Source organism: Kogia breviceps, chromosome 5 (assembly GCF_026419965.1).
Source record: "Kogia breviceps isolate mKogBre1 chromosome 5, mKogBre1 haplotype 1, whole genome shotgun sequence".
Lineage (NCBI taxonomy): Eukaryota > Metazoa > Chordata > Mammalia > Artiodactyla > Physeteridae > Kogia > Kogia breviceps.
In genome coordinates, this window is record NC_081314.1 from 6,070,667 (window position 1) to 6,214,845 (window position 144,179).

At 39.7% G+C, this 144,179-nt stretch overlaps 2 protein-coding genes across 8 annotated transcripts; one reads left to right on the forward strand and one right to left on the reverse strand.

The window, feature by feature from the left end:
• The first annotated feature begins 289 nt into the window (after nucleotides 1-289).
• HLTF (helicase like transcription factor) lies at nucleotides 290-90,290 on the forward strand. Of its 6 annotated transcripts, XR_010840609.1 has the most exons (29): nucleotides 290-555; nucleotides 1,737-1,944; nucleotides 15,750-15,916; nucleotides 17,123-17,256; nucleotides 17,811-17,908; nucleotides 19,543-19,617; nucleotides 19,776-19,967; nucleotides 23,511-23,606; nucleotides 26,859-26,934; nucleotides 28,249-28,339; nucleotides 29,927-30,006; nucleotides 30,090-30,134; nucleotides 31,191-31,280; nucleotides 45,231-45,328; nucleotides 49,694-49,837; nucleotides 51,477-51,615; nucleotides 52,280-52,415; nucleotides 54,766-54,945; nucleotides 59,499-59,623; nucleotides 60,112-60,290; nucleotides 61,593-61,718; nucleotides 62,035-62,147; nucleotides 62,489-62,669; nucleotides 66,297-66,377; nucleotides 68,951-69,121; nucleotides 74,938-75,611; nucleotides 86,770-86,886; nucleotides 87,597-87,747; nucleotides 89,802-90,290. XR_010840609.1 is itself a non-coding variant. In XM_067033600.1 (26 exons), exons 1-25 carry the CDS (start codon nucleotides 533-535, stop codon nucleotides 69,101-69,103), a joined length of 3,030 nt encoding a protein of 1,009 aa, XP_066889701.1. In that variant the 5' UTR covers nucleotides 290-532; the 3' UTR covers nucleotides 69,104-69,121; nucleotides 74,938-77,502. The 6 variants fall into 6 exon arrangements, 5 of the variants coding, with proteins under 5 accessions (XP_066889701.1, XP_066889702.1, XP_066889703.1 ...); XM_067033600.1 differs by lacking the exons at nucleotides 86,770-86,886; nucleotides 87,597-87,747; nucleotides 89,802-90,290 and having other exon boundaries at nucleotides 74,938-77,502; XM_067033601.1 differs by lacking the exons at nucleotides 86,770-86,886; nucleotides 87,597-87,747; nucleotides 89,802-90,290 and having other exon boundaries at nucleotides 68,951-69,116; nucleotides 74,938-77,502.
• On the reverse strand, nucleotides 78,432-115,057 carry GYG1 (glycogenin 1). 2 transcript variants are annotated; one of them, XM_067033604.1, is made up of 8 exons: nucleotides 114,803-115,057; nucleotides 112,160-112,295; nucleotides 110,286-110,460; nucleotides 109,825-109,987; nucleotides 94,861-94,987; nucleotides 81,786-82,005; nucleotides 79,559-79,609; nucleotides 78,432-79,295 (listed from the first exon to the last, which is right to left on the reverse strand). In XM_067033604.1, exons 1-8 carry the CDS (start codon nucleotides 114,987-114,989, stop codon nucleotides 79,122-79,124), a joined length of 1,233 nt encoding a protein of 410 aa, XP_066889705.1. In that variant the 5' UTR covers nucleotides 114,990-115,057; the 3' UTR covers nucleotides 78,432-79,121. The 2 variants fall into 2 exon arrangements, with proteins under 2 accessions (XP_066889705.1, XP_058920258.1); XM_059064275.2 differs by lacking the exon at nucleotides 79,559-79,609 and having other exon boundaries at nucleotides 114,803-114,989.
• Nucleotides 115,058-144,179: the final 29,122 nt, after the last annotated feature.

The following is a 144,179-nucleotide window of genomic DNA, read 5'->3' on the forward strand; positions in this document are numbered from 1 at the left end:
ACCTGAAGAATGGGGCCGAGGCTTAGGGCCTGAGCGAAACAGCGGAAAGGAGAGGCGTCGCCCTTTCATTGAGCCGCGGAATCGAACAGAAACGTGCACACCTGGGCACTGCAGCGGGCCTCCTCGAACCGCGTGCCTTTCCCTCGCCCCTGCCTTAGGGGCGAGGAAGAACCCGGATGGAACCTCCCCTGCAGCCGGGACGCCCTCCTCCCGTCTTTGAATCGCTGCGCGGGGCGGAGTTGCTCACCCTTCTGTGCTCTACTTGGTTGGTCTCCGTAGGCCCCTCTTCGGGATTGGATGTTCCGGGTGCCAGTCACAAAGCGTCGCTGGCCTCTCACATTACTGCTGGAAGGAGACTACGTCGACGTCTGGCTCGGCTCGCGCGGCGTCTTACCTTGCAGAAGCTCGTTCTTGCTTCGGCCCTCGGAACCTGTTCCAGGCTTTTCGGCTCCGAGGCCTGGAAGGAGGCTTATCCAGGCGGCTCGAGAACGACCCCGGGCTCCTAAGTTCCTCTCGTCACCCGCTCAGCGCCATGTCCTGGATCCAGTTCAAGAGGTGAAGGGGGTGAAGGGGGCGGAGGGTGTGGGGCGCCGGGGGTAGCGGCGTGGCCGCGTCCCGAGATGAACCTGACCTTCCCCGCGTTTCCTTCGAGTTCCCCTTGCGAGCTGCGCAGCTGGTGTTCGTCTCGCTGGCGGCTCCTGTAGCCGCGGGAGAAATAAATTTAGAGTCTCGGCGGGCGAGGGGTGGCGACTCTCGTGCCAGGGCCTTGGGGAAATCTCTGTCAAGGGCTGTAGGGGGCCTGGGGCTCTAAGCTCCACTCCTTAGCCGGGGTCTCTTGTCGCCCTGTGCTTTATTCCGCGAAACACCCATGAGATACCCACTGTGCGCCGGGCATTGTGCTCGGCCGAAAGGGCCGGGTAAGACAGCCCCTGTCCCCAAGCACCTCACAATTGATGTGCATGCACAGACGTGCAAATATCTGCAGAGGAGCCAAAAGCAGGACGCGTGACGTGCAAGGAGAACGCAGAGAAAATAGCTTCTCTCCGTTCTTAGCAAAGTAGAAGCTTCCTGGAAGCCTCCCAGCCGACTTCCTCTTACTTTTCATTGTCCAGATTGGTTTACATACCCGTTCCGGAAACAATTCTCCATCGGGGGGTTGAGGTTACCCTTAAACCAACGGGAGTGGGGGGCTTGAGGTCAGCTTCCCATGATGGCACCGTTAGGATACCTGAATAAAATAAGGGTTCTAGGCGAAGGGAATTAAAGTAGTGGTTGCTGGATGTATTATTTGTAAAGGTGTAAATGGCTTCGTGTAAAAAAGTTCAGTATTTTCAAGTCTTTTCTAGCTCAAGATGTATTGAAATTTTGGTGTATAATTAGTTACAGACATCACATATATTTCATTTTAAGTAGGTGATGCAGACTAGGAGATTTGTGAACCCTTATTGGGGTTTTCACTTTGAATACCTGAGGGTAGAAGACACATTATTGAACAGGTAGGGCTTCTAGAAACCTCTGCCACTCCAGTCTTGCCTTAACCAGAGGAACGCAATTAATCTTTATACAGCACTTCCCACATAAGATTTAATTGGTTGAATGAAGTAAAGTGTGAGAAAACATTTGGCCTTTAAATATGGTATGGTCTTTGAGAAATATTTGATTAAATATTGTATTGTTTTTCTGTGTGTGTGGTTTTGTTGTTGTTGTTGTTTTGTTTGTTTTTGTTTTTTTAATAGAGATCCTGTTTGGAAGTACTTGCAGACTGTCCAGTACGGAGTCCATGGAAATTTTCCACGCCTCTCATATCCAACTTTCTTTCCTCGTTTTGAATTCCAAGATATTATTCCTCCAGATGATTTCCTAACGAGCGATGAAGAGCTTGATTCAGTTTTATTTGGAACTTTGAGAGGTCATGTAGTTGGACTACGCTATTACACAGGAGTAGTGAGTATAACATTGGATATTAAGTTAATGTGATATGATATGTTATTAACCTAGAAAATAAGAATTAGAAGGTGATATGTGCAGTAAATATTTACTTTAAGTTATTGAAATATATCTGGGCAAGAGTTAACAAATACCTAATTATTAATATTCTTTTAGTTTTATATCATTGTTATAATATACAAAGCATTGTTTCCTGTATGGTCTCATTTTATCATTACAGTGTCTCTGAGGTAGATAGAATATCTGTTATCCCCTTGTAGAACTGAAGCTCAGGAAGGTCAAATGATTTGCTCAAAAAGCACCGATACTATGTGGTACATTTGCAAAATGACTTCCAAGTCAGTCCATTGCCTTCTCCTCTCCTGTCCCTTAGCACATTTCTACACTTTAATATTTTTAATTTAGGAAGATCAGTTCATACTAGATAAGGGATTTGTCTATTTTTAGGTACTTTTTTTTCTTCCTGTGTTTATCTTTTTGTATCTCTACTCTCTGCATTGTGTGTGTGTGTGTGAGAGAGAGAGAGAGAACAGAGACAAAGATAGAGAAAGCAGTTGTCTTTGTCATGGTTGTCTAGTATGCCTCTGTGTTATCTGGATGATATATCTCTAGTTTTAATTTTTTAATTATGAAAAATTTCAAACATGCATAAAAGTAGAATAATACAGTAAACTTCCATATACCCATGATTCAGATTCAGTAGTTAACAAGTTTTTTGCACATTTGCTTCATTACTTTTTCTCTTTTTCTTGGGTAGTAAATATTCCAACTGTATCACTTTACACCATTTAAGTGTGTATCTTTAAAAAAATTCAGGCATTTTCTTACATCGTTGTACTTAACAGAATTAATAATAATTCTCTATTACATCCAGTAACTAATACATAATCACTTTTCTTAATTGTTTTAAAATGGCTTTTTATTGTTAATTTTTTTTAATCAGGATCAAAACAAGTTAATAATAGTACCTTTGGTTGTTATGTAAGTCACGTCCCTGCCCTTTGTTTCATGTCATTGATTTATTGCAGAAACTGCATATATTCTATGGAAAGTTGGATTTACCAGTTCTTCCATTCCCCCATATTTTTCTTATGGCAAAGCTTCTCAAATAATTTTTTGGTTGTCTGAAGTATATTTTGTGGGAGACTCCTTGGGAAAGAATTGTGTAGTGTTTTATTCTCTTGTATTTTCTTTGTAATATTAGAGCTTCTCAGATCATTTTACGGTTGTCTGAAATGTGTTGAAGGGTGTTGTCTAGGAGATTCCTTGGGAAGGAACAATATTTCCTGAGTTTTGTATGTTTGTACTTGGGGTACTTATATGCTTCAAGGACAATTTGGTTGAATATAAAATCCTTGTCCCATATTTTCTCTCCACAATATCTTGGTGTTGTATAAAATGTTGCTGGTTAAAATTCTGATGCCAATATGATTTCTCTCCCATGTAGATCAACTGGAATTATTTTGCTTGGATAACTAAAGGATATTTTTCCTTATCTTGAAAGTCCAGAAGTTTCATTAGGCAATGTCTTAGTGTTGACGTTCTGTAACTTCGTTTTCTTCTATTTCAGAAAACTTTAATTATGGTTTTAAATGTTTGTTTTGTTTCAGAGCTTGTTTTTCTTCAAAGGACTCCATTGTACTCTCTCTGTTACATCTCCTCTGCATATGTGTATGCCATATGTAAATGCCTATTACTTCCTCTGAAATCCTTTTTATCATATTTTTTCACTTTTCTGTTTTTCATCATTTATTTCCCTTAGCATGTTTTTTACAAGATCTGTTCACTTTTGTGTTCTTTTTACTTTGTTCTTTAATTCTGAAATAGTTTTTCTTTTCTAAATTTTCCTGAAATCTGTCAGTTCTCAGTTCATATATCCATCTGTTCTCTAGCTCTCATATTCATTTTGGAACTTTCCTATTTTGGATTTGTGAAATTTTTTCAAAACATAACATTGTTTTTAAATTATTTTAAACCATTGTGAAATATTAGATCATGCTTGTTATTGATCTTAGAACTCTCACTGTTTGTTGATCTTAGAATAATTTCTGTGACACTGGTAAGCTAATACAAATGTGATGAGCTGATTAAAACTAATCATTAATTTTTTTATTTTACAAAATGTATATTATTTATTTTATAAGTAGTACACATTTATTATTTGAAAATTGCTAAAAGAAAAAGTATCAACTCTACCTGAATCCAGAATCACAACTTATGTTATGTCTTCCACGCTTTACTCTGAGAAAATATACATGTGACTTTAAATCATATTATATATTAATAAAAATGAAGATCATATTATGCCTATTATAGTAAATACCTGTTTTAAAGTAAAATTTTAGGAGTATCTTTTCATGTCAATACAGATCTTTATTGTACTGTTTTCTTGTTGATGGATGTTTTAGAGTTCATAACTGACAGAAATCTTATAATAAAAATTGAGGTATTTATCTTTGCATACTTTTTGTTATTTTCAACTTTTTTCTGCTTTATTAAGATGTGATTTATATATATATTTATAAATGCAAGCATTTTAAGTATATGATTCTAAGAGTTTTAACAAAGATATATACCTGATAATCACCACTCCATCAACATATAGATCATTTCCATCACCTCTGAAAGTTCTCTTGTATTCTGTTGCAGTCCTTCATTCATGCCTCTGCTTGAAGAACCACCAGTCTGATTTCTATCACTGTAGATTAGTTTAGCTTATTCTAGAGCTTCGTATACTTTTTTTTTGGCTGTGCCGCACGACATGCAGAAATGTGGGATCTTAGTTCCCTGACTAGGGATCGAACCCGTACCCGCTGTGGTGGAAGCACGGAGTGCTAAGCACTGGACTGCCAGGGAATTCCCTAGAGCTTCATATACATTGAATCATATAGTATATACTTTTTAAGTCTGGCTTCATTCAAACTCAGCATAATTCAGATACTTCTTGAGTCAATTTTGGCAATTCATATTTTTAAAGAAAAGCATCCATTTATATTTTCAAATTTATTGCCATGGAGTTTACATACTAGTCATATAAATGTAAAAATATTTTCACTATGTTTATATTCCTGTTTTCATAGTTTGTGTTATGTATTTGTGTCTATTCTTATTTTTTATTGATTAGTCTTGATAGAGATTTATCTGCTTCATCTTTTCAAGTACTCTTTCTTGGATTTTTTTATGATTATCTTTTAAAAAAATTTTTTTAATTAAATTTTATTTATTTATTTATACAGCAGGTTTTATTAGTCATCCATTTTATACACATCAGTGTATACTTGTCAATCCCAATCGCCCAATTCAGCACACCACCATCCCCACCACTCCATGGCTTTCCCCCCTCGATGTCCATATGTTTGTTCTCTAAATCTGTGTCTCAACTTCTGCCCTGTAAACTGGTTCATCTGTACCATTTTTCTAGGTTCCACATACATGTGTTAATATACGATATTTGTTTTTCTCATTCTGACTTACTTTGTTCTGTATGATTGTCTCTAGATACATCCACATCTCAAAAAATGACTCAGTTTTGTTCCTTTTTATGGCTGAGTAATATTCCATTATATATATGTACCACATCTTCTTTATCCATTTGTCTGCTGATGAGCATTTAGGTTGCTTCCATTACCTGGCTGTTGTAAATAGTGCTGCAATGAACATTGGGGTGCATGTGTCTTTTTGAATTATGGTTTTCTCTGGGTATATGCCCAGTAGTGGGATTGCTGGATCATATGGTAATTCTATTTGTAGTTTTTTAAGGAACCTCCATACTGTTCTCGATAGTAGCTGTATCAATTTACATTTCCACCAACAGTGCAAGAGGGTTCCCTTTGCTCCATACCCTCTCCAGCATTTGTTTGTAGATTTTCTGATGAAGCCCATTCTAACTGGTGTGAGGTGATACCTCATTGAAGTTTTAATTTGCATTTCTTTAATAATTAGTGATGTTGAGCAGGTTTTCCTGTGCTTCTTGGTCATGTGTATGTCGTCTTTGGAGAAATGTCTATTAAGGTCTTCTGCACACTTTTGGATTGGGTTGTTTGTTTCTTTAATATTGAGCTGCATGAGTTGTTTATATATTTTGGAGATTAATCCTTTGTCCGTTGATTCCTTTGCAAATATTTTCTCCCATTCTGAGGGTTGTCTTTTCGTCTTATTTATGGTTTCCTTTGCTTTGCAAAAGCTTTTAAGTTTCATTAGGTTCCATTTGTTTATTTTTGTTTTTATTTCTATTACTCTAGGAGGTGGATCAAAAAAGATCTTGTTGTGATTTATGTCAAAGAGTGTTCTTCCTATGTTTTCCTCTAAGAGTTTTATAGTGTCCGGTCTTACATTTAGGTCTAGAACCCATTTTGAGTTTATTTTTGTATATGGTGTTAGGGAGTGTTCTAATTTCATTCTTTTCCACGTAGCTAGCTGTCCAGTTTTCCCAGCACCACTTATTGAAGAGACTGTCTTTTCTCCATTGTATATCCTTGCCTCTTTTGTCATAGATTAGTTGACCATAGGTGCGTGGGTTTATCTCTGGGCTTTCTATTTTGTTCCATTGATCTGTGTTTCTGTTTTTGTGCTAGTACCATATTGTCTTGATTACTGTAGCTTTGTAGTATAGTATGAAGTCAGGGAGTCTGATTCCTCCAGCTCAGTTTTTCCCCCTCAAGACTGCTTTGGCTATTTGGGTTCTTTTGTGTCTTCATACAAATTTTAAGATTTTTTTGTTGTAGTTCCTTAAAAAATGCCATTGGTAATTTGATAGGGATTGAATTGAATCTGTAGATTGCTTTGGGTAGTATAGTCATTTTCACAATATTGATTCTTCCAATCCAAGAACATGGTATATCTCTCCATCTGTTGGCATCATCTTTAATTTCTTTCAGCAGTGTCTTATACTTGTCTGCATACAGGTCTTTTGTCTCCCTAGGTAGGTTTATACCTAGGTATTTTATTCTTTTTGTTGCATTGGTAAATGGGAGTGTTTCCTTAATTTCTCTTTCAGATTTTTCATCATTAGTGTATAGGAATGCAAGAGATTTCTGTGCATTAATGTTGTATCCTGCAACTTTACCAAATTCATTGATTACCTCTAATAGTTTTCTGGTGGCATTTTTAGGATTCTCTGTATAGTAACATGTCATCTGCAAACAGAGACAGTTTTACTTCTTCTTTTCCAATTTGTATTCCTTTTATTTCTATTTCTTCTCTGATTGCTGTGGCTAGGATTTCCAAAACTATGTTGAATAATAGTGGTGAGAGTGGACATCCTTGTCTTGTTCCTGATCTTAGAGGAAATGCTTTCAGTTTTTCACCATTGAGAATGATGTTTGCTGTGGGTTTGTCGTACATGGCCTTTGTTATGTTGAGGTAGGTTCCCTCTATGCCCACTTTCTGGAGAGTTTTTCTCATAAATGGGTGTTGAATTTTGTCAAAAGATTTTTCTGCATCTGTTGAGATGATCATATGGTTTTTATTCTTCAATTTGTTAATATGGTGTGTCACATTGATTGATTTGCATATGTTGAAGAATCCTTGCATCCCTGGGATAAATCCCACTTGTTCATGGTGTATGATCCTTTTAATGTGTTGTTGGATTCTGTTTGCTAGTAGTTTGTTGAGGATTTTTGCATCTATATTCATGAGTGATATTGGTCTGTAATTTTCTTTTTTTGTAGTATCTTTGTCTGGTTTTGGTATCAGGGTGATGGTGGCCTCATAGAATGAGTTTGGGAGTGTTCCTCCCTCTGCTATATTTTGGAAGAGTTTGAGAAGGATAGGTGTTAGCTCTTCTCTAAATGTTTGATAGAATTCACCTGTGAAGCCATCTGGTCCTGGGCTTTTGTTTGTTGGAAGATTTTTAATCACAGTTTCAATTTCATTACTTGTGATTGGTCTGTTCATATTTTCTATTTCTCCCTGGTTCAGTCTTGGAAGGTTATACCTTTCTAAGAATTTGTCCATTTCTTCCAGGTTGTCCAATTTATTGGCACAGAGTTGTTTGTAGTAGTCTCTTAGGATGCTTTGTATTTCTGCAGTGTCTGTTGTAACTTCTCCTTTTTCATTTCTAATTTTATTGATTTGAGTCCTCTCCCTCTTTTTCTTGATGAGTCTGGCTAATGGTTTATCAATTTTGTTTATCTTCTCAGAGAACCAGCTTTTAGTTTTATTGATCTTTGCTATTGTTTTCTTTGTTTTTGTATCATTTATTTCTGCTCTGATCTTTATGATTTCTTTCCTTTTGCTAACTTTGGGTTTTGTTTGTTCTTCTTTCTTTAGTTCCATTAGGTGTAAGGTTAGCTTTCATATTTGAGATTTTTCTTGTTATTTGAGGTAGGCTTATAGCCATAAACTTCCCTCTTAGAACTTCTTTCGCTGCATCCCATAGCTTTTGGATCGTGTTTTCATTGTCATTTGTCTCTAGGTATTTTTTGATTTCCTCTTTGATTTCTTCAGTAATCTCTTGGTTATTTAGTAACGTATTGTTTAGCCTCCATGTGTTTGTGTTTTTTACGTTTTTTTTCCCTGTAATTGATTTCTAATCTCATAGCGTTGTGTTCAGGAAAGATTCTTGATATGATTTCAGTTTTCTTAAATTTACTGAGGCTTGATTTGTGACCCAAGATGTGATCTATCCTGGAGAATGTTCCGTGCGCACTTGAGAAGAAAGTGTAATCTGCTGTTTTGGGATGGAATGTCCTATAAATAACAATTAAATCTATCTGGTCTGTTGTGTTATTTAAAGCTTGTGTTTCCTTATTAATTTTCTGGTTGGATGATCTGTCCATTGGTGTAAGTGAGGTGTTAAACTCCCCCACTATTATTGTGTTACTGTTGATTTTCTCTTTTATAGCTGTTAGCAGTTGCCTTATGTATTGTGGTGCTCCTATGTTGGGTGCATATATATTTATAATTGTTATATCTTCTTCTTGGATTGATCTCTTGATCATTATGTAGTGTCCTTCCTTGTCTCGTGTAACATTCTTTATTTTAAAGTCTATTTGATATGAGTATTGCTACTCCAGCTTTCTTTTGATTTCCATTTGCATGGAATATCTTTCTCCATCCCCACACTTTCAGTCTGCAGGTGTCCCTAGGTCTGAAGTGGGTCTCTTGTAGACAGCATATATATGGGTGTTGTTTTTGTATCCATTCAGCGAGCCTGAATGTCTTTTGGTTGGAGCATTTAATCCATTCACATTTAAGGTAATTATCGATATGTATGTTCCAGTGACCATTTTCTTAATTGTTTTGGGTTTGTCTTTGTAGGTCCTTTTCTTCTCTTGTGTTTCCCACTTAGAGAAGTTCCTTTAGCGTTTGTTGTAGAGCTTTGGTGGTCCTGAATTCTCTTAGCTTTCGCTTGTCTTGTAAATCTTTTGATTTCTGTATTAAATCTGAATGAGATCCTTGCCTGGTAGAGTAATCTTGTTTGTAGGTTCTTCCCTTTCATAACTTTAAGTATATCATGCCAGTCCCTACTGGCTTGTAGAGTTTCTGCTGAGAAATCAGCTGTTAACCTTTTGGGAGTTCCCTTGTATGTTATTTGTCATTTTTTCCTCACTGCTTTCAATAATTTTTCTTTGCCTTTACTTTTTGCCAATTTGATTACTATGTCTCTCGGCATGTTTCTCCTTGGGTTTATCCTGTGTGGGACTCACTGCACTTCCTGGACTTGGGTGGCTATTTCCTTTCCCATGTTAGGGAAGTTTTCAAATATAATCTCTTCAAATATTTTCTCTCGTCCTTTTTCTCTCTCTTCTTCTTCTGGGACCCCTATAATGAGAATGTTTTTACGTTTAATGTTGTCCCAGAGGTCTCTTAGTCTGTCTTCATTTGTTTTCATTCTTTTTTCTTTATTCTGTTCTGCAGCAGTGAATTCCACCTTCTGTCTTCCAGGTCACTTACCCGTTCTTCTGCCTCAGTTATTCTGCTTTTGATTCCTTCTCGTGTAGTTTTCATTTCAGTTATTGTGTTGTTCATCTCTCTTTGTTTGTTCTTTAATTACTCTAGGTCTTTGTGAAACATTTCTTGCATCTTCTCGATCTTTGCCTCCTTTCTCTTTCCGAGATCCTGGATCATCTTCACTATCATTATTCTGAATTGTTTTTCTGGAAGGTTGCCTATCTCCACTTCATTTAGTTGTTTTTCTGGGGTTTTATCTTGTTCCTTCATCTGGTATATAGCCCTCTACCTTTTCATCTTGTCTATCTTTCTGTGAATGTGGTTTTTGTTCCATAGGCTGCAGGATTGTAGTTCTTCTTGCTTCTGCTGTCTGCCCTCTGGTGGATGAGGCTATCTAAGAGGCTTGATGGGAGGGACTGGTGGTGGGTAGAGCTCTCTGTTGCTTTGGTGGGCACAGCTCAGTAAAACTTTAATCCACTTGACTGTTTATGGGTGGGGCTGGGTTCCCTCCCTGTTTGTTGTTTGGCCTGAGGCAACCCAAAACTAGACCCTACCTGGGCTCTTTGGTGGGGCTAATGACAGACTCTGGGAGGGCTCATGCCAAGGAGTACTTCCCAGAACTTCTGCTGCCAGTGTCTTTGTCCCCCCAGTGAGCCACAGCTACCCCCCGCCTCTGCAGGAGACCCTCCAACACTAGCAGGTAGGTCTTGTTCAGTCTCCCCTGGGGTCACTGCTGCTTCCCCTGGGTCCCGATGGGCACACTACTTTGTGTGTTCCCTCCAAGAGTGGAGTCTCTGTTTCACGTAGTCCTGTCAAAATCCTGCAGTCAAATCCCACTAGGCTTCAAAGTCTGATTCTCTAAGAATTCCTCCTCCCATTGCTGGACCCTCAGGTTGGGAAGCCTGACATGGGGCTCAGAACCTTCACTGCAGTGGGTGGACCTCTGTGGTTTAAGTGTTCTCCAGTCTGTGAGTCACCCAGCTAGCATTTATGGTATTTGATTTTACTGTGTTTGCGCCCCTCCTACCATTTCATTGTGGCTTCTCCTTTGTCTTTGGATGTGGGGTATCTTTTTTGGTGAGTTCCAGTGTCTTCCTGTTGATGATTGTCCAGCAGCTAGTTGTGATTCTGGTGTTCTCACAAGAGGGAGTGAGAGCACGTCCTTCTACTCCGCCATCTTGGTTCCTCCCGGAACAACAATCTCATCTTTCTTTGGTCATTGATTTCTCTTTTACAGTGTGTTATCCTATTTTCCTTAGGTCCATTTTATTTTATTTTATTTTTGGATTCTTGATTCAAACACTTAATTTTAATGTTAATAATAAAAGATTTTAATCTTTTAAACATTCTTCAAAGTACAACATTGGCTGTATCTCCTAAGATTTGTTATATGGTATTGGCATTATTCATTTTTAACTTTTTAAAAATGTTTTCAATTTGCTTACGTTTACATTTTTAATTTCTTGACCCATGAAAATCTTTATTTTATAATAAAGTAGATTATTTCTTTTACATTCTATTCTAAAAGTATTGTTATAATTAGTCTTATTTCTATCTTTGTTGTCATCTTAATCTTGTTTTACTAATATATGCTTTTTTGTCATGTGCTTGGATCATGTTTTCTTTGTTTTTATAGTCTCCACATTTTGCCCTACTTTTTTTTGTTATGTTTTCTGGAATTTGCTTATCTGGTTTAAAGAAGATCAGCTATGAGCAGTGGCATGGGGGAGGTGGTCTGGTAGAGAACAGAGCCATGCTTCACAGACTGTCTTCAAAGAGGAATTATTAGAGAGGAATATTTGTCTGATAATCTGGTTGGTCAGGCTGTAGTCTCTTGAGTCAGTAAACAGATGCTGGGAGAGGTTTAAAGCAGCTTTCCTGTGTATTTTTCAGGCAGTTAAAAAATTTAGGTAATTCACGTACCATAAAATTTATCATTTTTAAGTGTACAGTTCAGTGGTTTTTTTAGATATTCACAAGGTTATAAAACCATCTGCACTGTCTGATTCCAAAACATTTTCATCATTCCCAAAACCCTGTACCCGTTAGTAATCACTCCATATTACTCTATTCCCTTAGCCCATGGCATCCATCAATTTATGTTCTGTTTCTATGGATTTAGTTACTCTAGACATCTAGACATTTCATGTAAATGTAATCATACAATATGTGGCCCTTCGGTCAGGCCTTCATTTCTGCCTTCTTTTGTGTTAAATCTTTTCTGTTAAATATTTCCTAGTGTACCATAGTAGTTCCCTGGTTGTTTCTTTATTATATATTTTGAGTTGTTTTCTTAGTGGTTGCCCTTGGGAATTACTAACATCTTAATTCATAAGAATCTAGTTTGGATTTATGGCAACTTAATTTCAATTGTTTATAAAAACCTTGCTTTGAGATAGTTCCGTTGTTTTCCTTCCTACTCCTTTATGCTGTTTTCATACAGATTAATTGTTTATATACATCATATGTTCATCAGTACAGGTTTATAATGATTATGTCCTTTTAAATCAGATAGGAGGGAAAAGTTACAACCAAAAAATTTTATACTGTCTTTTATATTTACCTGTGTAATTACCTTTACCTGTGCTTTTTATTTCTTCATGTAGATTGAAGTTACTGTCTAGTGCCTTTGCTTTCAGCCTGAAGGTCTTCTTTTAATATTTCTTGTAGGGTAGCTCAGCTAGTGATGGAGTCTGTCAGGTTTTGTATATCTGGGAATTTCTTAATTTCTTCTTTATTTTTGAAGGATAGTTTTGCCAGATATAGAATTCTTGGTCGAGTTTTTTTCTTTTAGCACTTTGAGAAGTTATCCCATTGTATTCTGGTCTCCATGGTTTCTGGTGAAAAATCAAATGTTAATCTTATTGAGGATCCCCTGTATGTAATGAGTTGTTTCTCTCAGTTGCTTTCAGTGTTCTTTCCACAGTTGGATTTTGATGTGTCTGAGTTTGAATGTCTTTGAGTTTTTTTTACTTGGAGTTTGTTGAGCTTCTTAAATATGTAGATTAATATTTTTTCATCAAATTTGGGAAGTTTTTGGCTATTATTTCTTCAAATATTCTCTCTGCCTCTTTTTCTCCTCTCCTTCTGAGACTCTCATCATGTGTGTGTTGGTATGCTTGCTGTTATCCCGCAGGATCTGTTCATCTTTCTTCATTCTTTTTTCTTTCTGTTCCTCAAACTATAACTGTTCCTCAGACATTATAGTCTCAGTTGACCTGTCATCAACTTCATTGATTCTTTCTTCTGCCTGCTCATATGTGCTGTTTGTGCCTCTCTAGTGAATCTTAGACTTTAGTTAATTATATACATTTTGATTCCAGAATTTCTATTTGGCAAGACATAGTTCTCATGCTTTCCTTTAGTTCTGCAGACATGGTTTGCTTTAGATCTTTGAACATATTTAAAAGTAAAACAAGTTTTTTTCTAGTAGGTCAAGCATCTGTGCTTCCTTATGGGTAGATGATTGATAGCTTTTTTCCTTCGTGTGAGCTGTACTTTCTCGTTTCTTTGCATGTCTCTCTTGTTGTTGTTGAAAAGTAGACGTTTTAAATAATATAGCAACTCTAAATCATATCCTGCAATCCCCCTCCTGGGCATATATCCAGAGAAAACTGTAATTCGAAAAGATCTGTGCACACCAATATTCATTGCAGCACTATTTACAATAGCCAAGACATGGAAGCAACCTACGTGTCCATCAACAGATGGATGGATAAAGAAGATGTGGTATATCTATACAATGGAATATTACTCAGCCATAGAAGAGAATGAGCTAATGCCGTTTGCAGCAACATGGATGGACCTAAAGATTATCATACTAAGTGAAGTAAGCCAGACAGAGAAATGCAAATATCATATGATATCACTTATGTGGAACCTAAAAAAAATGATACAAATGAACTTATGTACAAAACATAAATAGATCCACAGATGTAAGAAACAAACTTATGGTTACCAAAGGGGAAATGAGGGGGGTGGATAAATTAGGAGTTTGGGATAAAATACACACACTGCTATATAACCAAGAAGGACCTACTGTATAGAACAGGGAACTATATGCAATATTTTGTAATAGCCTATAAGTGAAAAGAATCTGCAAAAGAATAGATTTTATATATATCTATAAATTATATGTGTATATGTGTATGTATTTATATACATGTATAACTGAATCACTGTGCTGTACACCTGAAACTAACACAATAGTATAAATCAGCTATACTTCAGCTAAAAAAAACTATATGTGATGATGAATGTGAACTAAAAAAATAATAATTTGGCAGCTCTAGAAATCAGATTCTTCCTTCTCCCCTGGATTGGTTGTTGCTGATTTTGGTTATTATTGTTTGTTTAGTAACTTTTGCTGAATTAACCCTGTGAAAGTCTTTGTTGTGTCTGGCCACTGATATCTGTATTTGGTTAGCTTAGTGGTCAGGTAATAATTGAACTAGAACCAGTAAATTTCCCAGTCTTTACTGAGAGGATCTGTGTGCATTTGGGGCACTCCTTCAACACTCAGCCTGGCAGTTGACAGCTCTGCCTTAGCGTTTATTTCCTGCCTGTTAAGAGCTTCAAGTTTAGCCGGAAGTGAGCGCTTAAGACCTTCTCAGGTCTTTCCTGAACATATTCACAGCCCTGGGCATGCATACAGCCCTGTGCTTGCATTTGGCCTTCTAGATTTCCAGGAATACGTTGGAGCTTTGAACATCTTATTCTCTGCTTTTTCCTTTTAAGCCCTTTGGTTATTGTTTTGTTTGCCCTAGCTGTTACCCACTTCCTGTAAAATTGTTTTTGACAAACACCCACCCAAGGGAGAACGTTTTATGTACTGAGTAAGCTCAGAGGTCAAATAGAAACAGCTTTGCAAGTGGGGGTCTTCTAGGGAACCACCTACAGGTCAAATAATGACAATTCTATAGGAATAAATCTTTGAAAGATTCTGCTCCAGTGTGCTCACTCTGGTAACTGCTGGGCTGTACTAAGAAGTGCAGCAGGTTGTTATTTTTAAAGGCTATCGTGTAACTGAGAGCTGGAGATGAGACTAGGGCACTGATATTCAGCTGTTTTCTTGAATTAAGACTCCCCAGGTTTCTACAACCCTTTGGTTAGTTTCCAGAGTTCTGAAAAAGTTGATTCAAACAGTTTTTGCCAGTTTTTTCATTGCCTTTATGGAAGAGAGAATTTTTGGAAGTCCTTACTCTTCCATAATAATTTGGCAATTTTTAATTAAGTGGAATGTCACCCTCAGGCAATTTTTAATTAAGTGGAATCAGATAATGGCATGAGTTGAAGGCTGGGTGTGTTTTCTTATTCCAGTTCCATTCTGACTTATAATTAATGGCTTTTAACCCTTTGAGATTCTGGAGAATTTAGGCTTAGGAGCCGGCCTGCCTGGATTCAGATCCTAGCTCTGCTACTTATTAACTTTATGACCTTGGGCAAGTTGCTTAACTTTTCTGTGCTTTAGTGTCTTCATCTGTAAAATGGGGATAATGGTAACACCTACCAAAAGGGTTCTGACAGTTTTAAAAGTCAGTCTATGTAATGTACCTAGAACAATGTGTGGCACATAGTAAGCACTCAAGAGATTACCTGTTTTCGAAGTTATTATGTTGAATAATTTTAGATAATGTGCATCTGTTAGTTTTGATTGTATCTTTTATATATCAAGGATTTGTTAACTTCCAATGAATGTAAATTAGGAAAATATTGTAAAAGAATTATTATAAAATATGTTCTTTAATATTTCTATAGAAATATGAGTCCAAGAAAATGAGCATTTCTAATATGTGGTGTTATTCAGTAAGCATTAAAAAATGAATAGAAACCCCAGATAAAGTATGATGAAGAAAGGTATCATTATATGTTTATTATTTATAATAATATATTTTTATTATTTTTATTAGGTTAATAATAATGAAATGGTTGCATTACAACGAGAGCCGGATAACCCTTATGATAAGAATGCAATTAAAGTAAACAATGTGAATGGAAATCAGGTCGGCCATATAAAGAAAGATCTTGCAGCTGCCTTGGCCTATATCATGGACAACAAATTGGCTCAAGTTGAAGGGTAATGCACTTTTGAAGTTCAGTTTTAATAATTGTGAGTTGTAGCGATCTTTGAATGTAAGGGTGTGTAAAGTTTCCTTGACAACTTTTGTCGCTATACCTTTAGTATGCATTCAGTAAATGTTTTAATTCTTCTTTCATCTGCCTGCACTACCCTAGCATCAAATAGCTATTCCCTCACTTTCCTGGTAAATTATTACCATGGAGAAAAATAGACTTTGGTTCAAATATCAGAAAGTCCACACCATCTTTTAAGAAAAAAGCCTTTTTAAAAAGCCTTTTAGTGCATTGATTTGAGAAATTTGGAAGTGTTTGTTTAAATCAGGTTGTAAGCTGATAGCCTGTGATCAGATGTAGATGAGTTTGGTTTTGCCTACACAGGGTTTAATTTTTTTTTCAGATATTTCTGATACTCGAATATCTGGACATTCTACATTTTATGCATATTAATTTTTCCCTAATTATAAAAAATTATAAATGTTTCTTTTGATAAATGGAAGATCTGGTCATGCAGGATACTCATTTCCATATGACATCATTTGATTGGAGATAAGTAGCAGCTGTTGCATTATCTAGGCATATACCTTCTTAGTTCTACCACCTATTCCTTTTTTAAAACTCGCAGTCTCTATGGTTACATTTTCTCTTTTAGGCGTTTGTGTCTGTGACCTCAATTTTAGTATGGGTTGTTTAGGATATTAAAAGGTGAGTTTGGAAGATAAATATTTAGCAGTGTCTTCTCACTTGTTTACTTGTTTTCTCCTTTCTCAGTTCATCAAGTTTTTCAGATATTGAGAGTAAACTTTCAGTGAATCCTGGATCAGAAATAGTTCTTGGAAATCCTTCCCCATTCTCCCAGAATGGGTTGCTACACTCAGTGGATCTGTTAGTGGAAGCTCTGCCTTCTGAATTAAACTTGCTATTTTACCTATCTTTTGATCTTGGTAATAGGCTAACTACATATTTAAACAAGTTTATCTCACCTGAGTTTCTTCTGGCATTCTGGTCCTAAAAACTGCCTTTTCTTCTCATTATTGTTGGTCTTAGTCTGTGTCCTTTTTCTTTCTAGTCTGCCCAATTAGTTCCTTTCTATTTTGCTTGCATGCAGAATTTGAATGTGGCAGTTATTTAACAAGATTTTTCATGAGACTTAAATGTAAAAAAATAACACTTCTAATTTCTTTTTTTTCCTTCTTAATTATAATAGGGTAGTTCCTTTTGGTGCAAACAATGCTTTTACCATGCCTTTGCATATGACTTTTTGGGGAAAAGAAGAAAATAGAAAAGCAGTTTTAGATCAGTTGAAGAAACATGGATTTAAATTGGGTCCTGCACCAAAAAGTAAGTTCAGGGTTTAACCTACTATTATTCTGATATTGTTAAGATGCTGGAATTGTAAAACATTTATTCTCTTATAATACCTTGAGTTTGGGTGGCTAAATTAATTAGTGCTGAAGGCTCCAAGTTCTTTTTTTAGGAATCTTTTTAAGGAAATCCTTGAATTTTTTTTCTCTTTATTTTGAAATAACTATAGATTCATAGGAGGTTACACATACACACAGAAAAATGTACAAGGAGGTCCCTCCCCTGACTTCCCCCAGTGATAATATCTGGAAATACCTGATTTTAAACATTCTCTTTAATAAGTTACAGACAAAAAGAATCTCCCAATAGAGAATGAAAAAGTATTATTTGTTTTTCAAAAGTTTGTTTAAATAATGTGGAATTCTTTTAATGTATTTTTTGAATAACCTAGCAGATTCAGTTTTAAACTTTTTAAAACACATATTAAGGGAATTTTTAATTCAGCTTATTAGACAAGCTTTAAAAGCTATTTACTAAAAGATAATTTATTTCATTTGGTGATTTTATTCTTTTCATTTTGTAAATTATAGCTTTAGGATTCAGTTTGGAAAGTGGTTGGGGCTCTGGAAGAGCGGGACCAAGCTATAGTATGCCAGTTCATGCTGCAGTACAGATGACAACTGAACAGGTGCACTTCTCTTTTATTTTGTAACTAAAAGTGAATAGTGAATTTTAAATGCTGAAGGTTGATGTTTAAAAATATAAGCTAAATATGCATCTGCTAGTATTAATGATCTTTATATTGTTATGGAACATGTAGAATAAATAAAATATATTGCAAATATTTATGTAGAAAGAAAGCAGTGATAAGGAATATATCCACATACATGCATTCATATATATATATATATAGAAACACACACATTGCTGTATACACCTGTGATGTTTTACTCTGTTTTGATGTTTTTGTATTATTTGAAATTTTAAAAATAGCCATAACTTTTAAAAAGTTGAAGCTTGAAACTTACGCCTTTCAGGAAGACTGCAAATACAGTGCTAAAAAAACTAGTTCCGAATCTCTGGCCTTAGTCTATTTCTTACTTTGTCTGCTTTGTGATCCAGGATACTGTTATGCTGGGTTAGTTTGGGGAAAAAAGGTTGTAAAGTAAATTAATGCAGATCAATCTACCAATTACATCAAAATTTTTTTTGTCTCTACTCATCAGTGTTAGCCTTTAATATTCTAATTGTAGTTACTGTATTTTCCCTGCTCATTGTTAGAAGGGCTTGAGCCTGTGTCTGTCATTCTTTTAAATTATTTTATTTTTGGCTGCGTTGGGTCTTCGTTGTTGCACGCAGGCTTGCTCTAGTGGAGGCAAGCGGGGGCTACTCTTCGATGCAGTGTACAGGCTTCTCATTGCAGTGGCTTCCCTTTGTTGTGGAGCGCAGGCTCCAGGCACACTGCTCAGTAGTCGTGGTTTGCAGGCTCTAGAGCAGTCTCAGTATCTCTGGCGCAAAGGCCCAGCTGCTCCGTGGCGTGTGGTATCCTCCCGGACCAGGGCTTGAACCCATGTCCCATGCATTGGCAGGCAGATTCTTAACAACTGCGCCACCAGGGAAGCTCTTGAGCTTGTGTCTGGTGGGTAAACTCCAGATTACTTCTCCTCACTTTTTAGATTTGGCCTGATTTCTTCTGGGCTGTTGCTGTGTATTTATTTTCTAATTTACAAAAGTAATTATAACATACATATGTTACCGTATGATTAGACTAGATCAATTTAAAGAACCAACTAAAGATTAGCATAAGATTGAAATTACCCTAATATTTTGTAGCACATAGCAAATTTCTGATTGCACTAATAATCAATGAAATGTCATTTACTCGAAACAGTCAAATATACTTGGTAGGATCTGCCAAAATGGTTTGAATACAGCTAATAGAATCACAGAATTTCAATGGCAGAAGGAACCTTAGAGACACTCTAAATCTAGTTCATCCCATTTGTTTTGCGGTAATAAGATACAGGGCCATATAGATTAAGTGTCTTGCCCAAAGTTATATAAAGGTTTTTTTGTGATAGAGCTGTGACTGAAACCCAGGACTTAAAACTCTATCCCGTATTCTTTGGACTGTAACAGTTACCTAAAGGATCTATTTATTGTGCCATTATTAAGCAGTGTAGTATCTCAAAGAATGAATTTATTTTATGTACCTTTTGGTATTCGACTCTTTTAGTAATTAAATGACTTGAAATCTCTGAATTAAGTGCAATTATTATTTTAATTGGTTTGTTTCATGTTTCTTGTTGCTGTTTGTTGTAGCTTAAGACAGAGTTTGACAAATTGTTTGAAGATTTAAAGGAAGATGATAAAACTCAGGAAATGGAACCAGCTGAGGTACTGAGCTAGTATTTTCTATTTAAAACTATTTGGAATTTTAAAATATGGTTTTAATTTATACTTTTTTCATCACAAGATCAACTTTTCCAGGTTCTGCATGGGGTAAAAGAAAGGGCTTATTGTATTTCTATTTATGACATTTCTTTTATTTATAGGCTATTGAAACACCGTTGCTTCCACATCAAAAACAAGCTCTAGCTTGGATGGTTTCACGGGAAAACAGTAAAGAACTTCCACCATTCTGGGAACAGCGAAGTGACTTATACTATAACACAATAACAAATTTTTCTGAAAAGGACCGACCAGAAAATGTTCATGGAGGAATTTTAGCTGATGACATGGGTTTGGTAATTATATTTTCCCTTGAGTTAATAACATTTTATTTTGTATCTAAGATTTTATATGAAGTAATTTTGAAGTAGATAGAGTTGGGAATATGTTTGTGCCAGTTTGGGACTAGATATCACTGTGAGTGTAGAACATAATTTTTCCTGTGGTTTTCACTTAAAATAATGCTGAGGTGTTTTTTTTTTTTTCTTTTGGCTTGTTTGCCTAAGGTACAATTAAAATAATTGGCAGTAATGATACAAACGTGTTTTTCAATTTTCTTTTGAAATTCAGGGTAGTTTATCTTTCATGGGTTTTCTTAAAGAAAAGATATGATTCCTTACACCAGCAGTTTTTATACTTTTTGGTCTCATCAACCCTTTATGTTCTTAAAAATTATGGAGGATCCTAAAGAGTGTTTGTCTTTGTGGGTTATCTCTATTACTATATCTATTAATATTTATGGTACTAGATATTAAAATTTTCTATTATTTTTAATATAACAGTTAAAAAACTCATTATGTGTTAACAGAAATAGCATATTTTTCAATGAAAAGTACTCCAAGACAAAAGCAATTTTGATGAGAAGACTGGCACTGTTTTACATTTTTGCAAGTCTCTTTAATGTTTGGCCTAATAATTGACAGCTGAATTCTCATATCTGTTCTTTCATTCATTCTGTGTGATAACGTTTTTGTTGAAGAACACAAAGAAAATTAGTCCTCATGCAGATATGTATTTGAAAGGGAGTATTTTAAAAGCCTTTTTAAGGTAACTAGATTTTCTTTGCTACAAGAAAATTAAGCAAATATTAGTTTATTAAAGGGTAATAATTATAATGTGGAACTTTTTTTTTTTTTTTTGGCTGCACCATGCGGGATCTTAGCTCCCTGACTGGGGATCGTGCTCCTTGCATTGGGAACACAGAGCCGTAACCCCTGGAGTGCCAGGAAAGTTCCTATAATGTGGGACTTAAGAAATCATATCAATGAACTTTTTATACTTTGTTCCATTAGAACCCATTGGTGTAGCTTGCACGTTGAATGGATATTTTACCCATGCATGATTTTGTAACATTAGGTATTGCTCATTTAGAATATATTGGTTCACTGAGTTACACAGATCTGCCAAATGTGGATGCATTTCATCATACAATGTAAAAAAATTTACATTCATTGATACTACTGCTGATCTTATTAGAAAGGCATTTACATTTGGGAAGCTTTTCTACTCATAGTGTTGGATACAAATTTTCTAACATAATTTTTGCTTGAAAGCTCAAATTTTATCATTAACAACAAACACTGTCAGTTGTTTCCTTTGGAGTTGATAGGCTCAATTTATTCATTTTTTTCAAGAAAATGTCTGCCACTCAGTCATGAATAACTAGTTATCGGTCATTCTTTCAAGTTAAAATGGTGGTACTTGAAAGTGACGATGCATGGTAGCTAGTTCAGCTTGTAATTCAGTCTCACAAGTGATTTTTCTCTAGATAACCTTCATATTTTGGTATGCAAAAGAAGTATTTTGTGTACTTCCCATCTTGTTACCCAGAATATTTAAAATGTGTGTACTTAAGAGGTGAGATTTGGTAAAATGAATGTGTACTGCTTTATCAAGAACGTTCTTTTTGTGGGCTTCTTAGTTGCGAAGCGCTGGCTCCTTAGTTGCAGCAGGTGGACTCCTTAGTTGTGGCAGGCAGGCTGCTTGATTGTGGCATGCGAACTCTTAGTTGTGGCATGCATGTGCTATCTAGTTCCCTGACCAGGAATTGAAACCAGCCCCTGCATTGGGAGTGTGGAGTCTTATCCACTGTGCCACCAGGGAAGTCCCTCAAGAACATTCTTCTTTTTTTTTTTTTTTTTTTTTGTGGTATGCGGGCCTCACTGTTGTGGCCTCTCCCATTGTGGAGCACAGGCTCCGGACGCTCAGGCTCAGCGGCCACGGCTCACGGGCCCAGCCGCTCCGCGGCATGTGGGATCTTCCCAGACCGGGGCACGAACCCGTGTCCCCTGCATCGGCAGGCGGATTCTCAACCACTGCGCCACCAGGGAAGCCCAAGAACATTCTTAAAGAGTATTCTTAAAGTGAAACTGTTTCTTTGGTTTGTCTTTTTTTTTTTTTTTTTTAACTGTATGTGGCAGTTAAAAATACAGTGACCACTAGTATAATGTAGTGCCAACTGCTTTGTGTCATGGTAAGGCAGCAGCAGTTTTATCCACCATTGCTTTCTGTGGAATTACTACAGATATCAACACAAGTAAGGTCTTAGTAGAATTATTAAAACAGTTTTGACTGCACATACTCCTCAAAGGGTCCTGGGGAGCTCCTAGGACCTGTGGACCACACTTTGAAAACTGCTGCTTTACGATGCTTTCAACTTGAAAGAGGTTTATTTCTATGTTGCTAATTATAAATTCAGCTATGGAAAATAATGAAAATTTTCATGATTCTGTTTTTTAAAAATGCACAAGAAATATCTTGTCCTGTATGCTTTATTGGTAAGGTATATAGTCTTTAAGTCTTGGAAATACCTTTAAATGAAATTTAGTAAAGTAATTATCTTATGTCCATACTGGGATTACTAATCATTTTAAGCTAGCTCTGAATTACATGGCAAGCAAGTAGTTGTAGTTTTGTGATAAAGTTATTAGTTCAGGGTTAAATGTGACATTTAAATGGCAGTCATTCAATAAAGTGACATTTCCCTAAAAACATAACGTTTATGGAAAACTTATACACTTGTACTGCTAGCTGCTCCAGCTTAATTCATAGTAGTCAAAGACTGGGAACAATCTAAATGTCCACCAGCAGGTGAATGCACAAATAAGTGTGCCATGTATGCATATACGATGGAATATTACTGAGCAATAAAAAAACAATGAATTGCTAATAAGCATTTCTTTATATTATTCCATTCTTCTTAAGGAACAACTTAAACACCAGCTCAGATCACCACATGCTCTGAATCAGGACTGGGCCTAAAATTGTATTGAGCAGAAGAAACTAAACAAAGAAGAGTACATTGAGTAATTCCATTTATATCAAGTTCAAAGGCAGGCAAAATTAATATATAGTGATAGAGACAAATCAGCCATTGTCTGGTACAGAGGTGGGGAGATGGACTGCAGAGGAATACAGGGCAACTTCTTGGTGGTAAAATTTTTCTGTATCTTAATTGTGTGGTGGTTACACCAGTGTATACAGTTGTCAAACCTATCAAACCATACACTTTAAGTCTGTGAATTTTGTTGTATGAAAATTATACCTCAATTTAAAAAGGATTAAAAAAATAAAATGACATTTCTCAAAGATGCTTACAGTATTTTACACAGTAAATTATTTAATAACTCCTAGTAATATGGCATCTAAAGCATTTACTAACTTAATGAATAAAATAACTTCATTAATATGTATATTATTTAGTATAATAATTGGCGTAGCTTTGTGGCTCTGAATGCTGTTTGATATTTTCTTACTTGATTTAAAAATTAGTTTCGGAATGTTGTCTGGTCAACTGGGTTTCAGAATCTGACCATGTTTCTTTGTAAAACATTTTAAAGGGCAAAACTCTGACAGCCATTGCAGTGATTCTTACCAACTTCCATGATGGCAAATCTCTTCCTATTGAAAGAATTAAGAAAAATCAGCTGAAGAAGGTAAAGAAAGTATTAGTGTGTTTTTTCAAAAGTTTCTGGTTTATTGTAAAACCTTTAAATTTTGTCATTAAAAAATTATTGCCAAAAAATTGATAATATCCAGTTTTTAGAGATATGATGAATGGCCTTTCTCGTGTGTTGCTGATAAGAGTGAAAGTTTATGCTACATTCTTGAAGGCAATTTGGTAATGTGTATCAAAAGCCTTAAAAGTGTTTATAATCTTTGATTCAACAATGCCACTTCAAAGAAACTATCTAAAGAAGTTATCAGAAATGCATTTTTTCCAAAGAGAAAAATACAAGTTTATTTCCCCAGCATTATTTTAAAGGCAGAAAAGAAATACCTGTCAATAAGTTAACAGTTAAATTATGATACAACCATAAAATTTAATATTTCGCAACTACAAAGTCCTATTTTTGAAGAATACTTTCATGATCTTTTTTAGTTAAAAGGCCAGATATGCCACTGTGTATAGAGTTTGAGTCTTCATTTTGTAAATACATATTTATATACGTCTAAGTGTAGTCACACGTACTGTATGTGCCAAAATGTTACAGGGATAATTATGTCCTAATGATGAGAGAATGGGTGACTATTCTTGATGGTTAATTTGTGTATATTTTTATGTATAGCATATATACACATAATACATGTATATTCAGTTTCTAAGAATTAATAATGAATTCGTTTTGTAGGGAAAATAAATGTTATAAGAATGAAACGGTTCTTCATTTTCAGCTGCAAATCCAAAGAACTTAAAGTAGGAAATAACTAGGTGCAAGGTGTATGCAAAATATCTCTTTTTTGGACTTTTCTCTACTGTTCTTATTTTTTACTTTTCAAAGATGCTGCATATCACTTTCCTACAACTGTTTATTAAGATTCTATTTTATTAATTTCTGTACTTAGTTGCATTTCCTTCTTTGTACTTTTAGTGGGAGTTTAACTCTGTTGTTAAATGTTTTAAGATTCAGTTCCCTACCCTGAATAGTCCAGTGCTTTCCACGTCCATCCTTTTCTTTCTACATTTAGTTATTAAAACTGAAGAATAGCACCTAAGACTACTTACAGCTTCATTGTCAATTACCAATTAAAAAATTATCTATTATCAATAAGGCTTTTCCTTTTTCTCCAGGATCGATCAGCCATGCATTTAACATGTTATGTAGTAGGAAGGTTTTAGGATATTTAGTTTGCTATATTAGTTGAAATTGAGGCTGAAAATGTGATTTCCAGCTAAGCATTTATTGCAACAGAAATTTCATTATTTCAGATAGATTTGGATATTCCAAACTAACAGAGTGAAATGTTATTAAATTTCATGAGATTGGAGCATAGTGTGATTTGATAGGTTGGACTTTGTATCTTTGAACTCTATGAAGAAAAGGCTTACTAAGAGTCATTTAATATGAAATGAATAACGTAAAGGGCATCCTTTATTTGTAGATAAACTTTTGAATTATTTTTTGCATACTATTTAATGTAATATAAATGATTGTATTGATTTATTGAAGACTGGGTAGAATGATGAAAGACATTTTTTTAAAAATGACAAACCTTTTTTATAAAAATAAATTTATTTATTTATTTGTTTTGGGCTGCATTGGGTCTTCGTTGCTGCGTGCGGGCTTCCTTTAGTTGCACCGAGCAGAGGCTACTCTTCGTTGCAGTGTACAGACTTCTCATTGCAGTGGCTTCTCTTGTTGTGGAGCATGGGTTCTAGGCACACGGGTTTCAGTAGTTGTGGCTCGCGGGCTCTAGAGCGCAGGCTCAGTAGTTGTGGTGCATGGGATTAGTTGCTCCACAGCATGTAGGATCTTCCCGGACCACGGCTCAAACCCATGTCCCCTGCATTGGCAGGCATATTCTTAACCACTGAGCCACCAGGGAAGCCATGAAAGGCATTTTTAACATCAGTTTCTTGAAGCTAATAAATAACTTCTAGTTACATATCTCTAAAACTGGTACATCTTGGATTTTTAATTTATTTAGACTCATATCATTGGAAGGGGATGGATTTCCTTTTCAACCACATTTTAAGTAAAACATGAACTCTAATGAGATTTTGTAAGATGTTTAAATTTCTATTTTTTAGAAAACTAAAATAAAATATCCTTTATTGGCCCTAATTCTAGGCAAAAATTACATTGTACTCCAGCTAACCAATCCCGAACACCACTCTGAGGTTTTGATTCAAAATATGACCTACCTTTCTTTTTATTTTTTAATTTAATTTTATTATTATTATTTTTTATAAATTTATTTATTTATTAATTTTTGACTGCTTTGGGTTTTCGGTGCTGCGCACGGGGTTTCTCTAGTTGCGGCGAGTGGGGGCTACTCTGCCTTGCGGTGTGTGGGCTTCTCATCATGGTGGTTTCTCTTCTTGTGGAGCACGGGCTCTAGGCGCGCAGGCTTTAGTAGTTGTGCCCCGGCATGTAGGATCTTCCTGGACCAGGGCTCGAACCCATGTCCCCTGCATTGGCAGGCAGATTCTTAACTACTGGGCCGTGAGGGAAGCCCCTACCTTTCTTTTTACACTGTAAGAAATAATTTAATTAAACCCAATTTTATTTGTCATTCCTACCTACAGAATCAAGTCTAGAATTAAAAGTAAGATTGGAGGAACCCTGCCCTACTAGACTCAGTTGAAAATATTTCACAGAGAAGTATAAAATTTTACTTTTATAGAAGTTCTTGTGCTTATGTATACATAGTTGCACTTTGAAACAAAGGAGAACACATGAAGGGAAAAGGACAAAGTCAGAGTTGGCAGGGAAAATCCCTGATAAGAGTAAGGGAGGAGGCATTCTGAAACCTGACTATTTCATCTACCCATTCTGGGAATTCTAGAAAAAAAGGATGTCAGTGGCAGCCTCATTAAAGATCTATCAGGGACTCTTGGTTTGAAAGTTTGTAGTCTTAGAATTCCTTGTAATTCTAAAGTAAATCCCATTTTGTTAATGTTTCTCACAGTAACTAATATGCCATTTATAATTGAGGCTTGCTTTTTGTATTCCTTTTGAAAAGGTTAAGACAGACTAATTTTCTTTTTTGAGATACCTGTGAAAAAATTTTTCATCAATTTGTACATTTTTCCTCTTAATGCACCTCCTTCCACTGCTCCAGAATAGGGTAGCAATTTAAGTAGTCTTTATTATGTAAAGTAAAACAATATAAAATAGGATGCATTTTTAAGTTTACTTAAAACTGTCAGCAGTACTATGTAAGAAATTTGCCTTTTCATCCAGGAATGTAATGTTTACGATGAATCTATGAAACTTGGAGGGAACAATACCAGTGAAAAGGCAGATGGACTAATCAAAGGTAAACTTTAATTTTGAACATGATCCCATGTTTGATTTAGATTTTTCCAATTTAATGATGTAATCCCAGCTTTGGCTTAGTACTATACAAAAATTTCAGATCTCTTTTTCTAAAGAATCTCATGAGGGCTGGTAGGAAAAATTTCATCAAGGAAGCGATGTGATGATGGAATTGGCTTGGTAACACGTTAGAGGAGGAAAAGTATTTTTGGTTGAGGAAAAAAAACCCATGAAAGGGTGGTTAAAAGCAAGACAAAACACAGAGTATATTGCTCTGGGACCTCAGAGTAGTTTATGGTATTAATAATGTAAATGAATAACAGCAGAATATGCATGAATAAACAGCAGATAAAAATAGAAAGATAGGTAAGAGCCAAATTAGGCAGAGGAGAAATGAGAAGGGATCTATGGATTTAACAGTTATGTGGCTGGATTTAGCAGTCAGTGACTTTCATAAAATTAATTTCTTAAGATTGCTTAGAACAGAGCAAGACTGAAAATGTTTTAAAATAAGACTAGTAGATGAAGAATTGTTAATAACAACTGTGTGCTGTTATGAATTTTGCTGTGTTTCAGATAGGAGAAAAATAGTTGGAGAGAGAGGCAGAATTGAGGGCTTTTGGGGGGCGTGGTTTAAGAAGGAAATCCATGGATAGGAAAAGATTTTATATACAATGGAGAGAATAATTTGGTGGCCTGTGGGAGGAAATGAGATCAAGAAAATAGGTACATGAGTTAGCATTAGAAGGAAAGGAAGTAAGGTTAAGGAAAAATATAGATAATTGAGGGAATAAAAAGGTAAGAAAATTGATAATTTATAGAAGATAACATCTGATTTTCTTTGTAAAGTGAAGTAGGTCATCTGGGAGTAAAAGGAGTTTAGAATCTAGGCAGAGGATCCAGTGCAGTATAGATCATCCAGGTGAGTGGGTAGGGAGGATGTGCGATAGGTAAAAGAGTTGCTAAGTGATACAAGGTGACTGTAACCCTAATACCACCTGTTTATTGTTCTTTTTTTTTTTTTCCCAGCAGCTCTTAGCTGCCTTGGTATAGCAGGAAATTCAGCCAGTGTAGGGATTGGCTAGATGACTACAGGGGAAAGACTGGGCACAAAAAAATTGAAGGTACTTTTCAGTGAGAAAATACTAGATTAGGAAACTGTAGAGAGTACAGCTGGCTGATTGAAAGAATAGGAATGAAGATATTAAGAAAGTTGAGCTATTGAGTTGGAAAACCAAGGTTTTAAGAAGGATACTGCTAGTCTAAGACAATTTACTAATACTCTGTATATTTGTCCTTTTTTTTGAAATGGAAGGATCTAGCTGTAGTGGAGAACCCAGTATTTCAGATGTCAAGGGAAAGAATAAATATCCCAAGTCAGAATTCTCTAGCTCCCGCCCCAAAAGGTAAACTCTGTTATGGTTTAATTTTATGTAATATGTTTAAACTTTTTCTCTGTTTTCTTACATATGGGAGAGAGCTATGACCATTATCTCAGTTGCAAATTTCTTTCAAATACATTCTTTAATTTGAAACTGCTAAAGTCACTGTGACTTAGGCAGGTAGACCGTTCTCATTTTAGAGGTGAAAAAAAAAAATTAATATATAAAAGAGGTGAATTGGTAATTTTTAATAATCACTTGTCTTTCTACTATTTTCCTGTTTCTTTCACATAGGAACTGAGATCTAGCTCTTGGGTTTTTTGTTTTTGTTAAGACTTTAGAAGAATTTTCTTTATGAATTTGAGGAGTTGAGAGCTGATGTATATTTATTGGATGGTTTGACAAAAGCATTCTTTGCTCATCTGAGTTCTTTCTCACTTTACCTTTAGTGGAAATAAGACATGATAAAGTTATTCATGGAGAGTATTATATTAATGTAGACTGGAAGGAGAATTTGAGTAAAACACATAATGCCCCTCTGCTCTCCATTTGAATCTGTTAACTTTATAAATTTTATTTACTCTCTGAGGTAGATCTAAATACTTGGCTTTTGTGTTTTATTGTCCACTATCAATATCTGCAGGCATGACCTCAAATCTGAGTCCCTCTTAGCTATTCCACCAATAGAGATTTCACAACCGGGGCTTTGTTAATTGTTGTCTATCTTTAGTACCTGTCTGAACTGAGCACAAAACCAGGACTCATCAGTTTCCCTCTCATCTAGATATCAAATCTTATAGCTCTGAACTGACCATGAGTGTTGGTAACAGGGCACTGTTAGGTAGCCCAGATCAGATTAAAGGGTGTGGAAATAATGATGACATGGGAAAAAACAACCACCAACACACATACTATAACTAATACATATATACTTACTGTGCAACAGGCACTAATTTAGAGGCTTTGCATGTGGTAACACATTTTATCCTACAAAGTGGATTGTATCTTTATCCCTGTTTTCCAAGTGAGGAAACTGAAGCTTAGAAGAATATTAGGTGACTTGCCTAAAGTCACATAGCAAATAAATGGTGGAATGGACATTTGAATCTAAGCAGTCTCTCTCCAGAGTCCATTGTTCTTAGGCACTTAACCACCATATTGTACTGTTTCTACACAGAATTTATAAAAATTTTCATTGTGAGAGAATTATATTTTTGCCTCTTAGCTGCCTATTTCATTATATTGGAGGGTTATCTTTGATAATCAGAGTCACTTCTTTTTTGTTCTAGTTTTAATATGTGTTTGAATTGAATTACCAAATACTGAACAAAGCGTTGAAGGGATTACTATCTTAGAATGGTTTACTTTCTCAAATTTATTTTAATAATAGTGATACTGCATTTTGTATAGTGAGTGCTTCTGGCTACAAAAGCAAAATGCTTTCAGCAAATTTGACTTTCATTTGTCAAATAAAAAAGTTTTTCCCTTGATATTTTTTCAAAAAATAAACCGGGGCAAGACAAAAAGCATTTGTATTACATTTATTAAACATAAGTTTTTATATCCCATTTTGTTTTGGATTGATAAAAATGTGTGTATACTTAATTTTAGGAGAAAAACTGCGGTACAGTACACTGAAAGCAGCGATTCAGAGGAAACTGAAACAAATGAATTGCCACAGAAATTGAAAGGTAATAGGAAATGAGTTTGATTTGATAATGTGTCCTATGTTTTAATTTCCTAGTGTGACCGTTATATTTGGTTTTGCTTTTAGGCAAACTGAAAAATACACAGTCAGAGACTAAAATCAAAGAAAAAGGTATGTATATCTCAATATCCCCTTTTAAAAAAAAATATTTATGTATTTATTTGGTTGTGCTGGGTCTTAGTTGTGGCAGGAGGGCTCCTTAGTTGCGGCATGCGTGTGGAATGTAGTTCCTTAAGCAGGGATGGAACCCGGGCCCCCAGCATTGGGAGCATGGAGTCTTAACCACTGTGCCACCAGGGAAGTCCCTTTCTCAGTATCCCTAATCTACATTTAAAGATTATTAAAGTAAAACCTCACTGATTTGTATCTGTCTGGCTTGGAATTCTTTAGTAATAGGTTGTAAACTTGACTGCTTTTTACATTTGAACTGTTTATGCTTATCAAGGGTGTCAAATGAATGAAGCAAATTGAAAGAACAGTTTCAAATTAAAATTTAAGAGAAGATCTTTAAACCAGCTTTAGACAAAACAAAGTACTTTCTACTAATAAAGTGACTGCAATAAAACTTTTTTTGCATATGTATAAATTGTAGTCACAAAAGCAGGCTGAGACTGCCTTGTCAATACAGTACTACTATTACTGTTACTTAGCATTATATAGATGTACAAATATTCAGTGAGTATCTTTACTTTTTCCTTTATCTTTAAAACATACAGTTTACTTTGTTTTTCTCTTAATCTGATTGTGTTGTATTCCTAATAAGTTAAGAAATTGTATTGCATTTGGAAAATAACTCATCATCATTGACTGATCTGAAAATTTGGCAGCATCTTCATTAAAAGTTAAACACCTGTTTCATTGAAAAGATTTTTCCTTCCACCTGGGAGCTGAATCACTTAGCATATGGCTGCTTCTACTTTCACATCTTTCCTCAAGAGAAGCAACAATGACTCATGAATGACTACATTTCTTCTTTGAGCTGGAAAGATAGTGTCAAAAGAGGCAATTTTGGTTACTAGAAATTATTTTATTTTTATTTAATAATATAAGCTCTTAAGAAAGTGTGGAAGTGGTATTGTATGTCCTATCCTTAGAAAGTACCTGTACTTAAGTATAGGAGAGAATGAGTTTTCAAATATCTTAATGATTCTGTGGTTTTCACTTCAGCAGGATCATCTAAGGTTAAAGAAGATGCAGAGTTTGCATGTGCACTTACTTCATCTACCCCTGCAACCAAAAAGAAAATGTTGAAAAAGAGTAAGTAAATCTGCTGGGTTTTTACCTTTTGTTTGGTTTGTTTTTTCTGTTTTTCAAAGAAAAAAAATTTTAATGACAAAAGTTATAAAACCATATTACAAGAAGTTAAGTAGAGAAAAGAAAAAAGACAATCTCATTTTTAACAGTACACTTTATTTTCCTATTCTGTTTGTTTTAGTTAGGTCAAAAAATATGATGGGAATAGGTCCCTTACTCATCTGAGTAGCATAGATATTTTTTTCTAATAAAGGCACAGCAATTTATGGCTGCTTTAAAACTTAATTTAATTTGGATTAATTAGAATTATTATAAAGATTTAATTTTTGGTATGAGAAGAATATGCTTTTCAATTAAAAATGTAAGTGATCTTTATTACTTTATATTTTGTAATTCATAGGGAAATGACACTGCTTAAGAGTCTGAATATTTGAAATGGAAAGAGGTTGAACTGTGGTTAAGGTGATCTGGGACAAGTTATTATATTGCTGCACCTTAGTATCCTCTGTTTTACATGTTGGAGATACAGCAGACAAAAGTCTGTTTTCACAGAGCTTAAGTCTAATGATGGGGGGATATAAAATAAACAAGTAAACACATAATTAAAATTTAAAAAAACTTTTTGGGGCTTCCCTGGTGGCGCAGCGGTTGAGAATCCGCCTGCCGATGCAGGAGACACGGGTTCGTGCCCTGGTCCGGGAAGATCCCACATGCCGCGGAGCAACTAAGCCCGTGAGCCATGGCCACTAGGCCTGCGCGTCCGGAGCCTGTGCTCCGCAACGGGAGAGGCCACAACAGTGAGAGGCCCGCATACCGCAAAAAAAAAAAACAAAAAAACAAAAAAACAAAAAACTTTTTGATTGAAATATAGTTGTTGTATAATATTACCTGTTACAGGTGTACAATATAGTGATTCACAATTTTTAAAGGTAATGCTCCATTTACAGTTATTATAAAATGTTGGCTGTATTCCTCATGTTGTACAGTATATCCTTGTAGCTTATCTTATACCTAATAGTTTGTTCCTCTTATTCCCCTACTCCTACACTGCCCCTTCCCTATTTCTTCTCCCCACTGGTAACCACTAATTCTCTACATCTGTGAGTTTGCTTCTTGTTTTTTATATTCACTAGTTTGTTGTATTTTTTAGATTCCACATATAAGTGATATCATATACAGTATTTGTCTTCTCTGTCTGACTTATTTCACTTAGCCTAATGCCTTCCAAGTCCATTCATGATGCTGCAAATGGCAAAATTTTGTTCTTTTTTTTGAAAACAGTTGTTTTATTTATTAAAAAAAAAATTTTTTTTGGCCACACCATGTGGCTTGTGGGATCATAGTTCCCCAATCAGGGATTGAACCCGGGCCACAGCAGTGAAAGCGCTAAGCCCTAACCACTGGACCGCCAGGGAATTCCCAAAATTTCATTCTTTTTAACAGATAATATTCCATTGTATGTATATGCTACATTTTCTTTATCCATTTCATCTGCTGATGGACACTTAGGTTGCTTCCATATCTTGGCAATTGTAAATAATGCTGCTGTGAACATTGGGGCTGCATGTAGTTTTTAGAATTAGTATTTTTATCTTTTCTGGATGTATACCCAAGAGTGGAATTGCTGGGTCATACGGTAGTTCTATTTTTAGTTCTTTGAGAAACTTCCATACTGTTTTCCACAGTGGCTGTACCAATTTACATTCTCACCAACAGTATATGAGGGTTCCCTTTTCTCTACATCCTCACCAACATTTGTTGTTTGTGTTCTTTTTGATGATAGCCAGTCTGACAAGTGTGAGGTGCTATCTCGCGGTTTTGATTTGCATTTCCCTGATGATTAGCGATGTTGAGCATGTTTTCATGTGCCTGTGGCCATCTACATTTCCTTTTCGGAAAAATGTCTGTTGAGGTCTTCTGCCCAATTTTTAATCAAGTTGTTTGTGTTTTTGATATTGAGTTGTATGAGCTTTTTATGTATGTTGGTTATTAGTCCATTATCAGTCATATCATTTGCAAATATATCCTCCCATTTAGTAGGCTGTCTTTTTGTTTTGTTGATGATTTCCTTTGCTGTGCAAAAGCTTTTAAGTTTAATTTGGTTCCATTTGTTTATTTTTGCTTTTTATTTCCTTTACTTTAGGAGATGGATCTAAAAAACACTGCTGTGATTTATGTCAAAGAGTGTTATGCCTGTTTTCCTCTAGGAGTTTCATAGTATCTAGTCTTCCATTTAAGTCTTCAGTCTATTTTGAGTTTATTTTTGTATTTGGTGTTAGAGAATGTTTCACTTTTTCATTCTTGAACGTGTAGCTGTCCAGTTTTCCCAGCACCACTTATTGAAGAGACTGTCTTTTCTCCATTGTATATTCTTGCCTTTTTAAAATTGTAGATTAATTGATCATAAGTGTGGGTTTATTTCTGGGCTTTCTGTCCTGTTCCATTGATCTGTGTGTATGTTTTTGTGCCAGTACTATACTTTTTGATTACTGTAGCTTTGTGGTATAGTCTGAAGTCAGCATGATTCCTCCAGCTCTGTGAAAATCACTGCTGCTGAACAGAAAACAAGAAAAAATAAAAAGAAATGAGGACTCTTTAAGAGACCTCTGGGAAAACACCAAGCACACTAATATTCACATTCTAGGGGTCCCAAAAGGAGATGAGAGAGAGAAAAGGCCTGGGATGTAATAGCTGAAAACTTCCCTAACCTGGGAAAGGAAACAGTCACGCAAATCGAGGAAGCACAGAGAGTCTCATACAGGATGAATCCAAAGAAGGACATGCCAAGACACATTGTAACTAAAATGTCCAAAACTAAAGGTAAAGAGAGAATATTAAATGTAGCAATGGAAAAGCAACAAATAACATACAAGGAGGGACTTGCCTGGTGGCACAGTGGTCAGGACTGCCTGCCAATGTAGGAGACACGGGTTCGATCCCTGGTCTGGGAAGATCCCACATGCTGCAGATCACCTAAGCCCCTGCACCACAACTACTAAGCCTGCGCTCTAGAGCCCACACACCGTAACTACTGAAGCCAGTGCACTCTAGAGCCCACGCACCGCAGCTACTGAGCCCATGCACCGCAACTACTGAAGCCCACGTGCTATAGGGCCCGAGTGCCAAAACTACTTTAAAGCCCACGTGCCTAGAGCCCATGCTCTGCAATAAGAGAAGCCACCGCAGTGAGAAGCCCACACACTGCAATGAAGAGTAGCCCCTGCTCACCGCAACTAGAGAAAGCTGTGAGCAGCAATGAAGACCCAACGCAGCCAAAAACAAAACAAAAAAAACAAACCAAAAAAAACATACAAGGGAACTCCCTTAAGGCTATCAGCTGATTTTTAAGAAATAAATAAATAAATTTATTTATTTATTTTTGGCTGTGTTGGGTCTTCGTTTCTCTGCACAGGCTTTCTGTAGTTGCGGTGAGCAGGGGCTCTTCTTCGTTGCGGTGCATGGTCTTCTCATTTCAGTGGCTTCTCGTTGAGGAGCATGGGCTCTAGGTGCACGTGCTTCAGTAGTTGTGGCATTCGGGCTCAGTAGTTGTGGCTCTTGGGCTCTAGAGCGCAGGCCCAGTAGTTGCGGTGCATGGGCTTAGTTGCTCTGCAGCATGTGGGATCTTCCCAGACCAGGGCTGGAACCCATGTCCCCTGCATTGGCAGGCAGATTCTTAACCACTGTGCCACCAGGGAAATCCCTATCAGCTTATTTTTCAGCAGAAACTTTGCAGGCCAGAAGGGAATGGCATGATATATTTAAAGAGATGAAAGGGAACAGGCTATAACCAAGAATACTCTACCCAGCAAGTCTTCTTTAGATTTGATGGGAGAAATCAGAAGCTTTACAGACAAGCAAAAGTTAAAAGAGTTCATCACCACCAAATTAGCTTTACAACAATTGTTAAAGGAACTTTTCTAAGCAAAAAAGGAAATGCCACAACTAGAAACAAGAAAATTACGAAACGAAAAAGCTCACCAGTAAAGCAAACATACAGTAAAGGCAGGAATCATCCTCATGCAGAGCTATTAGAGAGGTTAAAAGACAAAAGTAGTAAAATCATCTGTCTCCACGATAAGCTGTTAAGGGATACACAAAACAGGTGTAAAATACGATCTCAAAAACAGTCATCGTGAGGGGATTTTTAAAATGCATTTGAAATTAAGAGGTCAGCAGCTTAAAACAATCAACGTATATATATAGACTGCTATACAAAACCTCATGGTAACCGCAAACCAAAAATCTGTAAAAGATACACACACAAAAAAGAAAAAGAAGTGCAAACATAACACTAAAGATAGTCATCACATAACAAGAAAACAAAAGGAGAAAAGGGAAAAAATACCTACAAAAAGAAATCCAAAACAATTAACAAAATGGCAATAAGAAGATATCAGTAATTACCTTAAATGTAGATGGACTAAATGTTGCAATCAAAACTCATAGAGTGGCTGAATGGGTACGAAAACAAGACCCATGTATATGCTGTCTACAAGAGACTCACTTCAGATATAGGGACACATTCTGAAAATTAGGGGATGGGAAAAGGTATTCCATGCTAATAGAAATCAAAAGCTCAAGTAGCAATATTTATATCAGACAAAATAGACTTTAAAATAAAGATTGTTACAAGAGACAAAGAACATTACCTAATGATTAAGGAATCAATCCAAGAAGAAGGTAAAATAACTGTAAATGTATATGCACCCAACATAGGAGCACCTAAATATTTAAAGTATAATTTTAATTAGGAAGTGCTGTGAAGAAAATAAATAAAGGAGGATAGTGAAATAAAGATTGACTGAAGGTACCTGTTTAAGAAGGTGATATTTGAGCTAACAAAAAATGATGAGAAAGAGTTAACTTTGGTATAAAAATCAGACAATTAGGAATAGAAAAAAATAGGTTTTAGATTACTATTGACCCTAACTTTAGAAATTTAAATGTGGGACTTCTCTGGTGGTCCAGTGGTTAAGACTCTGCACTTCCAATGTAGAGGGCATGGGTTCGATCCCTGGTCAGGGAGGTTCTGCATGCTGTGTAGTGTGGCCAAAAAAAAAAAATTTTTTTTAAATGTGTATATACATATATATATATATATATATATACACACACACACACACACACACACACACGTATGTATATACATATATATGTAAAAGAAAAAGGAAATGTGGAATTTTCAACTGAGATAGAATGAAGTCAGAAGAGTCCCCTTCTTTTGCAGACACATAGTTGTAATACAAGAGAGTAACTTGAAAAATCATAGCTATGATGGTACCAAAAACCATATTTCTGGAAGAGAAGCAGAATAGAAACAAAAATCAGTGAATGGGGATATCTTGTGGTAGATAGTGATTTCTTAAACTTAAGACATAAAAAGTCATAAGGAAAACATTGATTAAATTATGCTGCATTTTAAATTTCTGTGCATCAAAAGGCACCATAAACAAAGTGAAGAATGATAAGACTTAAGAAAAATTTATAAGTGTAACTTACCAAGGATTAGTATCTAAAATATGTAAAGAACCCTTTACAAATCAATTAGAAAATGACAACCCAGGAGACCTTCAAGATGGCGGGGGAGTGACATGTGGAGATTGCCTTCCTCCCCACAAATACATCAAAAATATATCTACATCTGGAACAACAACTACAGAAGAACACCTACTGAACACTAGCAGAAGACCTCAGACTTTCCAAAAGTCAAGAGACTCCCCAGGTACCTGGGTACAGCAAAAGAAAAAAGAAAAAACAGAGACAAAAGAATAGGGAAGGGACCTGTACCTCGGGGAGGGAGCTGTGAAGGAGGAAAAGTTTCCACACACTAGGAAGCCCCTTTGCAGGTGGAGACGGGGTGGGCAGAGGGGAAGCTTCAGAGCCACAGAGGAGAGCGCAGCCACAGGGTGCGGAGGGCAAAGCGGAGAGATTCCCGCACAGAGGATTGGTGCCGACCAGAACTCACCAGCCCGAGAGGCTTGTCTGCTCCCCCGCCAGGGAAGGCGGGGGCTGGGAGCTGAGGCTCAGGCTTCGGTCGGATCCCAGGGAGAGGACTGGGGTTGGCGGCGTGAACACAGCCTGAAGGGGGCTTGTGCACCACAGCTAGCCAGGAGGGAGTCCAGGAAAAAGTCTGGACCTGCCTAAGAGGCAAGAGACCATTGTTACGGGGTGTGCGAGGAGAGGGGATTCAGAGCACTAGTTAAATGAGCTACAGAGATGGTTGCTAGCCGCAGCTATCTGCATGGACACCAGAGACGGGCATGAAATGCTAAGGCTGCTGCTGCAGCCACCAAGAAGCCTGTGTGCAAGCACAGGTCACTCTCCACACCTCCCCTCCTGGGAGCCTGTGCAGCCTGCTACTGCCAGGGTCCCATGATCCAGGGACAACTTCCCTGGGAGAACACACGGTGCACCTCAGGCTGGTGCAGCATCATGCTGGCCTCTGCCGCCGCAGGCTCGCCCCACATTCTATACCCTTCCCTCCCCCCGGCCTGAGTGAGCCAGAACCCCCTAATCAGCTGCTCCTTTAACCCCATCCTGTCTGAGTGTAGAACAGATGCCCTCAGGAGACCTACATGCAGAGGCAGGTCCAAACCCAAAGCTGAACCCTGGGAGCTGTGCAAACAAAGAAGAGAAAGGGAAATCTCTCCCAGCAGCCTCAGGAGCAGCGGAGTAAATCTCCACAGTCAACTTGATGTACCTGAGTCTGTGGAATGCCTGAATAGACAAAGAATCATCCCAAAATTGAGGTGGTGGACTTTGGGAGCAACAATATATATATGTTTTTCCTTTTTCTCTTTTTGTGACTGTGTATGTGTATGCCTCTGTGATTTTGTCTGTATCGCTTTGCTTTTACCATTTGTCCTAGGGTTCTGTCTGTCCGTTTTTTGTTTGTTTCTTTTGTTTTTATTTATTTATTTAATAATTATTTTAATAACTTTATTTTATATTCTCTTTTTCTTTTTTTCATTCTTTTTTTCCCCCTTTGCTTCTGAGCCATGTGGCTGACAGGGTCTTGGTGCTCTGGCCAGGTGTCAGGCCTGTGCCTCTGAAGAGAGAGAGCCGAGTTCAGGACATTGGTCCACTAGAGACCTCCTGGCTCCACGTAATATTAAATGGTGAAAGCTCTCCCAGAGATCTCCATCTCAAAGCTAAGACCCAGCTCCACTCAACAACCAGCAAGCTACAGTGCTGGACACCCCATGCCAAACAACTAGCAAGACAGGAACACAACCCCGCCCATTAGCAGAGAGGCTGCCTAAAATCATAATAAGGCCACAGACACCCCAAAACACACCACCAGACGTGGACCTGCCCACCAGAAAGGCAAGATCCAGCCTCATCCACCAGAACACAGGCACCAGTCCCCTCCACCAGGAACCCTACACAACCCAGTGAACCAACCTTACCCACTGGGGGCAGACACCAAAAACAATGGGAACTACGAACCTGCAGCCTGTGAAAAGCAGACTCCAAACACAGTAATTAAGGAAAAAGAGAAGACAGAGAACACACAGCAGATGAAGGAGCAGGGCAGAAACCCACCAGACCTAACAAATAAAGAGGAAGTATGCAGTCTACCTGAAAAAGAATTCAGAGTAATGATAGTAAAGATGATCCAAAATCTTGGAACTAGTATGGAGAAAATACAAGAAACGTTTAACAAGGACCTAGAAGAATTAAAGAGCGAACAAACAATGATGAACAACACAATAAATGAAATTTAAAATTCTGTGGAAGGAATCAGTAGCAGAATAACTGAGGCAGAAGAACGGATAAGTGACCTGGAGCAGAATGAAGAAAAAAGAACTGAGGACAGTCTCATAGACCTCGGGGACAAGATTAAATGAACCAACATTCGAATTATAGGGGTCCAGAAGAAGAAGAGAAAAAGAAAGGAACTGAGAAAATACTTGAAGAGATTATAGTTGAAAACTTCCCTAATATGAGAGAGGAAATAGTCATTCAAGTCAAGAAAGCACAGAGGGTCCCATACAGGATAAATTCAAGGAGAAACATGCCAAGACACATATTAATCAAACTGTCAAAAATTAAATACAAAGAAAAAATATTAAAAGCAGCAAGGGAAAAACAACAAATAACACACAAGGGAATCCCCATAAGGTTAACAGCTGATCTTTTAGCAGAAACTGTGCAAGCCAGAAGGGAGTGGCAGGACATACTTAAAGTGATGAAAGGGAAAAACCTACAACCAAGATTACTCTACCTAGCAAGGATCTGATTCAGATTCGACAGAGATGTTAAAAACTTTACAGACAAGCAAAAGCTAAGAAAATTCACCACCACCAAACCAGCTTTACAACAAATGCTAAAGGAACTTCTCTAGGCAGGAAACACAAGAGAAGGTAAAGACCTACGATAACGAACACAAAACAATTAAGAAAATGGTAATAGGAACATGTATATCAATAATTACCTTAAAAGTAAATGGATTAATGCTCCAACCAAAAGACACAGACTGGCTGAATGGATACAAAAACAAGACCCATATATACGCTGTCTACAAGAGACCCACTTCAGACCTAGGGAAACATACAGACTGAAAGTGAGGGGATGGAAAAAGATAATCCATGCAAATGGAAATCAAAAGAAAGCTGGAGTAGCAATTCTCATATCAGGCAAAATAAACTTTAAACTAAAGACTATTACAAGAGACAAAGAAGGACACTACATAATGTTCAAGGGATCAATCCAAGAAGATATAACAATTGTAAATATTTATGCTCCCAGTATAGGAGCACCTCAATACATAAGGCAAATGCTAACAGCCATAAAAGGGGAAATCGACAGTAACACAATCATAGTAGGGGACTTTAACACCCCATTTTCACCAATGGACAGATCATCCAAAATGAAAATAAATAAGGAAACGCAAGCATTAAAGGACACATTAAAGAAGATGGACTTAATTGATATTTATAGGATGTACGATCCAAAAACAACAGAGTACACTTTCTTCTTAAGTGCTCATGAAACATTCTCTAGGATAGATCATATCTTGGGTCACAAATTAAGCCTTGGTAAATTTAAGAAAATTGAAATCGTATCAAGTGTCTTTACCAGCCACAATGCTATGAGACTAGATATCAATTACAGGAAAGAATCTGTAAAAAATACAAACACATGGAGGCTAAACAGTACACTACTAACTAATGAAGAGATCACTGAAGAAATCAAAGAGGAAATAAAAAAAATACCTAGAGACAAATGACAATGAAAACATGAGGACCCAAAACGTACGGGATGCAGCAAATGCAGTTCTAAGAGGGAAGTTTATAGCAATACAATCCTACCTAAAGAAACAAGAAACATCTCAAAAAACAACCTAAGCTTACACCTAAAGCAATTAGAGAAAGAAGAACAAAACACCCGAGAGTTAGGAGAAGGAAAGAAATCATAAAGATCAGGTCAGAAATAAGTGAAAAAGAAACAAAACAATAGCAAAGATCAATAAAACTAAAAGCTGGTTCTTTGAGAAGATAAACACAATTGATAAACTATTAGCCAGATTCATCAAGACAGAAAGGGAGAAGACTCAAATCAATAGAATTAGAAATGAAAAAGCAGAAGTAACAGCTGACACTGCAGAAATACAAAGGATTTTGTATTTCTTGAGAGATTACTACAAGCAGCTATATGCCAATAAAATGGACAAACTGGAAGAAATGGACAAATTCTTAGAAATGCACAACCTTCCAAGGCTGAACCAGGAAGAAATAGAAAATATAAACAGACCAATCACAAGCACTGAAATTGAGACTGTGATTAAAAATCTTCCAGCAAACAAAAGCCCAGGACCAGATGGCTTCACAGACGAATTCTGTCAAACATTTAGAGAAGAGCTAACACCGTCCTTCTCAAACTCTTCCAAAATATAGCAGAAGGAGGAACACTCCCTAAGTCATTCACCGAGACCACCATCATCCTGATACCAAAACCAGACAAAGATGTCACAAAGAAAGAAAACTACAGGCCAATATCACTGATGAACATACAGGCAAAATCCTCAACAAAATTCTAGTAAACCAAATCCAACAGCACATTAAAAGGATCATACACCATGATCAGGTGGGGTTTATTCCAGCAATGCAAGGATTCTTCAATATACGCAAATCAATCAATGTGACACCTATATTAACAGAGTGAAGGAGAAGAACCTTATGATCATCTCAATAGATGCACAAAAAGCTTTTGACAAAATTCAACACCCATTTATGATAAAAATCCTCCAGAATGTAGGCATAGAGGGGACTTATCTCAACATAATAAAGCCCATATATGACAAACTGACAGTCAACATCATTCTCAATGGTGAATAACTGACACCATTTCCGCTAAGATCAGGAAGAAGACAAGGTAGCCCACTCTCACCACTATTATTCAACATAGATTTGGAAGTTTTAGCCACAGCAATCAGAGAAGAAAAAGAAATAAAAGCAATGCAAATCAGAAAAGAAGTAAAGCTGTCACTGTTTGCAGATGACATGATACTATACATAGAGAATCCTAAAGACACTAACAGAAGACTACTAGAGCTAATCAATGAATTTGGTAAATAGGAGGATACAAAATAAATGCACAGAAATCTCTTGCATTCCTATACACCCATGATGAAAAATGTGAAAGAGAAATTAAAGAAACACTCCCATTTACCATTGCAACAAAAAGAATAAAATACCTAAGAGTAACCTACCTAAAGAGACAAAACACCTATATGGAGTAAACTATAAGACACTGATGAAGGAAATTAAAGATGATACAAACAGATGGAGAGATATACCATGTTCTTGGATTGGAAGAATCAACACTGTGAAAATGACTCTACTACCCAAACCAATCTACAGATTCAGTGGAATCCCTGTCAGACTACCAATGGCATTTTTCACAGAACTAGGCAAAAAATTTCACAATTTGTATGGAAACACAAAAGACCCTGCATAGGGCTTCCCTGGTGGCGCAGTGGTTGAGAGTCCGCCTGCCAATGCAGGGGATGCGGGTTCGTGCCCCGGTCCGGGAGGATCCCACGTGCCGCGGAGCGGCTGGGCCCGTGAGCCATGGCCGCTGAGCCTGTGCGTCTGGAGCCTGTGCTCTGCAACGGGAGAGGCCACAACAGTGAGAGGCCCGCATACTGCAAAAAAAAAAAAAAGACCCCGAATAGCCAAAGCAATCTTGAGGAAGAAAAATAGAGCTGGAGGAATGAGGCTCTCTGACTTCAGAGTATACTACAAAAATACAGTAATCAAGACAGTATGTTACTGGCACAAAAACAGAAATATAGATCAATGGAACAGGATAGAAAGCCTAGAGTTAAACCCACGCATATATGGTCACCTTATTTTTGATGAAGTAGGCAAGAATATACAATGGAAAAAAGACAGCCTCTTTAATAAGTGTTGCTGGAAAACTGGACAGCTACATGGAAAACAGTGAAATCAGAACCTTCCCTAACACCATACACAAAATAAACTCAAAATGGATTAAAGACCTAAACATAAGGGCAGACACTATAAAACTCTTAGAGGAAAACATAGGCAGAAGAACACTGTATGACATACATCACAGCAAGATTCTTTTTGTCCCATCACCTAGGGAAATGGAAATTTAATAAAAAAGAAACAAGTGGGACCTAATGAAACTTAAAATCTTTTGCACAGCAAAGGAAGCCATAAACAAGATGAAAAGACAATCCTCAGAATGGGAGAAAATAATTAGTCCTTTGTCAGTTGCACATGAAGCAACTGACAAAGGACTAAGCTCCAAAATATACAAGCAGCTCATGCAGCTCAATATCAAAAAGCAAACAATCCAATCCAAAAATGGGCAGAAGACCTAAATAGACATTTCTCCAAAGAAGATATACAGGCAGCTTACAAGCTCATGAAAGAATGCTCAACATCACTAATCATTAAAGAAATGCAAATCAAAACTACAGTGAGGTATCACCTCACACCAGTCAGAATGGCCATCATCAAAAAATCTGTAAACAAAAAATGCTGGAGGGTGTGGGGAAAAGGGAACCCTCTTGCACTGTTGGTGGGAATGTAAATTGATACAGCCATTGTGGAGAACAGTATGGAGGTTCCTTAAAAACGTAAAAATAGAACTACCATATGACCCAGCATTCCCAGTACTGGGCATGTACCCTGAGAAGACCGTAATTCAAAAGGAGTCATGTACCACAATGTTCATTGCAGCTCTGTTTACAGTAGCCAGGACATGGAAGCAACCTAAGTGTCTGTCGACAACTGAATGGGTAACGAAGATGTGGCACATATATACAATGGAATATTACTCAGCCAGAGAAAGAAACGAAATTGAGTTATTTGTAGTGAGTTGGATGGACCTAGAGTCTGTCATACAGAGTGAAGTAAGTCAGAAAGAGGAAAACAAATACCGTATGCTAACACATATATATGGAATATTAAAAAAATGGTTCTGAAGAACCTAGGGGCAGGAGGGGAGTAATGAAGCAGATGTAGAGAATGGACTTGAGGACACCGGCAGGGGGAAGGGTAAGCTGGGAGAAAGTGAGAGAGTGGCGTGGACTAATATATACTACCAAATGTAAAATAGATAGCTAGTGGGAAGCAGCCGCATGGCACAGGGAGATCAGCTCAGTGCTTTGTGACCACCTAGAGGGGTGGGATAGGGAGGGTGGGAGGGAGACACAAGAGCGAGGAGATATCGGGATATATGTATACGTATAGCTGATTCACTTTGTTATAAAGCAGAAATCAACACACCATTGTAAAGCAATTATACTCCAATAAAGATTTTTCACAAAATAAATTAAAAAAAAGAAAAAAGCCCAATAGGGGAATAGACACTAAGAATATAAATGTACACTCCATGGAAAGAAACGCCAAATAACCAATAAACATAGGAAAAGATCGGCAGACTGAATTATAGGGTAAATGCACCTTAAAGGATCAGTGAGATAGTGTCTCTTCCATCATATTTACAAATATTTAAAAATCTCAGGGAATCCCGTGGTGGTCCAGTGGTTAGGAGTTTGTGCTCTCACTGTCAAGGGCCCAGGTTCAATCCCTGGTCTGGGAACTAAGATACCACAGGCTGCGTGGTGCAGCCAAAAAAAAAAAAAATATCTCACAGTGTCAAGTATAGGCAACAGGAATGCACGGTGGATGGAAGTGTAAGTTACCGTGGAGAGCAAGTAGGCCAAATACAATGAAGCCACAGATACATGAGCTAGAACTGTCTTGATATCTACTAGGAGATACGAAAATATAGTGTTCATTACCACATTATTTCAGTGAAATATTGGAAATAATGTACGTACTGTCTAATAGAGGAGTGGAAAATAAAATTGTAGTGTGTCCTTCCATAGAGTGTCTCAGGGTCCTCACACCATGGCAGGTGGCTGCCCCCAGAGGGGGTGATCAGAGAGGGAAGCCAACTGGAGAGAGGTAGAGAGCAGCTGAGACAGAAGCTGTATCTTTTATAACTTTTATAATCTCAGAAGTGATAACTATGATTTCTCTTGAGTGTGGGAGGGACTGGACTACAGAAGGTTGTGACTCAGGAAGGAGATATCATTGGGGCCCATCTGGGAGTCTGGCTACCATATTAACTATAATACCAATTCAGAAAACTGCCTAAAACAAATGTTAACTTTAGTAACTATGAGTAACGTAACGAGCATTAGGAGGTATTCCAGACCTCCTCTTTATGCCCCTCTCCAGTCACGGTCCTCTGCCTTCCCCCACGAATGATCACTATCTGGATTTTTAGTTGTATGAAGCGGCAGGGTAATACCTAGTTCCTGCTATTTCATTAGGACTAGAAACAGAAGTCCTTCATGTTAATTCTTCTTAATTTCTCTTCATAGAGGCACATTTTTGTCATGTCTTTATTGACTTTGTGTATGTTTGAGGAAGAAAAAAAACAGCTGAAGTATGTATCTTCTTTCAGGAGCATCTGCAGTGGAGAGTTCAAAGAAAGCTGATACTGAAGAGAGACCAAGAACAACGCTGATCATCTGTCCACTTTCTGTGTTAAGCAACTGGATTGTAAGTCTTCACAGCCCTTTAAAAACATGTAATTTATATTTGTCTGACCCTATAAAGAGAGTCTTTCATTGCAAGAAATATGCTTGGTCAGCACTTTATATTTAAATTGAAGTAATTGTTAAGTGAATTGGGATTATATTTGCTGAATTGAAGTAATTTTTCTTTGAAAATTTATAGTAGAGAAAGAAACATTGTCAGTTGCTGTCATAAGATTTGGCTTGTACTTCTGCCTCTTCCATTTCTGTCCCCCAAAGTGTATAATTTAAGACCACACCTTATTTATGAACTGTTGGAACCTCTTCTTTAAGAACACCAGTAATGATAACTTCTGTTTTTATAACAGCTTATATAACATTTAGTGAGCTCCCATGTGCTCAGTTTTTTCCTAAGCTCTTTTCATAGATTTTCTCATTTAATCTTCACATTATTCTCATGTTCCAGGTGACTGAATTGAAACACAGAGAAATTAAGTAACTTGCCTAAGTCATCCAGCCAGTAATTGATGGAGCTGGGATATAGTCTCCAGCATTCTGACTCTAGAGCCTATGCTTTTAAGGCTACCACCAGAAAATATTGTCTTTTTTTTTTTTCTTTTTCTTTTTCCAGATTGCTTTTCTGTTCTAAAACATTGCCTTGGAATGGAACCTCTTTATATGTTATGTGTAGGAGCAGCTTGGTTCTATTTCCTTTCCAGTTTGAGCTTCAAGCTGCATGTTATAATGAAATAATGACTCTAATGGAAACATTGTGAACATAGAGACCACTGGATGTGAACTTCCAGTCTTGCCATCTCCAAGGCCTTTCCTCCTCTAATCTCAGAGGTGGAAGAGGTCCTACTCTTTGTAAGAGCAATACATTAGTCTATACATTAGATTCCATCTCTTTCTGCCTTTTCATTTTGTTTGTTATTTTTCCCCTTTCCTGGTTATTCAGTCTCTCTCCACTGGCTCTTTCATGAAACATACTCAGATCTTTTACATTTTTAAATACTTTCTCTTGATTATGTCTCACCTTTAAGTTGCTGCTCTTCTTGCATTCACTGTCATAACTCTTGGGGTTTAATTTCCACTTTATGCTTTTATTTACTAACTCCTTAGCTCATTGTAACTTGGCTTCTGCCACCAGTTCTCTAAATTTCCTTGGAAAAAATTAGTAGTTATTGTCTAATTGTCAAATTCTGTGACCTCTTTCGTATCTTCTTGACTTATGTAGCTTTGCCTTCTTTGGCTCTTATTTTTTTATTATAAGTTTTTGGTGTATTTATTATTTTTTTAAATTACACTGTCTTCTCATTAGTGTCATTTTTCCTCTTAGGACCAGGATGAGTTTTAGTTCTCTCTTGCTCTTTTTTTTTTTTAAATTCCAACAGAGCTATGCTATTTCTTTTGATGTGTGGTCCATTGCTGGAAAGACAGTACATGGGTACTTGAATAGCAGTTTCAGGGTGAGGTTTACAAGTATTAATGGAGGTATAAACAAAAGAACAGTGATTTTTCTTTAACTGCTTGGGGCCATGGATATGTATTTTTAAAATCGGTAATTAGTATTTCATTATAATTTTATATTTGGAAAAAAACCAAAAGTTTAGTATATAAACTTAAAGGAAACCTTGGCAAAATCATGCCTACTGAGGTTATGGAAAAACTGACTTTTAAAGGAATGAGTGATGGTTGAACATATAGGGATAAGAATTAGAGTTTTGCAATCTCTTGACAAGCTGCTCTCTTCCAAGCCTACCATAATAAACAAGCTAGAAGTACCTTATCTTCTCTTCTTTGTCTTCAAACATGGGAAAGAATCCAGTTAAAGGAGGAAGATACCAATCCCACTTACACTACATAATTTTTCTGGATATTTAGACAGATTATTTATCCTCCCAATGGAAAATTAAATAATAACACCTATTTCATTCTCACAGACACACACACATGCAACCCAGCACAGTGACTAGAAACTCAATACTATAGTTCTCTTTCTCCAAAAGAGTTAATTTTCTTTTATGTCAAGTCTGATCTTTCCACAAATATTCCTGTTTCATTTCAAGGTAACACGTTGATTCAGTTTTCTCTTACTGTTCTCTTTCTCCTTTCGTTTTCCACCAGATTTCTTGATAAAATTCTCTGCATTTTCACCTTTACTCTTCCATGTTTTACCATCTTTTCTGTATTTTTGCCTTTACTGTTTCAGATTTCATTCTCTCTTTAGCCCACAGTAAGTCTGGTTTTTGCTCCCACCCTCCATAGAAACTCTTTTTGAAGGCCTTCAGAGACTTCATTGTTGCCATGTCCAGTGAGTTCCCTTTTTCTTTTCCTCTGCCCTGACGTTGTTTCCCTTTTATTAGTTTTTGTTATGTGTTATTTTGTGAATCTTTAATCCTTTTGGTAAAGAGAGGGAATGAACATAAATTACAAATTAAAAAATTGATCTTGGGGCTTCCCTGGTGGCGCAGTGGTTGAGAATCCGCCTGCCGATGCAGGGGACGCGGGTTCGTGCCCCGGTCCAGGAAGATCCCACGTGCCGCGGAGCGGCTGGGGCCGTGAGCCATGGCCGCTGAGCCTGTGCGTCCGGAGCCTGTGCTCCGCAACGGGAGAGGCCACGACAGTGAGGGGCCCGTGTACTGCCAAAAAAAAAAAAAAAAAAAAAATTTTGATCTTGTATTCATTCTTGAAACTTTGATATTCTTTGGTCCCCTACCCAAGATTTTGTTTGCTATCCCAATTTTCTGACCACTGTTTTTCTCTACCTCTTCCTTCCGTGCTTCCTATGTAGTCTGCCTTTTTTTCACTTAAAGCTTTTTTTTTTTGTATTATGAAATTTGTAATGAGATCGCCATTAGTCATCTAGATTCAAGAATCAAAAGTTTACCACATTTGCTTTATTTTTTCCTTTGCTGGAATATTTAAAATCATATCTTAGACATCATGTCTTATCTCCCAATAGAAGCATAAGCTGTGCTCTTTAAATATTGCTCTCTGCAGGCTCTTCCTCTAACCTGGTTTCCTCATTGTATTTGTTCTCCTTAGAAAATCTTATTCATTCCTGTAGCTTCATGTACTGTCTACTGATAACTTTAAAGTCTGTATCTACACCTGCATTACAGGCCAGTATTTAAATTTTTGTAGTATATTTCTCCAGTCAGATATTCTATGGTGACCAAAAATTTTTTTTTTTTTTTTTTTTTTTTTTTTTTTTTTTTGCGGTACGCGGGCCTCTCACTGTTGTGGCCTCTCCCGTTGCGGAGCACAGGCTCTGGACGCGCAGGCCCAACGGCCATGGCTCACGGGCTTAGTCGCTCCGCGGCATGTGGGATCTTCCCGGACCAGGGCACGAACCCGTGTCTCCTGCATCGGCAGGCGGATTCTCAACCACTGCGCCACCAGGGAAGCCCGGTGACCAAAAATTTTAAATGTCTAAAATAATAATACTCATGATCTCTTTCTCATCTTTATGCCTGCTTTCCCTTCTTTTTTTAAACTTCTCTGTATCTTTATCACACAGTTCTTCTAGTAGTTATTTTAAGTATTAGAGTCTTCTTTTGTCTTCTCCCTTTCCTTCATATCCCGTATTTAATTAGTTCTCAAGTCCCATCAGTCACTGTCTTTCACACCAGTCCTTTGCATTCTGTTCTTACTGTTGCCAGGCTGGTATAGGTCTTCATCATCTTTATCATTTTTCATCTAATAGTTTCCCAGCTGTGTCTCCTTAGTACCTTCTGTCTCTTTCTAATTTTTTTTTTTTCCTGCTCAGAATCTCCTAGATCTACTGTTCTTGAGTTAAAAAAAACCAAAGCAGACAAAAAATTCTCAAGTTTTTAAAACTGATCGTGTTGTCAAGGAGGACAGGGACCAGGTCTTATTTTTCTCTTTAGCTGCACCACCTTTCTAGTTGATACCTGGCAAGCAGTAGGCCTATAATAAATGAATGAAAGTAGATACTGTGCTTAAATATCTACCTACATTCATGAAAATATTGCCTACTGTTCTTTCAGTGTTTAATTTTGATAATATTAAGTCACTAAATGGAAGCATTAAAGACCCTTTTTGTAAAATACTAAATTAAAAAAAACTTACTATTTTAAAAAAGCTTGGTTGCTTTTTCCTTGTAAAAATGAAGCAGCTGCCCACTGGTAGGGACAGGCAAAATTTATATAATGTATTATTATTGTATATATGTCAGTTTCCCTGGCAATAAAATAACTAGTATTGTTATTATCGTTGTTGTTTTAGTTTAGATTGCATGAAACTTGTTTTTTTGCAATTTTAGTAGTTTAATTTGTGACACTACTGCCAAGACAGTACATTTTATACACATATTAAACCTGACAATAACCTACTTATTATTAAAATATTTCTAATTTTCTTTTAGGACCAGTTTGGACAACATATAAAATCAGATGTGCACTTGAATTTTTATGTTTATTATGGTCCTGATCGTGTTAGAGACCCAGCCTTGCTTTCGAAACAGGATATTGTTTTGACTACATATAATATTTTAACTCATGACTATGGAGTAAGTATGTTGATACTCAGAGATTTTTGGAAGTTGAATTTAAGTAATTGCTTCAGGTTTCTAAAGTGTTCTAAAATTCAGGCTTTATACTCTTCCCTTAATATATAGGAAGTAAATAGGAAATTTTTTTAACTAAAATATTTTATTAAAATTAATTTTACCTATATCTTGTTACTTTATAAAGTGTGGCTACTGGAAAATTTAATATGACATACGTGGCTTGAATGACATTCCTATTCGACAGTGCTGCTCTAGACCCTTTTTCCAGAAGCATTCATGTGCATACATACCACATAATTTTGTATATAATTTCAGGAACTGGTAGGAGTGCCCTAAATCCCATCCATGGGTTCTAGCCCCAAATTAAGGATCTCTAAATCAGGAGTTTCACAGGTTTCTTCAGGTGTGGCATTTACCACACTGTCTGCACAGATTTACCATACTGTACAGATGGGGAAACTTGAGCATCAGGCTGTCCTCCCAGCCCAACAGCTGAGCCCAGGGACCCTATCTGCTGGGGTGTGGGGCTGCCTGGCCCTCCTGTACTGATGTGGAGGGCTGGCACTGGGGGTCACCTCTTGGAGGGTGATGTTGCAGCTCTGCCTCTCTAGTCCCCCCAAGGGAAATTGTTTTTTAATATTTTGCAAAAAAAAAAAAAAAAAAAAAAGAACAAGGTTCGACTTCCTTTAGATAATAACTTAGGAATATTTTATATTTAGAACACTTAAATTTTGAAATCTGAATTGTAATTAAGTGTATATAGCAATTTGCAAGTGAATTCTTTTTCTGATATTCTGGAATATTGTTTTCTATTATAGTGATTTGATAATTGTTTATCTCAGTTTAAAAATAAGCTTTTTTGTATCTGAAATTTGTTTCCCAGTTCATTTAGATTTCTAATTGTTGTTTGCCTGTAATTCCGGTTGTTAAGTTAAAATGTTTTCCAAAATACTTTACTGTAAAAATTTTAGTCTTTAGGTAAGAACATTAACTTTTACATAAAAGTAATTATGGGGAGTCCCTGGTGGCGCAGTGGTTGAGAGTCCACCTGCCGATGCAGGGGATGCGGGTTCGTGCCCCGGTCCAGGAAGATCCCACATGCCGCGGAGCGGCTAGGCCCGTGAGCCATGGCCGCTGAGCCTGCGCGTCCGGAGCCTGTGCTCCGCAACGGGAGAGGCCACAACAGTGAGAGGCCCGCATACTGCAAAAAAAAAAAAAAAAAAAAAAAAAAGAAGTAATTATGTTATATTCAAATAATTCTTTTTACTGATAATTTTTATATCATCATATATTTGAATCTGAGGCAGAATAAGAATAGCTCAGTGTTTTGAACCAAGGTCTCATCAGAGAGCTAGATTACCTGGGTTTGAATGCTAGCTCTGCACTTCATAGCTGTGGTACTTTGAGCAACATAACGTCACACCTTGGTGCTTCAATTTTCTCATCTGTAAAGTAGGAGTAATAATACTTCATAAGTTTGTGAACATTTAATAATTTAATATATGTAGTGCTTAAAGCAGTACCTACCACATAGTAAGTGATGATATTAAAGAATAACAACTCATATTACTTAATCAAATTACATAATGTATTATTTTACTTTCCTGTGTTTTTAATTCATATGAAACATTTATTTCAGACTAAAGCTGATAGTCCACTACATAGCATAAGGTGGCTAAGAGTGATCCTGGATGAAGGACATGCCATACGAAATCCAAATGCTCAGCAGACAAAAGCTGTACTTGATTTAGAAGCAGAAAGAAGATGGGTATTGACAGGTAATGATAGCATATACCTTAAAACAAATGAATTCCCAAATATGTATGGTTAAGTAAGTTATGAGGTAACTTTGTAAACTTCAAGTGGATATAAAGTCTCTCCCAAAAATCAATTATAGAAATCATTTAATAAAAACATCTTGACTTTTTTTATAGCTGCCCATGACATAGCAACATTTGAATTATAGTTCATTTATGGAACAGTCACTATACTTATTTTTGAACTTTGGAGCTCTAGACACTTGAATCCTCCAATTCGAATCTTGATTTCTCTACTTCCCATCATGGAGCTTCTTTGCTACTCATGAACCTATACTGGAAGATGGGGACAAGAATATAAACTCAAATTAGTTTTTTTCTTCTTGCTAGTGCTGCTGATTTAAAAATCAAATAAGCAAATGTTCTTGATAAGGAGAAAGTTGAGTTTACAGGGTCTGTGAACTGTTCTTGTTAGTTTGGCAAGTGAGAGCTAAAAATCAGAGCCAGACTGTATTTTGAGATTGTGTATATGTTTAACAAAGGATTATAGTCACAGCTTAATAGTTAGTGGGTGCGCTTAGAACAAAGTGCCCATTTTCAAGTGCTGTCTCCGTTGATTGGGCCAGTGGATATTTTGATTGTGTACTCTGGCTATAGAGTTATAACAGTTTTCTGTTCTTTTTAGGCACTCCAATTCAGAATTCTTTAAAGGACTTGTGGTCTCTTCTTTCCTTCTTAAAACTTAAACCATTTCTTGATAGAGAATGGTGGCATAGAACAATACAGCGTCCTGTCACAATGGGAGATGAAGGAGGACTTAGGTAAGTAATTTCAGGACAACTGCTTAATATTAGCTACAAATAATTGTTAGCAGCTTGAAGCAGCTGCCACTTTTATTACTATTTTAACCTGACTGTTGGCTTTCCTCTCCAAAAAGTGTTCACAGCTTAATGTCTTTGACTCTCAAAAATCTGATGATTCTTGTTTGGGGGGATAAAAATTTCTACCTACCACTAAAAGGTTAACCCTCCTTTCCCCTGATTTTAGTCAAAACTGTGAAGGAAGGCAGAGCTATATGGTCTTTGTGTGTTGCTCTTACCCTCAAAAACACCATTAATAAATTAAGCAGTGACAGGAAAAACATTATATGCTCAGAGAATCCAATATGCACTAAATTTTCATAACTTATCTTGTATAGCAGTGGTCCCCAGCCATTTTGGCACCAGGGACCAGTTTCGTGGAAGACAGTTTTTCCACGGACGGGGGCGGGGTGGGGGATGGTTTCGGGATGATTCAAGCACATTACGTTTATTGTGCACTTTATTTCTATTATTATTACATTGTAATATATAATAAAATAATTATATAATAAATTATATAATTATAATAAATATATATTATATAATATATATTATATATTATATATTATATTTATAATATATTATATATAATATATAGTATATTATTATATTATATATTATATAATTATATATAATATATTATAATATATAATATATTTTATATATTATATAACATAATAAAATAAATTATATTATATAATATATAATAAAATAATTATACAACTCACCATAACGCAGAATCATTGGGAGCCCTGAGCTTGTTTTCACTTGCTACTCACTGATAGGGTTTTGATATGAGTCTGTGGCTGTATTTGCAGCCACTCCCCAGCGCTAGCATCACTGCGTCAGCAGCACCACCTCAGATCATCAGATATTAGGTTTTCATAAGGAGCACACAGCCTAGACCCCTCGCAGGTGCAGTTCACAGTAGGGTTCACGCTCCGATGAGAATCTATATGCCGCTGCTGATCTGACAGGAGGCGGAGCTCAGGCGGTAATACGAGCGACGGGAAGCGGCTGTAAATACAGATGAAGCTTTGCTAGCTCATCTGCTGCCCACCTCCTGCTGTGCAGCCTGGTTCCTAACAGGCCAGGGACAGGTACCGGTCCATGGCCTGGGGGTTGGGGACCCCTGCTGTATAGCTTTATATAGTGGTAGCTGAATGATGTGGTAATACAGTGGCATTAACAAGAGTTTTACAAGACAGAAAGTTGTTTCTGGTGGAGATAGATAAAAACTCAACTTCTCATAAATATCAACGTGCTGATAGCCATTTTGCAAGGTACTAGGCTAATGTTCAAATTTTTTGCCTGGAGCAGTGGTTTTCAGACAGAGGGTTTAGGATTCATTAGCCTTTTGTGAAATCATAAAGATGGGAGCTAGCATTACAGCTGTTTATTAAAGAAAACAAAATAGAGTAGAAGATTTAGGAAAATAGCAGAGTGTATCACACACAGTATCGTTTTGTGAAATGTTTGTTTCTGTTATATGTATATGTGTTTCTGTATGTTTGATGGATGGAGTAAAGTATTGTTTCTTAATGTGGGTTACAGTGAAAAAGATTCAAAAGCCACTAACCTAGTTTGCAGTACTGTCTACTTCATTCCTCAGAACCAACTATTTAAATTCTGATTTAAGAAATTGTGTTTATATTTCAGTGTTAGGAAAAAATCTTTTTTTTTAAAGAGTTGCTTCCTTTTTTTTTTTTTTTCCTGATATTGAGAAAAGAGATTGTAAAGGTTGTAGAATCTAGAAGGCATTTATCCCTCTTCTAAATTGTCGCATCATGTTTTAATTTTAATTTTTGGCACTCATTACTTTATAAAAATTACTTATTTATGTACCTTGATTTTCATATTACTGGAGAAATTTTTTGAAGATAAGATCTTACTCATATTTATGTATTTATGATGTTTAGTATAATGCCTTGCGCTTAATAGGTACTTTTTAAGAATTTGAGTGTCAAACTTTGGGTGGCGTAGTTGATAGAATTGAGAAGGAAAAAGAGGGTTAGTGATTAGAAAAACAGGGAGAAGAGCTTAAGAAAAATAAGGACAGGTTAAAAGATTAAACTGTGACAGCTACTGAATTGAGGACAAATTTAAATGTATTTTGTTACTATAATTTTCTCTTTGTAGAATATGTCTGTCATTATAAGATTGGATAAAACCCCAAATAAGTGTTTTTTAAAAAAAAAATCTTTACTAAGGTTATAGAATGGTAATAGATTAAGATATTCTTTTTCATTCTCATTGAATTAACTTATGAAGAAATAAAAAGTTATGTGATTATTTCCTTTATTTTGATTAGGCGTTTACAGTCCCTAATTAAAAATATTACACTTAGAAGAACAAAGACAAGCAAAATTAGAGGAAAACCTGTTTTGGAGTTACCAGAACGTAAAGTATTTATTCAGCACATTACACTTTCAGATGAAGAGAGGAAGATTTACCAGTCTGTGAAAAATGAAGGCAGAGCTACTATTGGAAGGTATGGAGAAAGAAAGTCATTTTAGAAATTAGTTTTTATTTTCTTTGCTAACTTTAATTGAATAGCATTTTTTAGGTATGTTAGCAATAAAGTCTTATTAAGTGCACTGAAGTATAATTTGGTTTTTTTAACTATTTACTTTTTAACAAATTAATAGTTGAAGTGAGTGAAGTAATATTATAATTCACTAGGTAAGTAATTCCTTAAGTTAGGAAAAATGTTTACGTGAAATGGCAAGTCTTGGATTGCTAGTCAGAAGACCTTGCTTGCTTCTATTCCTGGTTTATGTCATGGGAGAAGATTAAAAACATTGAGAGAAGTATATCTAGAGAAAATAAACCTTATATTAAGGACTAAAACTTGGGGAACATTCCACATTAAAGACATAGGAAAATAAAAAGGAGCCACTGGAAGAGATTCTATCAGGGGGAGATGTATGAAGAAAGTAGAGAAACTGTTACAGAATTCCAGTAAAGACTGTAATCAAAAAGAATATATGGTCAGTAGTGTCACATAGTGCAGAGACTTAGTAAAGGCTAGTTACAATAATTTGGTGATTCACAAATTACTGGCATAAACTCCCAGAATGGTTTCACTAGAATGTTGAGATATGTAGCCAAATTGTAGGAGTAAAGAGATTGCAAAGAAGTAGCCAGCTGTAGGGGTAGACCATTTGTCACAAAGTTTGTCTTTAAAAGGAAGAAGACTGGTAGATAGGATTGACAGTTGGCTGCTGGATCAATTTTTTGATGGTTTTATTTGTGTAATTGCTTTGAGAAGAAGAGAGCATGCAAGAGACTACAGATAGAAAAGAGAATAAAACAAATTGATGGAGAAAAACAAAGCCTACTATGGAGGTAAATAATATCAAGAGTACAGAGTAAGGCAGTGGGAAGTTGAGGAAGGTAGACTGGCTTTGCAGCCATTGCAAACAGTAAGGTTTTCACAGTGGTAGACAGGTCCACATGGTATTGGATCTATGTAAAAGTTAAATCAGTACGACTTTCCAACCACACATGGAAATCTGGAAGTAGGAGCTGATGAAGTATAGATTAAAGGTATTGGGCATTGGTAGGTGAGAAATCCTAGTCTAAGCAAGAGCATGTTTGACATGCACGTGTGAAGGAACCAGCATGAGTAGGAGACAAGTGAAGGCAGGACAGGGTTGAGAATATAGGGGGATCTTCAAAACATAAGAACTTCAGTGAGGTACAAAGCGGGTTTAATAGGAATTAGAAATATTGAGAAAGATTGTTCTAAGCAAGTGATTTCAGAGTTCAAAATCTTGCAGTGGTGATTCAAATTTCCCTCATATTCTTTCAACCAGAATTTATTAAGTGCCTGTGTGCCAGGCACTGTTGTACACATTGGGATACAGCAGAGTAAAGCAGACAAAAATCTTCTACCCTCAAGGAGTTTATATTTCAGTGGGAGGTAACAGATGATTAAAAAATTAAGTTTTATGGAAAAAAAAGTAAAGCAGAGAAGGGAGGTAAGGGAGCACTGAAGCTGTTTTTATAGGGTATTCAGGGAAGATGATCTCACTGAGAAGGTGATATGTGGGAAAAGATTTAAAGGACATAGGGGTTGGGGGCCATTCCTGGCAGAGGGCAACAGCAAGTGTAAAGGCCCTGAGTGGGGAGCCTACCTGGGGAGCTGGAGCAACAGAGAGGCAAGCGTGGCTGGATAATATGAGCAAAGGCAGAAGATAGCGATGATGTCAGAGAGCTGCTGGGGTTGGGGTGGAGGACAGTTATGTAAGGCATTGTGGCATATTTGAAGAACTTGGGCTTTTACTGTTTATGAGATTTGGGAACCTTTGAAGGAAGGGTTTTGAACCACGAGTGACTTAATTTTACTTATATTTTTAAAGGATCACTGGCTGCTGTGTTAAGGCCTATTACATTGTAGAGTCAAGGCATAAGTAGGGAGAACAGTGGCAAAAATCAAAGTAAGAGATGATGGTGCTCTTTTTGACCACAGTGGTAGTGATGAAGGGGGTGAGAAATGCCCGGACTCTGTTACAGTTTGAAGGTAGAGCCAACAGAACTTGCTGGTTGATACAGTATGGGGTGTGAGAGAGAGGAGGGAAAGGTCACTGCAGGGTTTTCCACATGAGTGGCTACAAGGATGGAATTGCCGTGTGCAGAGTAGGTCTATAGGGAGGAGCAGAGTTTCTTCAGGGAAGATGAGAAACTCAGCTCTGGACACATTGTGATGCCTGTGTGATTTCCACGTGGAGATGTCACACAGTCAGTGGGATATGAGATTAGAGTTCATGGGAATGCTCTTGGTTTGATGTAAATGTGGAAGTCACCTGTGTGTAAATGGTCATTTTAGCCCTTGGACTGGATAAGATCACCAAGAGAGTGAGTGAAGTTAGAGAAGAGTTCTCTAACAAGTCAGGGGTAGCTGGTGAGGTAGGAGGAAAGTTCTACTTCGGTATCTGGCGCTCAAAAAAGAAATTTCTTAAAGTGAAATATTCATTTTCAGTGTAAGAAGTGATGCCAGGGAATAATTAGACTATTGGTAAATGTTATTCTGTTTGAAAAGATTGAAAAAGAGTAACTTTATTGAAACTGTGTTCTCAGAGAAAGAATGTTATTTAAAAAATATCTTAATAGGTAGTACATTTACTAACATTTATTGAGCACTTACTGCGTGTTATACATTCATCTAAGAGCTTTATGCGTATTAATTCACAACAATCCTATTAAGTCAGTACAGGGATTACCTACATTTTACAGATGAAGGATCCGAGGCACAGAGCAGTTAGGTGACTTACACTGTGTCACACAGCTAATGAATGACAGAGGTGGTGTTTAAATTCAGGTAGTTTGGTTCTAGAATTTGTAAGTTCCATCTTTATATTGCCTGTTCCTTGCATTCTTGAATACTGAGAAGCATATGTTGCCGTAATACTATTCTTACTAATAATATCAGCAGATATATATCATTTACCATAGTCCAGCACTATTCTAAATGCTTTGCCATGTACTAACTTTTTAAATACAAGTCCTATGAGGTATGTCTTATACCACTGTTACAGCTGAGGAAGCTCAAGACACAGGTTGAGAAACCTGCCCAAGTTTTCACAGTTAAATTGACAGAGCCAGATTTTGAATTCAGACAGTCTAGCTCTAGAGTCTGTCCTCTTAACCATTAGGCTATATTTCTCCTATTGCCTTAATACTTAAATACCAGATTGCCTTGGTATATAATTTTTGGATCACCCATTCTTTCTTCAGAACCTGTATTGTCTTTGTTCTACTGTATTTTATATTGAATAGTTCCATGGAAAACCTTGATTTTTATTTTATTCTTTTCTTTAAAGTCCAGCAATTTCACCAGGATCTCTCTTGATATTTTTATGGAACATGTGGTACCATTTAAATCTGTAGATTCCAGTCTTCCCCTGCACCCCCTTTTGGGAAAGTTTTCTTAAATACTGTTTTCTGTTCCGTTATTTTATTTCTCTCTGTGTATGCTGGATATTCTTTTTTTCCCATAGGTATCATTTTATTCTAATCATTTACATCTTTCTGTTTAATTTTGCTTTTCTCAATCCTGTTTCCCACATTCTTATGTTTTTATCAGTGGCTAGTCTCTTTTGTGCTGGCTTCCCTGTGGCTTCCTCTGATAGTTTACTTTTCTCTTTCATACTTTTTAGCTGTACCAGCTCACCTTCGATCTCTATTTTGTTTGGCCATACCTTTTCAAGTTTTGCCTCTGGTTTAAGCTATTGGTGTTTTTTTTTAGGAGGAACTGTTTTATTGAGTGGTGTTAAATCATGGCAGTATTCTTGGTCATAATTTTTATTTTCTCTTTGGCAACATTTTTCTGGTGAGTTTTCTTTCACTGCCGTTTGTTCTCTCCCTTGCTCTTTGCTGATTGTTACTCATATACGAATGCCTTGAGTTCTTTCTGGACTAGCTATTTGCAGGAGATTCATATGAAGGGACAGGAGTCATAGCTGTATCCTCGACTAGCAGGAAATATGTCCTTACTTACTTATGACTCAGGGTTACATGTGAGTTCTTTCAGATTTTACTTGTGCTCATAAAACAGAGATCAGAAGCTTTAGGGTTCCTTATAATATGGAATGCTGTGCTTACAGTCTTTTCTGAAAACACAGTAGGGCCATGTGTTTCCTTATTCAGCTGGCCTTCCCTCCATCTTGGTATATAAACTTGTCCAGGGACGTTCAAGCCATGAGCCATGCACATAAGAGATGGTGGTTTTCTCCTTAGGGCATGCTGTCTATTTTCAAGAATTGTGCTCTGGCAGGTGTGCTTGAGATCTGCAGTCATATCTCTCAGCATCTTCCTTTTTGACTTCTACTGCAGTTGGCAGCCATTTCTCATATACTCTGCTTTATTGTTACAAGTCTCTCCTGGTTTCATTAAAGACAGAGTTTACTTTTCTGTTTTCCATTCATGTTTTGAAGTGATTTCCAGGGAAGAGGAAAACGGTGCCATTTTTGTTGCACTGTTTTAGAATAGGAAATATTATTGTTTAGAGGCCTTCGTAATATTTAACGTTTTTACCTCTAGGTATTTTAATGAAGGGACTGTCCTTGCACACTATGCAGATGTCCTGGGTCTTTTGCTTAGATTGCGGCAGATTTGTTGCCATACTCATCTTCTTACAAACGCAGTGTCTTCCAGTGGTCCCTCAGGTAGGTAAATGTGATTGGTTTACACATCATATTTATTAGAGATGTTTAAATCAGAATGAGAAATTTTTCATATGGCCTAAATTTAGTTTATTTGTCAAATGGACATGGATTTTAGAATAGGACTCAACTAGAAATATACTCAAGAACCTCTCAGCAGTGAAATGGAGTATTAACGAGGTTTTCAAGGATTTCCAGGGATAGTCTTAGAAGAAAGGTTCAGATTGGATCGGCCTTTTATTCTATGGTGGTACCCGCAGGTGGTGTTACAGTGATGTTTCTGTGTAAGGTATGTTATGTGGAGCTTCTGAATTTTTCTTAAAATTTCAAATTTAAATCATGCTTTTTGCCTGTGATAAAAATAAATAAATAAATAAATAAAAAGACTTAAGACTACCCAAGTACAACTTTTCCCTATATAAGGAAGATTAAGATTGCCTAGTCATATTATATGTCTTGCTCTGAAATTAATTTTTCAGCCTTTTCTCTAGGAAATGATACACCTGAAGAACTACGAGAGAAGTTAATAAGGAAGATGAAGTTAATTCTGAGCTCAGGTTCTGATGAAGAATGTGCAATTTGCTTGGATTCTTTAACGGTTCCTGTCATAACACGTTGTGCACACGTCTTTTGTAAACCCTGCATTTGCCAAGTCATTCACAATGAGCAGGTTGGTTTTGTGCTGAGTACACATTCAGTGTTTGATGGAGTGGTGTTGCAGTGTTGAGTGTAATGAAAACCCAAGTCCAACAGAGACTATAAAGAGTTTTGCACTTGGATTTACGAGTGCACCTTTTATATACAGTTAATTTTATCAGTGTTTTAATAGATGTTTCATATAATTAAGCCCTTTTAATATAAAAAGACATTTTTTGGAGGTACATCTCACAGTCAGTATTTTAGTTCTCCTAACTCTTTAGGTCTTTGTCTAAGAAATAGATTGATAATGTGAGACACAAAGGTAATTTAAAATTTTCGAGTAAAACAGATGAAGTTAATTCTTATAATGCATTTTTATTTATCCAGTATATCTAAAATATAAAAAATTAATGAGATACCTTACATGATTTTTTTAAAACTTAAGTGTTCAAAATTCAGTGGTATTGTGCACTTAGAGCACATCTCAGTTTGTCTTTACCACATTTCAACAGCTTAATTTCCATGCATGGCTGTTGGCTACTATAGCTAGGTAGGTCTAGCTTCATGTGAAGTGGAATAGTCCTTTAAGCAATCCTGCTGAGGTATAATTTTTAAAAACATTTTTATTGAGATATACATGTAATGGAAAATGCACATGTCATGATTGTATAGCTCAGTGAATTATGAAGTAAACAAATCCATACAACTACTACCCAGATCTTCCTGTGTTCCCTCCCAATCATTACTCTCTCCCTCCTCTCTAAAGGTAACTCTACTATACTGATTTCTAACACTGTTTTAGGTTCAGAATCTTTTTTATTGTAATGGTATTTGGTATGTAGTTATTTTAGGTATAATCTTATTAGTATGCCTTGGTACAAAAAGGACACAACAGATAACTGCTTTGAATGAACCTGATAGGACTTAATCAGATCTGGACTGGCTTTATAGGCTATTAAGAAGGAAATTATTCTTTTTTCTTCTAAAGAATAGATCTATGCTATATTGTAATTAGGTTCAAGAAACTTACTCATGGTTTCTTTACTTGTCTGAAAATAGTATAATATTTATTGTTTCAAGCTCTTGCTGCTAGTCAAGATCACCTACTTTTGCTCTCTTTTTTACCAATCCCATTTTACTACGTTAGAACATTATATCTGCCTGGAGTTCAGCATGTACACATTTATCTCAAATGGATGAATCTAATAAAACGTTTAATAAAATGCTGGCTATTAGGGAAATAGAATTTACCATGCCTTTTAAAATTTTTAGGCAAATTTATATTTCTGTTCCTTTGTTAAGTGTCACTCGTACTTTGTTCTTTCTTATATAGCCACATGCTAAATGCCCTTTATGCAGAAATGATATACATGGAGACAGTTTATTAGAATGTCCTCCAGAAGAATTGGCATGTGACACTGAGAAAAAGCCTAACATGGAATGGACATCCAGTTCGAAGGTAAGTATACATGTGCAAATGTTTGAGTATTTGTTTTATGTTGATATAAAGAAATACCATATTTAGAAATAGTAATTCTGCTTTTAATCTTGTCATTTGAGTATTATACTCTGTTGGTGGTCACTGGCTTTTTGTTTCTTTCTGGTGGTGAATTTGAGAGGCGAGAGAAAGCGTTCAGATTATGATAGTATTTTTTTAGTCTCAATTTTTTAAAAAATTGGTGGTCTTTTACATTTGTATTTTAGGGAGATAATATGGCAGGACCTTGCTCTTCCAATTCAAAATGGAATCTAATGGGTATCCTAATTTTTTTCAGATTAACGCTCTAATGCATGCATTGATTGATTTAAGAAAGAAGAACCCCAACATAAAAAGTTTAGTTGTTTCTCAGTTTACAACATTTCTGTCTTTAATAGAAACACCACTCAGGTAAGTTCAACAGTGTTTCTCACTTGGAGCAAAAGGATTTTACATAAATGTTTTAATTTGGATAGCAAAAAGTCATTATGTATGTTTTACCAGTTTTATTCATTTCATCTATCTAAAATAACAGTTAACAATAAAGAATACTCCTGAGGACTTAGAATTTTAAAGATTAAGTCCTGAGTTCATAGGAAAAAGGTTGACTGCAGGGCCTGACATACTAGTAGATGATTAGTAAATATTTGTCAGCAGAAATGAGTGAAAGAATTGGTTGAATGAAAAGATTACAATTACTTAACATGTTTTTATAGTGTAGTGTCTCTTGTCTCTTTTGTCCCCTCCATTAGAGCCTCTGGATTTGTGTTTACTCGTTTGGATGGTTCTATGGCCCAAAAGAAAAGGGTTGAATCAATTCAGTGTTTTCAAAACACTGAAGCAGGATCTCCAACTATAATGCTTCTATCCTTAAAAGCAGGTGGAGTTGGTTTGAATCTTTCTGCAGCTTCTCGAGTATTTTTAATGGATCCAGTAAGTAGTTTTGTAGACTTTTTGGTACGTTACTACTTCTTTAAAAAAATAAAAATAAAAACAAACTATTTGGTAAATACCTTTATAGTTGTAGCTGATTGTGAAAATTCTTAGGCAAACTTTAGAAGTAGACAATAACTTAGTAAAAGTGTTTTAAGGGCTTTCTCTTAAGTGCTTTACATATATCAACTGAAATTCTCACAACATCTCTATGAGATGGATCTTGTGACTATCCCCATTTTACATGTGAGGAAACTGAAACAGAAATGAAATAGCTTGCCCTATCACACAGCTAGTAATATACAAATCAGGATCAGAGTCCATGTTTATAAGTATTATGCTGTGCTTTTCTGCTGCTCTTCTGTATACAGAATAAGTTTCTATTAAATCTAATGCTTTAGGGAAGTGTTTTCATTGATTCAGCCCATGAATAATGAGATTGTATTTTGTGTCAGGGAATCTTACTGGCACAGGGAATCTGGATATAAACAAGATAGACAAAGTAGCCACCATCATGGTGCTAATAGTCTCAAGCTTTAACGTGCATAAGAATTAGGAAATGCAATTTGACCTCTGTCTTCAGATTTAGGAGTTTTGGGATGAGACGCAGGAAACTGCATTTTCATATAGACCATAGGTGATTTTAGGTGCACGTGGTCCAGCATCACCGTTTTAGAAACAAATACCATTAATGGAATGCTTTGGGTAAACTTCAGTGTCTAATACAGTGTAATTACTGTGTGCAGTACAGGTCTAGGGGTAGAGTGGGTGTTAAAATTCACTCTGAACTTGACACATCAAACTGTGTGACTTAGTTGCATCCACACAGGAGCACTTTTCTTCTGATCGCACAAAGGGGCTTTTTGGACTGGAAGCACTCTGAACTAATTCAGTTTCTAATTTGCATTGGGTACTGTTTGGGCTAGAGGGAACCCTGTGCCGTTTCTGTGTATTCACAGATCTAAGGTTTGTGGTTTTAGCTTGCTGCCTGAAACTCAGAAAATTCGTAACATAAAGAAATTTTACTAAGATACAAATTTTGAGTTATTCTGGTTAGGCTATCTAGTTGAAGCATGTACCTGTTAACCAAGGCTTTTTTCCTCACCTGAGGGTAAGCTTTCCAGTAATATTACAACCAGAGCCATACTTAGGCATTCATGGGTTTCATGTTAATGCCATCGGGATGGCAGTGGTCTGTCGTATTTTCTTGCATTAGTTCTGTGGATGAAGTTTTAAATCTTTGCTAGAGTTTTAGTATTATGGTTATTATAAAAAATATGCATTGCAACTGCAGGCTAAGTTACATGTTAGCTAACCAGATGATAATTCTAGAAGCTGATTTTTGGAACAGATGCCCAAATTATTATTTTTTGGTTATAATCTTAGTACTTCATAAGGAAGAGGTGGTTAATACAAAATACAGTAATTTAATTAGTATTGTAAAGTTGACCAGAGGCTAAGCTCTTTAACACTTACACTTTTAGAAAACTTACAGAATGTTTTAGCAGTTTTCATAGTAAGTTGGTTGTTTTTCATTGAACATTTCAAGTTTTCAGATATTGTTTCTAACTTTAAAACAAAAGCCATGGGCTTCCCTGGTGGCGCAGTGGTTGAGAGTCCGCCTGCCGATGCAGGGGACGCGGGTTCGTGCCCCGGTCCGGGAAGATCCCACATGCCGTGGAGCGGCTGGGCCCGTGAGCCATGGCCGCTGAGCCTGCGCGTCCGGAGCCTGTGCTCCGCGACGGGAGAGGCCACGGCGGTGAGAGGCTTGCGCACCACAAAAAAAAAAACCAAAAACAACAACAAAAAAAAGCCAGGTCCTAGAAAAATAAGATTCAGTTAAAAAAAAAAAAACCCCAAAAAACATTGCTCATGAAGATTTTTACCTCTTTGTCGAGTATTATATAAATGTTAAGATATATTTGACGTATTTTGATGTTTCATTATGAGCTTTTTTTCTTTTTTCATTAATGAGCTTTTGATAAAGTTAATTGCTTCCTTCATCACTACATATGAGAATGGGAGCTATCAGTTTTATATTATCATAAAGTAAATTCTATTATACATTTAGTCATACTTGATATATATTGCTATCTCACCATGAGGTTCCTAGACAAAACACAGCAGAGAGGAACATTTTATCTGAGCTCTTAGTATAATGGTTTCAAAATGGGTCCAACTGTAAAATACAAAATATTCACAGAATATGACTGTCAGTTTTAGAAACTCATAAGCTAAATAAGTCCTTTAAATCTAAATTTTATACCGAAAAACAATCCCCAAATCAAATTATAGCAAGTTAAGAGTAAAATCTCCTTTTCTCTTGATCTCAAGGGAACTTTATTTTTATTAAAAAAAATTTTTTGTTGGCTGCGTTGGGTCTTCGTTGCCGTGCGCGGGCTTTTCTCTAGTTGCTGCGAGCGGGGGCCGCTCTTCATCGCGGTGCGCGGGCCCCTCACTGCAGTGGCCTCTCCTGCTGCAGGGCACAGTCTCCAGGCATGTGGGCCTCAGTAGTTGTGGCTTGCAGGCTCCAGTGCACGGGCTTAGTTGCTCCGCGGCATGTGGGATCTTCCCGGACCAGGGATCAAACCTGTGTCCCCTGCACTGGCGGGCAGATTCTTAACCACTGCACCACCAGGGAAGTCCCTCCAGGGAACTTTAAAAAGAAGAAAATAACTGCCTAAGTTGTACTATAAACTTGTCATCTACACATTAATTTATGATTTTGTTTCTATTTTCTGTTGGTACTTTGCTGTATAAATGTTCCTTTTCTCTAAAACACCCTGTTTTCAGCTTCGAGTCATCCCATAGTTTAGTTTAAAACTTAATGATCCCTACCCTGACAATTCATATTATTTCAAAACCACTTGACTCCTATCTTTCTAGACTGAAGAGCTCTATACCTTTTTTGCTTATCTTCCCTTTTCAGTGCTTCACTGTTTTATTCTTCACCTTAAGACAGTCCCCATGATAATGCCATTGTTAGTTAGCCGATGTTACTTTTTTAGTTCAATTTTGAAGTCAAACTGATTTCAAGTATAGATACTGAAAATTGTATGGCAGAGTCTTAAATAACTTCTAGGACTTCTCATGACTCCTGAAATCTTTTTTTTGTGCTTTTACATAATGAAAGGAAAATGAAAGAAAAAGAACCAAAACACCAGCAGAAAGGGAGAAAACTTTTTCATAAATGGACTCAATTACCTATCTTTTCTGATGTAAATTAAGTAATTTAAGAGAGCGTATAAACTTCCTCTGTTAAGCAGACATAGTTTGATTGTAAAATGGGTAGGGGGAGGGGATGAGAAAGATATTGTTTGATTAATCAGCAATCATTTACACTGTGTGCTTTCTAGGTATCAGGCCCTGCATTAGATACTAGAAGGGGTGTAGTGAAATGACAGGGGAGAGAATACGTGCCTATTATCGTAGGGATTGGGGGAGGCAGTCAGGGGCTGTGTGGATTTTTTTGTCCCCAGAGCATTTATAATGTCATTATCTGAATTCATTCAGAAAGATTTCAGTCAGTAAAAGGTGAATGAATAATACTGCGACAAAAGGACTTGTGCACAAAAGAGCACTCACAGAGCAGGGTGGTAACTGTTCAACTCGTGTTTTTATTATAAGGCCTGGAATCCAGCTGCTGAAGACCAGTGCTTTGACAGGTGCCACAGACTTGGCCAGAAGCAAGAAGTTATCATCACGAAAGTGAGTTTTTAAGACATCTATTTTAAAATTAGGTTGATAAGGTTTTCAAAATTATACAAATAATGCGTGAATACACTGTAAAAGATTGAAATAGAATTTTGCAGAGCAAACTGTGAAGATCATCTTTATTCTGCTGTTTAGAAGGAAGCTATCATCAGTAGTTTAACATGCTAGTCAAAGCTTTTCTCTGTTTACATACATTCATACTTAGGTATATGCGGAAATTTCAAACATTTATTTTATGGGGTCATACTTGATTATTTTGCAGTCTGTGTTTTCTCCCCCTGAACAGTATATGTTGGAGATTACCCTGTAAGAGAACACAGATCAAACTTGTTATTATTCTGTCATGGTAGACAGGCAACATACATAATTACATCTTTTTTTTTTTTTTTTTTTTTTTTTTGCGGTACGCGGGCCTCTCACTGCCGTGGCCTCTCCCGTTGCGGAGCGCAGGCTCCGGACGCGCAGGCGCAGCGGTCATGGCTCACGGGCCCAGCCGCTCCGCGGCACGTGGGATCCTCCCAGACCGGGGCACGAACCCGCGTCCCCTGCATTGGCAGGCGGACTCTCAACCACTGCGCCACCAGGGAAGCCCCATCTAATTTATTTAACCAGTTCAATTTTTGCTAACAAAAGCACTCCTATAATGAGCATTCTATTATGTGCATCTTTGTGCATATGTACAAGCACAGCACTTCTTCAGGATGGGTTAAGAAAATGAGAATTCTGGATTTAGACTCTTATTAGATAACTGTCAAGTTGTTTTCAGAATAGGCTTTATGATATATGAGAATGATGTACATTTATGCTTATGAGATGGTCAAAAAGTGACCGTCTAATTTACCTAAGACCTTTAGCATGTTTGACATAGCTCATGTTAATATTTTTTCTGTGAATTGCTTGCTTGTATCTTTTGCCCAGTTTTCATAATGTACAAATACAGTTTTATAGTATAAAGTACTTCTTCATAAATTCTGATATTAAATGTTTTATGTATGTTGGAAATTTTTTATTCCAGGCTCTTGCTTATCTTTGAACTTTATGTGCTTTTCGTCATGAAAAAGTTTAGAAATTTTTATCAGTTAAAACTTATCAGCCTTTTTCTTTGTATCTTATGGATTTTGAGGTCTTTCTTAGAACGGAAGGCTTTATCTTCAAACTTTAAGGATGAATCTCCTGCAAATGATGTAAACTGGGAGTAGTGTTTTACAAAAATATCAATAAAAATTGCCGTACTGAAAATTTGGAGGGAAAAAAAAAGAATCTCCTATACTTCTGATTCTTTTGAACTATTTTACCTTTTATGATTCATGATATGGATCTAACTTTATTTTTGTCAAATCCTTTGCTCCATTACCATTTTTTTTGAAAAGTCCATTGTTTTTTTTCTACTGATTTAAAATGTCACTTTATCATAAACTAATTCATGGATCTCTTTCTGGACTCTGTTCTGTTCCACTGATCTCTTTTCCTATTCCCAGGACAATATTTCTTTAACAATTACTGTGGTTTTATTAAGTATGCTTTGGTATCTAGTAGAGCAAAGTGCTCTCATTACCCTTCTTTTTGAAAATTGTGTTGGTTATTAATACTATTATTTACTCTTGAATTGAACTTTGGATTTGGGTTACCAAATCCAATTTAAGAAATCTTGTTTGGGATTTATTGAATTTATGATCAGTTGGAGAACTGTCTTCTTTATAAATATGGAGTGTTCCCATATAAGAACTTAGATAGTATCACTCTCCCTTATTTTAGGACTTTTATGTATTTTGGTAACATTTTATAACACAGCTTGTATTACAGTAACTGGAACCTCTTGTACGGTGTTGAATAGTAGTAATCATGGTAATCATTCTTGACTTGTTCCTATCTTTGTTGGGAATGCTTTGTTTTACATTTAATATGTCATTCTTTGTAAGTTTCTAGTAGATATCCTTAAATAAGGTTGAGGACATTTATTTCTGGGTTAATGAGGATTTTTTTGTTTTTTCAAGTCAAGGTTTTTATCAGGAATAAATGTTGAATTTTATCAAATGCTTCTTTATCATCTATTGAGATGATCACTTTTCTTTTCTCTTAAATTTTTAATGTTATAAATTATACCAGATGAAGGCTTGTTCTTTCATTTCTGGGAAAATCTTATTTGGCTCTTTAAATATGCTACATTTATTTTGCTAATATTTCAGCTTCAGAGTTGCCTATAAAGTTTACTTTTTTGGTGTGTTGCTCTTATCTTGATGATGGAGTTATAATATGTAACTTATGTCCTTACAGCTGTATTCTTTATACAGGAAAACTATATTGAGTGCTAAGGGAAAATGGTGCTCCTCTCTAGCTATCGTATCATGTTCTAAATATTCTCACTGTATATTGAGAAAAAAGGGGGGGTGAAACAGTTTCTCACAGATTATTATTGGCCATTTTTGAAAGCTATGTAATACTGTAAGAAAGCAGGTTCTTTTAAAGTATCGTTTTCATCATGTCTCAATTTTTTTTTTCATTAAAGAATTCAAGTATTGTGACCTAAAAAGTACTTAACCAATTTAACTTTGTTTTTCTTTTCAAAGTTCATTGTGAAGGATTCTGTTGAAGAAAATATGCTGAAAATACAAAACACAAAGAGAGAACTTGCAGCTGGAGCCTTTGGAACTAAAAAAGCAGATGCTAGTGAAATGAAACAAGCTAAAATTAATGAAATCAGAACTTTAATTGATTTATAATTTGTGGGATTTGGTAAGGTCAGTTTAATTAGATATATACAGAAGTTTTGGAAATGCGAAAAATAGTTTTAGAAATGAGGTCTAGAGTATATCTTCTAAAAGGAGCATATCATTTTATATTAGTGAAGAGGTATTACTAATACATAATCTCCTTCTATATATGAACCTATTTTTAATGATATTTCAAATAGCAATAAGTTCTGTTATCTATGTGGCCTAAAATAATTTTTTGAGACAAAAAGTTACTTTTATTCAACTTTTCATATTATCTATGCTGAGTATTTTCATATATCTTCCAAGTACTCAGCTTTTTCATATTTCAAATAAGGTCAATAAACCTTTTATACTTCTGACCAAATAGTTATTTTCTATGTTGGACACATTTGGTTATTCACCAAAGTCTCCCATTTGTGATGCTGTGGATAACAGTCCATGTAAACGATTAATATGTGCACAGGCTCTACAAGAGATTGATTTTATTGCACCTTCAAAAACCATATTTTGCATTCCAGAACCTTAAATGAGAGACCAAAGTCCAGGTTAGCAAGTTACTTGGTTTTTTTGTTTGTTTGGCTTTGTTCATGTATGTGTATGTATGTGTTTTGCTTTTGTTTGTTTTACAGTGTCATTGAGATAAAATTCACATAAGTGACTTGCAATTTTATGTTCATGAAAAAAATTGGGGATTGCATTAGAGCACTATTTTCTCTGTCTTAGTCAGGTGGTACCATTCTTTTTGTTTAAATGTAACTTGATGTATTCGTGTGTAAATACAGTCTGTGGGGGTGAGAAGGAACCAGTTCTGCCCAATTTGATTTGAATATTTAAATTATGGAATTGCTGAATAGATATTTCTATATATAGATAATTCTTATTTATGTAGTTTTAAAAAAAAACTATAAATTTTTATAATTCAGAAGACTACTTATATGTGAGAGGCATGATAATCTGGATGGAAGTTGGGCTGGATGGCCTCCAAAATTGTTTGAACTTTTAAAGACATCTTAATCCCTGAATGGAAAATATTCTTTGTTATTTGTGTTTAGAATCAGAATTTGATTTTGGAACTTCAGTAATTCACCCTTACATCTATCTGTAGAATTAGTCATCTTTTTCCTACTTTTGTTAATAATCAAACTCACGGTAGTTGCCACAGAATCCTGGATGACTCTTTTAGTCACATTTAAAACTATAAATTTATCAGTCAGGTTAGGTAGTCAGTCTTATTTTTTTCCTTAAGGGAATTTTTTTTTTTAATCCAAAGAAAGAAGAAATGAATTACTATAATAGGAGAAGCTGCATGTTTGATGATACAAATTTAAGAACCTTATATTTTACTTACAGTGTTGGAAGTGACTTGACTGAAAGATGAGAGGAGATTGGAGGCAGCGTTGCATTCTAGGGCACACAGCTTAGATTTAGCACACACCTTATCAGCAGCAAACTCCTTCCTTCTCTGTGCCCTGTCCTTTGCTCCAAAGGCACAGTGGATCAGACAGCAGCAATCTCCCAGTCCCTTTTCTCTTCGGCAGCGGGCGAGGTAGAGGGCTGATGCAGAGGACAGACAGACCTTTCTGCAGGGATGAGAGTGGAATAACAACTTGAGGTTGGTCCACTAGCATAAGGAGCAATAGGGAAGTTCTTGACCTTGTAGGACTGGCATTACACAACAATCAGGTTGATCAGGATCTCATACAATATGATATGTGGGTTCTCTATATACCAATACTCCAGTGAGATTAAGTATAAAAAGAGTTTGCAGCAAAAAACACAACCTACTCTTCTTGCTTACAAAGGCCTTGCAAACTCACTGTAAAGGTGAAGACTTTGCTTGCTGCTTTTTTTTTTTTTTTTTTTTTTTTGCAGTATGCGGGCCTCTCACTGCTGTGGCCTCTCCCTTTGCGGAGCACAGGCTCCGGATGCACAGGCTCAGCGGCCATGGCTCACGGGCCCAGCCGCTCCGCGTCATGTGGGATCCTCCCGGACCGGGGCACGAACCCGTGTCCCCTGCATCGGCAGGCGGACTCTCAACCACTGCGCCACCAGGGAAGCCCAATTTGCTTGCTTCTTTACCCCAGACATTTACAGACTTGTGTTTTTAAACACATTCATAATGATAAACTTGGCAAGTCACTTAAAAAATACCTTTCTGGTTTTGTATAGTTCCATTAAGTGGTGTTAAATAAAAAACAACAAATTCATCCTAAGAAAATACATAAACTACTGGAATGAAAAAGTTCACATTATGTTTATGCTGTTAACTCTGTTTCATTACTACGTAGGGTAATAGCTTTAGAAATATCTTGAAAATATTGTATTCCCACTTGTGGTTCAAACTGGATTTTGTTTTAAATTTAAAATTAATAAAAGTGAAAAAGTTACTAGCTTCCTCAGTGCCATAATTTTAATGAGTACTTTCTCTTTAAAGAACATTTAATCTTTCTTTATAAATCTCACACGTCTGTTAAGATGTCTATATTATATAATTTTTTTTCCTGAGAGTACATAAAAGTACTATGAGTAGCTGAGAATAATTGACTCATATTCCTACCCCTTTTTAATTATATAAATTTCAATTTAACTGGTTGACTTCTTGTTTAGAAATCAGTGTATATATATTTTTAAATTTTATGTTAAATGTCTTAATCTTCTTAAACATTGGTTTCGATTATTTTTATTTCCCCATCTGCCAGAAAAAAAGTTGTGATCATAGCTATGTATAGTGGTATACTAGATAACACTCTCGATTATAGACTTTGCCCTAATTACAGCTCCAGGATTGGAAATAATCAAGAAAATAATCATCTTATGTTTAAAACCAGTGAGTACCAATAAAATTATACTTAGGCAGTGCATGTTTTCTGTTGGCATTCATTGGCGTGTTTTTTATTCATTTTATGTATATGCTTGCCAAAGTTCTGTTCATTAGTATTTGGAAGGAAGGTTCATTAAAAACATGAGGACAACTGATACGTTTGGCTTATTAATAAGAATTCAAGTGCTTAACCTTAAATTTTCAACCGTATTAACTTTAAAATATTTGCAAAAGGTGAACTACAACAGCTTTCCTTCATTTAATTCACCCGTAAGTATGTAGTAACTTCCTTACAAGTTCTACATTCTGGAATTTGGTACCTCATTTTTATGGTACTTCTGAATAAAAAGACCCCAAAATTCTGATAGCTGTGAATAATGGGTGGGAGGCTTCCCTGCAGTAATGTCTACATCAAAGGGGAAACGGGTGATCAGAAATCTTGTAAAGCAGACGTAATGTTTTCAGAAATCTTGTAAAGCAGACGTAATGTTTTCTTCCATGCGAATATATTCATAGTTATTGTGTGATAATACGGGAGAACAGTCTTCTAGATGAAGCCATAATAATTTACTGCTTTTGAAAGGGTAGATGATATCTTATTCCCAGTCAGATCTTTAAATGGTTAAAATGGGATTCAAAAAAATCTCTTTTCCAGCTCCCTACTCAACCTTCTTGATCAAGAGTTTTCTGACAAATTTAGACCTTTAAATTCTACCTTTAAATATGAAAATTGATTTCTACATGAAAATAATAAGTTTTAATAATGTATGTCATTCAAATGTACATGGAACAGGACACCTCCATTAACCTGAACCAAGTTATAATAACTAGGCTACGCTGGGACTTCATTTAGAAGGACAGGAAATCCCAAAATGACTTCTTGGATTGGTGGATAAAACGAATTCTAGGGCATGTCTTTGCACTTTCGAAAAATGCAAAAATAGTGCATCTAGACTATTCCAAGAGGGTATTTAATGTGATATTAAAAGTCATCACAGAGATTATATATTAAAGCATGTGCTCTATTTGCTAAAGCAGAGATAGGACTAGTGCTTTAGGAAAGTTTCCAGTAAGTCTGCCATCTTTCAGCATTCTAGTTTATTAGAAAGGCAGATAAAATTAACTAGGGTACAGTTTCCTGAATGTTTAAACTAATTTACCCTTTTTGTTAGGGTAGGGAAGGGCTATTCCCTAATAGTACATTGTAGGACTTAAAACATTTTTTCTTGGCACTGGTATCAATATATTGATAAAGGTAAGTTAAATATTTCATGAGAAATGGTCTAGTGAAGGCCACTTCATACGTTTCTTGCAGGTACAGGTGAAAGCAAGAATTAAGATAAACACTGATTTTATGCATGAATCATAGACCTTGATCAAGCTTGGAGCTAATCTCCAAAGGCATGGATCTGCCCTTTGTGTAGGCAAATTTGACTTATAGTCAAGGGCTATTATATCCACCATTATTCATGGGATTAAAAAAAAAAGATATACTGATCACCTTCACAAACGTTATGTTCTTGCAATCTGAGTTAATGTTGCCTATTTACACATCCTACAAAGTGACCCTTGGTATTTTAGGCTCCCTGGAACAGATTTTGCAGTATAATTGTGCAACTTTGCATGGAAAAGTTAATACTTCACTTTAATTAAGGAGTATCCTTGGAAGATCAGGGCAGGAAAAAGAATCTGTTAGTCTAATTCAGTGACTGCTCAGCCTCTTTTATGCATATTATATGCTTTTTCCTATAGTAAATTTGTCACTCCTTCCTTCCAAAAGTTAACAGCCTTTACTAAATACTATTTAAAATAAATTACATAAGCCTTTTCAGTTTAGAGCTTTTATCTCTTATGTTGTATAAAAAATAGGGACACAAAAAGTTAACACCAGATGATATGTTCAATTCTCCTCCCCACCCCCCAGTCTGATGCTTTGATATCGTTCCTCAATTTAAGAAAAAAGGCTTTGAGTCTTGTGATCTCTTGTGATACAGATTGGAGAGTTCCAAAATACACTTACTTGTTCAGATTGCATATTACCTGGCCACAACAGTAAGGCAATATTAGGTATCTGAAGACTAGGTTTCTGTTATCTCAACCAGGGGCCCAGAAGCCAAAAAAGCCTTCTGACCACCTAAAATAACAGATTTCACTAAATCCATATACTTGACTCAGTAGAAAAGGACTAGTGTACAAAGGCCCTGTTACTGAACGTTTGCCTCTTTTCCTATTTTTGTTTTAGGCAGACAGTAGTGAGCAGTGGTAGCTGACAGACTGGACATGAAGAAACTTCAAAAGCTTAAAAGAACACAGAATAAGTATATCACAAAGAGTTGAGTGGCTTAGTATAGGTGTCTGGAGCCCTTACCTCTAAAGGGATGTTGACCTTGAATACATCGCAGTATCGCAGCAGAGTCATGTAACAGAAGTTTTCCCTCTTCTGGGCCAATAAAACAACTGTGAAAACAGGATAATTCTGTATAGTTTGTGGTTTTTTTTTCCCTGTATAGGCTTTTAAGATACAAAGTCTATACGTGAAGCTGAGCTCTGTCCAAGCCAAAATTCATGACAATTCTATCCTTGAATTTTCTTACCCATTTTTATATTACAATTTCAGGCAGCCTATTTAGGAAAGCATTTGTAAAAGGTATTTCCCATGTTCTATTTCAAGGCCATTGTCCTTATCCTCATAGCAAGCAAACGGAAAGCTTTTCCATTATTTGTGTTACTTCCTAGATTTCTGGCATTTATATTTCTGGTTATATACAGAGGTTACTCTGATCCCTGCCCATTTCTCTGATCTCATTGTCTGTTTTGATCATTTGTTTAATGCAGAGCATAGTTTTAGACTTAGAGCATATACAAATCTGAATCAAAGTCCTTTGCAGATTATTTACCTTTCTTATTCTCTGATTATCTGCAAAATGAGAATACTGTATATACATTATAGGACTGACATGAAAATTAAGCTATAAATAACCTAATAAATATTGTCTTTCCTCTTTTTGCTTTCTTACAGATTTTCACTTAAAGGAGATTGAATTTCAGCATCAGAAACTCTGAGAAATAAGTTATCAAATAACATACCCAAGTATAAAAATAGTAATCTATTTGTAATATTAAGCAGAGGGAAAAAAAGCAACCTGTGGCAGACTATTTTATTGAAGGAGAAGCCAAGTCTTACTTAGCTTAATGCCCCAAGTTTCAGTGACATTAAACGGTAGACATTATACAATTATAGATGTTATTTATGATAATGTTTCCTACATCACTCAAGGAGCCGAGTTTGTCTTCTGGAAAGCCTTGACTGATCAGCAGTTGAGCCCCCTGCTGTGTAACAACCACCTCACCTTTCCAGGCGTCTTCTGCTAAAAACCCTGACTCCTTGTTGTATTCAGTGTAAACACTTTCTTAATGTATCAAGTGGTTCTCAAATGTCATTTGGGTCACAGTCATTGCTTGATAGTTACTTGGAGTAGAGTTACTGTGACCTCAACCAAGGCCCCATTGATTCATAATCTATAGTGATGAGGCCCAAGAAACTGTACTTACAAGGTGTCCAGTGTTTTTCAGGAGCAGCCAGGTTGGAGACGCAGTTGCTCAAGCCTCTAGTTTCAGTTACTCCTTTTTCCTCTCTCTTCATATCCAATCGATCCATCAGCAGCTGTACTACTGCCTTCACCCTGGTGGAAGGTATGTTGGATTACCACTGTCTCTCTCCAAGACCACTACAGTAAACTAACTTGCCTTCCCATCAGCTCTTGTTCATTTAAGCTATTTTCCACCAGCTGCAGAACCAATGTTTTTAAAATGTAAATCACAAAGGTAAGACAAGTAGACTCTCTTTAAGAAGGACTGCCAATGAATTGAACAAACTATATTAAAATTCATTAATTCATAATGATACTAGAATAAACCCCCTCAAAACCACCTTTGGAGGATACTGTTAAACCAGTTCCTTATTTTATATACTAACTAGTGAGTGAAGGGAAAGAATCAAGCATTTATCCTGCCCTTTTAATAGAAACAACCTCAGGGTAACCAAATTACTGATGAATGGAAGTATGTAGAAATATTTCAGCCAATAAATGAGAGTATCACCGTTCTGCAACCCCAGTGAGATACTGTATCTAGGCAGTGATCGTCAATGGTAGTTAAGGTCACAAGATAACGAGGTTTGGAAGTACCTAACGACACATAAAGTACTGCCCCCCCCCAAAAAAAAATCACACCTTAATCTGACGGGCCCTCTAAATCAGTTCATAAGAAATACAGAATACAAGGAAACATGTCAAATTGCAGTCAGTAAAGTGAAGAATGTGGGAGACAGGACAAATAATCTGGTTTCTTCAGTAAATGAATTGCAAAGCAACAACAAACAAGAAGGGAGGGTTAGGGAACACGACGCAATCAGAGATCTATATCAACCAATTGCACTGTATGGGCCTTACTTGGATCTTAAGATCAAAGTGGAAATAAAACACAAAATAATGGAGGACGTTTGGAATTAATAGTTTCTTGGTGAGATAATTTTCTGAAGTCCTTATGTTTTAAAGATACATATGGGAATATTTCATATGAAATTTTTTATCTGGGGTTTGCTTGCAAATAGTCTAGTAGGGCAAGAGTTGGTGGGGATACAGATGAAACAGTTGTTGAAATTGGGTGATGGGGGTTCTTTATACTATTCTGCTTACCTTTGTATGTCTCTCTATAAAGTCCCCATTAATAAAAAGTTAAATATAAATTACATTAATAAAACTTCAATCGATTGCTGTTGAATTTAAAGTAAAATCCAAAGCCCATACCTCCACCTGTGAAGCCACTGCAAACCTCTCCATCCTGTCGTAAAAGCCTTTATTTCCACCAGGTTCTCTCCTGCTCGCACCGTTTCCTCTGAGGGGGACATTCCTCCTTCTCCTTACTCCCTTTTGGCTATACCTCAGAGCCTCTCTTTCTAGCTTAATCATCATCATCTTGTAGGAGGTCTTTCCTGACTGCCCTAAAGCTGGACTTTCCCTGTCGTCAGTGTACTTTACGTAGCATAATTTGCAATTATGTATGTTCATTTCTCTTTCAGTCTGTTTCCTACTAGAACATAAGGAACTATGTCTGTCTTGTACACTCCTATATTTCTAATGTCCATCACGTGTGATATGGTCGGTACTTCAGTGCTTGTTCAATGAACTATTGTGCTGTCTGTCTTAAATATGTATGTCAACTCAAATTGTGTTTGACGTGAAACTGAGATGACTTGAACTAATGCTTTGATGGATGTTAATTTCTGGAATAAGCTCAAGTATTTCCTTGAAATCAGATACATCTTTATGACCGACCACTGAGACTGTGAAGGCAACAGAGGGCTGAAATGAACTTTAAAATTAGGCACAAATAGACTGTCCAGAAATAAAGACTCTATTTGTATGACTTGCAAATTACACTATAGTGAACTTAATTTCAGTTTAGCCAGCTTTTTCTGTGCGTTGGATTCTCATTGGAAGAGTTTAGCTCATACCTCTCAATGCAGAGATTCCTGGACTAGGAGTATCTTGAGGGGTCTTCGTACCGTGGCACCTGACACGCAGAGGCACTTAAATCGCTGGTAGTGCTTCATGTACTTCGAAGATCACGGCAACTCACTTTCCACAGTCCAAGTAATCGTAGCGTATTTTATCTTCAGAAATCGTTTGTCATTTAACAGTTTACAATTTTAGGTGAGTCCTCAGGTTCTTCTTAAGCTCTTCTGGTAGCCAGCCTCCAAGGTGGCCCCCACCCCAGCCCCGGCCGTCCGTTCTTGCCCTCCTGTGTATTTCCACACCCTGTGTATTCATTCACACCCTTACTCAACAGGGCTGACCTCTGTGACCAGCAGACTCTTGTGGAAATAAGGGAAGGTGGTCGTGAAGGTTAAAAGCCAGTCACTGCGGCTTCTGGCCAGTTAAACCTCTAAAGTGTCTTGTCACGGTCTCTCTTGCTTTCTTCAACAGAATGACTTCTGACAACTCACTTCAGCTGTAAAACGACATTTTAGGTCATACCCTTCACTAGCTTGCCGTCCTTGCGACCCAGAATCACCTGTACACTGAATAAACATGCCTGATACTTCTGTCACTCTAAGCCATGGACAAAAATGCTATAAGACATTGGGTCTGGTACTGACTGTAACAGTCCTGAAAGATTATTGAGTATGTTTAGAGACCGGCGATGAACCCACGATGACTTTAAGGTTACAGTATTCTAAAATTTGAATACCCACTTCATACAGAAATGTGGGTGACAGATTAATTTGATCTCCCTTTCCTCCGTCTGTTAGATCAGGTCCATCACCAGCACTGGAGAACACTAGATGCAGATTATCTCTTGATACCTAGAAACCAACTTTTAAAGCATGGATTTCAGTGTCACGTTTTACACTGGTTTTTAAAACACAAATTCTACAAACTATGAAAAATTCCCTAACACTTTTTTTTTTCAAGGGGAGTGGGTCCCCTTAATTGAATTAGACAACCAAGATACATCAATAAATCTTTATTTTTTCATACAAGGTGCCACTGTAGGTAACCATCACACTGCTGTTTTCAGATATACAGAACTGAACGAAAGCACTTGAGCATGCCGCCTTACTGTACACGGAAAACTGGTGAACGTCTTCAGACACTAAGCCTAGGAAATAAAATGGGTTAACGCCATTTGTTGATATGCTTATGAATCACTCAGCAGTGTTATTATAGGTTGTCTTTACCTGAAAGCAGAATTACAATCACTCTGGCAGCCTCTGGGCGATTCTAAATGCAGGTCTAGTGAAGGGTACAACAAGCAGGCAAGAGACAGGTACTGTGTCCCAATCAGAAGGGAGACTGATTTGGAGCCTGGCTTGGCACGTTTTAAGAGTTGATACAGCCATCTTAACAGCTTAAGATTTGAGTTTCCCTTACCACGTATGTTGGCCATCAGCGTAACTGAGAATTTCTGAAATACAAGCTGAGGGTTAAAAAGCAGAACTGTGGTTCATGTAACAGAATTGCTACTTAACTTCTGCCCAGTTCTCACCAGCTGTCCTGCAAAACCCCCCACCCACCTCTGATGGATTTTAATGAAAGCCTCTAACAACTGTAACAGACCTTTCTTAACCCAGCTCTGGACACTAAGTATCAGAAACAAGTGCCTGGGAAGTGGACGTGTCCAGGGAAAAGGGCAGCGTCTCTACTGGAGGTAAGTGTCAAGCTTCCTCTGGATGTTGTCAAAGGAATCTGCTCCCAGGTAATCAGCCTGGCCCTGTTCCCACCGCTCCTTCCGCTCTTCCGAGGAGACAAAAGGCTGTGCCGTAGCCGGGGTCTCCCCAAGGGACAGCTGTGACACAGCTCCTGAGACATTTTCCTAGAGAGGGGAGAATAATCAGAGACTTCCTTTAGAGCTGAAAGACCGTTTTAAAGACTGCAATGAACTGAAGAAGGTGAGAAGAACCAGGATGGATTATCATGCAAGGTAGCAAAAACTGAAAAGTATTACATGAATCAAAACAAGACACAGAAATACAAGGATCATGATATTTTTCCTAACAAAATGAAGACTTCTTGACTCGGTGAAAACATAGGGAGAACAAAGTAATTGGGTAGGGTTAATGTTTAAGTTCTGCATACCTTTCTACAGAAGCCACAAGAGAAAGCCAGTGTATAGGCCAAGTCTGAAAGCTGCAACAGTTCATTAGAAAGTGTAAGATGGATGGACAAGGGAACACAAGTCTCACGATAAGTTCTTGATCTGTGTGGGCTCAGAAAGGTTGAGAACTTAAACGAAATGATACCTCAGAAACTACACTTCAGAAAGAACCTAAGCAGAGAGCCGCACCACATACACAGCTGTCACGTTATAAAAGTGAGACCTAAACGGTCTGAGCCATACACCAAATCGATCTTCCTGTTCAAGCTTATTACCAAGTAGTACCTATTCCTGCAGCTTCTGTTAATTTGCTTAGGTTTTTTTTTTTTTTTTTTTTGGTACGCGGGCCTCTGGCTATTGTGGCCTCTCCCGTTGTGGAGCGCAGGCTCCGGACGTGCAGGCTCAGCGGCCACGGCTCACGGGCCCAGCCGCTCCGCGGCACGTGGGATCCTCCCGGACCGGGGCACGAACCCGCGTCCCCTGCATCGGCAGCCGGACTCTCAACCACTGCGCCACCAGGGAAGCCCTAATTTGCTTAGTTTTGAGTAAGTCTTCATTTCCCATCTTCACCTTCCCTTGATTCCTAACCCTCAGTCCTTGGGTTGTGGAAGGAACAAGGTAAATGGGCAGGAAATGGAGCAAACCTACTCTGCATTAAATTCGATTCTCATTACATACAGGTAGGCAATTAACTTCAGTAGTATCATAAAAGAACATCAAAGTTATCCTTCAGAAAGCTCTCAGGTGTGACAGTACTGGAAGTCTTAGAGAAAACGGAAGGCAAATGAATACACACAGGTATTGTTTTTAACAGAGAAAATGGTAGAACAAAATGTCTGATTAGCTGTTTTTGTTGCTATATTGATGTGTAGGGTGTAAGTATATATGTATTTAAATATCCTGGAATTCCAAGGTATTGGGGTCGATTCCACGGGATTATGTTATAGCCGGGGCAACGTTCAGTCCTTCCCCACGCCACCGGCGGGACACAGGAGCCTCTCGCAGAGTCCTGCGTTCGCAGCGCCCCTCATAAGGACAGCAGTCTCTCAGACCTGGGTGTGAGCACAGTTCTGCTGCGGACTCGTCTGTTACGTAACTAAGGGAAGGTGTGTAGCTGCTTTAAGCCTCGGTTAATTTTAACACATAAAAAGAGGATATTAACAAAAATAATACTTACTTGACAGAGTGCTTATAAGGGTTAAATAAGAATAGATATCTTAAGCACTTACTATGTACCCGGCAATGTTCCAAGTACTGTATAAGTATTACTTCCTGGTCCATAGAAAGCAATTAGTGTAAGAATGTAAGTGTTAGTTATTTTTCCCTTTCTCCTTTTTATATTTTGGCACAAGTGCTCATAAGTGAAAATGGCTAAAATCTATACCATAGCAAAGAGAAGGATCTCTTATAACCTTATAGTCTCTTATAATTATAGCAAGGTAATTAACTGATCTGTTAAGACTTGATTATACTTTACCCATTCAGTTTTATTCTTTATATCTTAATATGTAACATAAAAGTTTAATTTCTCATCCTATTCCAATGCTTCCAAAAGAAGAAACCTCAGAGGAAGACCTTTAAAGTCAGAATTGTTACTGTAAATGTTAACGTCATCTTCCTCTTACAGAGAGATTTATATTTCAAGATCCAATATAGCCAGAGGAGTAAAACATGGCAAATCAAAATAATCCTAGAAAAGTATTTGCTGTATGTTCATGTTATTGTAATTTTCACTTGGAATGTATTCTTCTACACGGATGGCAAAAATAAAATAGGTATATTTAAATACTTGCAATTTCTAAAACATGAAATGGGGCGTTCTTTGTTTTTGTAAACCACTATTTTGAGGGGAATAATCTTACAATCTTAGGACAATGGGCTAAGAATTTTATAGTTATAACATATGGATATATATATATATATATTATATATAGATCTATCTCTCTATCTCTATCTCTCTATCCATCCATCCAAACCTCTAAAAACCTTTCCTGTGCTCCCAGGTCTAATGAAATTTGCCACAAAATCTACTTCTGCTCTAATCTTTGCTGGTAATATTTCTCCACTCTAGGATGGACGTCGTTTTCTTTCCACAAAGTCTCACTTTATCTCTTTGTTCAAAATACCACTAAATATTCCGTCTCTACTAGTATACCAAGTTTTAAAAATACAGCATCGAATTACCTGAAGGAAAAAAACAGAACCTACCACGTGTACGTATGAGCGGGTGTCTTTGACAAGGCCAAACTGCTGAAGCAGAGGTAAAACACTGGTAGTGAAGATGTCCCACCACAGGTTGAGAAACTCCGGATGAGTCACAGTGGGATCATGGGACTCACTTCTGACACTTTTTGTTTGAGGATCGTAAGTGTAATTCCACGGTTTGATTCGTCCTAGGAAATGCACAACTTTGGCATTTGCACCGAATCTGCCAAGTGAGCACAAGTTGAAACAGTTAGTGGATTCTGAGCACTGACAGTTCACCTTCCATCCTGCAGCAGTGGTTGGAAAAAAAAAAGTTGAGCTCACTGAAACAATTTTAGACTTCTAAAATTATTCAATTATATGTTAAATAGACACAAAATCCCAAAGTAGCAGTGGATCAGTGCAACAACCCAACACTGATCCACCGTGGACGGCAGGGGTACAGCCACTTGTGAAACCATCTGATATTACCTAGCAAAACTGAAAGTGCTCACGCTCTACAACCCAGAAGGAAGCTCAGCTCCCAGGCACATACCCTACAGAAACTCTACGTGTGTGCAGCAGGAAACAGAATCAAAATGTTCACTGCAGTAGCACTGTCTGAAATAGTCATAAACTGGAAACCACCGAAATGACCACACTTTAGATTACTGTTCAGCAACCGTTCATGCCTTTTCCCAGTCTCTACAGGGGGAGTACACTTTCCTGCCTGACTGATATTTGCATGTTTGCATGACTTGCCTTCACCAATGAAATGTGGGCGGAGTGACAGGGTGCCTTAAAATTGCACGGCTTGTTTCTGTTCAGCCTCCCTGAAGCTACAACTTCTGCCAGCGGAAGAACATACCCTGGGTAGCCTGCTGGTTCCAGAAGAATGAGACAGTCACCACAGATGTGGATGAAACCTGTGGCCTGGCTCCAAACTCAGCTGAGATGATCAGAGCTGCCCCAGACTATTCAATAACATATGATCAAGAAATACACGCTGATTGTGGAATGTCACTGAAATTGGATGGTGACCCATTCTGTTTTTAAGGACAACTTCTGGTATATCCATATCATAGAATACTATACAGCAGTGAAAATGAATGAACTGTAGCCACCCAGATCACACAGCAAAAGGATGACTTTTCAAAATATGTTGAAAAAAAGAAATTATACAAATACGAATTCAAATAGAAATACATACATATGAATCTACTTACTGAAGGGCAAAACCAAACCAAAAAAGTACTGTTTAAAGAGTAGAAAACTGTAATCAACGTAAATCTCATGATATTGGTTATCCTGGGAGGAAAGGGGAAGCTGTGTTGGGAAAGACGAAAAGGGGCTTCCAAGATACTGGTTATGTTCCATTCCTTAACTTGGGTGGTGAAGGTGTTTTAAAAACTAAACGTTTTTGTATATCCTCTTGTATATACACTATATTATCTCATAATATAAAAAGAGTAAGACTTAAGAATGGTCCTGTTCTGGCTGGGACAAAATCTATACATGTAAAACGAAATAATGATAAAGGTGAATACAAGTGCCGAAAGGAAGATGGGAACGGTGAGTGCCCTAAGGATTCAGAAGCAAGGAGGTCACTGAAAGCTAAGGTCAGTGGGGTGGAGGTGCTGAGATAGTGGATGTGACTTAAACTTTGTCCAACAGATAGGAAGGAGCTGGGTAGCTGGTGCTAAAACAGGGAATGGTAGGCAGGGGGGTGCAGGTAGCAGGTGAGCATGTGTGTACCAGACCGAGTGTCCTCCAATTAGAGCCAAAGAGGAAGCTCTGATTGGGAACGGTAACATGGGACCGATCCTTGGGTGTTGGGCTCAAGTGTCAGATTTTAAGTGGAGTTATCCTACAGGCAACCGAAATATTTGAGCGTGACCTAACAGTTCAAAACAGTGCAAACTCTATTCATATAACTCTTCTTATCTCCTAAAGGTTTTTTTGTTTTTTGTTTTGTTTTTAACGTCACAGACCTGTTATATAGCTATCATTATCTGACAGTTTACTATGTTTGGGGCCCAAATTCTTTCAGGACACATTTGGGAATAATCGTCCTGCCAGGTAAATTTTACTAATGTGTTAAATGGAGGCTCCTAGAGGCTAAGTGAGTTGCCCAGAGCCATATGGCAGAGATGGCATTCGGCACAGTTTTGTCCCTCTCTTAAACCTAAGCTCTTACCATCCTACCACGCTGCTACTCCAAATCCACGCAAGAAAAAGAGAGCTTACTGTAAATTTCCTCCTAAGGATAACTAACTATCCTCCAGTGCATTTCTTTTGAAGACGAAGTGGATGCTTGATATCCCCAAGCTTACTCTCTATTTTATACACGTGGTATATTTCACGTGCACACACATACTTGTGCACACGTACACACAAGAACTCTCAATGTTATCCTTCAAAGGATAAATCATAACGCTCACATCTGTCCATAGAGAGGGCTGTCAATTAAATAAGCAACTGTTACGTGTAAGGCACTACACTGCGGTCGGCGTGCAACCTTAAGAGGCTTTATCCAAATGTGGAGATGAGTCATCTACATAAAAACAGGAAACAGTAGCACAAGCAAGGCAGCAAGCGGGGTCCAGCAGGGCAGTGCTGACATTGAGGGCTGTGGACATTCCAAAGCAACTACTGCAGGTGGAGGTTTTCAGACGAGACTGCGAAAGGGAAGCAGGATGAAGAGACGTGCCTTCAACAAGGGGAACCCATCCCAGAGACCTGATACTTGCGTGCTGGTGGGGCGGGAGGGGGGGGGCGGGGACGAGAGGCACTGCCCGGGCCTCGTGGTACACGTAAGCCTACAGCCAGAGCAGAGCACACGTGAAAGAGGAGGTGCCCCTCCCACCTCCTCAGACATCCACTCCTCCCGCCTGGACTTCCCCGCCTGCAGCAAGAAACCCTTGTTTGCGTCTCCTTTACTAACTGACCGGTAAGTCTCAACCCATGACCCGCCGGGCCTAATTTAAACGTCACACGCAGCCGTTACGTGAGAGCCATGGGAGGTAGCAACACTAATTAAGATAAAACATGAACATGGCATGAACTTTACTGCCTTCCAGCCCACTCTCCTGACAGCTCACAGCTGCTTAGGCGGTAGTCATCGGAATCACTAGCCTATATAGAGGACTCACCCGTGCCAGGCACTGGTTAACATCTGCACGGTTTGCCTCAGTCCATCTCCGGAAGCAAGTATGCGAGGAAACCAAGGCAGGAAGAAGTCAACTTGTCTAGGATCACGTGGCTGGTGGGTGACAAGGCTGGGATCCCACCCAAGCAGTCTGGCTCCAGAGCCAAGGCTCTCAGCCACAGCTAGGCTGTACTTGTAAGACACTCCCAGAACTGTAAGGACATCGCCCGACAGTGCCATCTGTTACTCCACACGGATTAACTCCCTGCCTGCAGGCGGTCAACATCAAAGTTGGAGATGAGCCCTGGACACACCGCCCGTATAGTCAAGGACAGGACAGCAGGAAGTAATTAACAGGAAAGAAAGCTACAAAGCAAGCAACTTAGCGCTGTCTGAAGACTGCTCTCAGAGGGGTACAGTCTGCACAAAGTTTAGGGGGAAGGGGGGAAACAAGAGCAAGAAACAGACGGTGGTGCTTCTTAGGACCCACAATTGGACGGTGCTGGGCAGTGTCTCAGCGCCTTCCCAGATGGAACGCAGGGGAAGGGTACAAGGGTCCAGTCCGCGGTAGAGCGCCACCGCAAAGCGGCCACCACGCCTGCACCGCAAGACGGGCCGGGTCTCCGCGGGAGGCAGGAGCGCACGCCTCAGCCTCCGGCTCTGTCTGTGCCCCGAGGTGGCTCGGGGGCCTCTGCCACCTCCCTGGGTCCCGGCCTCGTGCCGGGCGGATTCCTCCCCGCGTGGCCCGTGGCCTTCTCCTTGCATGTCAACAGGAACGCCACTGCGGACGGTCCACGCCCTGCATTTCACCGGGGCTCAGGCCTGGGCTCTACCTTCATGAATCCGTGATGCCTAAGTGCTTCTCTAATGCTAAATCACTGTCACCTTCTGTGGCCAGGGGAAGGACCCCCTTTCTCAAAATTACCTTCTTTACCTATTCCACCCTAACAACGCGAAAAATTCTATCCACTGGATAGTCCTTTCATCGACGGAGCAGTCTTGGTTTTAAGAAAGTTCTTTTTTTTTTTTTTTAACATCTCTATTGGAGTATAAATTGCTTTCCAATGGTGTGTTAGTTTCTGCTTTATAAAAAAGTGAAACAGTTATACATATGCATATGTTCCCATATCTCTTCCCTCTTGCATCTCCCTCCCTCCCGCCCTCCCTATCCCACCCCTCTAGGTGGTCACAGAGCACCGAGCTGATCTCCCTGTGCTATGCGGCTGCTTCCCACTAGCTATCTGTTTTACGTTTGGTAGTGTATATATGTCCCTGCCACTCTCTCACTTTGTCCCAGCTTACCCTTCCCCCTCCCCGTGTCCTCAAGTCCATTCTCTACGTCTGTGTCTGTATTCCTGTCCTGCCCCTAGGTTCTTCATGACCATTTTTTTTCTTAGATTCCATATGTATGTGCTAGCGTAAGTCTGTTAGAGGTAGAAACTGAGATCTCAAAGGGCTCTGAATGTGGGTAGAACTGCCCTTTCTGCTCCAAGGCGAGGAATTCCTTGGGTGCCAGTAAGATGGGGAGAGGGTGGGGGGCGTTAAGAGGTGAGCCGAACTCTGGCGGGCCGCACGGCGTGAGGCACCTTCCCGGCAGCTCCCCAAATCCCAGCAACAAAACAGACGGCAAAATGCACAGGGAGAGAGGTTCCCTGAGAGAACGACTTGGGCCAGGGTGCCCAGGGGCAGCCCAGGAAGAGCGTGAGGATTCAGGAGGCTGAGGGCAGAGAGGTGCATGGGGGAGGAAGCCAGGAAGGCGCTGGGGCTTACGAGGCATCATGCAGAGGCTGCAGAGGTCACGGGTTCAGGCTACGGTCAGCCCTGCTTCCGCACGGTGAGGAACGGGAACCTGTCTTTTAGGTACTGAGGCGTTACCTGGACCTGAGTGCCATCTACCTGACAGACCTACGGGAATGAACAGGGGTGGGAGAAAAACAAGTTTCAGAGCAAGGACGCTTTATGAGAAGAGCAGGCCCGGTGAGTCAGTGCATGTGAAGGTTTGGGTCAGCCCCAGGGCCCTCTGCGGGTGGGAAGGCAGGCAGCTGCCGACTGGGAACCATGGAGCTCGGGCGGAAAGGGACGAGGAAGTGAAGACAGGCTCGGCGGCCGTGCCAAAGGCAGTCACCCGGGAGCGTGGCTCCTGGTAATCACCTAGGACCGCCCTGGGTGCCAGGCGAGGGGCAGCCTTATGGGGCCCAACACTGGCCGCCACATACGAAGGTTTATGAGTTACGCAGTTTATCTAGCTACGCTCTCACTATACAGACAGAACGGTGTTTATCTACACAACAAAGTAGCCTGAACGTCCTGCTCCATTCGCTTTCATGAATAAAACACTCTGTTTGCCAAAAAGATGAGCAAAAGGTCTTAGCTTTTGCATCCAGAGTTTCCATTAACCTAGATATGGATTTCATGTAATGATTTTTGTCACAATCATGTTCCCTGAGGGATGTTTTTCAAAATCATTTTCTATCATTTCAATCAGTTTATTCTTTAGTCATTTATGAAAAATACAAAATAACCACATCAAAATGAAATAAGTAAGAGCACAGGTCAGAAGTAAAAGGGAAAATTACTTCTTGCTTAAAAGGATGATTTAGCCTAAATGCAAACCGGGGGTGGGGCTGTTTCTTAGGGAAGGGTAACCCAGGATGTGACTCTGGTGGTATCTCTCTCTCTCACCAAAGGTACGACAGTCAGAACTTATGTCACCTTTTTTGGTCAAAAGCAAAGCGGCCGATGAAGAAGAAGGGGAAATGCTGATGTCAGAAGATTCACTGACTCACTGCCTGATTTATCCACCAAATTTTACCAGCCAGGGGAAAAAAAACCAGTCGGGTACGTACCACAATTGTCCCTAAATTACTAAGAGCCATTCACGCTGACCCACTAACAGGGATTTGTCTCAGCTTGCACACATCTCTTAAAATAAGTGTTCTAATTTTAACTTGATAGAATCTCAAAAGTGACGTCCAGATCACAAGACATGGTTTGAACCCCAGCCAGCAATAATAGTGCTTATGTTAGCCGTTAAAATAATCCCTGTGTGACCTGGTGTTACCAAAAGATCAGATAGAATTTTCATGACTAGTTGAGCAGCTGAGAGATGCAGCCGGTAACGTGTGGATGAGACTACAGAACTGGTCACAGCAGAGAAGGAACCCATCCACGACAGCGCACACAGGAGCGATTTTAGTTCTCAGGGAGCTCTCTGTGTGCGGAGTTCAATCAGGTACCAAGGAAGAGAGGTGCAGCACTGCTGGTGCGACCCCTCCTCCCCTGGGGGACACGGCGGCCACGCCACACATCCTCTGCCCATTCCAGGGACTCACGTTCTCTGACCCACGGCCACTCACTCCCGTACCTTCTCAGGCTCCCTCTTACACACGCACCTTTCCCCACAGCCAACCAGCCACCTCTCCTCCCTCGCCACAGACTTCCTCTTCTTATCCACTCACAGTCTGAATCGAGAGACATAAACCCAAGTGCCCAAGGGGTGGGCTGGTCGTGCACAGAGCGGACCTGGTGAGGGGGGGGGGTCCATGGGGCAAGTGCTTTTCCTGTCCGCAAAAGAAGACAGCTGCTACCTAGCAGCAAGCAACGGTGGCCTCCAGGGACCCACCCGGTTTTTCCTTGCCTTTCAAGCTACATAACCCTCCCAACTGTGTCCTGGAGATCACAACAACAACAGTACCAGTACTCAAACCCAGACCGTAATAACCTCAACTTGGACCTACCAGGTCGGCCTCCGGTCACAAAGTAGCAGGGAAAGCCTCATGGTGCCAGGCCACTAGGGAGACCTTCCTAGGGGTAGTGGGTCTTTCTTCGTCTCTCCGGGCTGACTGCTTGCTCATTCATTCATTCATCCAAAAGAACACAGCCACCTACCTGCATCTGTGCCCGCACAACCATCCTAGCTCTCACCTGAAGCCAACCTCTCCACGTGCGCGCTAGGACGCATCCCCTCTCACCTAGTTGAGGACGTCACTCAGCAGGTCTCCCTCCAGATTTCTGCGCTCCTAGTGCCCCCCCCCACCCCCGGATCGTTCCCATCAATACAACGAACATGCTGTAACTTCTCCCATCGTTAAAAAAACCACCCCCATCCCAGCCCCCTCTTGATCCTATACCCCCATCCAGCTACCGACACACTTCCCTTCTCCCTTTGAAAGAAAACGCTTCAGAAGAGTTCCAATTCTCCATCCTCTTTGACCTGCAGCAGTCGGGCTTACATGTCCCCCACCACTGGCCCGAGTCACCGCTGACCTCCACACTCTAGGCCCAGGGCCACCCCTCAGCTGTCCTCTTACCTGACCTATCACAGCATCTGACACAGAGGGGATCCCCTCCCCTTCCTGAAACGTTTTCTTGCCCGGCTTGTGCGACACCTCACTTTGCTGGGTTTCGAAACTCCTGCCTTGGCTGTTCTCGGTCTCTTGTTCCCGTTGGTCCACGTTTTCCTGTCCCAGGGCTCAGTCTCCAGGACTCTCTTCTATCATAACCGCCCTCTTGGCTATATCATCTTGTCTCCTGGCTATAAATATCACTTATATGCTGACACTTCCATAGCTATGTCTCACCCAGTCTCTCTCCCGGACTCCCAACTCCTGTAGCTACTTACCTCTTCCACATGTTCCCCGGGATGTTCAATACGCACCCCAAACTTAACACAGCCGACACACCTCTGGTCAGTCCCTGCCCCTGCGCACCTGCATTGCTCGCAATCTTTCCCATCTCAGGAAACGGCAGCTCCTTTATTCCGCCTACTTAGGTCCCACACTGGTAACAATCATCTTTGACATTTTCCGCCCACATCCCACCAAAGATCTGATTTTTCAAAAGAGCTTGGAAATCTGCATTTCATGTGAAATTGCCTCTTTTTTTTTTTTAAGCATTAACCACCGAGAAAAGAAAGAAAGAAAACTATGCAAGGAACACAAACTGTATCTGTGGGACAGACCGAGCCTGCGGCCCACCAGCCTGAGTCCTGTGAGGAGGGAGCGTCTTCCACCCGATTCCCACGCCCCACCCCACCCCCCGAGCTCCCTCTCCTGCTGAGATGGCATCTCTCAAGGTCGCTCCTGCGCGTGAGCTGTCACTCCTGGCGCCCTGTGCCTCCTGTCAGACCAGCCTCTGAAGGCCGGGACGGCCCTGGCGTGGAAGCTGCCCGCTTCGTGGTGAGGACCCAGGTCGGGCAGCAGGATAGGTCTGAGGACAGATGGCCCGATACACGCTCAGAGGTGAAGTCGGAATGAGCCGACGGCCGTGCTGAGAAGTGGGGCGCCTGGGGCCCGACAAGTATCACTAACACCCAGAAAGGAGAAAGGAGACACCCGTGAAACCACAGACTTGACTCTTCAACGCTCAAACCATGATGGGACGCAGTCGACCTGCGTTTGCCAGGTTGATTAGACAGACTACAACGTCCTCATTCATTGTCGTGGTCCTCGGTGAGGAGGGTGTGAGGCGCCCTCTGCATGCGTCAGGCCGAATGAACAGTGACCGGACCCACAAATGGCTGAAAACCTAAGAGCTACACAAACCACAACTCCTCCGGGCTTTAGGTGAAGACGCGGGAGTGTGAAAAGAAATGAACACAGAGCATGTATGGCTTCAGTGACAACAGTTCCAAAGAGAGATTAAGCCACGGGTGTCCCAGGGATCAAGGAAAAACAATCAAATCGGAAATACACAAGAACGACAGAAACTAGGACACTAACGGTTCGATTTCGCTCTTGGAAAGTATTGATTTTAAAGAGGTTTGATAAGGTCTAGTGAATAAGCCACATTCCTGGGAAAGAATAGATATGAATATCCTCAGAAACGTTTAAAGCAGTAAACAAATGGGAAAAATATATTTTGGGTTTCTAGATCTAGTTTCTGAGATCCTACCAAGCCAGGTCTCAGATCATATTTAAACTCAAGTAAAAGAGTAAGTGGAGATATTTATTGGGAAATTATTCGGTAAATCAAGCTTTGTAGTCAATCAATTTGACCCATTAGTTTGTATGGCCATTTGAGGCAATACCAGAGAATTCTTCACCTTTGCTTTAGGCCCATGTATATAGCGTGATATGACATAAACAGCTTTCGGTCAGTGGATTTAACAGAAAGTAAAAATGGAACCAAATGACTGATGTCAAAAAAGGCTAATGAGATTCTGCCTAACATGATGCACAAGCCAAATCCTATGCTACACGGATAACACAGGCCTTCCAGATGGAGAAAACACAAAGAAATGAGTATTACCTGAAGAAGGGGCTATTTCCCAAACATTATGCTAGGCACTTTTAGAAATATTACTTCATTAAGAAATGCATTTATGAGCTTGTTTCTCAACGCATATATTACAAACTAACTGAAAAGTTACTAAGCCAAGCATTTCAGTTCTCAAATTAGGCTGTGTTAAATAAACAGGATCTTCTACTACAGAAAATATTACTAATTTTGTTTTTCGGAAGCTGTGTTTGAGTATCCACTCAAAGTGCTAAAACTAGTCAGTGTGTTTCCCTTTGTGTTTTGTGCTGTCCAAATGGTACGTAGAGAAAGGCTTTAGATATGCTACGTCCGCGGCTCTAATTCATATTAAATTTGATTCACGTCGGGCCATCCTTTAGCAGAAACTTCAGGTAACAGCAAGAGGCCACGCCGGTCTCAGATATCCAAGGAGCTGAGATTCTGGGGCATCTCAATACTGTCCCGGTGATCTCATGGCACATGGCTGCTAGAAGCTGGTGAGGCAGATTCTCGACTCCTTCCGCAAAGCCTCGAAACCACTCCTTGGTCTCATTCTACCTGCCACCCCACCTGTGCTATCCTGGGCAAGGCCAGCACACCGCAGAGCCGCTCGGTCCTGGAGGCCACCGAGGTGACCCTGAGCCCCACAGTGGGACTGTGAATTCAGGCCGAGGCCCCAGCAGCGCACAGGGCTCTTGGTGGAGGAGCCATGGCAGCCCAAGTGTTCACGACCGTCTACTTCAGCTTAAAATTTTCGGTTCACTTGAAACAAAAAAGAAATGGAACTGTCTGCCTTTTCAGCCCTTCCCAACTGTGAGAGCAATGTAAGGAAAAATGTCTCTGGAGACAGCTATCTGCAAGAAAAACGAAAGGATTCTCTGGCAAAGGGAAGGGAAAATGAGTTCTGTGATCTCGTTTCCACATTCCTAAATGGGCAGCAACGGGGTGAGGCCACGGCATCGCTTTGAGAAGCTTCATCCCCGCACTGTAAGAGCTGACACCCCCCAGGGCGAGCTGCACAGAGGCAGCCTTAACTCCCGTCAGGCCACGCGCCAGCTGACGTGTAGCTAAATGCTGGAGCTGCTCCTAACCTCCCAGTGCGTCACCTACGCTACGGTTATATGGCAGTACACCGAGCAGATTTCCAAAATTCGCACTCATTTCCTGAGCCGGGAAGAAGAAACCACCCTCACCACTTTGCTGGTTAATTCACTTAGAGGATACAGAAAACAACTGGGTTCCTGAGAGAGGGGGCCGAGGTTCCAGCAAATAGGCCTATCTTTGCCCCCCAAGAACTAAACTCTACTCCACCTGCTCCTTGTTCTTTGTCAACATAAAATACATGCAGGCAGGGTCTGTGCAAACCAGGCTATCACTAAAGGGACAATATGTTCAACTTTGGTAGTAAGGTGAAAATCAGAGAGAGTCCCAATGAACCACAGGGGAAGTGGGGCCACATGACATGAAAAACACGAACCTTTAAACTCTGTGTCAGCGCTATTTGGGGTCTGAACCCAACAGGGAGGGTGTCAGATTCACGTCTCCCAGCACGCTCACCGCAGTACGCGGGCTCGCTGGGCAGACTTGAGCGGCAAGAGGGGTGGAAATGCTCCCCCCACTAATGAGTCTATCTCCTCTGCATGTTCACCATTTTGCTTGCTCAGCTGAATCTAGTCGCTTAAATTAAGCAACTGCCCTCTTATCGGCTAATTCAGTTCTAGAAGGTCAAGCTACCACAGTCTGCAGGAAGGCTGTTCAAACGGGCAGGGTTAGTTATGAGGCAATAAGGATCATAAAGAATTTCTGGCCCACAGAGACTATTATACTTAGTGAAGTAAGTCAGACAGAGAAAAACAGATACTCTCTGTTATCACTCCCATGTGGACTCTAAAACAATAATACAAATGAATCTATATCCAAAAGAGAAACAGACTCACAGACACAGAAAACAAACTTATGGCTACCAAAGGGGAAAGGGGAGGTGGAGAGACAAATAGAAATTCAGGATTAACAGATACAAACTACTACACATCAAGAAGATTAGCAACAAGGATATACTGCATAGCACAGGGGATTATACTCAATCTTGTAATAGCCTATATTGGAATACAATCTGCAAAAAAAGTAACTGAATCACTCTGCTGTACATCTGAAACTGAAAAAAAAAACAAGAAAAAAAAAGAGTCAGGCCACACTTGTACTTCAGGCTTGTACTTTAGAAGGCCGAGGACCCGAGGAGAAAATAATGCTTCTCCTATTCCATCCCTTGACAGTGAACCCCGTTCTGTTTGCTTTACACAGACCACAGCTGGTATGTCTGAGAGTCTGCCTGTTTTGTTCTGGAAAGGGAAGAGAATCAAGAAGCTCTAACACGTCAGAGACATATGCCAAGACAACAGGGAAGGAGGAAAGAACACAAGACACTTTCCTCTTTATCTGGGGGACGGTCACAGCATCTGCCCACAAAAGAACTGAAAAGGAAACATTTCTGCCACAGACAGCCAGGCGTGCTCGTTAACGGCGGGGCAAGGCTTCTAGAAAGGACTTAGGATAATGAAATAGGAGGAGTGAGAGGCCCTTTGTTTTCTGCTCACTCAGCCGCGTGCCCACGCAGGATGGAGATCAGAGAGCCCAGCCCCGCTCCGCGAAGAGCAAAGAGCGTCGCTGCTCAGGGCTCTGCCTCAGGATCCCATCTGACAGCTTGGCCTCCGCTCACGAAACCTGAATCATCTTCTTGGTTCCACACAAATGAGTCAGAGGCTAAAGGACAGGGCCCAGGCCCTCGCAGTGAGACAGGCGCTGTTACTAGGCTCTGTCAGTTGCTGAATTAGAAATGCACCAGGAACGGTGCAAAATAAGCGCGCTGCCCGAAACAACACACGTCCACCGAGCATTTTATGTGTACGAACTCACTCCACCCTGACAGCCCCACGAGGAAGGGACTATCTCCCACCCCATCTTGCACGCCAGCAGACCTGAGGCCCAGAGCCTAAGCCACACGGTAGGGAAATGGCAGACTGATGACGTGTGCCCTGCCTCTCTGGCTGAGGGATCACTCGTATCGCTAGACCACCCCCCCCCCCCGACCAAACACACACAGAGGACCCATCCCTTGCTACCTACTCAGGGTAGGACAGGCTCTCTCCTTACCTCTTCACATGAATGCCTCACAAGCCCACCGTCCACTACGCTGCAAGTTCAGTGACTAGTGAGCATCCAGGAAGTGGCTTCTTCAGGGTGGCAAGGGAGGCAGTCCAGCTCCACAGGCCCTGCTGCTACTGACCTTGACACCACACTGCCGCTAGCACCTTGTGTCCTCTGCACCACAACCACGGAGGGAGCTGTTCACACCCTCCTCGTACAGACCTGAGGCTCAGCAGGTGGTATGAGGCAGAGGCTGAGTTTGTCCCCAGTCAGTGTTCTTGATCATGACACACAGATGATTCATCAGAGGGCCAGCCCCCACCCCACCCAGGAACCGAGGGGAACCTGTTCCCACAGGCAGCTAAGTGCCCTCCGGGCTACTCCAAACATAAAGTGATGAATAACGTCAAGGCCTCTTCCCATTACAGCCAAGTTTCTTAACAAGAGAAAAGACTTCCCCCAAAGCCTTCACCTGTTATTACCCAAAGAATGATGAGGCGCCCCCAAAATCTTAAACCCCAGCCCCCTGCCCTCACCGCCCCCCGAGACAGTTAGACCCTTTGCACTTACGCTTTAAATGCTGGGAGGTAGGAGTATATAGAAACGCTGCTTAGGTTATAAATAAATGGCAGGTGTTTTCTGATATCTGCTGTTGCCCAGCTGCTAAAAAACGTGTTCAGTAAACCCTGGTCCCCACCTGGAAAAAAAAAAAAGCATTACAGTCACAGACTTCAAGGACGGGTCAACAATTTTATAGGAATATATAACTAGACCTTTACAAACAGGTACTAATTCCTTTTTTTTTTTTTGGCCACACTGCACGGCTTGTGGGATTTTAGTTCCCTGACCAGGGAGGGACTGAACTGGGCCCTCAGCAGGGAGAACATGGACTCCTAACCACTGGACCGCCAGAGAATTCCCACTAATTCTATTTCAGCCGTGAACAGTGACACGGTCATCATGTCTGTGATGGTCCGGGTGGAGTAGGGGTGGGAGGCACTGCTACCAGCGAATCGAGTCAACGACACCATCGCAAATGGGGACGGGGGCAGTGAAGGAAAGTACCAGCTGCCGCGAGGCACGTGCAAGTGGCCTGAGGCCAGGCCTGATGGGCCGGGAAGGCTTCTACAAGGAAGCTGTATTTAGGTCGAGATCTGAGGGGGACACAGGAGGGCTTGACAAATGCAGGTGGAGAGAAGGAGGGCAGACGGTGCTCCAGGCAGAACACACAGCACCACAGACCTGAGGTGGGCAGCTACAGAAGGGAGACCTGGAAGGTGGCCTGGGTAAGTGGACTGCAGAGCGGGACGGGGGTCGCCTGGCACCAGGTGAGCCTCTGAGAGGCAGGCACCGACCAGACCACGCTGGGCTCGGATTTTAGGCTTCATCCCCGGTGAAAGATTTTAGACGGTATGTTAAGAGCAACGGCACAGAAAAAGAAGTCAAAAGCAAAAGAGGGCCAACGGGGATAACTCAGTGTGGGATAAACTCTGGAACTGCTTCCGGAGCCCCCAGCGTCGACGGAAGGCTGACGGACGGCAGGCCGCGTCCCCCCCGCACACCCTCGTGCTGGCGACCACGCCTGCAGGCAGGTGGAGGTCAGTCCTCACCGGGCCAGGGCCAGGGTCGGCCACTACCACACCGCACAGTGCTTGCTCAGAGCTGGGGGAAAGCGAGGACCACCGCCACTCATTCAAAAGAAGGAAAAACGATAAAAATCTAAACAGCTAAGTATCTGACCTAAGTCATAAATATACAAGTAAGCAAACAGTCACTAAGCCACCCGAAAACACACTCCCCCACGTAGCCCACGTGCTTCCCACCTTAGGCTTACGAGATTTCAGGAAACACGCACAGAACCAGTCTCCCGCGCAGCGGAAGAACGACTCGGGACCGCGGCTGCGTGTATGTGTGTGTACATGTGTGCAGGGGGGTGGGTGACAGGCAAGGAGAATCTTGCTCTTTCAAAGTAGGAGGCTGGTATACTGCACAGTTACTTCCCTCCTTGGTCTGCTCTGCCCTGAGACCTAGCTTCCTTTCTAAACATACAGCAGGTCCAACTGGCTGTCATTATGAGTTGGTTTTTCTTGGTTTTGAAAGAGACTTTAAAAAATCTGGAGAGGTGTTTCGTGTTTGGAACTGAGCAGTAAGATTGGGGCATTAGGTCTGAAGTCCAAATGTACCTTACCTATCCTCTGTGTAGCCCATCCTTTCCAAATACCCTCGATCAACTCTATGGATCAAAGGCATTCACTGAACAAATGTCCATGGGGTGACCCTTCTGTATAAGGAGGCTCTGACAGGTCCACATTCCTCAAGGGACAAATAGCTCAACAGAGGATCAAGGTTTCACCCTTGAAAATTCTGAAGGACAATAAAGATGGCATCAGGATATGCTTTACCTGTTTAGCTATATAGAAGATTTTAGCTACACAGACAAATTAACGTATTTTGAGACATAAAATATTAAAGCCAAAACACGATATCACTCATCAGAGGCTTACTTTGGATTCTATGAAGTCCCCCAGATGTGGGCACAGACACTGATGGCTGAGGCATAGAAGCATAAAGTCTTACTAGAACAATTTCCTTTTACACATAAACATCAAAATAATGGTTGAGGAACTGTTCATAGCAGCTTCACAAGTAATAATCTGAGTGTCCCTCCACAGGTTTATGAGTGTGACACCTCCATACAACTGAGTATCACTCAGCAATAAAGAGGAACAAATTATTGATACCGCAGCAACTTACATGGATCTCAGGAGAATCATGCTGAGTGAAAAACTCCCTTCCTGCAAGGTTACATACCGTTATGATTCCATTTGTACATCCTTCACGTGACCATATTACGAAGACGGAGAACAGATCTGTGGTTGCCAGCAGTGAGGGAGGGGGAGAGGGAGAGTGGAGGCCACGGCTACAAAAGGGTAGCAAGAGGGACCCCTGTGCTGGAACAGTTCTGTACCCTGACGGTGGTGGTGGTCACACCAATCTACACATGTGAGAAAACTGCATGGAAAACATAGACACGCACACAGACACCAATGAATACATGTAAAACTGGTGAAGTCTGAATACGATCGCTGGGCTGTATCAACGTATCAATTGCTGTTGCAGAATTACGGTTACACAAGATGTTACCATCGGGGGAAACTGGGTGAAGGGTACATGGGGTCTCTCTATACTGTTTTTCACAACCACATGTAAATCCACAGTTCTCTCAAAATAAAAAGTTTCTTTAAAAGTCTGAGGATTAATGTAGCTAAAATGCAGAATACCATCCAGAACTGTTAGTCACTAGATTCCAGATTCCACAAGGGCAGAGATTATGGCTCTTCTTGCTTACCACTGTAATTCTAGGAGATAGCAGAATGCCTTACAAATGGGTAAGTTATTTGTAGAATGAATGCAAGAACCATGAAGGTGTTTGTTAACAGCAGAAAAGTTGAAAACTTTAATATTCCACCACAGAGGAATGGTTAGTACACTGTGATACTCATCACTCACTGAATATTATTCAGCCATTAAAACCAGTGGGTTTGGGCTCCCCTGGTGGTGCAGCGGTTGAGAGTCCGCCTGCCGATGCGGGGGACGTGGGTTCGTGTCCCGGTCCGGGAGGATCCCACGTGCCGCGGAGCGGCTGGGCCCGTGAGCCATGGCCGCTGCGCCTGCGCGTCCGGAGCCTGTGCTCCGCAACAGGAGAGGCCACAGCAGTGAGAGGCCCGCGTACCGCAAAAAAAAAAAATAAAAATAAAAATAAAACCAGTGTTTTAAAGACCATCAGTCCACTGCATACTATACAGATATACAATGACATATATCATGCTTATAACTAAGAACATAAACATTCCTACTAGAAGAAAATAAACAACAGTAATTGTGTGAGGGGAGTGGTGTTAACAGATGTTCCCTCCCCCTGACTTTTCCTTAATATTGTTATGTTATTTTTGTGATTCTAAAATATTAATAATACAATTGGGGCAAGAATGGGAACTGTGCCAAGACCGTTTCTTTCCAAACATTTGCACTTATTTATTTTCATTATGAAATATATTATCAAAAGAAAAATGTTAAGTGTAGGTTATAAAGCATACTAATAATAACACTAAATATCCCCAATATCCAACTGAAAAACTCAAACATTACCAATACTGTTTAAATTCTCTGTGCGGACTCCCTAATCCTGTCTCAGAGCCCCCCACCCCAGAAGTAACTACTTATCATGAACTTTGTAATTATCTTGATTTCCTCTATCACATGTGTGTATCTCCAGACAATATATGTATTTCCACTTGTTTTTGAACTTTGTAAAACTGGGCATCATACTATGCATTTATTCCACTACTTGTTTTTTCCTGCCACATTTAAAGACCTTTTGAAAATGAAGCATTTCCACTTAAAATGACTACCGACCTCATGTAACGCAGTGAAGAACTCTAATTCCGTGACGTTGGAATACCAGTCGTAAAGCAGAACTTCCCAGTCTGACAGGGTGAGCCTGGGAAACAGGAGTCAGAGCTGCTGGTCCCTCAGAGCCCCTGGCTGGTCAGCCACAAAAAGCTGCTCCCTTTCACCCTCAGGCACCCTACAAATACCATCAGTCCCTCAGCCGTCTGCCACGGCAGGGCAGCAGACGTGACTCAATGGTACACATCCCCCCGGCAAATCCTTCAACACTCAACAAGGACCCTGCCTCTGCAGGGCACAGAACGTACAGACCATGAAACTTCCGTGGCCACGCACCTCATCGTTATGTGACTACAAAGGGTAACCCATTCAGCCAAAAACTGTGCATTAAAAATAGAATTAAATACCACCTGGAGGTCTGCGGCTTCTTAAATAATGTTTAAATTCAGCATTCTAGCCGTCTTTTTCCAAATACACAACTCTACATCTCAAAGTCAGGTAAAAAGACGTTTTGGTTTCACTAAAAAAATCTGTGTGGTGTTATCAATATCCTCTCTTTAAAAGTCCCTAAATTAGGGCACAATTTAAAGCAGAATGCAAGTGTAAGCACATCTGTGCTACAAAACATACAAGTATGTCACGAAGGCTGTTGCGTTTTCACTACGAAAACCCCAGGACTTTCGTCCAGTACACTCTAGTCAGGCTTCCAGAGGCAACTTTATTTATTTTGACAGGTTAAGACACTTTTAATCTCAATCAGCTCAGAGCCAACAAGCAAGATAGCAGACATGCCAGCAGCTGTGATCCAGCAGGTGAGGGTGTGGCAACACAGGTGAGAGACACAAAGGAAATGGAACAAGAGACACATGGCACCTGTTTTGCAACCGAAAGATAATATCAGATTCCGTATCTTCCTTCCCCCAGGCTGGCCAAGTGCCAGTAATAACCTTACAAGCACCCGGTATTTTCCAGGTCTTTTGACCAGAGTCATGACCCTGGTAAACATGGACATATCACAGTACTTATCAGAAACTGTGGCCATTATTTTAAGAGACAGAAATGGAGTTGAGTGCCGTTGTTTAAATTTGTGCACTCGTTCAATGCTTATGTAGTTTGCATGCTTTTCCGGTTTGTTGGCAGCTGGCTTGCCTACTGTGGATGGCAGGGAGGGCGGGTGAACTTTGGTTTAAACACGAACCCTAGTTTCTCAGCCCCACGGAAATGGTCCCCTCAAAGCAAAGTTTCGGATCCAGGAGGAGGAGGATCACCTGGGAGCCTGACAGACATGCAAAATGCTAAGCCCCACCCCAGACCTACAGAATCAGAATCCACATTTGTTTGCATATTCAACTCTGAGAAGCACTGGTCTAGAGTCTTTTAGAGAATGACTCCTTTTTTATTTCATTATATCAGAGAACATAACTCTCAGAAATGTCATTTATACAGAAAATGTCTGAGGATACAGAAATTAGGTGTAGGCATTACAGGATGATGAATAAGACAGCTTCCAGCTCTCAAATGGTTCTCAATCTAATCAGGGGGTAGAGGAGCATAAACCAAGCAAAAGTAATTTAAAGCAAAACGTGCTTAATACTGTCAGGGAGGTATAGACAAGCGCTGAAATGAAAATGTGACTCACACCTTAACACTGACTTCCTATAATATGCTTGGCAAGTATCATCATCATTCTGGCCTCTAGACAGCATGCCAAGTCTAAGTTACAGTGCGTGAATGGCCCAGCGCTTGGGGATATTTCCATGAGGTTTACTAAGGATCATCGGATTAAGCCCAGGTGCCTCATGGAAATCCAGGTACTCGGAGCTCTGGTCTCAGCATCACTGCATCTCACTGGCCTCAATCCATTGAAGGCAAGAACAACTGATTTATCTTACCATTTCATGGTACAGCTTTTGTTTCTCACCTTTAAAAATATATTTTTAATAATCAAGCTATTAAATGATAATATAGATGCAAGGGAACACTTATTTGTGGTTTAAATTTCACTTTCTCATTTTAAGGCAGGTCCTCCTAGTCTAGAGTCTCTCAGCACTCTGAATTTTTCAGAATCATGATTACATAATTAATTGTATGGTCTCATAAAATATATACAAGCTTTATAGAGGCAGGGATAACAATCTGTATTACTTAGCAGTCTATTCCTAGCCCTTAAACTTAGTATCTTCACCAGATTAGGAGCTCAAATGATTTTTTAAAATACTACAGGAGTGGATTATAGAAATAAAGACAAGAGTAATCATTTCTAAGAATACTTCCAGACCCACAAAACAATATGAGACTATCAGCTGTGCTGCTGATTTAAAAAGACAAAGTAACTCAGAGACAGAGAGAATAAACTTAATGGTTACCATTGGGGACATGGAAAGGGAGGGGGGCAAGATAGGGGCAGGGGATTAAGAGGTACAAACTACTATGTATTAAATAAATAAGCTACAAGGATATACTGTACAGCACGGGGAATACAGCCAATATTTTATGATAACTGTAAGTGGAGTATAACCTTTAAAAACTGTGAATCACTATGTTGTACACCTGACACATAATACTGCAAATCAACTGTATCTCATTAATAAAATAAAAGGCATCCAACAGTTTAACAATTAAAAAAAGACAAAATATTTCTAGACACTACAGTTTAGCAGGGAGGAACGGCAGCTGTAGAGACAGAAGACATAAGCTTCCGTGTCTTCATCTCTAAAATGAGGAATTTATCAGCTGCTGTCTCTACTTATTCAGGGGAATGACTTTTAAGTAATTAATCTGTAGTAAATCCAGTGTAACAGAGATTTTCCTGTATCCCGTATCATCCTCTGACACATTTCTGTGGCTGTCGTAGTGTGGGGTAAGAGTGCGAGAGAAGGGACAAGACGACACTCACACACCCAGCCACAGCATCAAGAAAGACTGTCTGGTCCAGACCTGGCTCTGCCACCAGCTCAGGGATACTGGGCAAGCGGCTGTCCTCACTATCGACACTGGGTGTCCAGCGGTAGCTATACAGCAGGCCTTCAATAGATATCTCTTGAATCAATATATTAATACGTAAATGAATGACTACTTCATAGAACTGCTGAGGAATCAATGAAGAAGTAAAATGACCAGCCTAAGAGCCTGTAACACTTTAGTCCTTCCCACCATCTCTATTTTTCACAAGGCTCATGATCTCTGCTGTTTACAAGGCTAGAAATAAACAGATGGCTAAAAAAAAAAAAAAAAAAAAAAAAAAAAAATTCAAGGGTACAATGAGATAAAAATAGCTCTTAAGATCAAACTTGTGCGTACTCATTTACTTTGCTACTACATGTTATGACTTTTGCTTTTCATCTTTACTTATTCAAGATACTACCCAAACTCAATTAAATGAGAGAAACACAAGAGAAGAGAGTAATTTTCAAAGCAATTGATAAAATAGTTGAAGGGCCACAAGCAGTCTAGTGGGTGGCAGCTGGGAAAGCTTACCATGAGCACCTGCCAGAGTGGAACCTATCAAATCAGGGAACCGGGTGAGACATACCTGAATGTCTGAACTCATTTGGTTTGAACAAGACAAGTACTATCTGTGAATACCTCTCTCTTTTTGAGCAGGTCCAGCTTGAATCCAAACTAATTGCAAAGATTAGTGAAGGTAGCACTGGGGTCAATTTTACACTTCAATAGATAGCACTACCAAATATTTTCTATTAAAATTATTTTAAAACTTTACTGTACTCTCCTGGTTTTTATATTTCCAATCACAGGAAAAAAACGTTCAGTTTAAGGGTCTCAGTGACCACTTAGAATTAGAATATGTAACACACAGTTTTAATGACCTCACAGAGGATCTGAGATTCTGCTGAAAGACAACCATACCTAATATTCTATCACCAATTTACTCTGTCCTATTTCTTTTGAAAACTCAAAAGTTTCGAGTATTTAGGTTACACTAATGAATTCCAAGATTTTTAAAAGATGGTTACTTCAAGTTGGAAAATATGAATTCCTCTCTTTTACTTAGGTTTTTAAAACTAACATATGCAAATGAAATTTAATAGACAGCAATTTTCAAGCACTAAACTCTTCAACTGTACAGGCACCTTTAACTTAGGATACCTTGGAGTCACGGGGAGAAAGGAAATAAATCTCAACTTGCATTCAGATTGATTTCTTCAAACGAAGAATCAAGTGGATCAGCTTTGTTGCACATGAGTATGTGGAGACATGACTGCTGACTGACTGCCACCTACGGAATCTTGACTTCTCGCCTTCTCACGGCTAAATCCTGAAGCTGACCTTATCTTGCCACAGTCTATAAAATGTTAGTGTATCTATCTCCCAACAGCTATTGTACAACTTTTCAGGAAACATGTAACTTCGGTTATGATCTAAGTGCCAAGATAGTTTGCAACTATCAACAGTATAGGAACTTCATTGTGGGAAATTAAATGCCAGCCATAAATTAGGTATGAAGTCACTAGTTTGAAATTCTAACACTCTAGATATTGAGGAAGAAAAAAGAGATGTCAAGGTACCTAGCATGATCTGCCATATGAGGATTATTCTCTTGGCCAGAGGCGAGGGTGGGGTGTGATCATTAGAAGGGCTGCAGAAGCAGCTGCAAATACTCAGCCATCAGAGGGCCGGTGGCTTGTCAGTGGGCACCAGGGTCCATCAGTTCTTGTTGCACGTATGCAGGAGATTAAGCAGGACTTGCAAGACATTCAGACAGAGATACAGTCATCTGCAAACAGGTTTTCTTTAGTATCAGTCTAAAACCGCTGGGACTTAAGACCCCTGTTCTGTAAAACTGGGGGGTGGGAGATGGTGGGGAGATACTGTGCATATGAGAAAATGTACAGTGAGGTGAAAGGAAACACCTGAAAGTGCTCATCTCCGTGCCTATGGCATGACATCTAAACAAGATGGGGCACTGCACCGAGAGCCTTGAAGCAAAGCAAGCAAAGCACCAGAAAAGGATGCAGCTTACAAAGAAATATTTTATGAAGTATAAGTCCAACAAGTCTTTGTGTCACACAGATATGGATCCAATAGGACAGTAAATCCCTTCAAAGAGGAGCACGCTCCCATGGTACGCAGCGCGCTTTCTTTGATGAGTAGGTAAAGCTCCTCTGGAACACGTCAAGTGAAAAAACATTTCATTTAAGAGCTGCTGCTTTACTTTTCAGTTGAATTTACACACTATATTGAGAATAACTAAAAGTTCCTATCTGCATAGTTGAAAATTCAACTCCTTCAACTAAGCATTTCTACTAACAGAAAAACTTCCAATCCTTAGCCACCAACGAGCCAGTAAATGGAATACCTTGCAGAAGGGCCAGCTCCTGGAAACCCTGCTGCTGAATAATGAATGCGCTAACAGGCACAGACTCTCTCAGCTGTTTCCGATTCTGGCTGAAAGAGCAGAAAGTGCTTTCTAGTTAAGCACTTTTCACGTTCTTGCTTCTTAACAACGAATCCATGAACTCCTCTAGTACCTCTTGGTTCTAGAACAAGGTACACGATCCAGGTTGGTGTCTACCAGCTAATTAATTAGTTTTATATTCTGAAATTGTAACCTGGGTAATTGATCACGGCACACTACCGTTTGGTATCCAAACTCTTTATCTTGCAACAATAAAATCGAGTTCTCCTTAGGCAATTGCAATCGTGTGGATTTTAGGCAGCTGGATCTACTTTAGAATGTGATTCACTTACTGGAGCTGAGAATTTACTTACTGGAGCTGAGAGTTTCTGGCAGGATTACACTACTTCCTTTAAATTTAACGAGAGGAGGTGAAGAAAGCCACACTCTGACACTTCAGCCAGTCTGATGGTTAAGACTTAAGGTTAGTGGACTTCCACTAAAAACACTCCTACCTCCCTTCTATGCAAAGGTGACTATTTTCATGCGAGCAGTAGAAATAAGGAATATATGTTTTGAACTGAAATACCAATATAGCTTTCATTCCTTATACGAAAGGAAAACAGGAGCTAAAAAACCGCCAGGAAAGTGAAGAAATTACATTTGGCCGTAACCACAGTGAACACTCAACACATTATTTCTTAAGGTTGCTTAAAGTACGAATGCATTTCTTGCCGGATGCTACCATTCATTACGGTTCAGATACTCCTCCTCGCTGCTTTAGGGCATGTAACGACTTGACATAGAGCAGATTTTCTCACTACTGACATCTTGAGCCAGATAAGTCCTTGGTGCAGGGGCTGTCCATGCATTATAGGATGTTTAGCAGCACCCCTGGCCTCCACTCACTAGATGCCAGTAGAGCCCTCCCCACTCACTTGTGACCACCAAAAAAGTCTCCAGACATTGCCAAAAGTCCCCTGGGGGGACCAAATTACGCCAGGTTTAGCACTACTGCTGTAGAGTACAAACTAACCCAACAGTGAAGCAAGACTGAGACTTAAATTTCCTTGTTCTTTTCAATGACATTTCAAACAGCTGCATATCGCAAATCCTCAACACACTTAACAGAATTCAACTTCTGTGAACAGCAAAAACACAATTTCATGTATAACTAAAAAAGTTTTAACTTCCAATCTCTTAATTTCAGCAATCTGACAAACTATTAGAGGTACTCTTTTAATTCAAAAAGTTTAAATTTGAAATTTTGATTTTTAACTTTACAACTAGTTAATGGAAATGAATCCTCATATCTGTACCCAGGGCTGAACCTTGGGTCAACTGAGGATGGCTGTTCCTGCTAGTTTTGAAAGATCTACTCAATTCAAATCTCGTATCTGCTCTTGGAGAGGGAAGGGAAAGGAAAGAAGCCCCTGGTACCTGGTGTCCGGCTCAGGGCTCTGGCCCACCCCCATGTTCCTCACCTGGGCTTCTGTCACAATGTCAGGTATCTAATAGTGAGTCACTGCTGAGAGGGCATCTCCTTAGTGCAAATCCTTCTTCCTAGATACAACTGGGTCTCTTCCTGATTCAAAAGATTCATCAACATTAATTTTTAAAAGAGCTTATTTTGCATACTAACCACCAGTATTGTCTTGTTCTGTGTGATTTATTGTTGTTGTTTAAAAAAAGTAGCTTATTCACAGTTTCAATTTCATTGCTTGTGATTGGTCTGTTCATATTTTCTATTTCTTCCTGGTTCAGTCTTGAAAGGTTATCCCTTCCTAAGAACTTGTCCATTTCTTCCAGGTTGTCCATTTTATTGGCATATAGTTGCTTGTAGTAGTCTCTTATGATGCTTTGTATTTCTGCAGTGTCCAATGTAATTTCTCCTTTTTCATTTCTAATTTTACTGATTTCAGTCCTCTCTTTTTCTTGATGAGTCTGGCTAAAGGTTTATCAATTTAGTTTATCTTCTCAAAGAACCAGCTTTTAGTCTTATTGATCTGTGCTATTGTTTTCTTTGTTTCTATTTTATTTCTGCTCTGATCTTTATGATTTTTTTCCTTCTACTAACTCTAGGTTTTGTTTGTTCTTCTTTCTCTAGTTTCTTGAGGTGTAAGGTTAGACTGTTCATTTGAGATTTTACTTTTTTCTTGATGTAGGCTTGTATTGCCATAAAATTCCCTCTTAGAACTGCTTTTGCTGCATCCCATAGGTTTTGGATCATCATGTTTTCATTGCAATTTGTCTCTAGGTATTTTCTGATTTCCTCTTTGATTTCTTCAGTGATCTCTTGGTTAATTAGTAACGTATTGCTAAATAAGGTATAAGCTTCCAAGACTGAACCAGGAGAACAGACCAATCACAAGTAATGAAATTGAAAGTGTGATTAAAAATCTTCCAACAAACAAAAGTCCAGGACCAAAGGGCTTCACAGGTGAATTCTATCAAACATTTAGAGAAGAACTAAAACCCATCCTTCTCAAACTCTTCCAAAAAATTGCAGAGAAAGGAACACTCCCAAACTCATTCTATGAGGCCACCATCACCCTGATACCAAAACCAGACAAAGGTACTACAAGAAAAGAAAATTACAGACCAATATCACTCATGAATATAGATGCAAAAATCCTCAACAAAATACTAGCAAACAGAATGGGACAACACATTAAAAGGATCATACACCATGAACAAGTGGGATTTATCCCAGGGATGCAAGGATTCTTCAACATATGCAAATCAATCAAAGTGATACACCATATTAACAAATTGAAGAATAAAAACCAGATGATCACCTCAATAGATGCAGAAAAAGCTTCTGACAAAATTCAACACCCACTTATGAGAAAAACTCTAAAGGAACTGGGTACAGAGGGAACCTACCTCAACATAATAAAGGCCATATATGACAAACCCACAGCAAACATCATTCTCAATGGTGAAAAACTGAAGGCATTTCCTCTAAGATCAGGAACAAGACAAGGATGTCCACTCTCGCCACTATTATTCAACATAGTTTTGGAAGTCCTAGCCATGGCAATAAGAGAAGAAAAAGAAATAAAAGGAATACAAATCAGAAAAGAAGAAGTAAAACTGTCTCTGTTTGCAGATGACATGATACTATACATAGAGAATCCTGAAGATGCCACCAGGAAACTACTAGAGCTAATCAATGAATCTGGTAAAGTTGCAGGATACAAAATTAATGCACAGAAATCTCTTGCATTCCTATACACTAACAATGAAAGATCAGAAGGAAAAATTAAGGAAACAATCCCATTCACCACTGCAACAAACAGAATAAAATACCTAGGAATAAACCTACCGAGGGAAACAAAAGACCTGTATGCAGAAAACTATAAGACACTGATGAGAGAAATCAAAGATGACACAAACAGATGGAGAGATATACCACGTTCTTAGATTGGAAGAATATTGTGAAAATGACTATACTACTCAGAGCAATCTACAGATTCAATGCAATCTCTAGCAAATTACCAATGGCATTTTTTACAGAGCTAGAACAAAAAATCTTAAAATTTGTATGGAGACACAAAAGACCCCGAATAGCCAAAGCAGTCTTGAGGGAAAAAAACAGAGATGTTGGAATCAGACTCCTTGACTTCAGCGTATACTACAAAGTTACAGTAATCAAGAAAATATGGTACGGGCACAAAAACAGAAATATAGATCAATGGAACAGGATAGAAAGCCCAGAGATAAACCAATGCACCTATGGTCAACTAATCTATGACAAAGGATGCAAGGATATACAATGGAGAAAAGACAGTCTCTTCAATAAGTGGTGCTGGGAAAACTGGACAGCTACATGGAAAAGAATGAAATTAGAACACTCCCTAACACCATACTCAAAAATAAACTCATGGATTAGAAACCTAAATGTAAGACCAGACACTATAAATCTCTTAGAGAAAAACATAGGAAGAACACTCTTTGATACAAATCACAGCAAGATCTTTTTTGATCCACCTCCTAAAGTAATGGAAATAAAAAGAAAAAAAAACACATGGGACCTAATGAAACTTGAAAGCTTTTGCAAAGCAAAGGAAACTACAATCAAGATAAAAAGACGACCCTCAGAATGGGAGAAAATATTTGCAAACGAATCAACAGACAAAGGATTAAACTCCAAAATATATAAACAGCTCATGCAGCTCAATATTAAAAAAAACAAACGACCCAATCCAAAAATGGGCAGAAGAACTAAATAGACATTTCTCCAAAGAAGACATACAGATGGCCAAGAAGCACAGGAAAAGCTGCTCAACATCAGTAATTATTAGAGAAACGCAAATCAAAGCTACAATGAGGTATCACCTCACACCAGAGTCAGAATGGGCATCATCAGAAAATCTACAAACAACAAATGCTGGAGAGGGTGTGGGAAAAAGGGAACCTTCTTGCACTGTTGGGGGAAATGTAAATTGATACAGCCACTATGGAGAACAGTATGGAGGTTCCTTAAAAAACTAAAAGAATTACCATTTGACCCCTCAAGCCCACTACTGGGCATATACCCAGAGAAAACCATAATTCAAAATGACACATGCACCCCAATGTTCATTGTAGCACTATTTACAATAGCCGGGTCATGGAAGCAACCTAAATGCCCATCGAGAGACGAATGGATAAAGAAGATGTGGTACATATATACGATGGAATATTACTCAGCCATAAAAAGGAATGAAATTGGGTCATTTGTAGAGACGTGGATGGATCTAGACTGTCATACAGAGTGAACTAAGTCAGAAAGAGAAAAACAAATGTCGTATATTAACGCATATATGTGGAACCCAGAAAAATGGTACAAATGAACTGGTTTGCAGGGCAGAAATAGAGACACAGATGTAGAGAACCAACGTATGGACACCAAGGTGGGAAAGTGGCAGAGGAGTGGGGATGGTGGTGGGATGAATTGGGAGATTGGGATTGACATGTACACACTGATGTGTATAAAATGGATGACTAATAAGGACCTGCTGTATAAAAAATAAATGAAATAAAATTCAAAAATTCAAAGAAGAAAAAGTGGCTTATTATTTATTATTTTAGAGACCGGCATCAAATAGAAGCATACCTACTAATCAATTTACCCAAAATTCTCCAAAGGATGTGAAGCCCTAAGTCACAAATAGTCAGAACCTTTCTACATAAACATATAGCTATAGATACACTTAGGCATTATGGAAAATGGATGGTGACTCTGCCAATGTCCTACTCCTTAGCCTTAGCAGACCACTCTACCTGATGCACTGCCTGACAGAGAGTGACAATTCGGAGACAAAGGTTATTCACATAGTCTTTCTATCTCCTTTTCCAATGCGTCCCGAAAGAATGAGAGCCTAGGTTTATTCCTCAAATTTCCATGGAGACAATGCTGGGTCCTCCTGTTAGCTCTTGTACTTAAGTTTACTCAGGTTTAAAGATAGTTGTTAAACTTTTTGAATTGCATAATAGTGTTTTGAATTCTTGAATAATTATGGTTGATTTATCATACTCTAATTTAGACACAGGAAGGCCAATGAAAGGCCAGTCTGTAAAACAGCCTATGTACCACATACTTATAGGAAAAAGAAGCACGTACACACACACAACGCTATTTCCCAGAAAAACACAACTTCAAATGCTTGCCACATCTCATGTATCGTTATTTTCCAGACACAGGAACCATAGCAACTCCCAGAGAAGAGCAGTCCCTAGAAGGTACTCACAGCTTGTCAGATATAAGGAAAACAGATACATACCATCAAAACTACCTTGCTCTGAAGCGAGATGCAACAGCTGATTGTATGTTTCAACGGAAGGCTGATAAACAAAGACTCCAGAATTGAAGCAGTCAGGCCACCCTGGGTCTGGCGCCGCGGACAATTCTTCTCTCTCAAAAAGATCATCGATATTTGCTAGGACCTGATTCAAGGGCAATGGGGCAGGAAGAAGGGAAAGCATTTCAGAACTGTTCTGCTGCGGCATACCCTTCTTAATTCCTCCTTAAGTTATCCAAAACAAAAGATGCAGTCTGTTGCTGGTCTTAACTCTTCAGCTGACAGCTGTGAGGCAGCCTGGCCCTACTCTCCTTCAACACCTGACACTTTTTACCACAGCGGTTTTATCTGAACTTTACTGTCAAGTCTCGACAGCATTCTTCAAATGCCTAACTGGTCTCAGTTACTATATCCATCTTTCCAGCCAACAAAGCCATACTCACCAGAGTGTCTGCATCCATGAATACACACTTTGAATACTGCGTAAGTGACCAGCAGTGGAGTTTCGTTAACGTGATGCCCAACTCAGGCCTCTTCATTAAGGTGAGATGGGAAGAATCACCACTGTCCAAGACATCTACCGTGATGACTTCGTCAAAGATAGTCTCTAAAGTTTTCCTGTCAAAAATAAAATCCAGAAAACAGCTCTCAGCATCTCTTTAGAACAAGTGACCCATTTAACCTAAGACGGTGTTCTACGTAGCTCATCAGTTACGAGAGCCTCCGTTACTTTGGTGTATTGCAATCTCTTAAATATGTCCTAATTTACTTCGGGACACACTGTGTTAATTTGCACGTGCGGTTAACTTCACCAGAACAGTAAGAACTGCTTACAGTGAGGAGGAACCTCTTGTCTTAAAACGTTATCACAGAAGTTTTCTACGTTTTGTTGTACCACTGAACACCAGGCAAATTGTGAAATAGCTTGTAAAAATGTGACTGATGTCCGGTAATACCTCTTTTCCAACAGCCTATGCCTTTAACAATAATATTTTATTACAACGGGTTCTTGCTGACCACTGAATACTTTTACAAATGATGCGGAGTTAAGTGCATATAGTATCTGCACTGAAGCCTGTAACTAATAATTTTTGCCAAAGCGTTTGACAGAGAACTGCCTGAAGCTGTGTCCTAGAAGAAGTTAAATGACTCAGTTATTCGGTTTCCATTTTTTAGCATCACATACAACCAGCATTTATTATGCGCTTTGCACTCCTGGCATGAGAGACTCACTTTAGTTTGCGAGGTACAACATTCCTCCCCGCCCCAAATTAACTAAAGATATATTTTCGAAAGCAAGCCTGAGGTGAGGTTAAGTGGGGTGTACTTAGGTAAGACACTAAACTCGGCACAAGGAAAAACACACAACAAAGGCAGACCAGCAGCAAGTAAAGGGGGCTTGCTTTCTAAGACTATATCCACCTTCTTACACGACTCTCACTAAACAGACTATAGATTAGGACATACACATAAGAGATAGTTTTGGGGGGCATTTTCCTAAATTACCCTTTAGGAATAAGGTTCTTAGCATGAAAGATATATGTATGTGTGTATAATGCCTCTTTTTCAGAGGTCCTTGGCGTGCACTTGCATTTTTGAAAAAAGTCACAAGAGCATTTTCAACTTCTAAAAGGGATAGGAGAATGCAAAAATAAACACAATACAGAGCTGCTAGTGTGCCCGGATATTCTTAAGTAAGTTAGTATTAGGATCAAGGTAGTTCGTTCGGATACTTCAAAATTTAATTCCAACCAATTAACATGAACTAACCCAATCAAAGAGCAGCTTGTGCCCCTCAGGGCGCTCTCCTAGCAGGACCCCTAATTCTGAGAGCCCTCTGGCAAATATTCTAGTCTATTAAACTGTAAATACAGATCTTTAGGTTACTAACGTCAGTGGGGGTGGAGAAAACTAATACTTTCTTTCAAAGTCACCGGGGGCTTCCCCCCGTTAGAAACAGGAACAAAGCAGTCCCTGCTGCATCTGGGGAAAGGCATGCAAGTGAAGCGTGATGACATGAAGGGAATGGCTGGACTGAGTCGCTCGCTCGGATTACCCCAAGAGGGAGAGCCCTCCTCCTGGGTGGAATCAGTAAGGGCAAAGGCCAGAACACCGCCTCCCAGAGGGAACTTGGCTGGAACATCTCCCAAGAGCCAGGAAGAGGTTTTAGACCCGGGAATCCTTCACTCAGCAACTCTCATCTTTCTCCACCAGCACGCAACCCCTGGAAAGGGTACGGCCTCGACGCCCACCGAGGCCAGACACAGGGGAGAGGGATGTCCGAGCCCCACCAACAGCAGGGCAGCGAGGTCCTCACCTCATGGAGTCCGAGACCTGTGGGGTGACGAGCACGGCCAGCCTCCTGGTGGTCCTGTGCTGTTTCAGAGACGAGCCCAGGACCAGGGCTCCTTTGGCGTAGGCATCGTTTGTGGTCAGTGTCACAAAGGCCTGATCTTAATACAAGGAAAACGAACACACATTCATTACACTATCCTACCTAGAAAACACTACCCCAGGGCCCCTTTCAATCAATAATTTGGCAAAAGCAGCTCCTCTGCGATCAACCTGCTGTATTCATAGAAGAGCAGCCTCTTGTGGCGGTCAGGGTGAGAGGGAGAACCCAGTGTCCACTGGGAGAACGGCTCAAGACCATTCTTTAGCAGGCAATCTTTGGCAACCTTCAAGAGGCTGACAGAGCTGTAAAAATTCAATCCCATTTAGAGTCCAGACATGCTAAATTCTCAGACTAAACAGGAGCTTAACACCCAGAGGGTGAACCTCAGGCAGTTAACGGGCAGTGAAGAAGAGATCAAGAAGTGCATTTTCTGTTTCTCCTATAGGGTACCATAGACAGCATTTTCAGCCACGCACAAATCCAGTCAACAACCTCAACTGAGAGCACCTGAAAGCAGAGGCCAGATTCTCCATTCTGGTGCTCACCTGTTCCACGCCTCAGGCTTTTTCTACTGTCCTCAACCTGGAGCGAACACTCCACGGCTATCCAACCACCACTCAAGAGTCACTCCGAGTCTCTCTGAAACATCACCTCCCCCAAGAAGCCTTCCCTCCTTGATGCTTCTATCTAACTTGTGGCCCACTGCTGTTAAATGGGTTCAGGGACCACCTCACAAGCTCTAGAAAACCTGCCTCCTTTTCCTTGGAGAAGCAAGCAGTACCCCTACCTTGTACCCTGGGGCACCTCAACACTCTCTCTCTCTCTCTCTCTCTCTCTCACACACACACACACACACATTCAAAAATCAATCTCCAGTAATCACTTAGTTGCCAGGACCAGGGGCAAATGCATGAATTCTCCTTCCTCCTGAACAAGCCCCAGCCTCGCAAGACCGCCAGCCCAGTCTTTAGGATTTCTCCAGCCCTTCCCCGGGATGACTCCGGAGCACGCTCCCTCTCCAAATGGATTTTAACATTAGCAGGCTGGGCGGCACCCAAACATACAGGATACTGAGGATCAAGCTCTGCCGGGGCTCACTTGGGGCACTGCTACCCAAGCAGGGAGTTGAGCCATTCTGTCATGAAGTCACTCTGTTTCCGTCTTAGGTTTCCTCATTCTCTCTTTGCCCATTTTCCAGAGTGGAGGCTAGGGGCACTGGACCTTCCATTGAGAAGTGAGAGGAAGCTGTAGGTTGTCAAGTGGGCCAGCACACTCCCCAGCTGCAGATCTGAGGGCCATCTTCACAGGTAGCACGGAACTCTCCTTTAAGTTGTAGAAAGTCTGGTGTGCCCTCCCCCGGGGTCACTGGCTTCCCAGCCAGTCACTCTAGGAAAGCTCAGAACAGGGCCTCCTGTTCCTTGTCATACACAACAACGTGTACTTACTTGTTCCTTCAACCCATCATAAGATGGCAACATTTCAGTCAGCCTGTCCCAAGGGCACTTAATCTGAGGCATAATGAATGATGTTTTAACACAAAAACGGTCCTGATACCAGGGGAGCACGGAGAAAAGTTTCATAAGTAGGGTCCAAGGCTTTCAGGAAGCTAGGATATGCATGATTTCCCACCTGATGCGGGAAGCAGGACAAATGCTTAGGAACAGAGGCTAGAACGCCAGACCTAGCGAAGGAACAGGGAAGATTAAGGACAACTGGGTAGGAGGTTCAACCTTCCCAGAGACGGCCAAACCCCGGGTTACATCTGCAACCTTTCCGCAGTTCAATGGCTGTAATAACCCCACTGTTCGTTCGCCTCAACAGCACAGCAAGGACCAGTTACCTCGGGGCCTCCGGTCTTCGGGGGGCAGATTCGCCGTGCGGCCCGGACACCTTGCAACAAGTGGGCCGGCGCCCTCCCACCACGCCGGGCCCGCTCCCCGGGGGCGCTCGCCGGGCTCCGGCTTCCCGCAACCCAGCCCCGAAGGCCTAAAAATAGGCTCAGCGTGGCGGCCAGCGCCGGAGCGGGCGGCCGAGGAGCCGGGCCGGGGCCACCGGCGTCTCCGCCTCGCGGCTGCCCCTTCCAGGAGTTCCTGCCCGCGGGCGGTGGGGGGCGGCGCCTCGCGACCCCGCCGCGCTCCGAGGCTCGGAACCCGCGCCCCCCGGGGACCCGGCTCCCCACCCCCACGCAGCCGGCCGCAGCTGCTCCGCCCGCCCTTCACGGTGCGCGCAGGAGGAAGGGCAAGGAGACGGAAGCAGGAACGGGGGCTTCGGCGGAGGGCCCAGGCGCTGCCTGGCGGACCCCCTCGGCTGCGTCCCCGGGGTCCGGACGGCCGCTCGGGCCCCCGGGGCGGCGGGGCAGCGACTGACGCAGGAAGCGACACGCCCGGCTGCGGCCAACCTGCAACTTTGCGGCGGTCCTAGTCCTGCTGGGAGCTCCCCCGGGGCGGAGGGGCGGAGGGGCGGGCGAGGGGGGGAGAAGAAGGGCGGCGGGGCTGCGAGGGGCCGCGCGGGGCGAGGAGTCCGGCGTCCCGGGGCGGCGGCGGCGGCGGGCGGCGCGGCGCATACCTGTCATGGTGCTGCCGGGGGCGCGAGCGGCCGCCGCAGCCGCAGCCGCAGGTTGGTGGCTCGGAGAAGCCCGGCGCTGGGAGCAAGCGCGGCCGGCGAGGAGGCGCGGCGGGAGCGGAGCGTCCGTCCGGAGCGCTCTTATAGCGGCCGTCACGTGGCCGCGCACGCTCCCCGCGCCCGCCGGCATCCTCCGCGGGAGGCGGCCCCGGGACTGCGGGACCCGAGTCCTCGCTCAGCCCTTCCACCCCTGGTGCTGGGTTCCGGGTCCATCTCCGCAGACCCTCTGGTCCAGCTCCTGCTCCCGCGGGGCACCTACCTGGACCGCGCGGGCCTCCGTGTACCCCCGAACCGGGGGTTTGGAGGGGGACTTGGGGGCAGAGTGTGGCATCACTGGACAAACTCCCAAACAAGCCAAGGGTTAGGGAACCTTCCAAAAAACCCCAGATCACTCTAGTTAGGGTAATTCATTGGAACTGCTTGAATTAAACATAAAGTTTAATGCCAACTTTCTTCACCTGGAATTCCGAATCAGCCTCTGGAAGCATGTCTTAGTGTTCTCACAACGGTTTTATGGCCTTAACCAAAAAAAAAGAATAAATCTTCAGTATGTTAGATTCTCGAAGTCCTCTGCATCAATGAGATATTTAAGTGTTTTCATTTAATTCTCACATTAACTCAATGAAGTAGGTTCTATAATCCTTATTTTACAGATGGGGAAACTGAGGCACAGAAAAGTTACGTTACTTGTCAATGGTCATATCATGTAAGTGGAGAAGATAGGATTTGAGCCATGGCAGTTTCCTTACAGAATTGACCTTCTTCGTGCAAGGCCATGATCCCTCTGGTACACTGGTGCCCTAAAAGGTTAGTAAATTATGGTAACTGTGGTTGGGTAATACAGTTGTTAAGGGTAATGTGTTTCACAAATCATGAAAAGGTGAATTTGTCATTCTTCTAGGAAGTTGAGAAATAGCTCTCTGATGTGATCACACCCTTACCCTTCTCTCCCCATCTCTTCTACCCAGCCCAAACACACCAGGAAAGCAGCAGCTAGTACAAGTCTCTGCAAACAGTAGTTGCTCAGTAAATGCTGAATGGAAGTCAAACAGGAAGTTGACAGCATCAGCTGAAATAATGAAATAGATGCTTTGAATAAGTGATTTATTTGTAAAGGTAGTATTGCTATTCTCAAACCATTTATATCACTGTTTCTTCAAGTGTAAGCCTGGACCTCCTACATTAGAATCACTTGGGGCACTTGTTGAAAATGAAAATTTTTGGTCCTAAGCCCAGACCCCTGAATCAGATTCTTAATGGTAGAACCCAAGAATCAGCATTTTAAATGTCACCTTCTGGGAGACTCTTGAATCCTTTCCCCCTTCCTGATTATGGCAATGGAGGCCACTGATTCACGTGGGAAGACCACCTGGTCACTTGGCATTAGAAACCTCCTTTGCAGGAAGTGGAAATGTGGGGCAAAGTTGCAGTGGATGGGTTTCCACTTATTCAAGGCCTGTAGGCTTAGAAGAGTTGGAGCTCTTTAAGGAATATAAAGGCTATAGTTGAATCGCACCTGTCTGGGGAGAGGGGAAACAGAGAGTTGCTTCCAGGTCTGAACTGCTTTTTCCATACTGATAAGTGTACCTGAAAGAGTGAGGTTTCCATCTTTCACCCAGGAACCCTCCAGCCATTAGTGGCCCTTAACCACCTGCTGCTTGAAGTCTAAGTATCCAGGCTGGCTTCTGCAGGGTGTGGTTCTAGGGCCAAAAGGGCAACGCCTGGAGGAAGAGCTGGGGACAGCTAGAACTGGCAAGCTTCCCTTGGGAACAAGCTCCTCTCTGCTCCACCCTACAGTGTGTTTCAGTAAAAGCAGTCACCACAGCCCCCTTTCCTGTTTTTCATGTATATTCACAGAAATGGAAGGTTTACAGCTTTTGCCACATTGAGTCAAACAGGGACATTTCAAGGTTGCTACAATCTACTCTTGCATGTTGTCTTAATTGATATGACTATTGGTGACGCACTGACCTGTTTTCCTGAGGCTGTTGCACGTTGAGCTTCATAAGGTATGAGATCAAGGCCTCTCAAAATATAATGTGACCACGGATTGCCTGGGGATTTTATTAAAATGCAGATTCTGACTCAGTGGTTTGGGGTGAATCTCTCAGGTGATGATGCCCAGGCTGTGGACCAACTCTGAAAAGCAAGGTATTCGAACATTCTGGATTATAAGGCTTTGCAGGTAGTAGATAGATACTACCTGCAGTACTACCTCAATACATGTTGTACTGAGACAAACGTTTGAGATTTTCATTTGTTTATTTTCTCCTGTGAAATTTAAACTTGTAGAATTTCTGATTCTTGAAAGAAAGGTTTTAAGTTAAAAAAGAAAATCGGTACTCTACATGAGTACACAGAACTATTAGCCATTTAAATCTATGCTAAATGCATAGATTCAGCATGGTTGGTCCAAATTAATTTTTAGTTAGCTTTGGAATGCATTATGTAATATTTTGGCAGGATACTTACCTTCCTAATTATGTTTTGTTTAACATAATGCCGAGATCGGTTTGCATTCCCTCGAGCACACACACTAATTGATGGTGGGAGCAACTGACCTGGAAATGTATTCCAGAGGAGGGCAACCTGCTGCCCTAAGACACAAACAGTTCCCACAGAACAGCCCATGAAATAGATACACCACATCTGGCCAGACACAGGAACTAACTAGTTAACTAACTACTTAAAAATTTGCCCTTAATTGATAACAAACAAAAAATCCATACCAGGAATTGTTGCCAGTGATCAGAACTCTGATCAGTTCTAATTGAATGCTTAGTTTCAAGAAACATTATCCTTGGAGGCCCAAAGCAGCCCATTCTTTACTTGAGAGCTGGAATCCCAAACTCCACAAGTTGCAAGGGCCCGGTGACTAGTTACATTGCTTTAAAAAAAAAATCTTTACTGAGATATAATTCACACACCATGAAATTCAGCCATTTAAGGTACACAATTAAATGGTTTTTAGTATACTCACAGATTTGTGTTAAATATCACCACAAGCTAAGTTTAGAATATTTTCATCACCCAAAAAGAAACCTATACCCACTTGCAATCACTCCTCGTTCTCTCCCTTTCCCGCAGCCCTCAGCCAACTACTAATCTTTCTGTCTCTATAGATTTGTTTATAGAGTTTTGCCTGTACGTGGTCTTTTTTAACTGGCTTCTTTCACTTAGCGAAATGTTTTTATGATTCTTCAATGTTGTGGCATGTATCAGTATTTCATTCCTTTTCATTAAGGAATTTCATTGCCAGATAATATTTCATTATATGGATATATCACATTTTAGTTAATCCATTTCATGGGTAAACGTGTTGGTGAACATTTTGGTAGTTTCTACTTTTTAGCTATTATGAATAATGCTGCTATGAATATTTGTTCCAATTTTTTGTGTGATTATATATTTTTCTTTCTCCGGGTTATATAACAAGAGTAGAATTGCTAGATCATATGGTAACCCTATGTTTAATATCTCAAGAACTGCCAGACTGTTTTCAAAAGTGTAGATATCATTTTGCATTCCCACTAGTATGAGGGTTCTAATTTCTTCACTTCTTAAACCAATACCCCTTATGATCTTTTTTATTATGGCTATTCTAATGGGTTTGGAGTGGTATCTCACTGTGGTTTTGATTTGCATCTCCTTAATGACTAGTGATGTTGAGCATTTTTCATGTGCTTATTGGCCATTTGAGTATCTTCTTTGGAGAAATATCTATTCAAACCCTTTACCCATTTTTTAACTGAGTTGATTTATTTTTGAGTTGTAAGAGTTCTTTATAAATTAGGAGTTTGGGATTAACTTATACATACTACTATATATAAAACAGGTAAACAACAAGGACCTACTGTATAGGGCAGGGAAATATACTCAATATCTTATAATAACGTATAGTGGAAAAGAATCTGAAAAAGAGTACATGAATCACTGTGCTGTACACTGGAAATGAACACAACATTGTAAATTAACTATACTTCAATTTAAAAATCTGGAAAAAAGAGAGTTCTTTATATATTCTGAATATATATATATCTCTTATCAGATATATATTTCATGCATTTTCGGATATATCTTATATGCATATGTATATGATTTGCAAATCTAGCCTCCCATTCTGTGGGTTGACTGTTCTTGATAGTATATTTTGCAGCACGAAAGTTTTACAGTTCTACATAGTCAAATTTATTTATTTTTCTTTTTTGCTTGTGCTTTGGTGTCATATCTAAGAAATCATTGCCTAACCCCAAATCATGAAGATTTACCCCTAAGCTTTCTTCTAAGAGTTTTATAGCTTGAGTTCTTAAATTTAGGCCTGTAATCCATTTTGAGTTAATTTTTGTGCATGGTGTGAAGTAGAGGTCCAGCTTCTTTTATTTATTTATTTATTTATTTATGGCTGCATTGGGTCTTAGTTGTGGCATGCGGGCTCTTCGTTGTGGTGCACGGGCTTCTCTCTAGTTGTTGCGCACAGGCTTCTCTTTAGCTGTGGCGCGCGGGCTCTGTAGTTGTGGCGCGTAGGCTCCAGAGTGCGTGGGCTCCGTAGTTGCAGCACAGGCTTAGTTGCCCTGCGGCATGTGGGATCTTAGTTCCCCAACCAGGGATGGAACCTGCATCCCCTGCATTGGAAGATGGATTCTTAACCACTGGACCACCAGGGAAGTCCCCATCTTCTTTCTTTTGCATGTGAATATTGAGTTGTCCCAGCACCATCTGTGGAAAAGACCATTGTTTCCCCTTTGAACTGTCTTGGCACCTTTGTTGAAAATCAGTTGACCATAAATGTGACAATTCTATTTCTGGACTCAATTCTATTACATAGACATATATGTCTATCCTAACGCTAGTTCCGTACTTTCTTGATTTCTGCAGCTTTGTAGTAAGTTTAGAATTGGGAAGAGTGAGTTCTCCATTTTTATTCTTTTTTCAAGATTGTTTTGGCTATTCTGGGTCCTTTGCATTTCTGTATGAATTTTAGGATCAATTTATTAATTTCTACTCTAAAGGAAGCTGGAATTTTGATAAGCTTGTGTTGAATTTGTAGCTTAGTTTGGGGAGTGTTGTCATCTTAACGACTTAAGCCTTCTGATCCATGAACGTGGGATGTCTTTTCACTTACTTAAATCTTTAATTTCTTTCAACAATGCTTAGCATTATATTGTCTTTTTTTTTTTTTTTTTTTTTTTTTTTTTTTTTTTTTTTTGTGATATGCGGGCCTCTCACTGTCGTGGCCTCTCCCGTTGCGTAGCACAGGCTCCGGACGCGCAGGCCCAGCGGCCACGGCTCACGGGCCCAGCCGCTCCACGGCATGCGGGATCCCCCCGGACTGGGGCACGAACCCGTGTCCCCTGCATCGGCAGGCGGACTCCCAACCACTGCGCCACCAGGGAAGCCCCATTATATTGTCTTTTAAAACACATAACAAAACTCAAACAAGTCAGGCCCATTAGTTGCATAAATCCCACAGGCAGGGCAGTTGATTTTCATATCTGCTAGATACTCTAAATTTATATTCTTGACTAAAATCTGATTATTGCTGAGCTTTATACATAGAACAACAATGTTCTGCCCCATCACAGGACAACCTTTACAGAACTTCACTTTGGTATTATCAGTAGTAATAGCCAACACATACCTGACACTAAGCTGCTTCTTTTTTTTTCTTAGTCATCTTTTTTTTTTTTTTTTTTTACTGTTTCATATTTTATTTTTATTTTTTAAGTTTAATTCTTTTTTTGTTTAAAGGTTACTTTCCATTTACAGTTGTTACTATTGGCTCTATTCCCTGTGTTGCGCAGTACATCTCTGAGCCCATCTTAATAGTTTGTGCCTCCCATCCCCTCCCACTACATTGTTTCAAAATGAACTGACTAGTGGGTGACAAAGCCTGTAAGTGCAAAGGGCAGCAAGAACTAAAACATGTTCTCCCCAGAGTGACACATCCCTTTCTCCTCACTACAATACCAGACATGCTTTTGGAGTTTCCAGGCTTTCTACTCAAGAGGCTACCTGCTTCCTCTTGAACAGTCTTCCTGTGCTACAGCCCTGCCTAAGCTTCTTATACATATTAAATCATTTAACCTTCCCAACAATCTAATGAGGTAGCCTCCAATCCCCACATTAGAGGTGAGGCACAGAGCTTGCCCAACATTATGCAACTAGTTATTTGTAGAGCTGGGATTGGAACCAGGTGGCCTGCCTCTCCAGTCTGTATTACTAACCGCCATTTGGCAATGGGTATAGGTTGCGCACTCTTCAAAAGCTTCAAAAGGATATGTGTATAGCGAAAAGTAACTCTCCCCTGCGATCTTTCCCCCCCAGTTACCATGTTCCCCTCCTAGAGTGGCATTATCTTGACTTTTTCTGTGGCTTTAAGGATGGCACAGAGAACTCACTGTTGTGGCTTTTCCTATGGGCTCTTGAAGATGTTTGTTGGTGTCTCACAACTTCCTCTTTCAGAGGATCCATGGGAAAATTTTCACATTGGTCTTGGTATCAGAAAGAGTGTTGTACTCCTTAATACTTAGTTTAGTTTTTTCTTGATCTTATAGACATTTTGAGTCATGTCAATACGTTTCCCTCTTTTTTTAGGCCACTTAGAGGCCTAGAACAAAATTTGTAACTACTCTCCGGAGTTATTTGGCTCTTCACCCTGCATTTATTTGTGCTTTAACTTTTTTTCTCCATTATTACCCTGCCTGACTTGTTTATGAGGTTGCTGAGATCCTTTGGAAGTGGAGAAGGAATGTGGAATTAATTAGTAAATAATTAAATGATCAGAGGTTTCTAGTGGGAGTAGAGCAAGGAAGATGAAATTTCAGCTCAATCTGGGTGACTCCAGAGGATTTTGTAGTGATTTGTCAGTAAAATGAAAATTCCATAAATTAGAGAGACAGGGTTAACTGATCCACACATGGGAATAACCTTCTGTAATTAGTTTAAAATCTTAAAAACACAAAGTAATTGCTTGATTTTTCAGTCTTACTTTTATCATTTATTCTACCAGTAATATAATAAAGACATGATAGTGGTTAGCAGGGAAGGATAAAGTTGTCTAGGTTCTCAGATATATTTCGATTTTTTTTACATTTCGAATTTCAAATTCGGAACATTTCAAATACTTTTCACCTTTCAAGTTTTAGTTACTGTACTTGTGATCTTTTAGTTGGTGGATTGTCCTGTAAATTAGCTAGTTATAAGACTGAAAATTAAGAGAATCTCTTCGGCAGTTAACTTTTCTTCAAAATGCTCTATGATGGTATAATTTATATCCAGTGATTTCACTTTTTGAAAGGATACAATTCAGTGAGCTTTGACAAGTGTATACAATCATATAACCATCACCACAGTTACCTCCAAAACTTTCCTTTTGCATCTTTATGGTCAATTCCATCCCCTTACCCTGGCAATCGCAGCTCTGATTGCCATCCATATAGATGTTTTTTCTAGAGAAATGCAATCATACAGTATGTAGGCTTTTGTGTCTGGTTTCTTCTACTTAGCATAATGCTTTTGGATTTATTCATGTTGTTGAATATTAGTAGCTCATTCCTTTCTGTTGCTGAGCGGAATTCCTTTGCATGCATATACCACAATGCATTTATGCACTCAGCAGATGGACGTTGGAGTTGCTTCTACTCCGGTTTTATGAATAAAGCTACCGGGAATATTCAAGTACAAGGAGTGGGATTACTGGATTGTAGCGTTTGGTATTTTAACTTTATAAAGAAACCATTAACTTTAAAGGAATGGCAGTTAACTTTCAAAGGTCACTGCCAAATTTAGATACGATCGTGAAAAATAGAAGTTACTGTTTTTATACAAATCAATTATGTCTTAAGATCATCTTATGTCCATTCATAGTACACTGAGAAAAAAGGGGACATAAGTCCCCATCTTACTAGAGATTTAGTTTTTCTAAGCATGCCAGAACCATCTACTTCTACTTGTCCAGGGTGCCATGTACATGCAGGGCCTCATCTGAGAAGGAATAGAAAAGACGACCCCATGGTTCATTACAATCCAAAGTCTTAGTGATCTATCAACCGCGGGGGGTTTTGCCTGAAGAGCAGAAAACATGGAGAGAGAGAACATTACCAGACCTCAAGGCCACAATATACATTATAGAAAGTACTCTCCTGAGGACTTTGATCCTCAAAACATCCCATCAGGTAATCCAGCTAGATACATGATATTTTCACAAGCCCCCTGGGAATCTAGCAACAGTTTTCTTCTTCTTTTTTAAAAAAAATTATGCTTTCAGTTTAAAAAAAAAATCCTAAAGGCTGTAACAAGTACCCTCACCCAACCCTGAGCTGTCTTCACGTCACTGAACTACACACCCCACCCCTCAGGCTCACTGCATCTCCCATTCAATCCCGGCCCTTTAAGGCGAGGGTGAGCGATGCATATTGAACACAATGCCTGAAAACAAAAAGTTTTATTTTTTTGTTTTGTTTTGTCTTTTTCTTTTCCATCAGAAAAACTACTTTCTTTAGTTCATGCAGAATTATTGTTTGTACATTACAAGTGATGGAACTGAGACACGGAGAAGTTAGCAGATTGTTCAGGGTCATTTCAGTAGAGAGTGGTAGGTCTGGGTCTTCTTAAGCTGTGCTGCTTCACTGACATTTAAGTGGGTAGCAAAACATTCGTCAGAAATTAGGACCTCAGAGATATTCATTGCCAATGTAGGCAATCAGTATGTCAATAAGTTCCCACTATCTGCTGCGTCTTTCGATGTAGAGGACATGAAGGAATGAATGGGGCACTGGCTTTTTTGAAGAAGATCTCTAAGACTCTCTAAGAAGAGGAAGAAAGGCAGAAGTAGGAGAAGATGGATGAATGCAAGCCGGAGTCCGAGGGAGGCTTCTATCCCATGGGCAGGCGGAGAAGGAGTTGGGTGAGAGTGTAAAAAAACAAAGAAGCCTCCAAGGTCATGAAAAAGCTGGTATCAAAGGACATAAGTTACTTCACTCCCTGTAATTCCCAAGCAGCTCCCAGAATAGACCCTGCCACTTACTCCTGGTTCCAGGGAGAGGTCATTTGATCAAAGGCTTAATGATTTCTTGGAATGTCCTAAAATCCTGAAATATCTCCACCTGTCTGAAGTTCTTTTTATGGAGGACAAATATTTTACATACAGTTAGAGAGAAAATAAATTCTGGTTGAAGGAGGAGAGACACTTATTCTGAGAGCTAATTAGTATCAGGCACAGTAAAGAATAAGTATTACATATATGATCTCATTTAATTTTTCCGACAGCCTGTGTGAGAGATCAGTAGCTCCATTTTGTACACAGAAATGATGAAACTGAGAGGCTAAGAAACTGTTTACCTTCCGTGTGTGAATATGCCTTTTATGAGCCAGTAAACAAGACTCTGTGTCCAGAGGTATTTTTGTCATATATAAGTACACTTGGTTGTGCTTGAAATGATCACTGAAGATTTTTGAAAACAAACTTCTTAGTAAAGCAACACATTTTCAGAAGATGCATTGATTGAGGCATCGCTATTTTGCACATAAAGCAATTATAGTAACATCTAATTCTTGGAACCATGAATACCTAGTGCTGCTGTGGTCATTTGTAAATTGAAAAGGTGTTTATGTAGAAGTAGAAATTGCCTCAGTCCTGGTACTAAAACTTTTTAAGGAATATTTAAGTTTTCGTTCCAAATACGTATGTCAATCCTTTTTTCCAGTAAAGAGAGAACGAGTGACTTTTTATTATTCTGCACAGATCAATAAGGTCCTTGAGCTATAAAATACTAACTAACTCACTTCCCTTTTGTATTACATGGCTCTTAAAGCTATGCATCGGGTTGCTTTCACTTTTGCTTCTGATGTACTTTCAAGTTCTTTATGACCAGATGAATGTTTGTTTCCCCGAACATTGCAGGTTTTGTTCTGTTGGATGACTGAGATAATTTTTGATTTGGATTTAAACAGCTTTAAAAAGTTACTAAAGTACCCACCACGTTAACCTTCACTGGTAAGGGTTTAGGACTCACAGTCTCCTAACATCTATGTTCCGGAAACAGATTGGCAATCAATAGTTTAAGGATTTGTGGGTCAACCGGCTCCACGCAGCATAAACTGACCTTGAACTGAAGATATCTCTCTGCCCGTTTGCAACAGGAAAACACCTCCTGCAGCCCAGGATCTTCCTTGAATGCGACAGAGCAAAAAGATGTCACCAGAATTTGATACGACACCTCTCCATTACCAGACAGGATGCTCCAGCCAAAACAGTTCTGTCACGGCACATCATTAGGACTCACCCGGCTTCTGGCCTGGCCAAAAGCGTAGGAGGGATGATAGTATCTAACCTCCCTAGGCCTATCAGAAAATCAGCATGTGAGCTCCTTGGCAAGTTCTGTTGGTGTCGACTGAGGGCAGCCCTTTCTGGAGGCAAGTGGGCTCTCCCAAACGGAGATGACGCAGAGCCGCCTAGCCACCTGCCCTAAAGTGATACTCCTTTATGATTCTGGTGTGTTAGCTTAGACGGATTCATCAAGGAAGTGTGTGACTACTGGATGTGAAACTCACAAGCGGATGTCTGTAAGAAAGGCACTGCGCGCCCAGGGACAGGCAGAGGAATAGCTTTTATCAAAGATACTGGTTCTAGAAATTTGATCAACAGACCTCCTAGACAAATAGGTTCTGAAAGACATAGAACTTGTCTAGAAAAGGTGTCTAGGTGCTTTTTGAGGTCAGGAGAACAATGTTTCAGAGGAACAGAGGCCCTGCAGTTCTCCAGGAATATGCTCAGCTAGTAAGGACAGCTGGGTGTTTCTGACACACCGGTGACACAGACAGCACAATATGTTCCCTGCCCACAGAATCTTCTGGATTGTAGGCTTAAAGGTTAAGGCCTTAAACGGCAGATAAATAATCAAGACGAATGGCTGACGTTTAAGGTGAAGTTTAAATAAGACAAAAAGGAAGGCAGAGGTTAATACAGGAATCCACATTCGTTTAAGATTTGATTTTTCTCTTTTGGAGATTTTATAGGATTTTCTTTATATTTTTGTTGGTTTCAAGAAGACTGAAAATGGAGTCCAGACTTTCAGGGTTAAAATAAATAGACCATTGTGTAATTGTCTCAGTTAAAAAAAAATTATGAAAAGAGTTAAGTATTTGGAGCAGTATTTCAATACTGAAATGGATTTTTAAAAACTGACTGTAAGAAAGGGATAGAGTGTAGGCTATTTAGTATTATTGTAAATGTGCTTTTAATTATTTTACTTAATTTTTGAATAGGTGATTTTTTTTAAGGGTTCAAAATAAGTATAAAAAGGTCTATGGTGAAAAACCTTTTCCAAGCCCTGTCCTGCTTTCCACAGGTAACCATTTCATGTATATATGACACCCCCCATCTGTATGCAAATGGAAACATCCTACACATCTCGTTAAGTGGTACCTTGCGAGGCAGTGGCCAAGCTGCTGGAGTAGGAAGCCCCCGAGCTCACTTCCTCCCGTGGGCACACCTAAATTACAACTATTCACAGAGAAACTGTGGATGAGAAAAACCTAAAGACCAGCAGAAAAGATCTTCTATAACTAAAAATATAAAGAAGGAACCACAGTGAGACAGGTACGAGGGGGTGGAGACATGGTACAGCCGAGACCCATACCACTGGGTGGGAGACCCACGAATGGGAGGATAATTAAAATTGCAGAGTTTCTCCCCAAAGAGCCAGTGGTCTGAGCCCCACATTGGGCTCCCTAGCCGGGGGGTCCTGCACCAGGGAGACAAGCCCCCAGAACATTTGGCTTTGAAGGCCAGCAGGACTTATACTGAGGACAGCCAGGGCTGTGGGAAATAGACTCCACCCCAAATCTCACACACTCAGGGGCCCTGGTAAAGAAGCAGCAATTTGGAAGGAGCCAGAGTCAGATCCCCCTGCTGACACTGGAGAGCCTCCTGGAAGGGGCCGAAAGCAGCTGGGACTGGCCCTGAGGACAAAGACGCTAGTGGCAGCCTTTTTGGGGGAGCTCGTTATGCCACGAGGACACTGGGGCTGCAGGCATCATTTGGGAATCCTCCCTCTAGCTTATTAGCACTGGGCCCAGCCCCACGCACCAGCCTGTGAGCGCTGACACTGGCACGCCTCGGGCCATGCGGCTGGCCCGGCGGGAACACAGCCCCACCCACCACGGGCCTGCTAACCTAAGACCCTCTGAGCACACAGCTGCCCTAGGGCCTGGCCCTGTCCGCCAGAGGGCCCAGGGCCTGGCCCTGCATACCTGCACTGTCACTAGCCCCCAGCCCCCAGGGCCCTGAAGCCAGAGACCCTGGACCTAGCTCCACGCACCAATGGGCTGGCACCAGCCCCAGGACCTGACCTCACCCCCTAGTGAGTGGGCGCCAGCCCCAGGACCACCACAGCTCCTCAGCCAGCTGCTCCAGGATCCAGTCCCGCCCAGCAGCAGCCAGCAGGCTCCGTATAGGGCAGGGCTTGGCAACCAGCTGGACTGGGGTCCAAGCCACAGCTACCAGACTGTCCACAGCAGTCAGCCTGCAACAACAGAAGGACCCACACAGCCTAAATGCGGGGCACCCCTAGAGCATATAGTGTTGGTGCCCGGTGGGGGGAAGTGTGCTGCTGGGACATATAGGGTATCTCCTACAAAAGGCGGCTTCTCCAAGGTCAGGAAGGGTAACCGACCTACCAAATATATAGAAATAAAAACAGCAAATTAGGCAAAATGGGGTGACAGAGCAAAATATTTTGAATGAAAGAACAAGATAAAAACCGCAGAAGAAGGACTAAATGAAGTGGAGATAGGCAACTTACCTGATAAACAGTTCAAGGTAATGACTGTAGAAGTGCTCAAAGAACTCAGGAGAAGAATGGATGAACACAGCAAGAAGTCTAACAGAGTTAAAAGATAGAAGAATCAAACGGAGCTGAATAATACAATAACTGAAATAAAAAATACACTAGAAGGAATCAACAGTAGGTTAGGTAATACAGAGGAATGATCAGTGAGGTAGAAGACAGAAGAGTGGAAATCACTGAAGCTGAACAGAAAAAAGAAAAAGTAAAAAGAAATGAGGACACATTAGAAGACCTCTGGGACAATATCAAGCATACTAACATTCTTATTATAGGGATCCCAGAAGGAGAAAAGAGAGAGAAAAAGGGCCTGAGAATGTATTTGAAGACATAATAGCTGAAAACATCCCTAACCTAGGAAAGGAAACAGACACCTAGGTACAGGAAGCACAGAGAGTCTCAAAGAAGACCAACCCAAAGAGGACTACACCAAGATACATTGTAATTAAAATGGCAAAAATTAAAGATAAAGGGAGAATATTAAAAGCAGCAAGGGAAAAGTAACAAGTTACATACAAGGGAACTTCCATAAGTCTATGAGCTGACTTTTTAGCAGAAACTCTGCAGGCCAGAGAGGAGTGGCACAATATATTTAAAGTGATAAAAGGAAAAATCCTACAACCAAGAATACTCTACCTGACAAAGCTTTCATTCAGATTTGATGGAGAGATCAAAATTTTATAGACAAGCAAAAGCTAAAAGAGTTCAGCACCACCAAATCAGCTTTATAAGAAATGTTAAAGCGGGGGACTTCCCTGGTGGTCCAGCGGTTAAGACTCCACACTCCCAATGCAGGGGACCCGGGTTCGATCACTGGTCAGGGAACTAAATCCCACAACTAAGAGTTCACATGCCACAACTAAAGAGTCCACATGCCTCAACTAAAGAGTCCACATGCCGCAACTAAGAGCCTGCATGCCACAACTAAGAGCCCAAATGCTGCAACTAAAAGATCCCGGCACAGCCAAATAAACATTACAAAAAAAAAAAAGAAATGTTATAAGGTCTTTTCTAAGCAAAAAATAAAAGGTCACAACCAGAAAGATGAAAATTACAAAAGGAAAAGAGCAAATATACAGTAAAAGTAGTAAATCAACCACATAAAAAGCTAGTAGGAAGGTTAAAAGAAAAAAATAGTAAAATCATCTATATCCACAATAAGCAGTTAAGGGATACACAAAACAAAATAATGTAAAATATTATGTCCAAACCAGTAAATGTAGGTTGGCAGGGGGGAGTAAAAATGCAGGGTTGTTAAAATGGGTTTGAACTTAGATCAGCAACTTAAAATAATCATATTTTATATAAATAAAATACATATATATAGCTATATATAAACCTCACACAGTAACCACAAACCAAAAATCTATAAAATCTATCTACCTATAAATCTATACCCACAGAAAAAAGAAATGCAAACATAACACTAAAGATAGTCATCAAATCACAAAGAGAACAAAAGAAGGAACCAAGAAAAAAAAAAACTACAAAATAACACAAAAACAATGAACAAAATGGCAATAAGTACATACATATCAATAATTACTTTAAATGTAAGTGGACTAAATGCTCCAATCAAAAGACATAGACCCACATATATGCTGTCTACAAGAGACTCACTTCAGATCTAAAGGCACACACAAACTGAAAGTGAAGGGATGGAATAAAGTATTCCATGTAAATGGAAGCTAAAAGAAAGCCAGGGTAGCAATAAGTAGACAAAATAGACTTTAAAACAAAGACTGGGCACTTCCCTGGCAGTCCAGTGGTTAAGATACCACACTTCCAATGCAGGTGGCTTGGGTTTGATCCCTGGTCAGGGAACTAAGATCCCACATGCCTTGCAGCACTGCCAAAACAAAAAAAAACAAAAAAGAAAACAAAGACTGTAATAAGAGACAAAGAAGAACATTACATAATGATTAAGAAATCAATCCAAGAAGATACGACAATTGTAAATATATATGCACCCAACATAGGAGCACCTAAATACATGAAGCAAATATTAATATACATAAAGGGAGAAATATTGTACTATTATACAATAATAGTAGGGGAATTTAACACCCGACTTACATCAATGAACAGATCATCCAGACAGAAAATCAATAAGGAAATGCTGGCCTTAAATGACACATTAAACCAAATGGACTTAGTAGATATGCATAGTATATTCAAACCCAAAGCAGCAGAATACACCTTCCTTTCAAGTGCACAAGTGATACCTTGCTTTTTAAAAAATGAATAATCTTTATGTCTTAGAGCAATTCTAGGTTCACAGCAAAACTGAACAGAAAGTACAGAGAGTTCCCTTACACGCTTTGTCCCCACTCCCCCCGCCACACACACAACCTCCCCACCATCAATATCCTTCACCACATTAGTAATTTGTTACAGTCGATGAGCCTACACTGACACATTATTATCACCCAAAGTCCACAGTTTACATTCAGGTTCACTCTTGGTGTTGTACATTCTAGGATTTTGGACAAATGTGTAATAACATGTATCCACAATTGTAGTATTATACAGAATAAGTTCAGTGCTCTAAAATTCCTCCGTGCCCTACCTATTCATACCTCCCTTCCTCCAACCCCTGGCAACCACTAATCTTTCTGCTGTCTTCATAGTTTCGCCTTTACCAGAATGTCATGTAGCAGATTCACACAGACTTTTCAGATTGGCTTCTTTCATTTTGTAAAATACGTTTAAGTTTCCTCCATGTCTTTTCATGGCTCAATAGCTCATTTCTTTTTAGTGCTAAGTAATAGTCAGTGGTCTGGATATATCAAAATTACTTATCCATTCACCTACTGAAAGACATCTGGGTTGCTTCTAAGTTTTGGCAATTATGAATAAAACTGCAATAAACATCCGTGTGCTGGTTTTTGTGTGGACATACGTTTTCAGTTCCTCTGGGTCAATACTAAGGAGAGCAATTGCTGGATCATATGGTAAGAGTACATTTAGTTTTGTAAGAAATTGCCGAACTGTCTTCCAAAGTGTATATATATCATTTTGTATTCCCACCAGGAATGAATGAAAATTCCTCTTGCTCCAAATGCTCACCAGCGTTTGGTGTTGTCAATGTTCTAGACTTTGACCATTCTGATAGGAGTGTAGTGGTATCTCATTGTTTTAATTTGCGTTTCTCTGATGACAGATGATGTGGAACATCTTTTTTCATAGGCCTATCTGCCATCTGTATATCTTCTGGTGCAGTATCTGTTAAGGTCTTTGGTCCTTTATTAATTGGGTTGTTTGTTTTCTTATTGTTTAGTTTTAAGAGTTCTTTACATATTTTGAATGACAATTCTTTATTAGATAGGCCTTTTGATATTTTCTCCCAGTCTTTGGCTTATGTTTCCATTCTCTTGACAGTGTCTTCCACAGGGCAGAAATTTTTAGTTTTAATTCAGCTTATCAAGGCACAAAGGATTGTGCCTTTGGTGTTATAACTAAAAAGTCTTTGCCAGACCGAACGTTGTCCAGATTTTCTCCTATGTTATATTCTAGAAGTTTTATAGTTTTGTGTCTTTTAAATTTAGGTCCATGATCTATTTTGAGTTAATGTTTGTGAAGGAAATAAGGTCTGTGTCTAGAATCTTTTTTTTCTTTTGCATATGAATGTGCAATTGTTCCAGCATTATTTGGACCATATTCGTTTCCATTGTAGTGCTTTTGCCCTTTTGTCAAAGATAATTCGACTATGTTTATGTAGGTCTATTTCTTTATTCTGCTCCATTGATCTGTTGGCCTATTCTTTTGCTGAAACCACACTGTCTTGATTATTGTAGCTTTATAGTAAGTCTTAAAGTCAGGCAGTATCAGTCCTTCAACTTTGTTCTTATCTTTTAATACTAAGTTTGCTATATGGGCTTTTTGCCTCTCCACTTTATAACCAGTTTGCCAGTATCCACAAAGTAACTTGCTGGGATTTTGATTGGGATTGTATTGAATGTATAGATCAAGTAAGAAGGACTGAGATTTTGACAATATTTAATCTTGCTATGTGTAAACATGGAATATCTATTTATTTAGTTCTTCTTTGATATCTTTCATCAGAATTTTGTAGTTTTCCTCATATAGATCTTACACATATTTCGTTAGGTTTATACCTAAGAATTTCACTTTTGGTGGTGCTAATGTAAATGGTAATGTGTTTTAAAATTCAAATTCTACTTGTTCATTGGTGGTATATAGAAAAGTGACCAACTTTTGTATATTAACCTTGTGTTCTGCAACCTTGTCATATTCTTTTGTCAATTCCTTCAGATCATCATCTGCAAACAATGACAGTTTTATTCCTTCTTTCCCAATCTGTATATGTCTTATTTCCTGATATCATCTTATTGCACTAGCTAGGACTTCCAATATGATGTTGAAAAGCAGTGGTAAGAGGGGACATCCTTGTCTCGTTCCTGATATTAGTGGGAAACCTTCACATTTCTCACCACTAAGTATAATGTTAGGTGTAGGGTTTTTCTCAGTTGTTCACCATCAAGTTGAGGAAGTTCTCTTCTATTTCTAGGTCACTGAGGGTACCTTGCTTTTCTCCTTAATAATATAGTTTGGAGCACTTTCTATTATGGACATTAAGAGCTGCTTTATTATTAGTAGTAGTAGTACTTAAGCTGCATGGTCCTCCATTGCATGGATATACTACAGTTTATTTAACCTGATTGCTGTTGATGGGTATTTAGATTGTTTCCACATCTTTTGTTAGCACAAACAATGCTGCAGTGACTAACCATATACATAGATCATTTTGCATGTGTGAAGATTCCTAAAGTTGAAACAGCAGCTAAAATCATATGTATGCATTTGTTACTTTAATTACTAAATTACCCTCTATTGGGATTGTACCAATTTATACTCATACCAGTAATATATGAAATATTTGAAAAGTTGTATCTCAGTGTAGTTTTGATTTGTATTTCCCTTACGCTGAGCAAGGTTAAGTATATCTTCTATCTCTTTTTATATTTAAGAATCATTTATATTTCTTTTTCTTTCTACATCTTTTGCCCATTGTTTTATTGGACTGTTGGTATTTTTCTTAGTGATGTATAATAGCTCTTTACATATTATGGAGATCATTCACTTGTCTGATATGAATTTCAATTGTGTGTATATGTACAGACTGTTTTAACACAGAGCAGATTCTCTGCCCCAGTGGTGTTCAAACATAAGATCACTTGATAAGAGTTTTATAGCAGATATTCTTGGATCAGATCTCTGGAACAAACGACTTTTAAAGTACATTGTAGGGACTTCCCTGGTGGTGCAGTGGTTAAGAATCCACCTGCCAATGCAGGGGACACGGGTTCAAGTCCTGGTCCAGGAAGATCCCACATGCTGTGGAGCAACTAAGCCTGTGCGCCACAACTACTGAGCTGGCGCTCTAGAGCCTGCAAGCCACAACTAGTGAAGCCCTTGCGCCACAACTACTGAAGCCTGTGCACCTAGAGCCTGTGCTCCGTAACAAGAGAAGCCACCACAATGAGAAGCCCGCGCACCACAACGAAGAGTAGCCCCCACTCGCCGCAACTAGAGAAAGCCCACACACAAAAACGGAGAACCAGTGCAGTCAAAAAAAAAAAAATTAAAGTACATTGCCATTCTCAGCTTTTATACTTTATTGATCAAACATTGCCTTTTTTAGACTAGAAAACCTAGGTCTGGTTAACCATGCACTCTCCATATAAAGCAGCTTGTTTTAAACGTAGTCTACTCATCATCTTCTCAGAAGACAAAGCCTGGACACTTGGTAACCACACATTTGTCCAGTATCCAATAGCCTGCACCTTTGTATCCTTTTCCCTAGAAAAGAAGCAGCAGCTGTGGCCTATCACCTTTGAGTATTTTGGCCAGCAACCTGGCACCTTGGAAATTTATCCAGCATGCTTTTCAGAGGTATTTAGACCCTTTTGGGAAGAATGCAAAGTCATGAAAGGAAACCAAGAACGTTAAAGATTTATGCCTCTTGTGTAATTTGGCTGTAAGAAACAAAGCCAGTTTCTGCTCAGCACTTCCTGTAAGATGAACTGAAAACTGCAGAGAAACATGTTTAAAGATAATTAATAAATTAGTATAATATTTTTGTCAAATCACTCACATCACACGTTTTAGAGGCAGCTTGAAAACACTTTGCACACTAAGAGAATGAAAGCATTTGATATTTATTTCCTGGAGGTGGAAGGACAAGAAGAGGCCCAGGTTTCTGAAATCCCCAGAAGATGATTCTGCATATACTGCACATAGGTACCAACTGCTCAAAATCAGCAAGGCCTCATTTGGGATTTTGGACGTGTCAAGAAACAGTATGGGGCTGATTGAAGTAAATGGCAATGAGAGGTCAGCAACAGCAACCGCTGAGGATTTTTGTTCACGGTTCTTTTTTTTTTTTTTTTTTTTTTTTTTCAAGTTTAAGAGCAAGACCTCACTAACTTAGAGTGATTAAAGCCAGAACTTTTCTAAAAGGGATGAAGTTAGTTTAGGTCATATCAAACAGTTTGGTACTTCAGTTTTTCTTTTCTTTTTTTTTTTTTTGGAAAAGTTTTCCTTCTCTCAACTCTTTCCTAGTTAGTTTTCTGACCCCTATAACTCTGTCCCTCATTTTTTTTCCCCCTTCAAATTCTATTCTCTCCTATCTCCAAGCGAGTCTAATCAAAGGAATACATTCTTTACTTCCTTTTTGTTTTCTTTCCTCGAAGGCACTTCACTTGTGTTTCTGGACCACCTGGTATTCAAGAAGGATGCAATCTGGATCTGAAAAAGGTGCTAGATGCAGCAAAGTGCACAACTTTGACCACAGCCCCTGATTGGGAGGTGGTGTTAGGAAAGTCCAAGAGTGAACTCAGCGACTGGGCGTTTCTCATGGCTGAGCTGGAGGCTGATGAGGTTGTTGACAGAAGCGGGTGTTCCGGGAAACCACGAACAAGCCAGGCCCTGTCAGGATTCACGCAAGTCAAATAATGGTTGGATCCACTATACTTGGCCAGCCGTGGAGGACACTCCAAGACACCTCACCTGTTAGGCACCTGGCAGAAGCAGTCAATCTTCTCTGTCAGTTAAAAACTGAGGGGAGTGCGTGGGAAGGAGTGGGAGAGAGAGAGAGAGAAAGAGATCAAAAAGAAGCAGCGTTTTTTTCTTACCAAAGTTAGAAGACCTCCAGGTTGAATTCACAAGAATGAGGAGAAAGTTCAAATGGCTGTATCCCACGCATGGCATTAAAAATGAAGCTTAAGCATATGCAAACAGCACGTCGACTGTAGCTCTGAGGTGGGGAAGCACAGGCTCTGGGGTGAGAAATAAGCTTGTGCTGAGGAACCATCTGGGAAAACAGGCTAATTTTAATTGAACCAAGCTGAGACCTCTAGCATTTCTTTCCAATGAGATCCAAGCTGAACAATGACACAAGCTGATGTTCAGTTGCGGAGATGCCCGTGTGTCCTCGCCTAACAGCTGTCACGGTAAGTCCACGCTGCTCCTGAAAGCTAGATAATTAACTGCCATTTGCTTTGAAGTCCATGGAAAGCTGCTTCCTACTGTGGTACATTTACAGCTTCTACAACTGCCGTGTCAGTCCCACTAACTCCAGTAGATGTTCAGCTTTCTCAAAGGTATTCAAATCCCTGAAGCTGCCACGTGAGGTCTTTCAAGACAGATGTTTTAAAAAAGTGACTTTTTAAATCATTAGATTATTAAATAAGTTTGCCAAAAACATGGCTGTAAGTCACGGATGTTTGTAGCTTTTTTTTTTTTTTTTTTTTTTAAGTCGAGGGACAGCTGTTTTTAAAGGAATCAGATTTGGAAAGAGTGGATATAGAATTGTTAAATCTATAGAACGGTCCAGGTAGTAGCATTACACTAAGAAACATGAAGAAGACTATGTCAGTTTATTATTTTTTTAAGAGCTTAATAAGGGGGCCAGATTCACTTCTCTCTACCTTAGAAGTTTCCAAATAGGCTTTGGGAAAAAAAATATATTTATAAAAAGGTTCAGAGTAAAGTTTCAGAATGAACCTAAGTTTAAACTAGTGCATGTATGCATTGAAGGTAGAAGGGAATATAGCACAACTGAATGAACATTTTGATTTATTTGTGTTCCGTATATATCTCTCTGTGGCAGTGTGACAGTTGGATCTCTGTAAAGGACTTTGGTCTCTAGATATTAATCATTCAAGCCAAAGTGAATATAATTTTACTCTGAGACTGCTACAGAGGGAACGGAATTAACGTGATATTTTAAAAGATAATGTTTCACAGGACAATTTTTAAATGGATTACTAAGACTTTTAGTGAAATTACATTAGTTGATTCTACATACATTACATTGTAGTAAGAACACAGCAGTGTTTTCATGCTGAGATTCCTTGGTAGGGTTACCCAAGGGTAATTGCCAGTTTGGGTTTATCTTTGTAGTAAAAATCAAATGTAGACTGCATCGAAGCAGAAATTCAGGACTTTACCTGTTCTGTGGAAATCATCTGCTCTTAGCAAAGCTTCATAGTTATTTTTCTTTTAAATTTATGTTGTTTTGCCTTTAGGGAATTGATGGAAAGTCATTGTGAGTGTTTTTGTGGATAAAGTTAAGATTGTTTCATTAAATGTTAATGGACTTAATAGTCCAGTTAAAAAGAGCCAATATATTAGCCTGTATTAAGCACTTAATGCTGACATGGCTTATGTTCCAGAATTGCATCTGGGCCTGTAGAGCTGAACATCAGATGTGAGCATAGGTTAGGAATGGGTTTTGTTCTTCTGCCATAAGGAAATAACCATTCTGTTTATAAATGACTCATTTTAAACAAAGCAGCTATTTCAGATGCCACCAATGGGTTTATTTTGGCCCAAAGAAAGATTCGGACATCTATCTGAATATTAGGAATGCAGCATGGCTCACTGGACTTGACAAGAGAATAGAACGAGAGTTATATACAATTTCATAATACGTCTCTAACTTTCTTTAGCGCCTTCACTATCAAATAAGCTAACAGTGCTATTGGGGGGAATGATCGATTTTAAAGTATTTTGCAAGTGTGCAAGAGATTTTTGCTGATTGTTCTTTTGGAAAGGAAACTTACGCCATAGTAAAGATATACATTGAAAAATGAATTTGTTCTTGGTTGATTAAGAGATTTAAAAGGGCATCTCTGCCAGATTAGATGAGAATAATTATTGTTTGCAGTTTTGAGCAGTTCAGGATACATTATGTAGAGTGAGCAAGGAATGCAGTCTCCGTTTAGCCCGCAGTTCTGCGGGACCTCCCTTATTCTTGTCGTCAGGGATCGCAACATTGTGTGTCTTTGGATACGTCTTTGCCAGCTCTTTTGAAATCAAACGACACTCATTTTAATATAATCTTAAACAACTGGAAATAGAAATACTTCATGGTTTCACAATACATGAACTACATGTAGTTTTGAACCATACGGACTCTATGCAGGCTGAAGTGGTCATACACGAGGGCTTCCCTTTCCTCCTCCTACTTTATAAAATGGTGGGGAACTCAACAACGAGATCGCAAGATGGTATGAAATGAAAGCTTTAAGAACTTTCATTCATTCATTCAACAAGTATTTTTGAGCACTGACTGTTTTCGTTTCCCACCCAGAGAAATGTAAAATCAGCACAAAAGTCTACAGCTGTCTTTAGTTACAAAAATTCTAGTATTAGAACTATGAATTTGTCCAAAAGAATTCAGAATAAACAATATATGCAAAATGATGACAGAGTTAGAAGGGACAGAGAAAGAGCTTGAGACTAACCAATGGGTCCTCGAGGAAACAGCTGAATTCTCTCAGCGTTAGTGTCCTCAGCCAATGAGGGCTGGATTGGTAACTTGAGAGGCTCCTTCTCACTCAGCAATTCTGTGGATCATGAGAGAAATCACCGCTAATAAGAATAATAATAATCCCAGTACAACAGAAGAGACTGACACTCTGGGTCCTCCCAGGGGCATGAAGTTTTCTAAAATTCTCTGGTTTTCAGATGCTTTGAATGTACGTTATACCATTGTCTAATATTCAAGCGCTTTGAAAACTGCTGGGCACTTGATGAATACAAGGTATATTTCTTGAAAGATCACAATTCTTTAGGATGTAAGGCATAATCCATGGGTAACTTTCTAAGCTCAAGTCTCCACTTTGAATTTCTTTTCTAGGCAAATGGGGAAGCTGATAGAAGGAACATAAGGTATTAAAAATTAGCCAAGCTTGAATGGTCATTCTTCTATTGCTTGAATTTTATGTAGTTAAATTACCTTTAGGAAGCCATGATAAAGCTACTGCCTTCCTGACCTGAGGATGTTTGGGTCTTCGAGAGCTTTTACATGGTAACTCAAGAATTTTGCCAGTATCAGAGCCTTAAAGCCAGTCAGTTATGGGCACACAACAGGACAGATCTAACATTTGTTTCTTTCCCTTGTCAGGTACTTTTAAAAACTTTTTACATATATTAACTTATTTAATCCTCATAGAAATCCTCGGGTAAGTACTAGGATTATTCCTGTTTCATGGATGAGGGGATCAAGCCACAGAGAGGATACATGACTTGGCCTAATATTACTTAAATTGTAAATGGCAGCGCTGGATTTGAACCTATGTGGTCTGTTTTTTTTTTTTTTTTTTTTTTTGCGGTATGCGGGCCTCTCACTGCTGTGGCCTCTCCCGTTGCGGAGCACAGGCTCCGGACGCGCAGGCCCAGCGGCCATGGCTCACGGGCTTAGTTGCTCCGCGGCATGTGGGATCTTCCCGGACCAGGGCACGAACCCGTGTCTCCTGCATCGGCAGGCGGATTCTCAACCACTGCGCCACCAGGGAAGCCCTATGTGGTCTGTTTTTAAGGCTCATACTGATGTCTGCAATGAAACAGCTACCTTCCAACATGACTACTGACGTGCTGTATCGACAGTAACACACACTTAGTAGCCAAGAGTTTTCACTCAGTGTTTAAGCCAAGCACTGCTGAGCTGGAGACAGAGCCAACTCTATCTTTCACGCATAGAAGGCCGGGGCCTAAGACCCAGGGTACTTTTAGGCACCCAAGAAAACGTTCTAATTTCCTCTAAAATCATAAGGAAAAAAAAAAAAAAAGAACATAATCGAGCCTGGATCATGTTTGTTTATATTGGCATAGCCATAATTGATATTTTATATATTGAAAAATATACCCAGGAACATCACAGTGCAGGCCCGATGGGAACAGAAGTAGATGGGTGTGGACAAAGCTGCTATTTGCAGGCCCTTCTGGAGGCTCCTCATCTGGTCCCTTCCTCCTCTCTGCAGGCTGGTACTCAGGGAAGCCACCGCACAGCCCGTCTTTGGCCAAGCTGCTCCGCTGCTCAACACAACATTAGGCCTTTGGCTTCTCCTTGAAGTCCCCTCCCCTCCCCACCCCATCCTCTGCCTTGGTCACCAGTTGGATGCTGGCTCTTTTCCCTTCTCTCCCGCTCTGTACTGAGGCAAGCTTGCTACCACCTTTCACTGCTGGCCTGCAGGTGGGTCTGGTCTGGTCTGTATAATGTTTTAACAAATCAGAGATGGTTGCCAACATAAAAAAAAAAAAATTGGGGGCTTCCCTGGTGGCGCAGTGGTTGAGAGTCCGCCTGCCGATGCAGGGGACGCGGGTTCGTGCCCCGGTCCGGGAAGATCCCACATGCCGCGGAGCGGCTGGGCCCGTGAGCCGTGGCCGCTGCGCCTGCGCGTCCGGAGCCTGTGCTCCGCAACCCGAGAGGCCACAGCAGTGAGAGGCCCGCATACCGAAAAAAAAAAAAAAAAAAATTGGGAGGTTTCACATAAAAACGTGGATTCCTGTCTTCTCTTGAAAAATCAGAAGGCTTAGTAGCATTGGGCTATATTACACAGCTCCATTTGGCTGGGGCTGAGTGGAGCTACGTGCTTCAGCTCCTCCTAGCTCTTCCTGGCCCTAAAAACGTGGGAATTTCAATCTTTGCACTTAGATATAGTGACAGCTTAAAACAGTATCTTTCCTCAACGTTCTTGCAGGTTTACAGAGAAGGAAGGAAGCTGTAGAGATTATACAATGATAATGGAATTGAGGGCCCCAGCCAGCGGGAAGACATGGAGGACATCAGGGCTTCAGCATTTCACGTCAGATGAGGCCTTTGCTACTTTCACTGTGAGAAGGGCTTGTCCTGAGCTTCCCATGAATGGTGTGACCAGAGCAGGCTGGCTTTGCAGGGGATAAAGGTAGGTGGAAAGTGAGGCAGGGGAGGCAGCAGAAGTTACAGTTCAGCTCCACTGGGCGACTCTGCAAGGCCAGCAGGCATCCAAAGGTAAGAAGAAATTTTACTTTAGCTTCTTGTTGGAAGCCCTTCTATTTAAGAATGAGATTTTATATTTTCTCCATAACAATGCAGCCTTTTTAAACTTTGCCTATGATGTTTCCGTGCAGGCGCAGCGGCCATGGCTCACGGGCCCAGCTGCTCCGCGGCACGTGGGATCCTCGCGGACCGGGGCACGAACCCGCGTCCCCTGCATCGGCAGGCGGACTCCCAACCACTGCGCCACCAGGGAAGCCCGTCATTCTCACTTTTATAAGGCTCTTCAGGTCTATTAGCGGAACTCCTAGAAGCCCAGGTAGGCATGTACAGTTTTCATATTTGGTTTGACTACATCGATAGCGTTACTCTAGAGGGATTGTAATTACATACACTCAGTACTTAATATAAATATATGAGGTATGTGATTACTTAGCTAGTTACTGAGTATAGGGGGTGAACAAAATACGACTTTGTGACCATGCCGCCTAGTAAGAGGAAGAGGGCCTTGCCCTGAACAGCCCCTCTGCCTGCAGAAAAAGGAGCACTTCAAAGACACAACATGATCACTGTATTTCATTTTTCTTACCTAATTCAATGCATGACATCCCAGAAATCTTTCTTTGTTAATATTTATTGTTCGCATAGTATATAAATTATGGCTTATATGTATATGGCACTCAAATGATGCACAGGATGTGGAAGACATGGTTCCTGCTCTCAGTGAATTCAGTCAGTGAGCCAGGACCAAAGAAGGAAGCAATGGGCCTTATATACTGCTGTATATTAAGCACTAAATTGGATGGATATATGTAAACATATGTGAGTATATTTTAAGCACATTAAAAAATTTCGCCAATCTGATAGGTGAAAAAGTGGATCTTACTATAGTTCTGATTTGGACATGCTTTTACTTATAAGATATCTGGCTGGGGTGTGAGGGATGCAATGAATATATTATATATATTATATAATATATACATTATATAATGTATTATATAATATATATAATTATATATAATAATTTAAATTATTATATATAATTTAAATTATTTAAATTATATTATAATATAATATAATTAATATAATATATAATATTAAATATTTAAATTATATTATATATAAATAATTATAAATTATTATATAATAATAATTATATATAATATAATACATATAATATATATAATATATAATATATATAATATATATAATATATATTATAATATATATAATTATATATATAATATATTATATATATATAATTTTATATATATAATGCAATGTTATCTAGGGAAATGAAGGGTTTCCCAGGGCCAAGCTCTCAGGGGAGGGCCCATGCCCTTGAACTTATTTGCTTCAAGCTGTGGACAGCTGGTTCAGAGAGAGACTCTAACTATGGCACTGTGGCAGGAACCACCCAAGCCATCTCCAAATCTGAAGGTGCCTGAAAAAGTGGCATCCACTTATCCTTGCCTGTGGATGGGTGGGGTAGGGCCTTTGGTGTATCAGTTTAGACCTATCTCCAGGACGTTGTGTCCAGGTCCCTGGACCTCACACCAGTGAGGAAGTTTGTCCTGAGGTTTAGCACCGTGCCCCAGCTGTCTGAGAGGGGAGGCAGTCTGTTTTGGGCTGGACCATTCAGGGTGGGCTAAAGCGGGTCTTAGGCTGGGTTTCAAGAGTGGAGATTGAGGACACAGAGCGCGGCATGATGGCGGAGGTCACTGGGGTTAGCGCACTGGGAACGGAGTTCTAGAGAGATGGCGTTTCAGCCAGATCGAGGCAGGGATGGAGAGAGGCAGAGGCTAAGGAGCTTCTGCTTTATCCTTCAGGTAACGCTAAGCCCTTTTTATGCAAGGGGGGGGGGTGGGAAGACTTGACGAAAGCATCGCTCTCTCTCGGAAGATTAATCTGGAAGCTTAGAGTGATTAGAAGCTGCAAGAGGCTGGAGGGCCGGTTAGGAGGCTCTTGAATAATCCAGGCATAAAGTAAGTAGAGACTGAATTCAGGTGAGAGGGGAGGGAGAAGCAGGGAGGGGTAGTGTTAGAGAATCACTCTTTAGCAAAGATAACGCTATAGCTGGATCAAGGAGAGGGCAGGAGGAACGAGAGGTAACTGTAGTTTACCTGCAGTTTCCAACCGGGAAAGGGACTAAGAACTGAGTCATGCCTTGTCTTTTGTCCTACCTGGCTCATTTTCTCCAGCCACAAAGATCTCCTTCCTGCTCCCTAAACAAGGTGAGCACCACCCCACCTCAAGGCCTATACACTTGCCAATTCCTCCATCCCGGACACTCTTCCCCCAGGTATCTACCTGGTTCATTTCTTCACTCCCAGTCCCTACCTGACCTTCATTTACGTTACCTTTGCAAACACTGGGATTTTCAACCAATACTCTAAATATGAAAATATTACTCTCCCCCAAAGTTCAGAGATGGAGGGCTTTATGCTATAGAGACTGATAAAATATGCCCTCATTAGAGACGCCTTTCCAGAATGCTCAACCCTCAGCTTTCCTCTTATCCGGCTCGATTTTTCTTCACAGCATGTTCCCTCAGCTGACTGTATATTATGTATTTAGTCACTGGTTTAGTTATTTTCTGTTTTTTTCTTACTAGGATGTCAGGGCATATGGACAGAAACCATGTCTCTGGTTTTTGTTTTGTCTTTTTTTAACTCACCAGGTACATACAGTGTCTGGCACATAGTAGGTTCTTAATAAACATATGTTAATTGAGTAAATGAAACAGGATGCTAATCTGGGGAGAAGAGGAGGAGGAAGATAACGAGTTAGTTTTTCTCCTTCTGCTTTTATTGAGATATAATGCTGAGGTACACTGATGCAGCACTGTAGAAACTTAAGGTGTACAGCTTAATGATATGACTTACATCATGAAGTGATTATCACATTAAGCTTAGTAAATATCCATCATCTTGTACGGGTACAAAGTTAAAGAAAAAAATGTCTTCTTGTGAGGAGAACTCAGGATTTACTCCCAACAAATCTCATACATAACATACAGCAGTGTTAATTATTTTTATCATTTTGTACATTACATCCATAGTACTTATTTATCTTAAAACTGGAAGTTTGTACCTTTTGATCATCTTCCTCCAATTCCCCCTCCCCCCACCCCCTAACACCTCCAACCACAAATCTGATCTCTTTTCTTGTGAGTTTGTTTGTTTTTTGAAATATAATTGTCCTACAACACTGTGTTAGCTCCTGATGAGTTAGTTTTAAATATGGGTCATCCTAGAAGAAATGATACTTTACGTGGCAATTAGCAGGGATGCAGCTCTGCGCCCTTTGTAGATCCATCTTCTTTCAAAGCATCGGGACAGCACCCTTAGGACAGTCCCATTCTCTGGGTGCCTGTCTCAGTGGTGCCACCTTCCTTTAGGAGTCCATTTCTGCCCCCCCCCGCCCCGCCCCGCTTCCCCACGTGACTCACCTTCTCCCTGAGAGACAGGAGAGAAGAGCTTTGGAATAGAGGGTGAACCTGGATGCCGTTAATCTTCAGAGAGCGCAACCTTGAAACCATGTTTTCTCTCTTAAGCTGTCCGGCCGGTAAATATCTGATGCTTTCTAGGAGCCCCAAATCAATTGATGGCAATGTCCTACTACAAACGTTGTGAAACATACTTGCCGTAGCCTGTAATCATCCAAACGAGACCAAAAACAAAAACAAGGCACACCTGTAGCTCATTTGTTCCCACTGTTTCAATTGCTCCAATGCCCACTTTTGCCAGATTAGGATCACCTGCCAAACTGACTTCTGATTTAATGAAGTAGCTCGTGTACATTCATTTGGTTCTCCAAAATAATCCCTTTAAGAAAACACATTTCTCCTTTTCAGATGTAGTTCAGCCTTTTCTTGCTATGAACCAGTTTCTATTTTTTTTTTTTTTGAAATATAAGTATACACGTTTTAATTTATTTTTAAGACTATTTATATTTTAGAATCAGGACACGTATAATGTATGACTAAACAGCATGGCTGACGGACGTGGGCCAAACCCGCACTGGTAAGCTTCCAAGAACCATTTACTGTGCTGACAGTAGCACTGGTGCAGGAAGACAGAGAATACATAATAGTGCTTGGGAGCGCAGCAGTGTTTATCGGGTGGGTAAAGAAGGAGCCTCATTGTGGGCACGACGGCAGAACAGCTCCCCAGTACTGACACGTGCA

Bases quoted from the DNA above. Each gene is read 5' to 3' on its own strand.
- GYG1 (XM_067033604.1), bottom strand. From the start codon at position 114,989: ATGCCGGCGGGCGCGGGGAGCGTGCGCGGCCACGTGACGGCCGCTATA. The intron at 112,296-114,802 runs GTATGCGCCGCG...CCTTGTATTAAG, and splicing joins CCCCGGCAGCACCATGACAG to ATCAGGCCTTTGTGACACTG. The intron at 110,461-112,159 runs GTGAGGACCTCG...TATTTTTGACAG, and splicing joins CAGGTCTCGGACTCCATGAG to GAAAACTTTAGAGACTATCT.
- HLTF (XM_067033600.1), top strand. From the start codon at position 533: ATGTCCTGGATCCAGTTCAAGAG. The intron at 556-1,736 runs GTGAAGGGGGTG...TTTTTTTAATAG, and splicing joins TCCTGGATCCAGTTCAAGAG to AGATCCTGTTTGGAAGTACT. The intron at 60,291-61,592 runs GTTGGTTTTGTG...TTTCTTATATAG, and splicing joins AAGTCATTCACAATGAGCAG to CCACATGCTAAATGCCCTTT.